Source organism: Chelonoidis abingdonii, chromosome 10 (genome assembly GCF_003597395.2).
Source record: "Chelonoidis abingdonii isolate Lonesome George chromosome 10, CheloAbing_2.0, whole genome shotgun sequence".
Classification (NCBI taxonomy): domain Eukaryota; kingdom Metazoa; phylum Chordata; order Testudines; family Testudinidae; genus Chelonoidis; species Chelonoidis abingdonii.
This window is the reverse complement of record NC_133778.1, coordinates 2273158-2417336: the sequence shown is the minus strand read 5'-3', so window position 1 is coordinate 2417336 and position 144179 is coordinate 2273158. Positions and strand designations below refer to the sequence as shown.

Genomic DNA, 144179 nt, shown 5'->3' with positions numbered 1-144179 from the left:
CCCCGGTTCAGAACGACTGCCTTAAACCACTGCTCCTGTGTACTACACAGCACTTGTGAGCCCCTATAATAAACGAAGAGAAGCTCATTTAAGAAAAAACAGAGGTTCCACTAGAAATTATAGAGAGAAACAGAAACAAATGGCTCTAACACAAAACCAAATCATAAAACATCAGCTAGGGCATGCACACATTAATAGGAGTTAGTCACCTTTCCTAACTAATAACGTAGGTTTCCCCCCTAAGTTCAGCTCATTCAGAGCTGGCTGAGATCATCAGGAACCGCAGGAGCCAATCCCTCATGAAACACCCACGCCCAATGAGAGGTCTCCTCTGTGAATGGATTCAGAGAGTCTTTCCCCCATCGTGTGATACACTGAATCAGTCTTTTGTCTTTCCTCATAGACAGAACCATCCCCTGGCTGTTCTATTTTTTCTTTTTACCTCCATGTGGTTTCCATGTCTATAATCTGGTTTTTGATGGTTTTTCATTGACTTTTCTGTGCAGTTGCAATGGTGGACAATTGATTATGTAAGTGACTAGCCAGGGAACGGTGACAACTCCCTCCCACTTGAAGGAGGCATCACTTCAGGGTATGGCTACATTAGAAATTTCAAAGCGCTGCCCCGGCAGTGCTGTGGGAGCGCTGCCGCGGCAGCGCTTTGAAGCGTGAGTGTAGTCAGAGCCGCAGCGCTGGGAGAGAGCTCTCCCAGCGCTGCTTGTAAACCACATCCCTTATGGGTGTAGCGTGCAGCGCTGGGAGCCGCGCTCCCAGCACTGCTGCCCTGATTACACCGACACTTTACAGCGCTGCATCTTGCAGCGCTCAGGGGGGTGTTTTTTCACACTCCTGAGCGCGAAAGTTGCAGTGCTGTAAAGTGCCAATGTAGCCAAGCCCTCAGACATATTATTCCCCGCTGACTAACTTTCACTCCAAGACCACCAGGCATATTTTCCAATATAGTTACATAACCCTTAAATACTACCTATGTGAATCTTGGTAAGTTGTAACTTTCCGCAGAGACCTCACTTGCTACCCTTACCAAGAAAGTGGTATATTAAGTGTAGTGACTTTGTCAGATCTGAGACAGGAGTTCCTTTTAAAGAACTGTGAACACCAAACCCACTGGCATTACAGGACCTCTGGGTCACATGCTCCCAGCTCAATGCACAATAAACACACAGGAAACACATCACGCCAGATTCTAAAGTCAATTACGTTGATGTAATTCCAGAGTAAAATGACACACATACTGAAGTTTTTGCAGGGAATTGTTCTTTGTTTTTCTATAAGCATGACAGGTCACTTGAGAGTAAATAAGGGATGTCGTTCCCCAGCCCACTCTTCAGTTTGGAAAAGGTATTTTTAAAAATATTTACTTTTTACAATGGGTACCGTTAAAACAATCCTTTAGATTTTTACTGTGAAGCAAGATATTACTGGTTTCCTTATACTAAGAGTCCTGATCCAGCTCCCATTGACATCAATTGATGTCAATGCAAGTTGGATCAGAGCCATAATGAGAGATCTGTCAGAAATTGTGATGGGGATGGTCATGCCTAGTGGTCAGAGCCAGAATCAGGAGTCTAGAGCAATGTTGGAGTGAGGCTGGAGCAAGAGCAAGTCTGGAGCAGGCTAAGGCTTGGGGAGTTCGTTGCTGCTGTGAGGCAGGAATGAGTCCCAAGCCCTGGAGTGATGTTGAGCACAGTGAACTGCTGTTCCTCATGTGGCTTATATACCTGGTCTGCCAGTCACATGATCTGTTCTAGCTTATGGATTGGCTGGAGCCTAGCACAGGAATGGCCCATCACCTTACAGTATCCACCTCTGGTTTTGTCTTTTACTGAGAGTTTAAGCTCTTTGGGGCAGAGACCCTCTTTTTTGTTGTGTGTTTGTACAGTGTTATGTTCACAGTAGACACAAGAGAAGTTCGATAAACATGTAAAATACTGGAAGGTGCAAGATAGACACCAAGAACCCCAAAACAGAGAGAGACAAAGCAGGCTGCTCCCTAAGGCAGGGAGGCATAACTTGCCCCACCTTGTTCCAGGCTGGCTCTTTACAGACTGACTCTGATTGCATGCTTCCTTGCAGAGCCTCCTAGCCTGCAACCTGGACCAGGCAACTCCCCGTTCTTAAAGTGATAGGTTGCAATTTCAACACAGTCCTCAATATACCACACAGAGCACAATGAAGTCCTGGTCCATGATAGGAGTTCCTAGGTGCTACCACAATACAAACAACTAATAAACAGCAACTATAACAGTCACTAGTGTTTAATATTTCTGCCATGTAAATTACGTGGCTCGGGCTCACTGCACCTCTGAGGCCACAGAAGGAAACGAGACTGAGTTTATTAATGCTGCCCACACCACAAATGAACCCAGCCCTGCTCTGCACAGAGATAATGCAACAAAAGGAGCCTTTGAGAAGGTCTTTGCCTTTGGAGCAGGCACCTGAGAGATCCTGTCACCAAAGCACATTTCTTTCCAGGAGACACACAGGCAATGCAGGAGAATTATTATTGCAATTCAAAACCCATGGAGTTACAGCAGATCAGAGCAAAACAATTCCAGTTCTATCAAGCACGGGAAATCCCTGGAACGATTTAACAGAGCATGTTCCCTATGGTTTAATATGAAGCAGGGACTATTCACATTCAATACAGTGGAGAGGGAAGACTCAAACTAAGCCAAGAGAGCTGAAGGAATGTCATTACTGGCAAGATCTCAATCTGAGCCCATCAGGGCATTCCTCTGACACATAAACTGCGCACCAGAACCAGCTACAGGAAGCAGCCTCTCTGGACACAGGCATTGATCCTATGGGCCTGCTTTTTGTTGTTTTTACACACACACAAACCAACACTTCTGCTTAGATTGGGGCGGTGAGGGAAGAAGATAGATATTAGATAGCTAGATACTAAAAGAATTGCTTGTTCATTACACTAGACATGAGGCACCTGTGCTATTATACGGCATACACCTGGCTGGTTTTGCACAGACTATCATTTTGCTGGTGTCCAGCATACGCTGGTGAGTGGATTTCATTAACTGAATGAAATCATTTGTGTTCTGACTCCTGTTAAGTTTTCATAACTTCACCACTTCTGATCCAATAATGATGTAATCAGAAATACTTTTCTACTTAGTATAAATTCTCATCTTTCAGCTCAAGATCTGGGGCATTCATACCAGACACACAACTATTCCGTTGCAGGCAGTCTGTGCTCAGAGAGGCACAGGAGGATGGTCCAGGGTGCAGGATTGCATGGTCTACCAGGGTTACCACCTGTCCAGGTTCTACCCAGAAAGTACAGCTTTTGACTTCTGTGTCAGGGCGCCATTTAGGGTTGCCAGGTGCCTGGTTTTCAACCAGACAGTCTTTTGGGGCAGAGCAGGGGCAGGGCCTTGGGGGAAGAGGCGGAGCAAGAGGTGGATCCTCAAGGGAAGAGACAGGGCAGTAGCAGGGGTTTTGAGGGGAAGAAGCGGGGCAGGGCCTCTGGGATCCGGTTATCAGCAATTAGAAAGGTGGCAACCCTGTGGTCTAGATCAGTGGTTCTTAACCTGCAGACCATATGCGGCCCAGCTGTGTGCTAAAGGGTGGTGGGGTCTGGGTCAGGGCTGCTGCCTGGTACCATAAAACAGAATCCAGGGTCGGGGCTGCAGCGCAGCCCCCTGCAGCAGGGTCCGGGTTTGGGGTCAGAGCTGTCACCCAGCCCCCTGTGGCAAGGTCCGGGGTTGGGGCTGCTGCCCAGGCCCCACACAGCTGGGTCTGGGGCCGGAGTCGAGACTTCCACTTGTCCCCACACGGCGGGGATCAGGGTTGGCAGTGGGGTCAGGTCAGGGCTGCCGCCTGGCCCCACACAACAGGGTCTGGGGTTGAAGTCAGGGCTACCACCCAGCCTCCTGTGGCAGGGTCTGGGGTTGGGGCTGCCACCTGTCTCCACATAGCAAGGTCTGCAGCCAGGGGTGAGGCTGCAGCTTATCACCACACAGGGGGGGTCGGGGCTGCCGCCCAGCACCACACAACAGAATCCGGGGTCAGGGCTGCCACCCAGACCCCCGCAGCAGGGTCCGGGGTTGGGGTCAGGGCTGTCAGGCAGTGGGGTCGAGTCGGGGCTGCCACCCGGGCCCCACACAGCAAGGTCTGGGGTTGGGGCTGCCACCTGGGCCCACACAGCAAGGTCCAGGGTCGGGGCCACCTTAAGTCTTGTTCATATTACTGTGAGAATGCCCCTACCCAATAGCTCTAGGTGCTTCTACAGCACTAAAAGAATCACATCATAGGTAAATTAAACAAATCAACCGCAGTCCAATCAACCTAATCCCGTAAAACAAAACCAGCTGTTCAGCCAGAGCAATGGAATACAGAAATACTCAAACTTATCTCCAAACCCCTCTTTCAATAATGCTCCCCCATCACTATTTTCCAGGGTGTTAAGAATCTCTACAGTAGGCAAGAAGCTAAAAATGGCTTATTAATTTTATATATATATATATATATACACACACACACATACACACTTATTTCCCTCCAGACCATTTCCAGCACACGAACACTCACCCCATCAGCACAGTGATGGCCCTTTGAAAGCTATCACAGAGTGATCTGGTTTTCCTTCTTTTCCCTTCAAATCAGCTCCTCAAGGAATTTTTCAAAAAGTAGAATTGCGTTTTTTTATTCTGCAATTTCATCTCCTCATCTCCTGAAATTAAGAGCAACCCTAAGAGTTCCTTGGCAGACACTTCAAAGAAAACATCTGGGAACTATGTGAGATGAGGAACACAGCTCAGCAATGAGACGTTTCTTCAGCTCTTGCTGGTTAGCGAACAGCACGCTTTCAAACCCAGGGCAAAGATGAGAGCAAGCTCTGTAAGCATCACAGACACACAGTTATGCTTAGCTCACAACTGGATTTGTCTCTGTGGTGACCTTTACAAAGAAGGGCTTTGAAGTTCGGGAGGCTTCAAAGGGGCTGCAGTTGGTATTTGAGTTACAGACAGAATGTGTCAAGAAGTTTAAATTATTATTCACATTCTGAAGAACTCACCAGTTGCTCAGTGTCTCTAGCCTCCGTTGCCAGAAGCTGGGAGTGGTCAACAGGGGATGGATCACTTGATGATTACCTGTTCTGTTCATTCCCTCGGGGGCACCTGGCATTGGCCACTGTTGAAAGACAGGATCCTGGGCTAGATGGACCTTTGGTCTGACTCAGTGTGGCCATTCTGATGTTCTCTCTCCTTTGCTTTTTATTTAAATACACGTGTCAGCTTTTCAGACTGAAACCATTCCACCATGGGAAGGCTGTGATAGCACAGGCTGATGCTGTTGCATAGCTCTTGGCAGAGTCAGTTTCCTGTCCTTTCAGGCCGTTGGTGCCATTTAGTCTAGTACTCTCCTTTCCATGGCCCTGGTGGGGAAGGGAGTGGATGGTGGTGGTAACACAGCTGGGATGCTCAGGGCTGGGTTACTACACATGTGCTACAGATGGCGCAGGGCCTCTTCTCTCCCAGCTGCCAGGCATGGCAGCGAACTAAGCACTCCCTCAGAGGAGAGTGCACTGATCTTCTCTCCTCTCTGCCATGCTGTGATGGTCATGGAGACAGTGAACAATGCAGACACTGAAAGCACCCTCCACCTGAGAGCCCACGGAAACGAAGGAGGCAGTGCGCACAACATGGCTATTGTTTCACGTTCTTTGCAAACACAGCCTGACACCTCGGCCTTTGTTACACTTACTTTAAGTTCTGAAGATGCATCCATGGATTCTCTGCAACCATAAGAGCTATAGATTGGCTCAGCGGTTCTCAAACTGTGGGTCGGGACCCCAAGGTGGGTCCCAACCCCATTTTAATGCGGCTGCCAGGGCTTGCATAAGATGGGCTTGGGGCCGAAGGCTTCAGCCGTGGGTGGCAGGGTTCAGGTTAGAGACCCCCCACCTGGGGCTGAAGAGTGCAATGAAGTTTGAGAACCCTTGGTTCATTGTGGCTTTAGGAAAGCAGAGACGCTGGAGAACAACTGAGAGGTCTGCCTGCACCTCTTCAGCCATTTCTTCGCCCCGGCTTTGGGAAACAATGATCTACTGCCAGGTCCCTACAGACAGAGCTCCTAACAGCTTTGCTCTTCCGTTAGCATGTGCAAGCATCCAAAATCCTGAGTCACTGGGGTATTTCAGCCTTCCCTTGAATTCAATCTAAAAAATCATGCTTACAACTCCAAAGCTGAGCACCTCTTTCACACCGGCTGAACAGTCTTCACCACAACATTAACTGCAGCCTCAGATCTGCTCACACCCAGAGCAGTCACTGCCCGAAGACTTAACTGAGAATCCCACTTGACCGATCCCCACAGTCGCCCAAACCTATGAGACAAACACCAATAGCTTTGCAGATAGCCCAGAAAAATGTATGAACTTCTTCCGTTTGCAGTGAGTTGTAAGGCACGGGGTGAAAACTGAAACAACAAAAGGCCTAGGAAGGTGTAGTTGTTCTTTGTCTTCCTTTCCCCTCCGCCCCTCTTCATGTGAGACGCTGGATAGCAGCAAAGGGCTCACATTCCATTCTCCTATGCCAAAGGCTAACCCATCATTCAAATAATGCACAGATTCAGCAATGAAACTGCACAATGAACACACATGAATATTCCCCAGTAGGGTACTTCTCACAACACAAGTGTTGCCGTTCACCAACTGTAAGCCCTTCTCGGCCCCAGATGCCAAACAAGACCATATCCACATAACAGAGGAGAAGCCCAGTTTCCTTTTCTAGCCATTGTTTGACTCACCCACAGTCAACAACTGCTAGAGGGAATATGGGTTTGGGTAAAACGTAATCTATTTGCTAACCATGCATACAGAAATAATAACGGGCGTTATTGAAGCTGTAATAGCAAGCAGAAGAATCAAAACATATGTATTAAAAATAGGCTTGGGTATAGGTTTTAGGTACTTGTATTAAGCATTAAAGGGTTTAGAGTGAGGCTCTGTAGAAGGTGGCAGTTTGCATAAGCTAACATAAGTAATATGTGCTTCACCTAAGGATATAAAATTTAGCAATATGTATCTTGTAGTAGTTTAGCTATGCATTCTGTGATAAATAGCTAAACCAAAACCAAATTTATGGCAGCATCTTGGAGTACTTTTGCAGTAAGGTAATCATGGAGCTAACAGTTGTAACATAATAAAACTATAGATTTTAATTGTTGCAAGAGACTTCTGATAGTGGTCGGAAGTTTAACTATGGTTACTGGAATACCACACATGGGCAAGGGCCAAAACCTTATCAAATATGGTCGCAGACATGTCTGGGTGGATAGAAAAAGGTGTATAATAGATGTGGTTATCCATCCTATTATTGGGACACTGGGGGATAATATAGGACACCTGAGTAGGCAGTCTGGAGAAAGCTGCAGGAGACGAGTCATGAGAGGACAGATTTTAAAATCAAGTCCTTATCCCAGCTGTGAACTTGCCATGTGGTACAGCCCTGGCATATTTGACTAACTGAGGTTTCTTCCACTCCTAATGCTTTGACACAAGACCAAGTAGCTGTTTTTTGTGACTGAAAGATGGGGACTTGGCAGCAGATAAAATGGAAGAACCAGGAGGCGTCCTCCATCCACATTCATGCCATGTGGTCTTTAAAGAACAGACATAGAAAACAACACACCCCCTGGAACAAGTAACATCCTCTGGCCTCAGGCACCAGGTGGTACAGCAGGTTGTTTGAAGTTTTCTCTTTGTTCCTCCCTAAACCCTCACTTTGCCCTTGACTAAGCCAGCATTTCGGCACATCTGCAATCATTCCTTGATAGGCGTTATCGCTTCCAGTCAACTTTTCCATTGTGTGGCATTCAGTGGTTTCAGTGTCAGAGAGGATGTTCCCAGACGTTGCTTCAAAATTTGCCATCAATGAGTTGATGCAGAGAAAAATACATAGATGCTTTGAATTACATTAAGAAGAACATTTTTTATGAAGCACATGTCATACTAGCTCCTATAGTAGCATCAATGTCAATACATTCTAGAAAAGGCTCTCTGACAGTCACCATTGCAGGGACATTTTCACTAGGTTCTGTTGTTGTTACAAAACGCACCATTAAGGTCATTTGCTCCGTATGGCTGATGTCAGGTGTGCAGTCCAGAATAACAGAATAATATCTTGCTAGCTTCAAATCTGCCACAATCTTCTGTTTGACTTTTGTTGCCAGTAACTGTATGATCTCATTTTGAATTGTTTTTCCAAGGCAGTAGTGTGTGTACATTTCTTGGGTGGTGACTCTTCTTAGATGCTCCTGGACTACAGCATCAAACTCAGCCATGAGCTCCACAATTTTAAGGATGTTTCCTTTGTTTGGCACATACAGCTGATCTGAAGTGCCAGGCAGTGCTTGCTGCCCAAAACCTAGCATTCGCACAACAGCAATGAGCCTTTTCAGAACAATTTGCCAGTAAAGAGACTCGGATGTAATCTTCTCTTGATGCTGATCATCTATGGTAGTCTTTAATCTTTGTCTCATCTCAAGCGCTTTCCACCTATGGAATGCTCTCTGGTGATTTGCTGCCTTCTCATGGCATGCCAGATTTCTAGCCAGATTTTTCCAGTCCTTTGTTCCAGTAGAACCCAATGTGGCTGGAACATTAGACTGGAAGAGTTTGCAACAAAAACAGTATGCAGTATTCTGGGTTTTTGAGTACATAAGCCATGGCCACTTTGTCACCATAGGGGATTTCATGCCAGTAATGTAATGCTCTTCTAATATCCCTTGTGTTTGGCTATTCAACCTCCGCAGATAGTTGCTCTGCCTCCCCAGAAACTTTCCCCCTTTGTTTCACAGATACTATGTAGGACACAGCAAGCAACTATAACCGTTTCAATATTTTTTTCACTGAGATCCAATCTTGTGAGTAAACAACACCGACGACACTTCTAATAATCAAAATCACATTCAACTGTCATTCTGCACGTGCTGAGCTAGTAGCTGACTCTTTCCTTGGTGCTGTCCGGCTGGCTGATGTAGATCTTCATGAGCCAAGGGACTAAGACGTAGACTAGGTCTCCCAGGATCATTACTGACATTTCAACGTCGCACCTTGTAATCCACCACTCAGGAAATTCCTTTCTTGTAGCTTTCTGAACAGTCTTGTGTTCTTAAAGATGCAAGTGTCATGCATCTTCCCTGACCACCCAATACTGATATCAGTGAAGAATCTTTGGAGACCCAACAATACTTGCATAACCATAGAAAGGTAGCCAATTTTGTTGATGTACTCTGTGGCAAGGTGGCCTGGTGCCAAAATAGGGATATGCATGCCTTCCCTTTCTCCACTGCAGTTCAGGAACCCCACAGCTGCAAATCGATCCACTGTGTGCTGCATGTTGCTGACAGCCACACTCCTGTGTAGCAGGAGGCAGTTAATCACCCCCATGCTTGCATAACAATGGCCCCCCATAGTGGATTTTCCAATTCCAAAATGATTTCCCACTGCCCAGCAGCAATCTGATGTTACAAGTTTCCACAGCACGATTGCCACCCGCTTCTCCACTGTTAGGGCAACTCTTATTGTGGTGTCTCTATGCTGGAAGGCTGGGGCAAGCTTGGCACACAGAGCCAGGAACGTGGCCTTGCTCATCCAAAAGTTCTGAAGCCACTGCCTGTCATCCCAAGCCTGCATTACAGCACGATCCCCTCAGTCAGTGTTCATTTCTCAGGGCCCGCAGAAGCTCTCCACCACTGGCAGCTGCTCCATGCAAAATCTCAGCCCAAATAATTAAAGTTGGCAAAGTAATTAGCAACTAAAATCAGAGGCTTTTAATGGTAAGCATTGGGCAACTTATAACACAAACACACACATTTTAGAGCACATGCATTATGTAATATACGTATACACATATCTATTAGGGTGACCAGATGTTCCGATTCTATAAGTATGATCCCAATTTTTGGGTCTTTTTCTTATATAGGCTTTTATTACCACGACCCCCCACCCATTGTCCTGATTTTTCTCACTTGCTGTCTGGTCACCCTATGAAATATATATTTCAACATTCTAATGCTTTTCTTTCGTAACCCTGAAGCTCCTTGTTTCTTTCAGTTATTCGGATAACAAGTTTTTCCCCTTTTCTATTAAAGAAAGAGGGGAGAGAGAAGGAATGTTTAAATGCTCATAGCAAAGAAAGTTTGTTACAAAAAAATGCATTGAGTCGTGCAGTCTAACCACACATTTTTGGTTTAAAAACAATCCCACACCACAAAACAAACTCTAGAGGGCAGGGTCTTTGTTGCATCATTTGGATTTAAAAACCAGAAAGCCCCTCTCCCCCTAAAGTTCTCTGCTGCATTCCCTGGAGGTAGACACAGATGCCCGTTTATGAATCAGTTACAGTCCCAGTTGCCAGAAAGATGACAATCCAGATCACACATATTGGAAAAACAAAAAGGAAACAAGAACTATCTGTCTCTCCGTTGCTGACGCACTGAGGGCAAAGTCTTGTATTTAGTTGCCTTCGGAGATTTAACCCCTGAAATGCATGAGCCCAGTGAGAGTGGTTGGCTTTTCATGTCTCTCTTTAGCCCAGGGTCTGTACACTGTGCATTGAGGAATTCAATGCTTATGCTGCAAGGGAGGTGGGGGATTGAGAGGGGACTTAAGAAAACACACATGTGCACAGAGTAGGTACACATCCTTCTCCCAGCCCTGCCCTAAAGCTCTGATTAGCATGGAGGTGAATGAACTCTGACTCACAAGCAGTGTGTGTTTTACCACATGCCTTTCTAGAAATGATTATTGAAAACATGCCAAGAACCTTGTTGGCTGGTGAAAGCGGTCAATGGGAAGGAAAGCTACTAGAGCACCTGGGTGTTAGGCACCAAAATATCTTTAAAAACGTGGTTCCTAGTGCATACTCCCTTTCGTTTTCATGCAGCATTACACAGAGCTGGTCAGGAAGTTTTCAACAAAATGTGATTTCACTGAAAAATGCCAAGTCCAAAACCAAAACTGTTCCTGGGAAAGGGTTGGTTTCAACAAGCTTCCTGAGCCCAATAATAATAATAAATAATAATAATAATAATTTTGAAATGTCATAATTTGACATTTTCAAAATGTCAAGTTTCAGCTCAAACTGATTCTAAAACAGGGTGAAGACAAGAATCAAAAAATTTCAATGTACCCAAACCAATATTTTTTTATTTGTCAGTTCATAAAATTTTCAAGATGGAATTTTCATTCCAAATTGGGATGGGAAGAATTTTCAGAGTCCTGAAAATTCTCACGGGAAAAGTAAAATCATTTCCTGCCCAGCCCTTGAGTTACGGAAGGAATGAGAATGATGTAAACACCTAGTTGTAATGCCAGCACCCAGGGATGGTGAAAACCTTCCCAGCTTCTGGGCTTTTTTTGGTCATTGTGACTTAGATGCTGCTGAAATTGAAACACAGGCTGGAGGCATAACCAGCACTCCTTCGCTGCTGGCCCCCTGCACTTCCCCAGACTGTGCTTGCTCTGCAGTGCAGAGTGCTAGTCCTGCCAGTGTAGGATTAGTTTTATGATGGTACAGAGATTCCAGGTCTCATGTGAAATGAATTTGGAAGGACTGGATTTCAGGTCTCCAGCAGTATCTTCCCGCTCTAATCAGTAGAGTGCTTAAGCACATGTTTACATCTAGGTGTGGAAGGATTCAATTTTTTTATCAGTAGATGTCTTTAAACATTGATTTTAATATACACATAAACCAACAAAAAAGTGTCCATTAATATTCACTGACATTTTCAGATAGGCAAAGTAAGAAAAACAATGTGTGAGAACTTCTTAGAATCATAGCATATCAGGGTTGGAAGGGACCTCAGGAGGTCATCTAGTCCAACCCGCTGCTCAAAGCAGGACCAATCCCCAAATTTTTACCCCAGTTCCCCAAATGGCCCCCTCAAGGATGGAACTCACAACCCTGGGTTTAGCAGGCCAATATGCAATGTGATGTTGACAATGTGTGTATCAATGGTTATAAAGCTTTAACTTTAAACATTGATATTATCTGTCAAAATTATACTAAAGTAAAAACTGAATTCTGCCACATCTACTTCCGGCTCATTGACTTCAGTGCAGCTGAAGCATGCACTTAATTGCTTTGCTGAATAGGGATAGCCTTCAGCACGTGCACAAAGTTAAATAGGAGGAATACACCTTCCAGTAGGAAATCTTGTACAGGACGACTTACAGAAATGCAACACATAAAAGCCAAGACCATCATGTCTGTTGCAGACCTCTTCATGGGATCTCATCCTTATGCCTTCTACAATTTTTCTAGGATAAAAAAATAAATAGTTAAAATAAATGCTACAAAACACACCCCGTAACAGGATAGGTTTAGTGGTCAGGACTGTGCCAGTCCACAGTCCAAAATACTGCAAGGCTGACAATCTCAGAGGGCTCTCCATCCCCGTCTCCTATTCACTGCATGTGTACCACGTACATAGTGATACTCCTATCACAGCTGGGACATGGACAGTCAGGCCCAGTGGTCAGACCTGGAACTGGCGGCCAGGAGGCAGGCCAGGTCAGGATACCAGATCAGAGTCCGAGACAGACCAGAGAGAAAAACAAGAGTCAGGTGTCAGGAGGCAATCAGGGCCAGGTAACCAGGAACTCAGAGTCAGGCAGCAGGAACAGGTAGCACAGGGGACTCAGCCCTAGGCAGGGTTAACCCAGTTACACAGACAACTTTCTGTTCTGCTGCTTGGTTTAAATAGATGCAGGGAACCACTCAGACCCCCCCAGAGTTCCACCAATCAGATCCTAGAACTGGAGTCCTTTGTTAGAGTTGAGCTTTTGAGTTCTGATGACAGTTAACAGGTCACTGAGTGGAACATACTGGACCATGGTTTGAGGCCCTGGACAATTACAAAAAACACTGTATAAACATTTATAATAGACAGTAAAATTAATTTATGCATCATAATCCATTCCAAATACAAATCAGCCAAAGTGTAGTTGTGTGTGTGTGTCTTCTAAGCAAAATATGCATAGAAATAAATATCTGGATCAATTGATAATCCCAACTACAAACTGATGGAGACACCATGAAATGGACATTCACACAATCCATACTCAAAACAGTATCAGAATACCTTTTTTGAAAACACCATAGAGACCCACAGAAAATGCTAACTTTTCGATGTGCAATGTTGTTGTAGCCATGTTGGTCTCGGGATATTAGAGAGACGAGGTGGGTGAAGTAATATCTTTTACTGGACCAACTTCTGTTGGTGAGAAAAACAAGCTTTTGAGCTTACACAGAGCTCTTCTTCAGGTCTGGGAAAGGGACTTGGGGTGTTACACCTAAATACAATGTGGAACAGATTGTATTGCATAAGTAATTAACACATAGTCCTCAACCATGACGACTGCATTAATGAGGCCAACTAACAACTTTCCAATGTCACCTACTATAAAGAACTCAAAGAAGATGCCACACCACAGTTTACCCAGGAATTTAAGGATATCATCAAATCTTTCCCCAAACAACTCCAAGAGAAACTCTACAAACTCATCCTCTAAGAACCTACATGCAAGATACACACATAAGGAAACCCAGGCAGACCCATCTTATCTGACCACTGTACTCTTACTGAGACAACACTGGAATGGATAGAAACCATCCTCAAACCACACACCACACAAAGGGCCAGCTTCCTGCAGGACACAACCAGCTTCCTCCACAAACTTCATAACATTTTCAACCTCCCTCAGAACACCATCTTTTCCTCCATGGATGTCACCTCCCACTACACCAATATCCCCCACAATGATGGTGTAATATACTTGCCTCAAATACTTATCAGACAATGGACAACCCTCAGATATCCATTTTACATTCAACAACAATCACTTTGTCCAAACCATGGGAAACAGCCAGGGGTACTGGGATGGCTCCCCAAAAAGCCAACTTCTTCATGGGCCATCTTGAAGAAGAATTTCTGGCCAAATGCATCATGAAACCAATGATAACTGAGATACAATGATATTTTTGTCCTCTGGTCAGACGACTTCAACTCCCTTATAGAGTTCCACCACAACTTCAACAACCATGACCCATCTATCAAACTCTCTCTAGAACACTCCCACACCAGCAACAATTTCCTGCACACCACAATCAGCTTCCACACTGGAACCTTACAGATAACTACATACAAGAAAGCCACAGATCACCACGCCTACCTTTATAGATCCATCAACCACCCCAAACACACCAAGAAATCTGTTATCAACAGCCAGGCACTCAGATAGACTTTCTCCTCAAACTATATTTTGTGTAAGATATACAAGCTAATGCACTCAAAACTGCCTTCACCAAACAAGGACACTCCTCTAGAGAAGTAGATCACATCATGGAATGGGCCACACAAATACCCAGAGATAATCTGTTTCAATATAGAAATAAAATCCCCTCCAATCACACACCCCTAGTTGTCACCTATCACCCCACACTGAAACCCAAAAACAGGGTAGCCTCAAACAGTTACAACCCATACTCGACAGGGATCCCATCCTGAAAGAAATCTTTCCTGAACCCCTCTTCAGGCCTTCAAACTACCCCTAAACTCTCCAAGTGCAAAGCTCCTCACAGACTTGGACACTCCAACACCCTTAGGGAGGAGGGAGGAACAGCTCAGTGGTTTGAGCATTGGCCTGCTAAACCCAGGGTTATGAGTTCAATCCTTGAGGGGACCACTTAGGAATCCGGGGCAAAAATCAGTACTTTGGTCCTGCTAGTGAAGGCAGGGGGCTGGACTCAACAACCTTTCAAGGTCCCTTCCAGTTTTAGGAGATAGGTATACAATTATATCTCCAATATTTTTAGGTTGGATATTAAGAAAAAACTTTTTCACTCAGAGAGTGGTAAAGCACTGGAATGGGTTACTTCGGGAGGTGGTGGAATCTCCTTCCTTAGAGGTTTTCAAGGTCAGGCTACAAATCCTGGCTGGGATGATTTAGTTGGGGATTGGTCCTGCTTTGAGCAGGGGGTTGGACTAGATGACCTCCTGAGGTCCCTTCCAACCCTGATATTCTATATTCTATGATTCTATGAACTCAAAGCAGCTCCAGACCCTGCCAAAACAACGGATGCAAAACCGGCAAGCATAGTTCCACTGCTACAATGATCACCACCTGACACAATACTCCTTTCAAGATCCATGGGTCCTACACATGCCTATCACATGTTGCGAACCTCATCCCATGCACTAAATGCTCCAATGGTCACTATCGCTACACTCTCAAATGAACTTAACATGTGAAAGTGATAAAAGACAAAAACATCCCTTCACCTGTGGGTGAACATTTTTCACAAAGCGATTGCTCTATGTCCGACATATCAGTCTTCATCCTCAAAGGAGACCTGCACAACACTTTCAAAAGACGAGCATGGGAGCTTGAATTCATAACTTTGCTAGACACTACTGGATTTATGGCTTATTACAACAATTTGTAACCCACTAACAACCCCCAGCCCCATTTGCCTCCCCTGACAGTTCCCTTCTCACCTCCTTGCCCCATGACTGGAGGGGTGTTAATGGGTCACTTCACCTTGATTGGTTTCAGAGTAGCAGCCATGTTAGTCTGCATCTGCAAAAAGAACAGGAGTCCTTGTGGCACCTTAGAGACTAACACATTTATCTGAGCATAAGTTTTTGTGGGCTACAGCCCAGTTCATCGGATGCATAGAATGGAACATATAGTGAGGAGATATTTATACATACAGAGAACATGAAAAGGTGGGAGTTACCCTGCCAACTCTAAGAGGCTAATTAATTAAGAGAAAAAACTTTTATAGTGATCCCATTATAGACAGTTTGACAAGAGGTGTGAGAATACTTAATATGGGGAAATAGATTCAATGTGTGTAATGGCTCCCATCTTTTCATGTTCTCTGTATGTGTATATATATCTCCTCACTATATGTTCCATTCTATGCATCCGATGAAGTGGGCGGTAGCCCACAAAAACTTATGCTCAAATAAATTTGTTAGTCTCTAAGGTGCCACAAGTCCTCCTGTTCTTTTCACCTGGAATGGTCCCTTGAAATGTGTGTTAACTACTTAAGATAATCTGTTCCACCTTGTATTTAATTCTTAGTACCTTTCCCAGACCTGAAGAAAGCTCTGTGTGGCTCGAAAGCTTCCTTCGCACACCAACAGAAGCTGGTCCCATAACACCTCAGCCATCTTTTTATAGGCTTTTTGAGGCTTGCAGTAGACTTGAATAAGAAATCACATCGTGGGTGTAGAATTCTACAGGAAGATGCAAAACTGGTCTAGAAAATGAAGATCTTACTCTGTTAAATACTGTAAGTTTTTGTGGTAGTTTCTACCCTGTTTGATTCATTTAGAGCTGGTTTAAAAAAAGAAATGACAGATGGGGGAAACTGAGACACTCCCCCCCCCACACACACAAAACTTTCCCTTTTTTGAAATGTAAAATTCAAAAAGAGTTTTGACTAGTTCTATAATTGGATGGAAAATAGTCAGGGAAAAGGGGGAATTCATGAAATTTGCCAAAAAATATCCCCCTTTCCCCCAAAACTTTCACATTAAAACAAATGTCAGTTTGCCCCGATTTTCTCTCAGTTAAGTTCTGTAGGACTTTTTCATATGGAGTATAGTCTTTGGCTCTACAAAATACTCAAGATCATGCATGTTTGATGTGGTCTTGAGAAAAGAAACGAGGAAGGGGAAAATTAGAAAACAGAGGAAAAGAAGGCTGAGAAAGAGAAAAAAGGAGAAAAATAATCCATTTCTAGTAATATTTGATTTCACAGCCAATGTCAAATTCACTGGCATGAGGATTCAAACATTGGCTCCAAAAATCTGAAGACAAACATGACTCTCAGTCCAAGATGGGCTTAGCCCTTCAAATAATTTTATAGTTACTTGAACAGTGACAGTTTTCTTTTTAACCTGTGCAGCCACCTGTACCACAGATATCTAAATCCGGAGTCAGAATCCTAGTCACAGCCAGGAAAAGGACAAGACATGGATCTCCTCGGTCAACACTTTATTACAGCACTGTACCTTGGTTCCCATCTACACCACTTTAACCCTTCTGCTGCTAATGACTCTACCAGGGACATTCCACAGCCACAGTGTACCTGCCCTGTGTTACTAAACCAAGAAACATAGGACTTACCATGTCAAATCAGAACAATGATCCATCTAATCTAGTACAGGGCTCTCAAACACACGGCCTGCAGGTGGCATGCGGCCCGCAGAGTGATTTCCTGCAGCAACTCCACTGGCAGCCAAGCTCCCCTCTCCCTCCAACCCCCTTTCTCCCACTCCGAAGCGTGCCATGTTCCTGCTCCTCTGCCTACCACCCAGTGCTTCCTGCCTCCAAACAGCTGTTTGGCGGCACTTAGGACTTTCCAGGAGGGAGAGTGGAGGAATGGGGATGTGGTGCGCTTAGGGGAGGAGGTGGAGAAGAGGCGGGGCCAGGGTGGGGATTTGGGGAAGGGGTTGGAATGGGGGCGGGAAGGGGTGAGAAGAGGCGGGGCCTCATGGACTAGACAAAGTCTGAGGTATGAAGTTCAGCATGTCTGATTCTTTGCTGTGAGTAGTTGGGAAGAATGTTTGTTAAAAGCGGCAACGTATTTTGTATGAATAGTTACTCTGAAAAGTTCCTGCCATTACAGCTATGTTGATAGACTGTTAGTGTAGATCATCATCAGTGTTATTGACCACATAAGGAATAGTTACAAGTGTTTATATTTTATTAACCACCCCCCTTCGCATTACAGTTTTAAATAAGTTAATACATTGACTTTTAATGGCATACTGTATTACTCTTCATTTTTTTTCATTGTTGACTATACTTTCTTAACGTTGTATGATGCCCTCAGGCCAATGTACTTAGGGTTACCAGATAGCAACTGTGAAAAAATGGGACAGGGGGTGGGGGGTAATAGGTGCCTATATAAGAAAAAGTCCTAGTTTCTATTAAGAAAGCAACCCCTGTTCAAGACTGATGGAAGAGAAACTGGAGCAGGACTTCCAGGTAATAGAACAGTTGGGAGGTTTGCAAGAAGTAAGAGAAATGTATTCAAGTCAATAGAAAATTAAAGCATGGCCCTCCAGGGAAGGCAGCTCTCTGCCTTTCATCTTTCTGGCAGTTCACTTTGTTTTTGAGATGATAGCTTGAGATTACTCAATTGAAAATTCATTAATCATAGAATATCTGGGTTGGAAGGGACCTTGAAAAGCTCATCTAGTCCAACCCCCTGCTCAAAGCAGGACCCTTCCCCAACTTGCCCCCTCATGGATTGAACTAACAACCCTAGGTTTAGCAAGCTAATGCTCAAACCAGTGAGCTATCCCTCCCCCACTTCAGCAAAGGAATCCGTGTCTAATTAGGACCTGCAGACATTGGGGCGGTTCCCAGTAGCAGACCATTCCCAAGGCCTCGTGCTTTGCCCACAAGCTACAATTACATTTTTAAAGCATGTGTTGTGGGGGAGGAAAAGACTGTGTGGCACTGTAGGTTAGGCTGCATGTGTTACCAGGAGAGGATTACAAAGACAGAGACTTCAGTTGGGCCACAGAGCCTGAGACCTCAAGCTAGGATTGGCAAAGGAAAAGGAGACGTGGGTGTCCAAATCCTAGTGGCCACCAAGTGGCTAAATCCCTCAGGCTCCACAGCTACTTCCAGCCTTCTAGCTACAGTTTGGCCCCAAATCACAGAGAATAGCTTATAGTTGGTGCCTCCTTGTTCCATGCCAGAGCAATGCAGATAGAGACAGAAGTTCAGGTAAGCCGAGGAGACCCTGGGGGAATGACTCCTTTTTACAGGCGCCTGTCAAGGGGGTGCCTCAGCCCTCTCTGATGCAATGCGATGTCTCCACAGGGTCCCATCACTGGTATTTGGGCTCATCCCAATGTGGTCAGGAGGTCACTGCACAAAACTATCATCCCCTTCCATATTTCATTCCCTAAAACCCCTTCCCGTTTGAATCTGCTGCTGAATTACCAGGAGGGCTGGCTGCAAGATTGCCTGGAAGCCCAAGAGGCCTTGCTCCCAGCCACTGTGTGTTAGGCCCAGTGCTGCGGTTTACAGCCCCCACACAAAGGAAGCTGGGGAAGTGACGGAGAGACTGGCTGCAGGAAAGCAGACAGGCTGCAACCGCTAAGACAGAGGGGTCTATGGGGGAGGGACTGGGACTGCGAGTGAGACTCTGCTGGGAGGCCAGGACCTGACTCTCCCTCATCTCTTGAGCAGGAGGAACAACTGGACTCTAAAGGTATGGTTACACTGCAGTTACAAACCCACAGCTGGCCCATGCCAGCTGGCTCAGGCTCGCAGGGCTCTTTAACTGCAGTGTAGACATTCGGGCTCATGCTGGAGCCCTGGCTCTACGAACCTGCAAGATGGGAGAGTCTCAGAGCCTGGGCTGCAGCCCCAAAATGTCTACACTGCAATTAAACAGCCCCCTAGTCCGAGCCGAGCCCCAGTCAGCTGACACAGGCTGGCCATGGGTGTCTAACTGCAGTGTAGACATACCTTCAAATGAGTTGGAACCTCCCCCCAGCTGAGGCTCTGAACTTCTGCAAGCAGAGGGCTGGGGCCACACCGCAAACTGAAGGGAAAATAGCCAGGAAAGACAGGAAATGGCCCAAGGGAAGTTAATCTGGAGCAGTGGCCAGAAAGGACTGAGCTGCCTCTCACCTCTGAGCCCTGGGCCAGGACCTGGTGGAGAAGGAGGCTCAGATCCCTCTATCCTTCCCTCCTTCCTTGACCTACTGAGAGGTCGTAGAGGACTCTGGGGACAGGGGAGTGATTTGGTCACTAGGGCCTGCTCGGGCAGCCCAGAAGAGTGGTCCCAAGACTCAAAAAGAGTGTTTAACCATGGCCTGACCACTAGACTTTCTGGCCATCTACAGGTCCCTATTCGGACACGCGCATTTCCTTTGTATCCACCTGCACCATGTCCTGGCACAGTTGCCACCATTTTCCCATCCACTGGCTCTCTCTTGTTTCTCTTTTCTCTTCTGTTCCTTTTTCTACCTTCTTGTCTGTCTTCTGGGCATCTCCCCCACCCCTTTAACTCCTTTCTTTCCCCTACCTCCATTCTTTTCCTGCCCCTTCTCTCCCTCCCTCACTTCTGCCTCCTGTCAACTTAACAGGAGCTACAAGGGTGTATCTGAAGCCAGAGTATGCCTGCACCCCATACTCCAGTACTGTAACACACGAGGTAGAATGCAACAATGGAGAAAACCCACAGACGCGTTTGATTATCTGTAAATAGAGCAACGCATGGACACAATTCCCCCTCAAACACTGGCTGAAAAGTAAACTCCATAGGAGCATGGAAGCATAGTCTCTGGGAGTGGTCCACATCCTGCAAGAAGAGAGTGGCAAGCTGGCATGTGCAAAATAGTGAGCAAATAGCCAGATTAAGGAAGGGGTTGGCAAATGCTACATTGTAGATCTCTATGCTTGGAAGGATTCAATTTTTAGTGGTAAATATCAATTTCATCAGACACACACAAATCAACAAATATTTCCATCAGAACTAATCAATAGTTACAGATAGGTCAAGTGAGAAAAATCCTGACTGAGAACTCAGGGTTGGATTTAAGGGTATTTAATTGGCATATTTTGACATGTGATGCTGACAATGTGTCTATAACTGTTATAAAGCTGTAACTTTTTGAATCTCAACATCTACTGTCATTAGAAACTGTCTGACCCTTCAATTGCCTCCCATGGCATAACTTCACGCAGCTGGGAAATTTTACATTGATAAAAGCTGAACCAAAGGTTTAAAAATAATCAATACTAACCATCAAAAGTATATATAAAAATCCAATTCTGACAAGCCTGTAGATATTTTACAGTATGACACACATCATGAGAGAGCCTGCTATAGATACCCCTCCTCTCATTCTATCTAGGTTAGTGGTCCTCAAACTGTGGGGTTCCCCCCCATGGGGGGCACACAGGAACATCCGGGGGGGTGACAAACCTAGAACAATTTTGCAGCAATACATTGGAGAAAATGCTTAAAAATCAACTTTTTAAATTATATTCTTAAGACAGGACATGTCAAACATGCATCTCTCACAAAGTTAAGTACTTGACTGACAGTACTCTCTTATCAATTAATGCTCAGTACATTTTTTTTATATGGAGATATACCTATCTCATAGAACTGGAAGGGACTGTGAAAGATCATTGAAGCCAGTCTCCTGCCTTTATAGCAGGACCAAGCCCTGTCCCTGACAGATTTTTGCCCCCAGATCCCTAAGTGGTCCCCTCAAGGATTGACCTCACAATCCTGGGTTTAGCAAGCCAATGCTCAAACCACTGAGCTATCCCTCCCCAAGTACATGGTACTTGATTATTACAGATTACTGGAATTGTAAGGCGTGCTTCAAGTTGATTTGCTGTCATCAGCAAAAAAAGGCAGCAATTCAGCGGTATTGATTATCAGCTTGGTTTATTATGCTGAAGAATTGTAATGAGGCACTGATTAAGACATCAGCATCCAATCAGAAATTGCTGAAATCCACCACAGTTACATAACATAATTAGACGTCTTAGCTGAAAAGCAGACAGATATGTTTGAAGACATTTCTCAAAGGGTTCAGGACTTGAAAGACCAGTTCCACATATCCAGTGTGCATTCCACTCTCACTGACCTACTGTGCATGACGGAGGGCTGCAGTATCACAGAATGGAGCAAGCAATTCAATGAGAATTGACGACAAAGACAACTTTGGGATCGTGCGGTGATACATGAAGATTCTTGAGTCTTTGCTGATCTTTACTCCATCTGTCAGGACTGCTGATTGGAACGTGTACCTGGCAGCACTGGAAGACTTAGTGAAATGCATTTCTGCTTTACATTTAACCAACTGTTTGCTATGATTGCCTGGTATCTTGCTGAAATAAGTTGTGTAGAAAAGCCTGACCCTGCCATACAGGAGGAGTTTTGACAAGGAAATCAGGTTGTTAAAAGGTTACCATCTCCCTTCTGTGCATTTGATTCAAATGAAGCCCTAGAACACAAAAACAGAGCAGGGGGAATGTTGTGGATTTGATAGGCATAACACAACATCCAAATGCTCTTTTCCTGACAACCCCAGAACTCCGTCGAATTCTGAATGAAACATTAAGTGTGTCTGGGAGGACTTCCCGAGAAGTAACCATGTACCATCTAGACTCATTAAATGCCAAGAAGGGGCAATTTTAAAACTACAGGATAAGCGTGCTCACACTGGGAATCTGTTTGCATATGACAGACGAGGGTGCATCAATGTCTTGTTGAAAGTGTGTTCAAATCATAGAATCCTAGAACCATAGGGTTAGAAGGGACCACAAAGATCATCTAGTCTAGCCCCCTTCCAAGATGCAGGATATGTTGTGTCTATACCATCTAGGACAGATGAATGTTCAGCCTCCTTTTGAAAACCTCCAGGGAAGGAGCTTCCATGGCCTCCTTAGGCAGTCTGTTCCATTGTCCTACTGTTCGCACAGTTAGGAAGTTTTTTTCTGAGATTTAATCTAAATCAGCCACGCTGTAGTTTGAATCCATTGCCTTTTTTCCTGCCCTCTGTGCCAAGACAGCAACTTTTCTCCATCTTTTTTATGGCAGCCTTTCAAGTATTTGAAGACCGTTATCACGTCCCCCCTTAATCTTCTCTTTTCCAAACTACATATACCCAGTTCCTACAGCCTTTGCCATATGGCTTGTATTCCATCCCCTTGATCATCTTTGTCACACTTCTGGATTCTTTCCGGTATCTCTACATCCTTTCTGTACAGTGTTGACCAAAACTGGACACAATTCTCCAGCTGAGGCCAAATCAGCACCGAACAGAATGGTACTATCACCTCCTGTGACTTGCATGCTATGCCTGTAAATGCGACCTAAAATTGCATTTGCTTTTTTTGCAACAGCATCACATTGCTGACTCATGTGGCGGTTGTGATCCGCCACAGTTCCCACATCCTTCTCAGCAATGCTGCTGCGAAGCCAGTTATCCCCCATTCTGTGTTTATGCATTTGGTTTTCCTTCCCCAAGTGTAACACCTTACATTTGTCTTAGTTGAATATCGTTGTGTTGTCTATAGCCCAGTTCTCCAATTTATCAAGCTCCCTCTGAATTTAAGCTCTGTCCTCCACAGTGCTTGCCACCCCTCACCTCCAAATCTTTATGTCATCTGCTGATTGATCAGTAGGCTTTGTCCTCCTGCATCCAGGTCATTCATATAGATGTTACACAACACCAGATCCAGAACAGATTCATGCAGAACCTCAGTTGAGACCTCCCTCCAATCTGACATCATTCCATTTATAGCTAGTCTTTGTTTGCGATTGTTTAACCAGTTATGTATCCACTTAATGGTAGTTCCGCCAAGCCCATATTTCTCCAGCTTACTTATCAGAATGTCATGTGGGACTGTTTCAGAAGCCTGGCTGAAGTCCAGGTATATTATGTCCACTGCATTCCCACTAGCCACCAAACCAGTTACCCTGTCAAAGAAGGAAATCAAGCTCGTTTGGTGTGATTTGTTCTTGGTAAATCCATGCTGGCTGCTAGTGAGTACCCCGTCATCCTCCAGTTATTCGCAAATTGAATGGTTTTATATGTTGCTTTAGTAGCTTCCCAGGTACTGAAGTCAGGCTGACTAGTCTATAGTTCCCTGGCTCCTCCTTTTTCCCCTTTCTAAAGATTGGCACTACATTAGCCCTCCACCAGTCATCTGAGACTGCTGCTGTCATCCATAAGTTTGCAAATATTATTGCCAATGGCTCCAAGATTTCTTCAGCTAATTCCATCAGTACCCTGGGATGAACAGCATCGGGTCCCGCTGATTTGAATTCATTCAAATTGGTCAGAAGATCTCTGACGTGTTCTTTATTTATTCCGATCTGCATCCATTCCCCTTTATTGTCTATGGTAACTTCATTAGTCATCCAGTCACATGCTATTTTTTGTGTGAGAAGACTGAGGCAAAGTAGTCCTTGGGCAGCTCTGCCTTCCTATTATCTTCCATTACCAGGTTCACCTTCTCCATTCAGCAGTGGACCCACACCATTCCTGATCTTTCTTTTTTCTCTGACGGATTTGAAGAACCCCTTCTTGTTGTCTCTAACATTCCTTGTCAGCTGTAACTCATTCTTTGCCTTGGTTTTCCTGATTTTGTCCTTATATGCTCGTGCTATTCCCATGTACACTTCTTTGGTGACATGTCCCTCCTTTCATTTCCTGTAAGTAACCCTTTTGGGTTTTAGGTAGCTAGAAAGCTCCTCATGCAGCCACAAGGTATGGATGGTATGGCTGAGGTACAAGCTCTCGACGAACCAGAAACACCTGCAGAGATTTGGCTGAACGCTTCATTATGAGGCTACAGAGAAAATACTGGACCTTTGACAAAGTCTACCTCAAGTCTGAAATGTATGCAAAGGAATAAATTAAAAATATTACCAGAAAAAAAGAGATGTCATGTCCAATAGAAAATCATTGACTCCACAAACATCTCTAACATCAAAATGAAGAAGCTACTGTCTCATGCTTGCCCGAAGGACAAGTGAACCACATAGCTTGCAGGACAAATGCTCCAGTATGTGAAGAATTGCTTAAGGAATGTTATCATCACATGGCATAATGAAGCTGCTGCTTCACACTGTTCAGTGGAGTTTCTTCTGTAACTCTCACGAGGAGGCTGACACTAAACCTTGCATAAGCAGCAGAGAATCCTGTGGCACCTTATAGACTAACAGACGTTTGGGAGCATGAGCTTTCATGAGTGCATGCATCCGACGAAATGGGTATTCACCTACGAAAGCTCATGCTCCAAAACATCTGTTAGTCTATAAGGTGCCACAGGATTCTCTGCTGCTTTTACAGATCCAGACTAACACGGCTACCCCTCTGATACTTAAACCTTGCATGTCATCAGTGCCACTGAGAGGTGCTAATAAACTCTGGATTTTTGTTCTAGTGCTCTCAGTAAGACTCTACCTGAGACCTCCGCAAGATTTCTGTTTTTCTGCCTTCTGCTAGAAGCTAAATCTCTGTATCACTCAGACCATTAAAAACCCCCACTCTGCCAGGTTTCCACATCCTTTCAGGATGTGACACTGCTGGGGGGGTGACTGGAAAGACCAAATTATCTTACTAGAAGGCATTTAATTCAGTCTCTGATGAGTTGCTCCTCATTCTGAAGGTGCTCAGAACGGCTGAGCCAGTCGCAGACGAGGTCATAATTGCATTGGAGGCATCCATGTGCCAAGTTTACCATTTGAAGATCAACATTATGACACTTGCAGAGCTACGCTGGTGGATGTTTTCCAAGAAGTAGACAAATGGAGATAAATTGCCACTGATGAGGGCTGCATTTATACTTCCCATCAAGAAGATAAATCATCAAGCAATGGAATGAGTCTGAGATGATTGAGTGCATCCTCCTGCCAGGCATGGAGGATGGACTGATCAGACCAGTTATGTGTGCTCCCAAATCAGTCCTTCGGCTAATCAAATGCTGGTGTGCAAAGACCAGATGCTCACCACCCTGCAAACATTTGGCCAGTAGCCTGCCTGATAAGGAGATGTGTGTGCACAGCACAGGCAAAGATCAATGTGATAACGTGTCTAGCAGCAGTGCCTTAGACTGAGATGACACGGATGATGACTTTGACGAATAACATTTTCAGTCGTACATGTCAGGGCCAACTTCTCTATGATTCCCGAAGAGCAATGCCTTTTTTTATGTAAGTAACACATCCCTGCAGTAAAGTATAACTAAAAACTGTTGATTTTTAAACATTTTTTTGAATATGTATCTACATAATTGCTCTAGGTTTGTCATGTTTGGCACCACTGTGTTTGGGAGTGAAAGGGCTTTCAAAGGATACCCAACTTGACCCATTTCCGATGACACTATTAACAAAATTTCCACCACGCAGAGCACCTGGAGGTGGGCGGCAGGGCAGCGAGCCTCCCCTGGCATGGTGCAGAGGGTGATACCACTGAAATGATGATTCTGTAGATTTTTAGGAATCATATCACCACCACCACCCGCGCACACACACTTACCTTTCTGTCACTAACTGACCCATGGAGTGACATTTTATCACATTATGCTCCCAAATACATATCACCCACACATCCAGCACACAAGGGGACAGAACTCACCCTGCCCAGGAGGCTGCATATGTGCTCTGAGTGCTGGGCTTCCTGCTACAGCTTGGCCCAAGAAGTTTTAAAAATATTTGAGAAAACGAACATTAAAAAACTCCCAAATGTCAGATCCCCTCAAATGACTACACTGTATGAACAGAGACAGCAGGCTGAGCAACCCCAAAGGAAATCCCACCAAGAGCAAACAAAAATGGAGGGAAAACAAATCTTATCTTGCCCCTCCTAGAAGCGACTCATCTGTTACATGTGGTCTCATGAGGGTGTGTCTGCATCACCAATCAACTCACTTTAAGTGCCACACGTGGACACCATCTACACAAGAGATGCAGAAATGGCTGTGTAATCGGATATACTATAAATACAGCCCACACACAGCAAGAAAGGCTTCTCGTCACATGAATTTGTGAAATGTTAGGCGGAGCAAAATGGACCCAGCTCTCCTGACAGGTGCTCCAGTATTTTAATTATACTCATTGTTGACATGATGTAGACAACTAGGAGGAAAGCCGTCCCATCTCATTGCTACTGTTCTGAAAACAGAGGCATGGTGCATTCCCTCAGCATGGAGGAGAGGCTGCCAGCTGTACCTTCAGGACAGAGAGCTGTTGAAGGCCTTCCATAACTACTGGGAAGGTTCTGGCTCCGTGGGAAACAATGTTGATCTTTCCATACCTGTTTGCTTTAGGTGGTGTTAGGAGAATGCTCTAGAAAAGAGATGTGTGTCTGTTCACCTGTAAGCAGGTAATATACCGTCTTCACTGGCTTTTGCAGAAGCAACAGACATTGTGGTGTACAGCAAATGGCTCCTTATGGACAGCTCTTCACATGCCGCTCTTCATGGGTGACCCCCTGATCTTTTAGCAGAAGCACAGTTCCCGAATGTCAACAGCAAGTAGCAAGGGTTTGGTCTCAAAGGCAAACAAAGGCAATTACATCCAGTGTCAGCTCAGCCAATGGGGCATGCAGGAATATTGCAAAATCTGTTAGCAAGTCAGGTACAGGAACTTCAGGCCAATGAGAGAAGGAGACCCAAAGCATGGCTGTAGGTGCAGGGATTTAATACCGCTCCTGATACAAAGGCTTTAGTTGTCTGATTTTGGCCTGCCTCCCAAAACGATACTTAACTGTCACATACTGGTCAGGTGACTAGTTACTTTTGCCAGGTACTGTCACTTCTGCCAAGACCATCCTTTCATACCTGTCCATTCCATTTGGCAGCACCACATCTGTAGCACTGGAAGCCAGTCAAGCCATGGTCCAGAATTATATTTCAGATCTTTATATACGAAGAGTTTTCAGACATATCATCCAAGAAAGGAAAAACTAAAGGAGAGTTCAGACCTCATTCCTTCCACTAATAGCTACACGTACTGAGTCAAAGGTCACAGAGACCAGTTTGAAATTTCTCTTATGGTTATGACGGTAACTATGACAGAGGGTCAGCACCTGTTCTCCAAGTGACCACCCCATCTCCCAGGGAGTCCATCTTAAAATTGAGGCTTTTGCATTGAAGATCAGCAGCAAGTGTTCCCATCTCTTCAAGACACAATACCTCATTCTTTTATTAGCACATGCCTCCCACTGGAGCCAACGTTGCAAAACATTTACCAAATGTACAGCATCAAGGAGGCTGGGGAGGAATGTTGTATACTCTCTGCCCTGCGCATGTACCGTCTTTGCTCCTTTAAATGCAAACAGCTTCCACTACCTCATTCAGACAAATATGGAACACCAAAAAAGCCATATCTGCATTCCCCTAGCCACCAAACCAGTTACCCTGTCAAAGAAGGAAATCAAGCTGGTTTTGCATGGTTTGTTCTTGGTAAATCCATGACCAACAGGATCTACTGAGAAAGGAGACGGCTTGCCTTGCCTTTGTGCAAATTCTCATGGCCCTCCCCTCCAACAGAACAGTCTTTTGTGTGTCTGCTCTCAGCTGCAAAAGCCTCCCTTATCTAACAGTTACTGCTCTGCAATGCTGAAATAGTTGCTTGCACAACCAGCTTGTCAGAATAACCCGGCTGGCAGCCCTTCAGCATTTCTTAGCACCACGGCTTGATTCTTGGTATTGAAGTTCCTGTCCTACTGGCAGAGAGCAAAGTGGAATGATTCACATGTGAGGAACTGCTTTCTCTGTGGAATTAATCAGATGAGCTGAAGAAGCTTCACTTCTGTTTGTGTGCTTGTTTCTGCTAATATGGCTGCTGCATAGGCTGAGATAATTTGGCAGTGCCCAGTACATCTCATTATATCAGTGTGGAGTGTTGATGTTGAAAAAGCAATGCATTTTGGCATGATCTATGGTGGATCAGACCCCACCAGTATGGCAGGGAAGATCTTGTGGTTAAGGCATTGGACTAGGACTTGGAAGGCTTGGGTTCAGTTCCCCAGACTTGTAGGACCTTGGGTAAATCACAGGGCTTGTCTACACAGAACATTCTAGAAGACTGGGTTTTTTTAAAAATCGCTTCTAAAGTGGATTAGTTGAAATGCCTGTGGGGGTGCTCTTATTCAGAATAAAGTGTTCTGAATTTGATTTAGTTTAACTCACTTTGAAGTGAATTAAAATGAATTAGACTAAACTGAGGAAAGATCATTTTAATTCCAAATAAGGGCATCCATACATGGTTCAATGCAGTTTAACAAATCTCTTAAATTCATACCTTTAGTTAATTCAGATTAACATTCTTGAATGTCCCAGAAAGACAAGCCCTTCAGCTCCCTTGTGCCTCTGTTTCCCCATCTCTAAAGTGAAAACAGCAGCCGCCTCCCTTCCAGGCATTCTATGAAAGATAAACTCATTTATGATTGTGCTGTGTTCAGATACTATGGTCACGGAGGCAGCTAAGTAGGACAGTGGTATTTCTATGGGATTGTTTCTTTGCTTGTTTTACCCATTTTTACCTTCAAAAACCCAAGAGGAGCAACAAAGACTTAACATCAGATTCCAGGTTTTCCAGGACTGAGTTTCACTCCCTAGCTAGATACAGGTCCCCACCACTGTAGCTCCCAGCCCTCCAACAAATTCTGGGTCGGTGAGATAAGGTCCAAGATTAACTATGGTTCAGAGAAAGTCTTTAATAAGTAAAACCTGTGTGTTTGTGACTAGGACACGGTGTCTTTAAATGATACCTTCTCCTTCCCTACTGCACAGGACTGCTCTCTGCCGAACATGCTGTACACAGACACACCCATGTTGTGTCAGCAATAGTACATGCCGGATAACATCACAGGTAACTCGTCTGGATTCAAACGCGCCCCAGAATCTTTTCTGGAAGATCTGGCAGTGCTAGTCTTGGAAGTTAGGCTGGGCTAAAAAGACACGAGGCATAATAAAGCGCCACTGGCTTTCCACTGTGCCTGAAAACCTGCCATTTGCCTTCATCGGGAAAGTGCACTGACCTAGAGGCCTCGACTAGGAGGCAACCAAAGGGCTCTGCTCAGTAGCGAGTGACCTTGTCAGGAAATAGGGAGCCCGGCCCAGTTTTTAGAGGCATGCTTGGCTTTCTCCAGTGAAGCAAGACATGTGAATCCTGGGCTGTGAAACTCACTGACAGTATCTCAGGGTGAAATGGGACTAAATAATAGAGCTCCTGAGAAAACAAGAGAACCACTCACCCCAGCCCAGATTGCAACATCCACCCACCCACCCACCCGCATCTAAAAGGATTCAGCTACCATTCAGAAGATTAAGGAGAAGGCTTAGCCCTGTCTGTGGGATGGGAAGTAGATGTACCACCCCAGAAAGGAATTTTGCTTCTCTGCTGCTCTGAAGGGTGGGGAGAGAAGAGGTAAATAGGAACCATCCCTCTCAACTTCCAAGCCTACCGATACATGAAAAATGAGCCACATGCACAACACCCGTGTTTTGTTGCATGTCACACCATCGTGTGCAGAATCTACTAGTTCTTAACTATAAAAGCTGCTGGGCAAGGTGGCACATTTCTTTTTCAAAGGTCAGGGAAGAACCAGTAACACCCAAAGGACTGAAAAAAAAATTCAGTCATGAATGAGCAGTGAATCCTCCCAAATGAAAATAGCATATTTTCCACCCATCTGGAACCTAGGTTAAGACAAAAGTTCTAAGATGTAGCATCACCGACATCTATAGAAGTGCAAGGTGTTATCGCATCAGACCTATTTGCCCTGCTCATGTTCACCATCAGCTCTGCTGAGCTGGCTTTTTAAAACCAAAATCTGAAACATATTCGCTTTCTCCAAGCGAACACCAAATTTTCTTTGTCACACATGGAACTGCCCCCTTCTAAGGCTTGATTACTCCCTTCCAGGATCCACTATTTTCCCATACAAATTCTTCAGTCACACAGTGCAGCGCTTTAACAAACAAAGCCAACCCGGCATGCAGACAGCAGTCCCATGACTCCACAAAAATGAGAAATATTCACTCAAAGAGCCTCACGGCCACATCTCTTCAGTAATAATTCCTTCTCAAACTCACATGAGCAGTTGCCCACTGCCTCCCCTTACCTCTAGTCTATACATAGGGCATCTGATTTTCGGTTGTAACTAACACCAACAAAACACTGCGACACACATACACATGAAAAATAATTGTTTATGTAACATATACTGGGCAAACCCCGGACCTAGTTACTTGTATGTAAGGGCTTATCTACACAAAGCAGTAACGTTGACTATGGACTATGATTTCTAAAACACATCACTGTGTTGTGCTTTCATAGGTCTGTGCCTTAATGGGTTGTGAGGTTATTACCTGGGGGTCACGAGCCATTAGCCTCCACCCCAGAATTCCCTAGCTATGCTCTGTCTCCCTAAGTAAATTTACTGAGGCAATGCAAAACTTATGAGCAATGCTCCCCACACTCTTTGGGGTGTGCACTAGGGGTGTGACTACAAAGCAAAAAAGAAACCCCCCATGGCAGTGAGTCTCAGAGCCTGGTTCTACAGACTCGGACTCACAGGGGTTCCACTATGGCACTAACAATAACCATGGTAGATGTATTCATGGATTCAGCGTAGATGTATCCCACAGTATTCTTGCCAGCAAGTTAAAGAAGTATGGGCTGGATGAATGGACTATAAGGTAGATAGAAAGCTGGTTAGATCGTTGGGCTCAATGAGTAGTGATCAATTGCTTCATGTCTAGTTGGCAGCAGGTAACAAGCAGAGTGCCCCAAGGGTCAGTCCTGGGGCTGGTTTTGTTCAATATCTTCATTAATGCTCTGGGTGAAGCACGCACAGCAAGTTCGCAGATGACACTAAACTGGGAGGACTGGTAGATAGCTGAGAGTAGGGATAGGATAGGGAGGCTAGGGTAGATACGCTGAGGGTAGGGATAGGTAGAGTAGGGTAGATATGCTGAGGGCAAGGATAGGATACAGAGGGACCTAGACACATTCTTGGAGCCCATGTTTGTTCAATTTTGTTCCATAATTTCAAATATGAATTGGAAAAATGTGTGTTTAGAGTGAAACTTCCCTTTCCCGCCCACACAATGAGAGTTCCTGTTGGATTCTCCATCCTTTGAAGCTTTTAAAACAAAATTGGAAGTATTTTGAAAGATGTGTTCTAGCTCAACTGCAAATTACAGGCTTGATGCAGGATTTCTGCGGTGAAATTCTACGGCCTTTGTTAAATGATCGTCCCACTAGGTCTTAAAACCTATGAGTCTGCGTGCGACATCATGATTCCTTTGTTGACAACGGGTCGTGTCATAAACACACAATTAGAAGCCCAATGCAGAATCCAGGGAGAGCAGAAAGCAGCTGGGCGTGCCAGTCTTATTGAAGAAACATACTGGGCCTCTTCAGTGACAAGACAAAAAGAAAATCCCAGGCAGAGCAACTGGAGCTTCCACCGTGAAAGAATCTTACAAGAGAAGTCCCAGAACTGGATCAAAGAATCTGAGCTGAACAGTTCCTAGCCTAGTGGAAAGGTTATTGCAATAATTGTCTCTGTAAGAGGATGGGGGATAAAGGATTACATAGGTGAAAATGAAGAGGTGGGAAACAGTAGCTCAAAGCAGTGGTTAGAAACATTTAAATGGAATAAAAAGTTAGGCAAAACTTTTAGGGAGTGTTATAAAACCCTAGGGCTGTGAGCTTGTGTAAGAACAGACCTGCTGCACAATAATGCTGGAAAGGGTGTGTGTATGTGTGTGTGTGTGTAAATTGTACGAAGATTTTTTATTTTTTAAAATTTGAAACATTTTGACCAGCTCTGTAGCTGGTCAAAAACAAAATACAAAATCTGAAAAAGTTTTGTCTACATTTTTCCCCTCTTTATTTTTTTCAGTTTCATAATGTCCAAATTTGAAATTGTCAAAGCTTCAGACTAAAAAAATTTCAACTGCCTCTACCAAACAACAGATCAGTCACTGGTTGGGTCTCTAGCCTGTGCTGTGCAGGAGGTCAGGGCATACAGAGGTGTAGCGAGCGCCCTCCGTACCCTCCGACCGGAGGGGGCCCTGCAAGGAAGGGGGCCCCTAAAAGTGGCAAAAAAAAATGTAAGGTATAACTAGGTAAGTGACATTTATTGACGCTGTTGCACAATCCATGTTGGTTTTACTGACAAAACTGTGAAGTCATTATGATACATCATAATGCTATTGGCTACATCAGTTGTCTGTCGGTCAGTTTCAAATTTTAGTTGGACCCATTCAAAGAATGTGTATTTGCGTTCATAATGGCGGTCGGCGGATAAATGTTATTAATTTTAGTTGTTTAGTTTTTTTATCGTTTCCAACGCAGAAGTGTGCTTTGTGATGTCTAAGAGAATGTAGAAGAGCGGAGCTAGTAAACGAAAGGCAGCAAAAGATGCTGAGAAGGAACTTGAGAAAATTTCCAAGTTGTCAACGTATTTTGCGCTGCAATCCAACGTACAGGTACAGGCACATGAAATGGACAGCGCTAGCAGTGACGAATCGTATCCAGAAGTATCCAGAAGTGCTTCAAGTGAGGTCGAAGGTGAAGCCAGTTGTGCTACCAAACAAATTGTGACAGATATTCCAGCTGCTGCCGGGAAAGAAGTATCTGAATCTGAACCACTGACTGATGATCCAGGAGATTGGCCGTCTATAATATTGGACAGGCAAGTGTGTGACATTGTTGCACGTGGCCCACCGCAGCAGAATGAAAGTTACAAATTTCCATTTAATGAGGAAAGACGGAGGTTCACAAGTACTCATTTCTATCGAACCATGGCAAATAGCGAGAAAATAAGATGTTCATGGTTAATGTACTCAGTTCAGAAAGATGCCATTTTTGTTTTTGTTGTAAATTATTTGGCACTGGTGACATACCACTACGTCGTGGAACATCTGCTTGGAAAAGCACTGTCAAAAAGACTTCAGCAGCATGAAACAGGCAAAGGTCATCAAGACTGTATGGTGAAATGGTTTGACCTTCGGTCAGGCATAGTAAACCGTACATCTATGGACCAACTCGAATTGCAGGCTTTTCTGAAAGAAAGAGATTTCTGGAGAAATGTTGTCAAACGCATGGTTGATGTTGCTATTTTCTTGTCCGAAGAAACTTGGCATTTCGAGGAAGTAATGAAAAGCTCGGCAATTCTTTGAAATGGCAACTTTTTGGGACTGTTTGAATTGCTTGCAAAGTATGATACTGTCCTCAGCGAACTTTTACAGAGGATTAAGAAGGCAGAGACACATGTTCAGTACCTCAGTCCACAGATCCAAAATGAGCTGATTCAACTTGTTGCCAGTAACATTCAAGAGGCCACATAGCGGAGCTTAAAAAAGCAAAACATTATTCAGTTATTTTGGACTGTACTCCCGACGTGTCACATGAAGAACAGATGTCTGTGGTGTTACGCTTTGTTGAATGCAACGGTGAAGATGGTGTCAATATTCGTGAAGCGTTTGTTGTTTTCTTAATGTTCATGATACAACTGGGGAGGGCTTATTGGAAGCGTTTCTTGAAAAGGCAAACAACTTAGGAATAGACATTGCTGACATGAGAGGCCAAGCTTATGATAACGGCGCAAATATGAGAGGAAAGAATAAAGGAGTTCAAGCCCGCATGCTAGAAATAAATGACCATGCCTGTATGTACCATGTGGAGCTCACACTTGGAATCTTGTGATCTCAGACGCGGCAAAGTCATCGAAATATGCCATTGACTTTTTTGGTAAGGGGCCCCGGACATATGTTCGGAGGGGGCCACGTTCTTTGTTGCTACGGCCCTCAGGGCATAATAGGCCTGTCCTAAGGCACTGCACAAACAGAATGAAAAAGACCCCCTTGTGCACATCAGATTCTTTGTGGCAGATCCTCATTTAGTGTAAATTGGCAGAGTGCCACTGTTGTTCCTGTGTCTTGTTGTCCGGTAGGGAACAAAATCTACTTGCCATGGCACACCTCTCCAAGTCAAATGCGAGAGGAAAAAGAAATTCAGAAATACGATGTAGCTGCTGTCCAAATAGTTCAATATAAACTTCACCTATAGAGTAAAGGAACCTAGATGCAGCCCCTAACCTGCACCGTGAATACAGCCAGCCTATCAAGGGGACAAATAATGACTTTTCTCATTAGGGTTGCCAAGACACCATATTTTCAGGTTTTAGAGTGGTAGCCGTGTTAGTCTGTATCAGCAAAAACAGACTCCTCCTTGTGGCACCTTAGAGACTAACACATTTATTTGGGCATAAGCTTTCGTGTAGGATTCTAGGTCACCGCAGAAATATGAAAGCTTATGCCCAAATAAATGTGTTAGTCTCTAAGGTGCCACAAGGACTCATTGTTTTAACATATTTTCAGTGTACCACAAGAAGAGCATTTGCCAGCACAACAGCCTGTTGCTAAGTAATTATCTGTAGGTTACAGTATTGTGCAGATTAGGTTTAACTGCCTGTCTTCTGATCTCTATTCAATAGCTGATCACTCTATTTGGAAGCATGTTTGCTGGGATCCAGGCAGGTTTCCTAACTGACAGAGGGATGCTGACAGTACTTGTCATCTTCTGCTACCAAAAACAAACAAACAAAAAAAGGTAGAAAAATATCTAACTGGTGGGCAGATTAATGGGGAGTTGCAGGTGTACAGTCCGCTGACCTACAAAGAATTTCAACCTTTCTCCTCAATACTGTAGGTACGCACAGCTCAGTTTGCCCTTTGGAAGGCCTGCAGCCCTTAGTGAGCATTATAATGGAGATGACCCACAAAAGATATAATGAGTGTATGGTATCTAGGTTGCAACAGAACTGTCTAAACACTCCCTGCTCAGACTTTCCTCTGGCTTCCTGGATAATGGAAGAGACCCTTCCACCTCTCCTCTGGGTACAGAAGCAAAGGGAAGCTGGGTGTCCTGTCCCAATGCCCAAGGGCTCTTTAGAAAAATCAGTCATTAGCACGAGCACCTTCAAGACTGCATGGCACATACCAAAAGCTAGGCCATAGTCCTGCAAAAACTTTGCAATGAGATGCAAAATCCATACTGAAGACTGGTGGCACCTTCCTCGCTAATAAGATGGAGGACTAAACGAATGAATTAGAGCTATACTCAGCGAGTTGCAGTTTCCCCACTATGGCATGTGGGGACAATGTGGATTTAATTTAGACTAACACGTGTACACTGAGGAGGAATATAAGCCTTCCGTGCAAATGCTCATGTCAAAAATAACCTGAACTTCATCAACATTGTTGCTTTATGCTTTTAAACAGATGGCATGTCTCACCCCAAAGGTGGCTGCATTTCAGCAGCAGAGGAAGCAATCCCACCTATACACACCCACAGTGTGGGTTATGTATCAGCTTGTGAAGCACCAGAGAATTCCGTCAACTGAACTATGTTCTATACTGGAGACCCTTTGGGCGGGGGGAGAGGAGGGAGGAATCGATCCAAGATACGAAACTTGAGCTACGAGAATAGCGTAGCTGAAGTCGACGTATCTTAGATCGACTTAGATTGACTTACTTCATGTCCTTGCAGTGCGGGATCGATAGTCGCCGCTCCCCCGTCAACTCTGCTTCTGCCTCTCGCCCTGGTGGACTTCCAGAGTCAACAGGGAGCACGTTCGGGGATCGATGTATCGTGTCTAGACAAGACGCAATACATCGATCCCCAATAGATCAATCACTACCCGCCAGTCCGGCGGGTAGCGTAGACATACCCTTGGACGGCAGGCATGCTAGAGGAAGAACAGTAGTATTAGAAGTGTGTAAATCATCAGCAATGCCACCCATGGGATAAAATACTGAAAAGCCCACTGAGCAGAGAATCCATTAATTTATGACATGTTTTGTTCCTTCTTTTCTGTGCCATCGAGGAGAGGACTAATTTGCCAGCACAGGAAGTCTGCCGCTTGAATGGCATTATGGAGGACAGCTGGAGAGGCAAACACAAGTAGATTGGTTTGCCAAATAAATCAGTTTAAAGTCTTTTCCTGCACAAATGAATTGGGCTCGCTGGATATCATGTGTCATATTAAATATCATAAAACATGCTTATTGGAAAAACAAATCCTTTGGTTTTCTTGAATCCATCTATCACAGCTGATCCTGGCACGGGTTTTCTAAGGCTGTAGCAACACACAGCTTCAGAGACCACAAAGGGATGGGGGAAGAAAGTGGAGTGAAGAAGATACTGAATTGAACAAGCGTTTTAGAGGAAGCTTGTATCAGCAGATCGGCATCCGCACCCAACTCACCCAGTCTCAATGGCCTTTCCTATTTTGCAACCTCCTTCCTGTTGAGGGAAAGGACGATTGGTGGGGAATACACTGGACTGAGGCACAAATTCCGTGGTCCGATCCCAACTCTGTCACAGACACCTGGTGTGACTTTGGCCACTTACTCTCTCTGTGCTTCAGTACCCCATATGTAAAATGAGGATAATGAAGCTCCTTTTTCCCCCTACCCTTTACCTGCCTTGTCTATTAGACTGTAAACTCTCCTTTATCATGTGTTTAGACAGCACTCTTCACCATCAGGCCCTGATCTGGATAGGGACCTCTAGCAGCTACTGCAGTCATACTAATACAGGCTGTCCTTGGACTTATGACACAATTGGTTCCTGAGAACCGCGTCATTGTAACTTGAATCCCATAGGAAGACTATGGGATGGAGTGTCGTAAAGTCAGAACGGGACGTCAATTTACAAGTAAGAGATCCAGATGATCTACTGTCCAAAGCAAGAGCTGCAACAGCACTAAACCCTCCACTTCTAGGCTGGGTGAAACCTCGCTGTACATGGCAAGTGCACTCACACATACTACATCAGCTTATTCCCTTTAACTGGCTGAACGCTGCAATTGAGGAGAATTTGATTCTCCCAGACGGGCACTTCAGAGAAAGAGACACATGTCATTTTACTCCTCTCTTCCCAGATGCCTAAGGAAAGATCAGCAGCGTGCAAGCTAGATGGACTTGTGAGCATATGCAACTGTATCAAATCAGCACCCACAACAGATTCAGGGCTGCTTGTCAGTGAGTCACTTAGCCCAGGCCCTGGGATTTCAAGATGGACAGAGCTATCACTGACGTCAAGGCTGAGACGGAATCCAAAACTTATCAGTGGCACATTTTAAACCAGTGAGATGTTATATGATTAAAATATGGCCATGTAGATCATTGTTGCTACCACTGTTAGGCAACTGCTACAAAACTTGTACAAACTATGTCATGTAGGGCATGAATGGAAAAGTTGGGGTTTACTGAATACAAATAAGATAATCACATTTCTGTATCTGGAGTTATGAATATTGACTATGTCTCTGCATTTCAAATGTGTTTGCTCCTGGGTAACACCCACAAGATATTTACATCCAGTCTAGCCAGCACACTATGTTGGGAATGTTTAAGCTGATGGCCTATCAACAAACACAATAGGCGATGGAAGAAGCCTATCCCCAGCTAATGAACTTTCCGGATGGATGTTCTAGCTAGAATTTGGGTAATAGCCCCTGCTATGACACATGGAAGCATGCAAGGGCATGTGACTAGATCATGTGGTACTAAACTCCACCTTGTGCCTCTACTTTTCCACAAACTACATTGAGGGCTTTCTGGGGACAATGACGTTTCCCTCCACATGGCAGAAGCTGTAAAAGGTCCTGGAAACATCTCCATTTTGCCTCTTTCCTGCTCAAACCTCTGGATTATGGGTTCTTACTAATGGAAGCATTCTAACCAAGGGATGGAGGTCCTTCCAATGATTTGGAAGCAACTAGACATTTAACAAGCCAGCAGTTTATTCCATCACTGTTCCAAAGCTGATCCAAGAACTGTATGTATTTGATTCCTTTAACCAATTTTAACTGTCACCTTTCCTTGTTTCTTTTTATAAATACACCTTTAGATTTTAGATACTAAGGGATTGGCAACAGTGTGATTTCTGGGTAAGATCTGAGTTATGTATTGACCTGGGTGTGTGGCTGGTCCTTTGGGATCAGAAGAACCCTTTGTTTTGATGAAATTGGCTTTAAATAACCACACATTTTCAAGTCTAGTGTCTGGGTGTTGAATCCAGGACTGGGATCCCTAAGGAGGCTGCATTTCTGTCTTCTTGTTAGCCAGTGTGGTGAGACAGAAGTTTACTTTTGTTGCTGGTTTGGTCCATCTTAGGGAAGAATAACCACCAGTTCTGAGCTGGTCAGCAGCTTGTCCTGAATTTGGTATTCTCAGTTGTGACCCACTGAGGCATGGTAACAACAAGGAATGAGGAGGATCAGATTTTTCATACCACAGCTTTGTGTTTCTCTCTACCACTCCAGAAAAATAAAGGGAAAGTCTTAGCAGCCTTTATTTTGCTTGTATAAAGTGAATAACTTGCATACTTGAGAATGAGAGCTTAAGAGGCATCCATTCAACAGAAACTGTCCTGTTTTTACATTTAAGCGCAACTTTAAAAATACTAATTAAATTTTGCCTTCAACTCTATTATTCACAATTCCCTTTCTACAGTTATGTTTCTTTGCTTATCAATCATGTCATTTTCCATTTGGCAAGGTCTGACTTATTCTAACCACTCCCATACCAAACACGTTAGAAATTAACTGAACCGCAAGGGCATAGTTTGGGGGTAGGAGGCATTGCCCCCTGAAACTGCAAGCCTCAGGCAGGCGTAGAATTTGCCCCTCCCCCCACATGCAGCCCCATTGACCTGACTGGAGCTGCCCTCCTCCCCCCAAATATAGAAGTCAAATTACACCTAGTGCAATGGTCTTCTTTTTGTTAGTTTAACTTTTATTTACATAACACTTTGTCCTATTGATCTCTCATATTTTGGACCTCCAGCATAAATCACGAACATCAGAAAAACTCTAAAAACATCAGTGCAATAGTTGTGCTGCTGAAGAAGCCACAGAGGGAGCAGAAGAGATTAGTGTGGCTCCAGAGTCCCCGGTATAGATAGTGTCTATTCTTTAATAAAACATTTTGAAGAGTGGTGGATTACAATAAAAACAAATTCTTCAGAATCTGCACAATTTTCCACAATCGGGTTGTTTACAGTTCGAAAATAAATTTATTAGGCCTCAAATCTTACTTAAAGCCTTTGCTGTGACACAATTGTTGGAGAAATTTTTCCAAAATGAGATTTTTTCCCCTCCCAGATCTTTCAGTGTCACTTTTCTGCCATAGTTGAGTTTTCACCTTGTACATACCAGAAAAGGGCTAAGAGTATGTCCATCTTGAATCAGACACCTGCAAAGACTCTGGTACAGCAAGCAGCTTGCTAAAATTGTTACAGTTTTCTTTTTAGGGGGTGGGGAATGATAAATGTCTCCAGACACCACCACATTCTTTGCCACTCCTGAGACAAGGTGGCCTTCATCTCTAAGTAGGGTTGCCAGGCATCCGGTTTTTGACTGAATGCCCGGTTGAAAAGGGACCCAGGCAGCTACTAACCGGGCTGTTAAAAGTCTGGACAGTGGCGCAGCAGGGCAGGCACCCCCGGGAAGCTGCCAGCATGTCCCTCTGGCTCCTAGGCACAGGGGCAGCCACGGGAGCTCTGCGTACTGCCCCCACGCCAAGCTCCGGCTCCACAGCTCCCATTGGCCGGGAGCTGCGGCCAATGGGAGCTGTGGGGACAGTGCCTAGAAGCAGGGGCAGGGCATGGAACTACATGGCCGCCCCTGCACCTAGGACCCAGAGGACATTTCACCGCTTCCGGGAGCCACCTGAAGTAAGCACAGCCTGGAGCCCATACCCCAAATCTCCTCCCGCACCTCAACCTATTGTCCCAGCACTGAGCCCCCTCCCGCACCCAAACTCCCCCCCAGAACCCACACCCCACACCCCTTCCCACACCCTAACTCCCTGCCCCAGCCCTGAGCCCCTTCCTGTATCCCAAACCCCTCATCCCTGGCCTCACTCCAGAGCCTGCACCCCCAGCCAGAGGCCTCTCCCTCCCTCCACAGTACCCCAATCCTCTGCCCCAGCCCCATGAAAATGAGTGACTGAGTGAGGGTGGGGGAGAGCAAGCGACAGAGGGAGGGAGGATGTTGGGAGCATGGGGTGGTGTCTCGTAGAAGGGGTGGGGCCTCAGGGCAGAGGTAGGGCATGGGTATTTGGTTTTCGGCAAATAGAAAGTTGGCAACCCTATTTTTAAGACAAGTAGGACAAGCTTACAGAAGACAGTAACCTGTCATGTGGAGAAGAGCAAAAGGAGATGCCTGAGCCAATGCCAACAGAGGTGATGGTTGTATAGTTGGTGGCAAAGGGTCAGAGTGGGGCTTGTTCCAACTACAACCTGAGCAGAAAATTAAACTATTAAAATTAACTGCAGCAGGCTATGAACTCCTCAGACCCTGTAGTTAGATGGGAACTCCCACGAGACCGGCACATCCATGAGAGAGCCAGGAAGATGCTGCATTTCCGATGGGAGCCCCTGGGTAAGGCTTGCCAGAGCTACCATTCTTCTAACAGCGGCGGGCTGAATGGAACCATGGGTGCTGTTCCATAGTCAGCCAGACACAAAGCACTTCTAATCCTCTGCCCTCGCTCTTCCAGCTCCCATTGGAGGATCCCAAAGTGCTTTCTCAGCACAAAACCATTAAGGCACAATGGCCCTGTGAGCTCTTCAGAAGCTGTAAGCCACATTATACAGGAAAAATAAAGGCAGAGACCTCAAGGCCAAAGTCTTCATAAAAGTCTCTGTCTTGAGACACCTAAGGTTTTCGGAGGGATTGAGAATCCGCAACTCCAATAAGCGGTGACGAAACCTTGGGTGCACAGCCGCCAAACATGGAGGCCCCCCAAATTAGTGCATCCTGGGCACAAGTGGGTCAGTGGCAGCAGAAGCAGGACTAGAGCTCAGCTCTCTCCCAACTTCAAGTCCATGACCCCTCCCTGCAAGCATGACCATCCCTGGCATGTCCTGAGCACCTCCCCGAACCCACAAACTGGCCCTGCTGTTCTCAGGTCTGAGCCACAGCCAGTTCAAAAATCCTGCTAATGCAATGTTATGGCAGAACACACCGGGATGCACCCCACAGTGCCCCAATGCAGTGGGGCCACAGATACAGCGTCTCTCTGCGACAACACGGTCTCTCCACCCAAAGGAAGACCAAAAATAGTCAGTGACTCCGTTCTCCCCTCTCAGCCTCTCTTCAAAGCAAAACACTTCCCAGGATGCCACATCAAAGGCTGATCTGACTGTACAGCAGCCCAGATCAATTATCTCTTCGCTATGAGATAAATCGTGTTGAGGAAGGGAGCACAGAACATGTCCCACCCTTACAGAGCTCAAATGCAGAGATTTTCTGCGGCCTGATGCAACAGAAATATTTAAAACTTACATGATTGTACTGAATAAAATATTCCAATTGACAGTATCTTCTTGTTATAGCGATGTACCTACAGTGCGCCCCTCACCATATGTGAGTGCTGTCCAGAGCTGTCTATCAAACACAGACACGCACACAACTGTACTTTTCTCCCATACCCCGCTCCAGGAGTTTGGAAAACTAAGCAGAAGCATCAAGATTCACATTTCATTTTGTGCCCAGTGAAAAGCACTAGAGCTTCCACACTGTCGTAACAGTTCCAAAGATACAGAATACACCCACCCATGACCTACATCTTTCTTTCAGTTCTCCTTGTGTAAGTCTGCACGTTTCTGTGATGCGGAAACAGGATGTAGTTTGTCTTGAACCAGACCCTTTACAATACCATGGTATTTCAGCCAAGCCCAGGCCAACCGAGACGAATCCCAGGACCAGAGCTAGATGGAAAAAAATCTTTTATTTTCCCCCTTACAGGAAATTTTGACTCTTCATTGAAAACCCAAAACTGAAACATTGTTTGGCTTGTAGCTGAATATTTATTTTTGGGGGTGGGGGAAGGGGAGAGAATTTTCCAATTAAAAACCAGAAAATTGAGGATAGCAGCCATTTTCTGTGAAAATTTTCAGTTAGTTAGAAACACAATTTTCCACCTATAAATATTATATATTTTTATGAGAAAATTTTGACCAGCTTGACCTAGGATGTGCTCAGTGGGATCACAAACCACCTTGCAGATTCTACATTGAAAATGGACACCAGAACAACTCTCTCAAATTCCCAGGCAGAAAAAGTAACTTGTTTTTTAGAGTGTCCTACATTCGCTAAATACTCCCCTGTCTCAATCCCTCTGTCCGCTGGGTAGAACACATGGAGATAAGTATCATTCAACTAAAATTAGGATAAAACTTATCACAATAGGGATTTTCCGAATCATTCAGCATTGGTCTAACTGCTCCCCTTGACAGCAGTAGGAGTTTTACCTTTGACCTCAGTGGGGAGCAGAGATAGGCCAATGCTGTGCATTTTTGAAACCCCCCCTTTAATATTTAGCATGTTAAAGATTTCAAGACAGAGGAAGGTTATGGCTGAAAGTTTTGCTTCTTGCTCTCCTAAAACTGAGACCACAACTGAGACATCAGGATTACATGAGGAGCCTACATAGGATTAGATGCTATACCACATGCATTCTTGCGCTATTAGTCAAGCAAATAGCAAGAACAGAATGTTGGTCTAGGACTGCCTGGCTGAGATTCTCATCCTTCTCAAAAGCACAGGGATCCTCCACTAGCGTTCTCCATGATACCTTCCCTGCAACTCCAGGCATCAGGCAATGGTGAGTCTGGGTGCTTTCCATTTTATGTTTCTAAGCACTTGGCCACCTACAAGCATCTCCTTTTTCCCCATTGCATCCTCTGTATTTCTGAGGAGCAGAAGCAAACAGACAGGGCAGGAAGGGGTGAGATTTCTATCCTCATTCCTAGAAGCACTGCACCTGGAAAGTGAGATTTCTGGAGCCAACCCTATGATGAATATCTAGATGGAGCAGATTCTCAAAACCAGACAGTCTCACGTTCCCCAAAGTGCTTAGTAATATTGATTCGCAAGGTCTTCTCCAACACAGAGCCAACAGGCTTCATCAAGAAGGAATGTTCCTACCTGGGCAGCACCTCCTCCCACAAGCTATTCTCACAAGCACTGACTAAGTCACAGAACAGCGTCCATTATAAAGGGCCTCTGACTCCTCCTCTTCCCAGAAGTCTTTGCTCAGAGTTTGACAAGTAAGCCTGCCTTCCCCCACTCAGGGTGGGGACGCTTGCCTGCTCTGCCTCAACCTTCCAAGTCCATCCTCTAGACAAGGACAAATCTCCCATGGTCCATTTCCTCCGACCACTAAAGCTTAATAGTAATGAGTTAAAAGCACAGCCTGAGCTATTCTGCTCTCCTGGCCTTAACGAATAAACAGGGAGCATCAGTCCAGCTTCCTAGGAAGCATGGTCTGTCCTGCCCTAAGACTGTTCCTGCCTCCCCAGTGGCAGCTCATTCTGGCACAAATTGCATTCAGGACTATGAGGCCGTCTGGGTCAGAAGAAGATAAAATGCTGCCTAGCAGATCTCTGAACATCCCTGAACACCGTCAAGCCAGGAAGCCCTCCCAGTCCCAGCACAGGAGTCTCGTTGAGTTGCTGACACTTACCCATGAGGTAGCTCTTCACTTTCAGGTATCCTACGATCAGCCGAAGGACAGAAAGCTTATCAAGCCTGGCCTGAACATCCTCAGGGAAGGGCAGCAAGCTTGTCAGTTTGTTCAGTTCCTGATTGAGGCGGTCCCGGTGCCGCTTGGAGGGGTTTGACAGTACGCCCTCAGGAGGTGGTGGCTTCGGGCTAACAGAGGGAAAGAAAAATGCAAATAAGAAGGAACTATCAGCATAAACCTGGCAAAAGTCACATCCCCCTCTGCTAGGCCCTTCCCAAACTCTGTCTGTGCACCACCGTAATCTTAATCATCAAATAGTCACTTGCATGTTCTTCGTCCACTTGTTTAAGAGAATCCCAAGAAAACTGCATCTAGTAAGACAAAGGCAGCATTAGCCAGTGGCTATAACATTAGCCAGTGGCTTGACCCAAGAGCCCTACCTGAGTTCTATTCCTGGCTCTGCCACTGAGCTGTTCTGAGACCTTGGGTAAGTCACTTAAAAAAACAAGAAAACTGGCAAGTTGTTTTCAATGGTGGGTTACAGGCATGCAGCCACATGTCATTAGAAAGGTCTAGGTGGGCACCAGCATGGGTGGTGAAGGGACCACTCTCCCAAAGACAGGCTTCAGGAAGACTCCCCATTCAAGATTACATGGTCATCACCTGCTCACTACAGTCACTAAGAGCAAGCAGAATGACCAGAGGCACTTGCATTTGAACTCCACTTGAGCTCTGTTCATATCAAAGCTCACTCAGCGATTGTTAGTAGCACTAGAAGGAAATCCTGTACTCTGGAGCTGGAGAGCTGCACTTAGAAAATTAACACCCTTCCCTTAATACTCTTTCACTTCTTTCCCAGGATGTGATGGGACAGATCCATAGAGACACATACAAGGCTACTCAGCACTTGATACTGCATTATGTGATCCAGCTATCCATGCTCAATAGCAGCTCTCTCCCCAAGACATCCACGCTGAAGCAGCACTTGTGCAGCAAGGTGCTACTCAGTATGAGTAGAAGTATTATGATTAAAGTACTGCCCAGTGTTTTCAGCTCACACAGTGTGATTTTTAAGCCAGATAGCAATGATACAAGAGGCTCTCCTCAGAAATAATGATAACTGAGTTTGCTGAGGCTTTTGGTGAGTTGCCAGTCAGATGCAAGGGTGGAGGATCTCTTGTAGCATCTAGATGAACATTGAGAGTGCTCTGTGGAGGAATCTGTGGTACCTACTCACCAACGAGGCAGGGAAGTGTCAGAAAGAGGAAGTTAAATTTAGGTTACTAGGAAGAAGGCTTAAATTAAACAGCCTCTATAATAGCTTCCTATTAAATGCTCCTGGCCCAATACGCAAGGTCTCCATGGATGAGAAGATGTTGTAAAGAGGCACCGGTTGTTCATTAGACACTGGGGAAATCCTAGGGAAAGGGATAGTCTGTACAGAATAGCTGGGGTTCCACCTTAACCAGAATACTTACCCATAAGGTAAATAATGTGTACCAGGGAAATTCCCAGCTGCTCAGATCTGAAGCTTTACAATCTTGCCCTTATGTCTCACCTTGACCTGACCAGACCACCCGTCCACTCCTGGTGGTGGAAGGAGAGTTCAGTCTTACATCACTTCCCTGCTTTTCCTCTTTGCTGAGGCTGCCATGGCAGTGGCATCTGTGAAGCGCACACACATCCACTGTGGAGCTGGAGCAAGACCAGCTCCTGTCCGAAAGGCAGCTGTCACCTAGTGACTGTCAGTTACTGCCAGCCTGTGTTGGTTTCACACAGCAACCTAGGGGACGATATCCTAGCTCATTACCCATCCTATCACCCAATCGGTCCTCTTGGATCTAGTTCCTCCAGCAAGCTCACACACAGTAACACAGATTCAAAGTGGTATTTAATCCAGCTGTAATGCAAAGGATAACTATTTCTCCTCAAGGGAGCCTCCTCCAGATGTTCACCACACTCACACATCATACAGCTGACATTCTTGTCAACTGCTATTTCTTTCAAATCAACAACAACTTGTGTCTAAAACCAATCTGGTTTGCCAGTGCCCAGCTCCATAAGCAGTGCTTTTCATCAGGGCTAAGTAGGCATAATATGCAACCACTGTGATCTGACAATGTTTGCCACCTGCTTAGCACTAGTGCAAACGACGGCAAAGTGCTGGCGAACAGAGATTCAAGCCCTCGTGGTGCCCTATGTTCTAAAAACTTGGCCTAGTGGATAAAGCGCTGGCCTGGAATTCAGGTGTCCCAGCTCTGCTCCTGGCCCGCTGGGTGACCTTAGGCTAGTTGCTTGGCCCAACTCTCTGTGCCTCAGTTTTCCAGACGCAAAATAATGATACTGACCTCCTTTGTAAAGTGCTTTGAGATCTACAGATGAAAAGCACTTTATAAGGCCCGGGTATTATTTCAAATTGCCTCGTTTAACTCAAAGTTGTGTAACGTAACTTCTTTCTGGAAGAAATGAAATCCTAATTCCTAGCAGAAAATGCTGACCATATAGACAGTTCACAGTATCAAGTTACGCCAACATGCTCCGCAATCCACTCCTGCCTCTCCCCACGCATGCTGGCCTTAACACTGCATAAAAGCACTGCCATGTGACACTATTAAAAACCACTGAAAGTCACTTTCTTCACACATTGAACAAGGGTCTGTGTTAAAATCAGGAAGTCAGTATCATCCTTAAAGCTACTCTGCCCCTGCTTTACTGTAGCACTTCTCTTAGAACCTTCCCTCGCCCTGCCAGCCTGCCTTTTTACTCCAGATTTAAAGAGAACAGTACAATTATGCTCATAAGCACTTCCAGCTCCCAGCATGAGAAATGAAGAAGTCCCTTCACATCCAAACTAGACAACCTACTTCTCCCATTTTAAGGTGGTTCAGCGGAGTTCCTAAAGCAAGTTCTTCTATACTAGAACTTGAGATTTTTCTTCTGCAGGGATAATACATTAAAAATTGGTCTGTCTAGGTCCTGTGTCCCAGTCTAGCCCATGAGACCCCCTACTATCCCATTTCACTCTCTTTAATTCTCCATTCATAGGACCCAAACACACACAAACTGCAGTCCTTCCTGCCAACAACTGCACCGGAGTACCCAGCAACACTGCTCCTTCATTGGCCAAAGGAGTTACTGTTGAGTAATAGGAGGCTCCCCACTTGTTGCTACAACAAATATTTTCCCCAATAGGGGGTGCTATCGGGCAATTATCAACTAGCATCATAAACTGAACCACATGCATCGGAGGCAGAGCATAGCAACGAAATGGGTCAGCTCTGTAAATTCGTTTACTTGTTGGAGCCATGACAAGACACAGCTATATCATATGTGTATGTTTTACAGTGCGAAACTTAGCAAACAAACGCTGGGCTGCAGCCCAAAGCAAGTTTCTCCCACGGGAATTGATGATGGAACTGTCAACAAACTTAGCACCACCAACATAAACAGCAGGGGTGTTGCTGGAAATAAAACTGTTCTCTAACAGGGCAAAGACAACTGGATTTGTTATACACTATCACACTGCACCATTCTACTTACATTTGCTACAGTATTCCTCTACACTTGTGCTTCTCAAACTGGGGGTTGTCACCCTCAGGGGGTTGCAAGGTTATTGCATGGGGGGTCACGAGCTGCCAGCGTCCACCCCAAATCCTGCTTTACCTCCAGCATTTATGATAGTGTTAAATATTTTTAAAGTGTTTTTAATTTATAAGGGGGGGGGTCGCACTCATTGTGCAAAAGAGGTCACCAAAAGAAATGTTTGAGAACCACTGCTCTACACTTAGCATGGGAAACACTGCAGGAAGCTTAACCATTGCAAGCTGGTGAACCTGCAACTGCAAAAGTGCCTGTGCTGTAAATTAATAACATCAGTTAGGGATTTCTGTTTGGGGCAGCAATGTATATTGCATAGTTAAACAAAGAAGTGAGAGGTACCGTAAGTAGATACATACTTGTGGCTTTGTCTTGCACATATGGGATGCCTATTAATAGCATTTCATATACTAATTATATTTAAAAATGATATTTAACCTATTCTCCACTCCTCAACAATTTGAATGAATTGATATTGGACCAAACAGCCCTGCTTTAACAGACATAATTTCCCTTCCTACTGCACTTTGCCCTATCTGTCTTCCAGTCCTGGCACATTCTGAGGAGGGACTGCCAAGTACCCTGAATGCTCTGGGTCTGGGATATGGTCACATGTAGAGTTAGTTGCAAAACTTTTGACCGAACGGTTTTCCATCAGAAAATGTGTCAATTTCAATGAATTTTTTGATGGGAAAAAGTCAAAATGAATCATTCTGATGTCAAATTGTTTCATTTCAACTTTATTGTTTCAAGGCATTTCATTACTCCTTTTATATTATATTAAACTTATTTTTAATCTGATATGTATATAAAACATTTATATGATAATGTTTCAACACTAACCCAGTAGACATGTTGAAGTGGTAAGTGCTTTGGAAATCTCAAGGAGACAGCAGGGGATGCCTGATTCCCCATTTCCCCAAAACTTGTGCAATCATTTACACCCATGCAAAGTGAGTGTGAAGCACTCATCTTTCTGATCTGAAAGCTTTAGCAACTGCACAGGCGCAAAGTCGTGGCGAATCAGTCGTCATCTTTTGCCCTGACTTGGCACTCCAGCAAAGGCAAAGGTTTCTCCCTCTCTCACTGCAGCTCCAGAGGAAGGAATCTTCTTTCCTTTAGGGAACCGGGAAGAAAAACCTGATTCCTTTAATTAGTACAAGTATAGCCCAGTGTCTCCACCATGCCGATCTACTTGTAGGACATCCTAAGAACCCGGCCCAGAGCCTGGATTGTCATCCTTAGATTACTTAGCGCAAATGTCCCAAATTCCACAAACCACTGTCCTTTTCATTTCCTGGAGATTTCCCTCAAGTTCTCACAGCCGCAAGGGAATTTATAACTTTAAAAGACCTGGGAAGGATTTTGACTAGAACTCCCAAATCAGGAAACAACACCCTTGTGCTCCCTGGGAATGGTTTTTTTTAAGAGTCAGCTTGTCTTTGGAGCAGAGCTGCTAAGTGAGCCTGGGGAAATACATATCTTCAGCATTAACTTGTATGGGAGTCTTTGGAGAATTTTGGATTTCAGAGTCAAACAGCGCAGTCCAGATGGGATGTAAGTGGCATCAGAGAATCCGCCAGCTGTTTCAGCAGCCCCTCCCACAGACCCAGGCCTCTCTCTGAGTGTATTTTACAACCAGTTCTGGAGCAAATACTTTAGACATAGGTGAGCCAAAGGAGGAGGAAAGGGAGAGCAGAGAACCAAGCCTTGTGAGGTCTGTCCACGGGGCAGGAGGGAAAGGAACCTCAGGACGCTGAATAGCACCAATGAGAAGGACTGGAGCCAGGGGCAACCTGCCTGAACAGTGGGGCCAGCAGGAGCCAGGGGCAGAGGAAACACCTGCCCTTTGATTGAAGCAAACAGAGGCAGCGGCAGCCCCTACCCAGCCGAGCCCAGCCAGCCCCGCAAAGCCCTGATTTACACAGGCTCCGGGAAGGCAGCTCCTCTCTCTCACACCTACCTTTTCTGCACCGGCTTCTTCCTCCTTCTCACGGCATAAACGCCTCCCGTGTGCAGCATGGCGAGCCTGGGACACAAGCCACCGCCGGGGAAAGTTCCCTCTGTTCTTCCTGGCACGCAATGGGGCTGCGGGGAGGAACCCACGGAGCCCGGTCTGCCCCGCGACTAAAAGTCCCGACGCTGCTGCGAGCCTGCCCCGTCCGACAGCCGGTCCCGGCAGCCCCACGCCACGCGCCCCGTCCCCACCGAGCTGGGACTGGGACTAAGTTGACGCTGCTGGGCAGATACAAGACTTCAGGGCGGGGCCGCGCGCCAGCCCCCTCCGCTCCTCGGGCAACACCCCACGCAGGAATCGCGGCCACGCGGGGAGGTGCGTTAAGGTGGATCAGAAGATTGGCACCGAGTCCCTGGCGGTGGCGGTGGGGTGGGGCGTTGCCTCCCACTGCCCCCCTTTCCTGCTGCCGTCTTGGGGCCGGCATGGCCCTCGCCCCCCTGCTGCCAGGAGGGGGTTCTGGGTTTGGGGGGGGGGGGCTCAACAGGAGTGCGGAGCCGGTGCTCGGGGTGGAGAAAGCGCACAGAGCCCCATGGCCCCCCTGCCCAGACGCTGGAGCCACTGCTGGCCGCTGCCAGGACGCAGCGCGGTGCCGGAACAGGTAGGCACTAGCCTGCCTTAGCTGGGCAGCACCGCCGACGGGTTTAACGTCCCACTTGGGTGCTGACCAGAGCAAAGCAACCCAGTGCCGCAACCTGGCCAGAACTGGGTTACAATTCCCTGTTTGAAAAACACTGTTCTAAGATCATCTTCCTGAGCGGAGAGCTGCTTCTTAGCATATGTGCAGAGGGCCCCAGGTGGCACCTGACCAGGATTCATCCCCGAATTTGGTCCTGGTTGGATCAGTAGCTTCCCTGGCCCAGGTCAGGCACTGACATCCAAATGGCCATACTGGGTCAGACTAAAGGTCTAGCTAGCCCATCAACCTGTCTTCCGATAGTGGCCAATGCAGATGCCCCAGAGGGAGTGAACAAAACAGGTAATCATCAAGTGATCCATCCCCTGTCGCCCCCTTCCCAGTTTCTGGCAAACAGAGGCTAGAGACACCATCCCTGCCCATCCTGGCTAATAGCTGTTGATGGACCTATCCTCCATGAACTTATCTAGTTCTTTTTTGAATCCTGTTATAGTCTTGGCCTTCACAACAGTCTCTGGCAGAGTTCCACAGACTGACTGTGCATTGTGTGAAGAAATACTTCCTTTTATTTGTTTTAAACCTGCTTCCTATTAATTTCATTTGGTGACCCCTAGTTCTTGTGTTATGAGAAGGACTAGGGGTCACCAAATGAAATTAACACTTCCTGATCTACTTGCTCCACACCAGTCATGATTTTATAGACCTCAAACATATCCTCCCCAGTTGTCTCTTTTCCAAGCTGAAAAGTCCCAGTCTTATTAATCTCTCCTCATACAGAAGCTGTTCCAGGCCCCTAATCATTTTTGTTGCCCTTTTCTGAACTTTTTCCAATTCCAATATATCTTTTTTGAGATACTGTGTGCAGATGTGGTCACTCAATTCAAGATGTGGGTGTACCAGGGATTTACACAGAGGCAATATGATATTTTTTGTCTTATTATCTATCCCTGTCTTAATGATTCCCAACATTAAAGATAATAATTGGAGATATACCAATCTCCTGGAACTGGAAGGGACCTTGAAAGGTCATTGAGTCCAGTCCCCTGCCTTCACTAGCATAGCCAATTTTTTGCCCTGATCCCTAAGTGGCCCCCTCAAGGATTGAACTCATAACCCTAGGTTTAGCAGGCTAGTGCTCAAACCACTGAGCTATCCCTCCCTTCAGTCTGTTCACCTTTTTGACTGCACATTGATAGGGAATGCTACATGACCACTGATCCATGCCCTGCAACAGAGAGCTCATTTAAGATAAACATAAAGGGACCAAACTGCAAAGAAGGAAGAAGATGCATTATCCCCAGGTGCTCAGCAGAGCTGTTATGCACAGCTCACTCCTGCCCTACCATGGACTCCTTCATTTGCCCTGCTCCTCTGCTGCTCCTCTATACAAGAAGAGCCAGTATGACAATGGGTCATTTGGGAGCTAGATGGGTGCTGAAATGGCTCTGTTTTTCTTTGGAGACTTCCCGTACAGTACATTTCTGATGAGTGATTTGACTTTGTAACATCTAAATCCAGTGTGTTTCTGCAGCATATGAGACCCAACCATGCTCCCACTGCAGTCAATGGCATTTTTGGGTGGAGGAAGCAGGAACAGACCCCACCCTGGTGAACACAGCTAAGGAGTGCACATTTCAGAGAACAACCCACACCCCAGCACCCGCAGATGGCAACTTTCTAAAATCCTGCATCTAAGACTCATGAGAGGATTTTTTTTAAGCCTCTCCTGCCCTCAAAGAGAACTGTTGGAAAGGGGAATAGTGAACACCGTGTTCTATCTCGCAAAAGCAGCAAAGAATCCTGTGGCACCTTATAGCCTAACAGATGTGTTCTATCTCTTAACCATTGGGTGGAAGGGGAAACAGATCTCTCACGAGGTAGCCTGGGAAGAGTGCCGAGAAGGTGTAACACCACTATTTTGATGCATAACATCTCTGTTCCTGCGATATATTTACCTAGTTATCAACCTTCAACTAAGTAAGAAGAATTTACAAATGATTCTGTTTTCTGTTCTTTTCTCCCTTTTTTCCCTCAGAATAAGAGGATGTTGGATGAAATTGAAAAGTAGCAAACTGAAAACCGATCAAATGAAATACTGTTTTGTACAAAAAGTGTCATTAGAACTCATTGCCACATGAAGTGGAAGTGTGGAACTCATTGCCACATGAAATCTTTAAGGTCAAGAATTTAGCAAGGGTCAAAAAAGAGATTGGACATTTATATGGATATCCAGAATGATCACAATTAATGGTTCCAAACAGGAGCGGCGCCAGGGCTTTTGGCGCCCTAGGTGGGGGTCCTTCCGCACCCCCGGTCGTTGGCGGCAATTCCGTGGCAGGGGGGTCTTTCCGCACTCCCGGTCTTCGGGGCACTTCAGCAGCGGGTCCTGGAGCAAGTGAAGAACCTGCCGCAGAATTGCCGCTGAAGACCCGGAGCGCGGAAGGACCCCCCGCCGCAGAATTGCCATCGAGGATGGCAAAATGCCGCCCCTGCAAATCCTGGTGCCCTAGGTGACCGCCTAGGTTGCCTAAATGGAAGCGCTGGCCCTGGTTCCAGAACATTTTGGGAGAGACATTAAACATCATGTTACGTGGCTTAAGTCAATCTCTAACTATCAGAGACCAGGATCAGATCCAGTATGGGTGTGGGTTATCCCACACCTGGTTCTTGACCTTCATCTGAAGCATCTGGCACTGGCCACTGTCAGAGATAGGATCATGGGCTAGATGGGCCTCAGATCTGATCCAGTCTGGCAATCACTATGTTCTTTTCCCTTCTGTGTATTTTCTTCAGTATGTAAAAGGATTCATGCTTAACTCTATCTTTGTGTCTGTTTTCTGTGATACTGTCCCACCACCCTAGGTTGCCCCAGTCCTCCAGAACTGCCCAAAGAACACTCCCTTTCTGCCTCTTCAACACAGAGCTGCTCTGGGCTGCACTGCCACAAGCTACCAATGCCACCTGCCCTGCTGCTGGGTCAGAGGCAGGAGAGTGGGACCAGGGAGCAGCAAAAGACAGAGGGAGCCTCCCAGGAGGTTGAATGGAGAGTGTGGGACTGGCCCCATGCCCTTTATCTTCTCTCTCAATCACAGCCCTTCTCCAAACTCAGTGGTCTTCCTACAAACCCAAGACACCGATGACCATTTCTGAGATGCAAGAGATGTCAGGCCTAGCTGTTGTCATAAGGGCTAAATATCAGAAAATTCCTAATGGAGATTATGGTGAGACCAGATCGATTCCTTTCCAAGGCCAGTAGTGGGAGCTCTTCTATTGGGATGAATGTGCAGATCGCTCTCCATTAGTACTATCATTATGTGAGTAACATACTAGATATGACTAGTAGGAAATTTTCCATCAAAACTGTTTTTCCATAGAAAATGTAACTACATTTTTTCATAAAAAGTGTCTGCTTTCCATGGGAAATTTAGATTTTTCATTAAAGAACACACAAAAACTAATTTGATTAAGACATGCTGCTGCAGTGCCTATGAAAGATGTAGTTTGGTTACCTTAAATCCATAGTCTCTTCAATTAGTCTATTGGTCAGACCACATCTCTCATGCTGCACCACAGCCTGGGACTCCCATGATGCCCCACTTCCCCAAAAGGAAGAGTGTAGTGCATCATGAGAGATGTAGTCCAACTAAAGAGCCCTGTCCCTAGATAAGAATGGGAGCAGCAGGAGTAACAACCTGAACTACAACTCCCATGAGGCAGCACAGTATTTCCAAATTAAAAATATTTCATTTTGTTGGCCCAAACACTCTGATATTCAATTTTTTGCTGAAAAATAGAAATTTTCAGTGGAAAATGTAGACACAAAATTATTTGTTTTTCTCAACATTGTTCAGCTAGCTCTGCTCCTGTCTCTGATTGCTGGGAGTGTGGTGTGTTGTAAGGAGCTATGTGGCTCTTGATACCTGAGCCCAGACTACCTCCTGGTGCAGCTCCGCTAACCCATTGCCTCTTGTTTTGTATTTACTTCTGTTGGTGAACATTACCCAAAGTTTACACCTGTCTGTGCTCCCTCCCCAGACTTGACTTCATTCATTGTAGGAACAGGCAGAGAGTAAGACATCATTTAGTAGAAACTGCTATTCAGATAAAGACACCAAGCAAGCAAAGGAGAGTGTTAGGAAGAAGTACTAAAACAGATACTGATACTTAACATATCTAACCATGTAACATTATGACTATTATCTCTACCCTCCTCTTTTTTCCCCAGCTAGTGTTTATCATACTCCCGTGTTGTGTCTTGTCTTAAATCAGGCCTTTCTCGTGGAATCACTTATGTGTGTGAATAGTTCAATTGGCCTAGTCTTGACTAGTGTAATAGGGCATCATTCTCCAGCCCCTCTTCTTTTAGGGTACACGCCGTATAATTTATTCAAGTCGTCTCCACCAGCTCCTATAGAGTGCAATGCCTATTACCGTCAGCCCCTGTTCATGAAAGCCCTGGGAGGAAAAGAGGTCTCCCTTACATGGATCAGATTAGGGCGGGGTCAAACCCAGACCTGCCCTACCCCAATAATATTTCCTTTCTGCTTTTTATCAAGATAGTCATCTGAGGGGCCAGTTAGTTCCTTAATTTATCCAGCCTCCCCATCTGATTAGCTATTTCATCCCTATTTGCTCAGTCAGCTGTCACTAGGGAAAGTAATTGATGCTCCAATGATCAGAGGGCTAACCCATCTTTTAGACCTCAGCACTCTATCACAACTAGGAAGAGGTCGTGACTGACAACATGTTATGGCTTTGTCCTTTGTGCAGACACTTTTCAGCACATTAGCTAGTTGTGGTCAACCTTGTGAAGGAGTGTAGGGTTGACCGTTAACAGTGTTAAAAGCTAACACCTGTTAAAAGCTTTCTACACCAGGAACAAAGCCATGGCTGGTGTTGTATTAGCCAACATGATGTCAACCATGACTGCTTTCCCTAGTCAAGCCATTGCCTTTGAACTAATAGATTAATAGATTTTAAGGCTTACTTCTGAGCCAAAAAATTAAAATTCACCACCAAAAAATAAAAATGACTCACATACTACTTTAAAATTCAGCATATTTTATTTGTTAATAAATAAATATGGAGGCTCCATGGCAGTGGGGAGCACAGACTACTGGCTGCCCGGAGATGGGAGATCACTCTGCAATGCCCCCCAGGACACAGACTTTGTGGTGAGGCTACACAGTGCAAAGGCCGGACCTGCCCCAGAAACACCCCAGGGCCATGCCCCTCCACACCAGGCACACCAAGATAGCAAGCAAGAGGGACAGAATCTCAGACACATCCCCAGCCCTGGCCCCCAATCGGGGTGTGGGGCAAGCAGGCTCACCCTGGCAGGATCCGAGTGTGGAGGGGTTCAGTGTGGGGGGATGCAGGTGTGGGGTAAGAGGTTTCTGTATGGAGCTATCGGGATGTGGGAGTCTGGGCGTGTGGCCGAGGAGTGATGAGGGCAGGAAGTGGGGAGGTGTGGTGCAGAGCTTCCTGAAGCTGAGTGAGGTTTCTGGGGATGAGTCTTGTCACGGACTCACAGATCGTGCCCACTCTTGGCCCCATACGGATCGTGGGGGGTGCCCCTTTCAGTGCGACAGCCCTTCTTGGGGGTCCACTCTCTCTCGTGGTCAGGCCCCTCCATCTCCTGGAGCCGCACCTCTCTGAGCCTTAGCACACCTGTTTCTCACTGTGGGCCCCCTCAGAGAGTCCATGCACTCTGGACCCCCGGGGCCTCCTCACCCCCCGAAGGGGTTGATGCAACCCTGTTCTCTAGACCAGAGTGACTCTCAGCCAGCATAAAACAGGAGGGTTTATTGAGGGTTGAACACAGCACAGGAAACTCTCAGGGCCTCAAGCCTGGCGTCCCTCAGCACAGCATATCCCAGTCCCCCTGCAGCCAGGTGGGCTCTGCCTGCTTCCCCTCTCCAGCCCCGAGCCCCCCTGCTTCCCAGCTGGGCCTCCAATATCCCTGGCCCCAAGCCTCGCCTCTGTCCATTGTCTTCTCTCCAGGTAAACAGGGTCATAAACAGGAAGGCCTGGGCCTCCTCTCCTCTCAGCCCTCCTCTGGCTGGAACTGGCTGGTCAGGTCACCGGGGTCCTCTCTTCACAGCCCATTGTCCTTCCACTGGCCAGAACCAGCTGTGTCTCTTGAGCCAGGTCTCTGGGTCACCAGGTCACCAGTCACTGGGGTCTCCATCCTCCAGGCCATTGGCCGGGGTCCCGAGTTCCCTCTCCAGTCCTCTGTAACAACAAACTCCATCTCCCCTCACCTCGTTAAACCAATAACACCCGGGGACATTAAGTTCCACCCTCTGTGCATGCAACTCATTGGAAAACACAGAAAACCCCAAGAAAACCCCCCACTTCATCACAGGTCTGCCCCAGCCCCGGCTCTTCCTTGTACGGGAAGAGGAAGTCCCATCCTCCCCAGCCCAGACAGGACTAGCAGCGGGGCCCCGGCACAGGGTAGGACCCACTGGCCAGGGTGTCCTCAGCCTTGCACCCTCTCACCCCCCAGATGGTTTTTACCTCTCTGCCAACTGCTCCAGGTACCTGAAATGATGCACCCACGCTGTTGGAGAGGGGCTTCCCCTTGCTTACCGAATAACCTTTATAGAAACCACATTGGAAAAAATGAGCTAGAGAAGAAGGATGGCTCAGTGACTAGGGGACTAGACTCATAGACTCACAGACTCATAGGTCAGAAGGGACCAATATGATCATCTAGTCTGACCTCCTGCACAAAGCAGGCCACACAACCCTACCCATCTACTTCTGTAACAACCCCTAACCTATGTCCGAGTTATTGAAGTCTTCAAATTGTGGTTTGAAGAGCTCAAGCTGCAGAGAATCCACCAGCAAGCGACCCATGCCCCATCTGCAGAGGAAAGGGCGAAAATACCTCCTAGGGCCTCTCCAATCTGCCCTGGAGGAAAATTCCTTCCCAACCCAAATATGGCGATCAGCTAAACCCTGAGCATGTGGGCAACGACTCACCAGCCAGCACTCAGGAAAGAATTCTCTGCAGTTAACTCAGATCCCATCCCATTCCAACATCCCATTCACAGGACCATTGAGCAGACTTATCTGCTGATAATCCAAGATCTATTGCCCAAAATTAAACTATCCTATCATACCTCCCTTCCATAAACTTATCAAGCTTAGTCTTAAAGCCAGATATGTCTTTTGCTCCCACTACTCCCCTTGGAAGGCTGTTCCAGAACTTCACTCCTCTTAATGGTTAGAAACCTTTGTCTAATTTCAAGTCTAAACTAGTCTGTGCTTTCAGAGACTAGCATCAACTCACTCTTTGCCAACGTTTCTCTCTCATTTTAAGCCAGCTGAGATACTACTCTTACTCAGAACTCAGGACTTCAGAGTAAAGCGGATTGCTTCCAGGGCAGAAAGGCATTTCCCTTCTCCTCTCTCACTTTGTACGTACAACATTACTCTGTGGGTTAGAAGCTCTTGCTTCCTCTGAAACCTCAGCTATTGGTCTCTGCTAGAGGCAAGATACGTGACTAGAGGACAAAATCTTCGATCCTCTGAGGGCAGGTGAACTACTTGTTCTTGTCGAAGGATCTTGAGGAGTTAGCAGATCTTCACACTGAAACATTCTGAAAAGGAACATTTATCTAGAAGGAAACATGGATGTGGCCAATATTTCCATATACTTTTTTTCTCAAGTTAGGTTTTAAGAAGAGTTCCTCCTGACATGCTCAGTTTTTTCTGCTTCACCTGCCAATGAGTTACATTTGAAGACGTGATATCCTAATTGACTGTGGCCCATTTGGACAGAGATGCCAGGAGATCCCCAGCTGTTCAGGTTTACAATGTGATCTTCTGAGCATGCCAACTATTCCATTATCTGAGAGTGACTGAACCATGTTGTCCCATCCACAGGACCACCTGCTCCCTAACCGTGGTAAAGTTGTCTATATCAGATGTTCTTTCAGTGTCCTGCTATCAGGAATGAGTTGCTGCTGTGCTGAAAGGCTCTTTGGTTCTAACAGCAATCCAACAGAGTAAGGATTTGTCTATTTGTGGGCATTTCTTGGGTCGATGTGGAAGGAATTCCAGTCTATGAAGTCACAGAAGAAATAAAATGATTGCCTCTGGCTCCTCACTTGTTCCATTTTGGGTGATTTTAATTGTATGTCTGAGTAAAATTGGTAACAGCAGATAGATGGTTTTGAGAACAGGTGGTGACTTCTACAATCAGTTTTGTGAAAGCCAGCAATCAGCAGAAGATATCCTAGGGATAGATAGCTGAATATCCTGGATGTAGTGGACATATGCATAGATGTGTTGTCCTTTAACACTCTAACAGAAAAACCTACCAGTGAAATGAGGACAACCTTTTCGGAGTTACAGGAAAGAAGCATTTGAAGAAATTATTTCAAAAACAGTTGCTTCAGGACCAGCAAAATGTTTTGTTCAATAGTGCCATTTTTTTAATTTCTGTTGACTTTCATAATACATAAATATTAAAATTAATATTTTAATAATATTACTGTCTAAACCACAGGTAGGCACCTATGGCATGCGTTGCCGAGGCGGCACTGGAGCTTGATTTTCAGTGGCACTCACCGGCAGGGCTGTTGCTTCCATTTAGGTGACCCTAGGCGGTGCTCAAGGCACTAGATTTAGAGAGGGCAGCATTTTGCGGCCCTCAGCGGCATTCGGCGGGGGGGGGGGGGTCCTTCAGTGCTCCAGGTCTTTGGTGGCAATTCTGCGGCGGGTCCTTCACTCACTCCGGGACCCGCCGCTGAAGTGCCCCAAAGACTGGGAGAGCGGAAGAACCCCCCTGCCTAGGGCACCAAAAACCCTGGCACCACTCCTGCTCACCGGTCCGGAGCGCTCTGCATTTTAATTTAATTTTAAAGGAAGCTTCTTAAACATTTTTAAAACCTTATTTACTTTACATACAACAATAGTTTAGTTCTATATTATAGACGTATAGAAAGAGACCTTCTAAAAAACATTCAAATGTATTAGTGGCATGCGAAAACTTAAATTAGAGTGAATAAAAGAAGACTTGTCACATCACTTCTGAAAGGTTGCCGACCCCTGGTCTAAACAAATCATTTTGACTTTTCCCCATTTCAAAATTTTATCAAAATGGATATATTCCCACAAAATGTTTTGATTTCGACAGAAAACTGTTTGATGGAGCATTTTTCGACCAGCTTTACTGAAATACATTCTGTTTTTTAAAAAAGTGAGTATAAACAGTATTAGCACTCCACCTGCCTTTGAATGCGCTGCCCATTTGTGTGGCTTCATAAGCGCATCTTCCTGTTTTCTTAAAAAAACATTCTCTCTCCCATTGCTCGGCAGAAGACCCAGTCACAGAACAAGGAGAAATGGACAGCAGATACAGTGAAAATGATCCTAGAGACAAAGTGCTGACAAATGCACCAAGTAAACCAACAGAAAGGAAGGAAGTATCTTTTCTGATTTTTCAGTTTTAGGAATCACGAGGATTACCTGCAACAACAGCAGGTGAAAAGCTGCAGAGAGGTGTGTGATTTGTTTTTAAGCTGCCGGTGTCCTTTTAACAAAACCAGGCTATGAATAATAATACGAGACGTTAGTAGACTTAGCGTTGCAGTACAAGGGGAAGGGGAGACAGAAATCAAAGATGTGAAATAAAAATGGGTCGGTTATTGATGTCATTTGTATAACAATAACACCTAGATGCCACAACTGAGAGCAGAATCCCATTGTATTAGGCACTGTACAAAAAAGTGGTAAGAGACAGTCTCTGCCTTGAAGAATTTACCAAAACGTAGACAAGCTAAAATAATGAGAGGGCAAACAGAGGCACCGAGATACAGCCTGATTCCCGGCTCATTGCAGTCTCCACTTAGCCTGAAACTGATAATATGACCATCAGCAACGGTTCCCTACCTCCATGGTCTTCTCTAGCCATCACCTCTCTTTGGTCAGGAACCCGCGTCCCACTTCCTTCTCGCCATGCATTTTAGGCTGCAGTCACCTAGCATGCACTGTGATTCTCCCCAAGCAGGTCTGACAAATGTCCAGTCCCTGCTCTTTAGCGTCACTCTGGGGACAATGGCAGTGATTTACCAGTGACTACACAGCTCTTCCAGAGCACAGTATGCGTATTCAAAGATAAAAGCATACAGAAAAAACACAGAACCCCAAAACAGTATCAAAAGCTTTTGCCAGTAGTGCCCCATCAGTCCTATGGAGACCCCAGGGCCGGTGCTACCATTTAGGCTGCCTAGGCTATTGCCTAGGGCGCCAGGATTATTGAGGGGGCGGCATTTTGCCGGGGGGGCAGCAGGCGGCTCCAGTTGACCTGCCGCAGTCATGCCTGTGGAGGGTCCATTGGTCCGCGGCTCCGGTGGACCTCCCACAGGCATGCCTGCGGCAGCTCCACCGGAGCCACGGACCAACGGACCCTCTGCAGGAATGCCTGCGGCAGCTCCACCAGAGCCACGGGATCAGCACGGAGGGCGGCAAAATGGCCATGCACCTAGGGCGCGAGAAACCCTGGCACCGGTCCTGGGAGACCCTGCCAGGTTCCAGTCTTTCCCAGGGTTGGGTCCCACCTTGGGCCAAAGGCCAGGTCCACTGGTTCAATCTAAAGGCAGGCCCTGAGGTTGTGCCTTTATACTCAAGCTCTTACTTTGCTTTCCAGGTAAAACTAGACACTGCCCCTTTCCCCAGGAGGTCAGACCTCAAAGGGTTGGGTACCTCCATAGCCAGCTTTGGACTTCTGCATCAAGCAGCCCCCAGACATTTTAGTTCCTGAGGGAATGCAACAACCCTCCACCATGGAGTAGAATGCAATCCCAAAAGGTACCGAATGAGGTTGTCACACATATGCCCCCAGAGCAGTATAGTAGGATTAGTAACATTATACAGGATAAGTACAGGGCCTGACCCATCCAGTTCCTCTCTAAATCTTCCTGTTTCTATGACACAAAAGACAAACTAAATGGTGTGGTTTGGGGGAGGGGAGGGGTTCTATGAGAGTAACAGTCATCAGCTTTCAAGCAGAACACCTGGAAGAAATGCTTGCTAAGGACAGCCTAGAATGCCAAGGTGTTAAAGAGAAAAGAAGGAAAGGATAAAAAAAAATCTTCATTTCTAAGAAGCCCAGAGGGGTTTTTAAAGTTGTTTGTAGATTCCAAGGATACATTCTTTGGAAGAAATGCAATTAGTAGCTGCTCAGTGGCTAAGCAGAAGTTGCTACTGCTACTAGAAAGATCTAAGCATAAATTCCTCTGGTCAGATGAGCTGATATCAGTGTGTGTAACCCTTCTGCCCCTCTGAGCTGGCAGCAACAAGGGCTGGGTTCAGTATCCAGGGGGTCCGTTTCAATAACACAATGCATAACCAGCTTGAGCCCCCACCCAGTGACCTGGGACACTTACGTACCATACACCCCTGGGGCCTCTAGGAGGCAATACTTCCCCTCTCGCAAGCATGGAGTCTGAATGTAGCAAAAATCCTTTTAATAAAGGAAGGAAACAATGCGGCATCCCATTGGAGAAACACCACAAACAGGATTATAACACAAACCATAAGCAAAAACCTACCTCCAAGTACGTTTGGCTATGTCCTTTCCCCCTTAAGGTCTTAAGCCCAATCACCGCAAAGTCCAAGAACCTGAAAGTCTCTGGTCAGTGCCACCCCAGAATTCAAAAGTTTAGCTGCAGGGTTTTACCCCCCGCCCCGGGTGGAAATGGGTTGGGGGGAGTCCACACAAAGTGTTAAGGGGCACCTTACATGGGCCAGGACCAACTGCTCCTCCTCTCCGTGGAGTTCTGCTGCAGCCTTCACCACGACCAGCTCCACTACACCAGCTGTGCCGCTCCTCCAGCTGTCCCTGCAAACCGCTTCACTCTGCTCACTGTTCCATGGGCTGCTTCAACACACTGCAAACTGTTCCAGTCTGCCAGCCACTTAACGACAGGGCTTCAGACTCCCCCACTAGTTAACACAGCACTCAGTGATTTCAGCTCTTAGTAGGGGAGCCCTGGTGCACCATTGGCCCAACATGAACTCAACTCAGCAGTCTCTAGAAGGACTCCTAATGGAATCAAAATCAGCTCTACTCTTTAACAATGGAGAGAGAAAGATGTGCAATTGGTATTCCAGGCCCTCAAAAGGGGCCCATACCATCAGGTACACATACCAATCCCCCAACCTCTCTCAATTCATTGCAGTTTGGAACCTATGTCCCTTGTCTAGCAAGTGTCACTTAAGTTATATTGAGACATCTCTGTCCTAACGCAGTCTCGTAGTTCCTCATTCACATAATCAAGTGGCAACACTTTATTTATCCTGCCCCAATAACAAAGAAATTGGGGATCCCAGAGCTGTCAAAATAACCATCCCAGGCTGCCTTGGGCTATGCTGGGTGTGCCCATGCAAATACCTGAAATTTCACACTTCCTTAAATTCTTTCCACACTTCCCATAATTCACCACCAGATGTCAGGGCAGAGCTCATCCTGACTCTGCTTACAAGTGTTTTATGAAAAGTTTGGTAATACATTAGTCTATGACCTAGCTAGACTAGATGTTCAGGTCTTAAGGATCAGAAATGTAGCTAGACCACAAGCGTTTCAATTATGTAACTTAAGACAAAGATTCAGTTTAGCTCTGGAAACTGCTCTCCAAATCTCTGTCAAATGGGGAAGGGAAACCACAGTAATCTCAGCAAACAATCAGTGTAGGAACTTAGCCTCAGACTTTCAGGAAGTACCCAACTCCCACTGAGCTGGAGGGAGATTGTCATAGGCACAGATGGGAGTTCAGTGCCCAGCTACCACTGGAAATCAGTATGACCTGGGTACTAATTCCTGCTTGGACCTTTGAAAATCCCCTTTTCATGCCTAGCTCCTTGAGGCTGAGACTGGGGCCTCCATCGGTAGGACACGCCCCCTAGCATTGCTAAATGGGAAGCATGGCCCAGTGGTAAAGGTGCTAGTTGGGAACGCAGGTTGAAGTCCTTGCTTTGCCACAAACATCTGATATGACCTTGGTCCTCATTTAATCTCTCTCTGTTTGTGTTCTGATTTGAAATATGGACATAAGAGCAGTGCCCTGCCTCATAGGGGTGTTGTGAAGAGAAATATGTTAAGGATTATGAGGTGCTCAGATACACTGATCTAGAATTAAAGGTCAGTAATATAATTAATGCCAATCAACCTAGGTTTATGGAAAATAGATCTTGTCAAACTAATTTGATCTCTTTTTTGATGAGATGACAAGTTTGGTTGATAAAGATAATAGTGTTGACTTGGACTAGTGTAAGGTGTTTGACATGGTACCTCACAACATTTTGATTAAAAAACTCCAGTAATATAAAATTAATATGGCACATATTAAATGGATTAAAAGCTGGATAATTGATAGGTCTCAAAAGGTAATTTTAAATGGGGAATCATAAGGTAGTGTGTTTCCAGTGGGGTCCCACATGAATCAGTTCTTGACCCTATGCTAGTTAACATTTTGATCAATGACGGAAGAAAACATACAGTCATACAGCTTGCAGATGACACAAAAATTGGAGGAGTGGTAAATAATGATGGTAGCTCACTGATACAGAGTGATCTAGATCACTTGGAAAACAATATATGTTTTAATACAGCTACATTTGAATTTATACATCTAGGAACAAAGAATGTAGGCCATACTTACAGGATGGGGGACTCCATACTGGGAAGCAGTGACAGAAAAAGACTTGGGGTCATGATGGATAATCACTTGAACATGGGATCCTAGTGTGATGCTGTGGCCAAAACTTGGATGCATAAACAGGGAAATCTTGAGTAGTAGCAGTGAGTTATTTTACCTCTGTATTTGGCACTGGTGTGACCACTGCTGGAATAGTGGGTCGAGTTTTTGTGTTCACAATTCAAGGAGAATGTGGCTAAATTGGAGAAGGTTCAGAGAAGACCCACAAGAATGGTTAAAAGATTAGAAAGTTTGCTTTATAGTGATCAACTATTTAGTAAAAAGAATGAGGAGCACTTGTGGCACCTTAGAGACTAACAAATTTATTTGAGCTAAAACCCACTTCATCAGATGCATGCAGTGGAAAATACAGTAGGAAGATATATATACACGGAGGACATGAAAAAATGGGCGCCGCCATACTAACTATAACAAGGGTAAACAATTAAGGTGGGCTATCAGCAGGAGAAAAAAACTTTTGTAGTGATAATTAGGATGGCCCATTTCCAACAGTTGACCAAAAGGTGTGAATAACAGTAGGGGGAAAAATTAGCATGGGGAAATAGGTTTTACTTTGCGTAATGACCCATCCACTCCAACTCTTTATTTACTAATTCCCTTATTCCCTTCAGAAAATGCATAGTAGCCTCCAGATTAATCTACTGGAAAAAGCCCTAGAGAGCAGCAAGATAGCCTTTAAGCAAGTATCTGGCATCAGATCACTGCAAAATTAGAATTATTATCATTTATATTATAGTAATGCCTAGAGTCACCAACTGAGATCAAGGTCCACTGTGCTAATGCTGTACAAATATATAGTATGAGTGGCATTCTCTGCCCTGAAGATCTTACCACCTAAACAGAGAAGACAGAGAAAGGGTGGGAGGAGAAACAGGTGCACAGAGAGGTAAAGTGATTTGCCCAAGGTCACATGGCTGGCCCATTGTAAAGATGGGCACAGAACCCAAGTCACCTACCTCTCAGGCCTAAGTACCTTCCCCTTGCCAAGCTCCCACTACATTCAAGAGAGGAACTGGCAAGCAACTGTACAGTGAGCTCCCATAGGCAAGATGAGCCTGGAGACTTCATTGGAGTTACATGCTGTGGTGTTCCTCGTTCAGAGAGTCTGCCTAAATGCAGGTCCCTGTGTCTTGATCTAGATGTCTTGAAATGCATGTCTCCACTGTAGCGGCAGAGGGTAGGGGAAAAGGAGGTTGGTGATAGCCAACTGGCTGACATCTGCTGATGTTATGAACAGCTGTCTTTCAAAGAAGTTCAGGAACAGCAGGGATGTCAGTCCAGTTCGACCCTCCAGACAACAGAGGCAGCATTGCATGGGCTTGAATGATTGAAGTGGGCATAATAGAGCAGTTGTTATGCAAGCAGAGGGAAATGGAAGGACACATCAGAAGTGCTGCCATTCCCAGTTGCTCCCACTATATGGAACCAAGGAAGACCCTGCCTCCCTTCCATCCCATAGGAAAGCAAGGAAAGCCATCCTGGTGTGTGCAGATGATTAGCTCACAACTTTCTCATTTGCAAGGGTGCTCCAGAAGCAGGAAGGAATGAGCTGTGAAATGCACTCTTTGAAGCTCAGATGAATAAGTCATGAATTCATTCACCACTGCCCAACATCTGCTGTTGTACTGCCAGGCAGATCAAACCTTTACAGTTTAAAAAAAAAAAGAAAAGAAAAAGGACAGCTTTAGGCTTACAATACATTTCACTCCAGACCTGTTTGCTTCTTAAAGAAATGGCACCATGGCAGTGTCATCACATGGAGTCTGCAAGCCCCTTCCCAATGCAGTGCTGGGGACCTCCCACAGCCCTCACACTTCCCAAGAGCTTTAAGGGCTGACTTTTCCAGAGTGAAGTAAGGCCTCTAATCAGTGACAACCATGGGCTGTTAGAGAGGCTGAACCGTTCCTGCTCAAAAGGGACCTGCACTCCAGTTGCATCGCCTCTTAGTCTGGGACTTTGTACACTTGAGAACTTCTGTGGATCAGAAGAAGAATACTTGGTCTGTGAGTAGTCAAAGGCTAACAGAATACTGAAGAAACATTTCCCAGTATCTGTTAGTTACAGGCCAGGTTGTGTCCTCAGGAGCACGGGAAGCGTTCAAAGTCTAATGCAGAATTCCAACTGGCAACCCTCTCTAATGCAACAGTTTTCCCTCCCCCTGACAGGGTTCATAATGTGGTTGAGATTTTAGTGATGCATAGATCTTTTGCTGGTGAATTTCACCCCCTGAGACTAGGCGAACAGAGGTGGTTGAAATGTCATGTTCTCTGTGGCAACTCAAGGGGAAAATCTGATAAATGGTTGATTCTTGTAGTACAACCCCCTACTGATGTCGAGTCCCTAGTGGAAGACAGATGGAGACCCGTCCTGCAGATCTGGTTTCTTCCTTCCTTCGTCCAATTGCCCTGCCAACTCTCGTGATATTTCGGTGATTTTCCTCAATCCCCAGCTTCTGGAGTCATCTGGTTACATGGCAATCTCAGGTTTTGTTTTTAAAATAAGTTTCTAGTCTTTGTTGGCTCCAGAAACAAGTTGATAATGGACCCAAGAGTAAGCTAAAGGCTCAAAAAGCAGACGGCAAAGAAAAAGGAACCACACATTCATTATTTTAAAAAATCTGATTTTTAAGGCAATCTCATGATTTTCTGAAGTCCGCCACATAAGTTTTGAAAACTGGGGATTGGCCATATTGGCCTTATCACAGAAGGTGGAGAGTTGGTTATTCTTACTGCGGCAATCTCTTTGTAACAGGTTTCCCTGGAGCAAGAAGAGGCCACTATGCCTGATACGGGCTGTGGGACTCCATTTTGGGTCATGCAAGGAAAGCTGCTGTTTATACCTTTGCACAGCACCATCTGATGTTAGGAATGCAGGACTGCAAGGAAGGCAACACTAGTGCTTCCCAATGATGAGTGGTGAATGGTTAGTCTTGTATTGGTGGGGCCCTGTACTTCTTTCTGGCCAAGTGATGGAAAAGGTTAATGGAGGAGAGGGTGAAATACATCCATGGAAAAAGAAGAGTAAAGGAAAAAAACAACTTCCCCAAAAGTGTAGAGATCACAGTATGGGATAACTTGACATGGCTAGATCCTAGTGCAAGAACTGGGCTCTTCTCCGGAACACAGCAGTGGAGTTTGGCAGAGTGGATGCCAGTTCTCATTTTGCCCAAGCTTTCCCAAGGCAACATCTGCCTGGCTGACAAAGGTTCCAGCTGTGTGAGTGTTGTCTGGACAGACAGCCCATACAACAGGCTCCGATCAAAGAGCACAATAACCACAGATTCCTTTAGAAGCGACGGCACTCGATCACGTTTATTGCCAATGAAGCATGGTGCTAATGCCCCGGCTAAGTGGTTACAGGTACACGAACATATGTATGCCCGTGACAATGGACCAGCTCAGTCAGGGGCAGAACTTTCCACTGCCCCCTAGGCCAGACAAAGGGTTAAAGTGAGGTATTCCAACATTTGTAGATTGAGACGAACACTCTGGGATAAACAATTTACGTATCACGTTACGTGCTTTATGACGTTTGTTACCTCCCCTTGTACTCTTCTCCTGATGTTTCAGACAAAACATCTCTATACACCACATGTCATTGTACCTTGCCTCATGATGTTTCTGACAAGTATCTCTGTTCATCACTTTTGTCAAACCATTTTATTAGGTGCTTTGCCAGGGAGTTCTTGTGCTGGCCGGCTGGGATGCATTTACATATTCAGTGTGTTTTAGCAATGTTAGCAATACTAGTGCTGAGTTCATGCACTGGATGCTGACTTGTCGGCAAGCATCTGCTCTTGACAGGGCCTGACTGTTGCTCATAGCATAACTTTTGCTGACTTTGGTTCAGGCCTCAGGTCTTGCATGAGGAACATCCTTCAGGCTCTCTCTTTCAACTACTTTCTCCCACTTTTTGTGTTTTTATGGGGAGGGTGTTTCCCCATCATCCCAGAAAAGCATAATGCATGGACTGAAGATGACCCAGTGGGTTAAACACTGTTATGTGGTCACCTTACTTTACCATCCATACATCCATGCCCCAACTGTCCTTTAGTCTGCACAGTCCCTTGTATGGCCAATGGATAGATTTTATTTTCCAACTGTGTTTAGTCCTTTATGGTGGGCCTGGGAATGTTAGGCCCAGGGCCATGATTGAGGAGTGGGGTTCATAATTCATAGGTTCAAGGGCTGGAAGGGACCTCGAGAGGTCATCGAGTCCAGTCCTCTGTCCTCATGCCCTAATTGTGCTTTGATGACCTTTGGGTAATATTATAAAGGGAGGCACCTCTTGCACTTAGTTGGTGGTCAATAATATAGACTTTGGTCAGGATTATAGATTATATGTGTCATCGTGTTTATACTTTTATAGAATACATGAATATAGATAGATATAGGATTACATGATAGTTTACTTGAATTTATATAAACGAATACACAGCTCAGGGGAGTCACAGGTGGACAAGGAGAACAGAAAAGACGTCACTCAGGTAAATGAACGATTTAGAAATAACGTTAGAGGATTTGTGTGTGTATGTGTGTAATGGGGTTAGGAACCAGGATTGTGAAAATCTAAAAATTTCTTGTTTCTTTCTGAAAATCTCTCAACAGCTCAACAATGCCTTTCTAGAGGACCCAGAGGTCCTGGACAGCGTTGCGTCAAACAGCGAAGATGAACCAGGTCCACCTTGTTTTTGTTCAATGCTGTTACAAATTGTTGAAGAGGACTCCGAGGATGATGGCTATGAGGAGTTTAGGAGGCGGCTTGGCATGGAACTAACTGAGCCAGTGCTAAGTTTTGAGCGTAAACAGGTCATGTGGACTACTGTACACGTTGCTGTTTATGCTGTTCTTAATCACTGTCTTAGGGAAAAGCTTTTTGAAGATTGTGAGGGCTGTGTCATAGATGCACCAGGCCAACAGCCCTATGACTGGATGACTTGGACTTCAGTGGATATAAACTGCAAACTCTGGGGCCTGTGTGCTGATCTGTGTTTGGAAAGCTTGTTAAAAACTGTTATTGCCATAGGTTATGCCAAATAATGTCTGTGCTTAACTCAAGAACATTTAGCGCAAGGGATGACCTTGATAAATGCTGTGCAATTCCATGGAGACCCTGATCGTGTTTTAAAGAAAATGACCAAACGGGAAGATGCCTGTTTACAACGTTTGTAAGCAGAGTCAGGACGAGCTCTACCTTGACATCTGGTGGTAAATTATGGGGAGTGTGGAAAGAATTTCAGGGAGTGTGGAGAGGAATTTCAGGTATTTGCATTGGCACACCTACCTCATCTAGCATAGCCCACGGCAGCCTGGGATGGTTATTCTGACAGCTCTGGGATCCCCAATTTCTTTGTTATTGGGGCAGGATAAATAAAGTGTTGCCACTCTGATTGTGTGAATGAGGAACTATGAGACTGCTTTATGACAGAAATGACTCAACCTCAATTTAGTACTTGCTAGACAAGGGACATGGGTTCCAAAACCTAGTGAATTGAGAGAGGTGAGGGACTGGTGTGTGTACCTGATGGCATGGGCCCCCTTTTGAGGGCCGGGAACACCAATTGCACATTCTCCTCTCTCCACTGTTAAAGAGTAGAGCTAATTTTGATTCTGTTAGGAGTCCATCTAAAGGCTGCTGAGCTGAATTCATGTTGGACCAATAGTACACCAGCACCGGGGCTCCCCTACTACAAGCTGAAATTGCTAAGAGCTAAAATCACTAAAAGAGCTGAGCTGAGATCACTGAGTGCTGTGTTAACTAGTGAGGGAGCCTGAAGATCTATCGCTAAGCGGCTGGCAGAGCGGAGCAGTTTGCAGCATGTTGGAGCAGCCCATGGAACAGTGAGCGGAGTGGAGCGGGGTTTGCGGGGATGGCTGGAGTGGCTCGCAGGGTGGCTGGAGGAGCGGCACAGCTGGTGTAGTGGAGCTGGTTGTGGTGAAGGCTGCAGCAGAACTCCACGGAGAGGCGGAGCAGTTGGCCTGGCCCACCATGTAAGGTGCCCCTTAACACCCTGTGGGCCCCCCCCCATTTCCACCCAGGCTGAGGGGGTAAAACTCTGCAGATAAACTTTTGAACTCTGGGGTGGCACTGACCAGAGACTTTTGGGTTGTTGACTTTGGGGTGATTGGACTTAAGACCCTAAGGGGGAAAGGACATTGCCAAACATACTTGGAGGTGGGTTTTTTGCTTATGGTTTGTGTTATAATCCTGTTTGTGGTGTTTCTCCAATGTGATGCCGCATTGTTCCTCTCCTTTATTAAAAGGATTTTGCTACACTCAGACTCCGTGCTTACAAGAGGGGAAGTATTGCCTCCTAGAGGCACCCGGGGTGGTGGTGGTGATATGTAAGTGTCCCAGGTCACTGGGTGGGGGCTCAAGCCGGTTATGCATTGGATACTGAACTCGGCCCTTGTTGCTGCCAACTCAGAGGGGCAGAAGGGTTACACGTTATATTGACCATCTGGTCCGCATAAAAAGTTACAGAACCCTGCTTAAGAAAAAGACTATTTGTAAGAAATCTAAAGGGATTAAGTTAGAGAATGGTGAGGGCAATGTGATGGAGTAGGGACTGTCTGTGTAGGGGATAGGAGAGCAGGGGATGACTTTAGGTGAGGGACAGGACCTAAGCCTGTAACCTGAGCCAGGTGGGGGGAGGGGTGTTAGCACCTTTGCCTGGGAAGCTGGACAAAGGAAGGGGCCGGCTGGAGGGAGTTAGGTTAGTTCAGTTTCGGTTTGGGGCTGGGTGGCTGGAATTCAGGGAATCCCAAGCTGGGGACTAAGCTTCCTGAACCTCCAGAGGGACTCGATTGAGGGGTTCTGGCTGTACTTCCAAGCTCTGCTGTAGCCTGTGTTCCTGTTGTCCAACAAACCTTCTGTTTTACTGGCTGGCTGAGAGTCACTGTGAGTCCCAGGAAAAGGGGTGCAGGGCCCTGACTCCCCCACACTTCGTGACAGGGACAAATATGCGATATAAAACTTGGTAGCTGTAAATAAAAAAAAAATCCATTGAAAAGGGCTTTCTGACTATCTGTGTTTTTGTTAGAAGGTCTCTGTGGCCCTTAAGTGAGCTAAAAGTTTGAATAGAGCGTCTTGGCTTGTTTTGAAGGAGCTGTGTGTCTTTTAAATAACAAAAATAGTTTGTGAGAACCTAGCTCTTGTGTTTTTGTGTAAAAGAGACCCATTTACAGCAAAAAACTGAAATGTATGTTCATAGAATATCAGGGTTGGAAGGGACCTCAGGAGGTCATCTAGTCCAACCCCTGCTCAAAGCAGGACCAATCCCCAAATGGCCCCCTCAAGAATTGAGGTCACAACCCTGGGTTTAAGCAGGCCAATGCTCAAACCACTGAGCTATCCCTCCCCAAAAGATACATTGTAGAACCTTGTAGGTAGGGGGACCCTAAAAATGTGTTGATAAAAAAAAAGCAGGGATGGTTCAGACATGTGTTTGAATACAATAGAGCTGACTCACCCTGTGAACTGAAGTTTTAACCACCCCCTCCCCGCACTGAATAGCCAGGGTGACTGTGATTACCCACCCTTGTTGCCATCAAGGTTAATCGTGTTAGTGATCAGTAATTAAATTTGATGGGTGTACACCCACAGTAAGGGAGGTGGGTAGGTGAGGATGCTGAGCTCTGGTTAATAGGAAACGAAAGAAAACCCCAGGAGTTGGTAGAACTCTATTGGACAGTTTAAACAAAATCTCAGGAGTTGGTTGAATGCTATGGGTCACTCTTTCTAGCAACTCAAAGTCATTAAAAGTTTAAAATAATATATTTACAAAAATAAACGAGGATCTAAACCCAAACTGAAATGTTTCCAGGGTTCATAAATCTCCACCATACTTTAGAACAAGTTTTTGCTCTAAAGAAAATCAAACATTTAACAGCTATGGGTATTTGTAGGGTGCTTACTATGGTTGTGATACACCCATTTTATTTAAAAAACAACCCCCAAACTTTAAGCATGAAAGAAACATATATAAAAAACAAAAACAAATAAGCCCAAAGACATTCATTGATATCTGCAAGGGGCCCCCACTTGGGAATTGGTACGGTAACGTTAAGGATTGTTGTGTATGGTGATTTACTGCTTAATAATGTAAGAAGGCCCTACAGAAAAAAAATAAACTATATCGGGGTGTCCAATAGCGTAGTCTTTGGTTTTGTTTATGAAAGGGTAAGCCCAGAGCCCTTTCAATCCCAGTCATGGCTCCGGCAGCCTAGCTGGGGCCAGGATTTAAAGGGCTCAGAGCTCCCCGCGGCTGCGGTCAGCCCAGTGTCCTTTAAATCCTGACCGCGGCTGAGATTTAAAGGGCTTAGAGCTCCCTGCCGCTATGGGCAGCCGAGAGCCCTTTGAATGGGGCCAGGATTTAAAGGGCTCGGGGCTCCCCTCAGCAGCAGGAGCTCTGGGCCCTTTAAATCCCTGCCCCAGCCCCGCAAAGCTTGGGGTTCCCCCCAGCGGCCAGAGCCCCGGGCCCTTTAATTTGCCCCTGAGCCCTGGGCAGCTCCCAGCCACCTCTTCAGCTGGGAGCCCCTGGTTGATTTAAAGGCCCTGTGTCTCCCAGCCACAGCTGGTGCCCCAGGGCCTTTAAATCTTTAGAGTCCACGCCCCCCTCAGGACTCCAGCAGTATGTTCTGTAAGTTACTTTCACCCCTGGCTGTATCTGTATATTTTCTGTATGAGAGGTATGCAATAGCCACTGAATAGATGGAGGAGTCGAATATCTCTTTTTCTGTCTGTGGTACTTGTCTGGAAGGAGAAGAGCTACTGTGTTAGGCTCCAAAAACATAAACCTGTACATAGCCATGCAGACAGATGCCAGCGTTATGTACCAGAAAGGATCTAGATACAGTTTTATTTTGGTGAATTTGCCAGGGCCTCTCTCTATATCTCCCATCTCTGCCATTTTCATAATCTCTTTTCTGTATAGGATACAGGTCTGTCTCAAAATTTTGACATCCTGCTGACAGTAATACTCGAGCTCTTTCTGCAAGCCAAAATCTCAAATCTGTAGTCCCGATACCGGCCATCTGTTTATCCCCCAAGTGCTGTCCCGCCTTTTGTTTACACCTTAACTGATGTGTACCCTTGAGGGTGTCCTTTTACCCAGGCCCCTTCCACGAATAGTCATGTCTGCTCAGAGCCACCCTTTGGAAAAACTGAAGTATTTTTCAAAAAGTCACCTGCAAGAGCTTTTACATTTTTGATGTAGTTTCCAGCCCTCCTTTCTTTTAGAACCCCTGAGGATACAGCGTTCACCAATATTCTGAACAAAGCGTCATATTTTGCCCAAATTCTTTTAGAATACTGTTCTTTTAGAACAGGGGTTCTCAAAATGGGGGTCGGGACCCCTCAAGCGGTCAGGGGATTATTACATGGGGAGTCGCAAGCTGTCAGCCTCCACCCCAAGCTCCGCTTAGAATCCAGCAGTTATAATGGTGTTAAATATATTTTAAAATGTTTTTAATTTATAAGAAGGGGTCACACTCAGAGGTTTGCTATGTGAAAGGGATCACCAGTACAAAAGTTTGAGAACTACTGTTTTAGAACCCCCGAGCATACAGCATCCATCAGTTTCTGAATGAAGCATCATACTTTCCCCAAGTACTAGAATATGGGGGAGCTCTGATGAGCTCATGGTGTTGGGAGAATGGTTTGTCAGTCCTTGGTTTTTATTCACAACCCTTAGAGCGTGTGTTCCAGGTTTGTGAACGTGGGCATTTTCGCTCACAGTTTTCTCAGGGCTTGGTATGGAGGTGGCCGCTGAGAAACCGGAGTTGTGTTTGCGTGGTTGGTTTTTACCAGGGTCTTTTGTTTTGTCCTTGGGTTTGACATATATGAAGTTTGGACTGCCCTGATGCTTCATCTGCACTCTTGTGCTGTTTTGTGTTGGTGTTGTTAAAGGCCTCAAAGCAGATTCCTGATTCTTTGGCGGTTCTGGTGGAGGTGTCCCTGTAGCTCCAACTACAGCATTGCAGGATAGCTGCCCATGCCTGTTTAGGGGGACAAAAACATGTTACAAAAAACTTAACTTTACCATCTTTCTCCCTCACACCTATGTATTTACTTAAAATACACAACCCCATAAAACAAACAAACCAATAAGCAAAATATATTTACTGGGCTTCATCCAGCCATCAGTCACTGATGCTGGTGAGTTTTCCTTTTCAGTAGTCTCTTTCCATTTTCTTTTGAGCATGTTTTTCCTCTCATCTAAAGGTCCCTCATGTTGTGACCGTACTGTGGAGCAGACAACCTTATTTTAAAACACATAAAACAGTCTTGTAAACTTAAAAATAAAATACTCATTAGCCTGTTATTCTATTTAAAAAGTCAGATCTTTAAACAAAATAATCCATTTCAGGCTGTACAACAAACACAGGTTTTGCTTCATTTCTACGACTTAAAAAAATAAATAAAAAATCCCCACAAACATTTTGAAAAACACATCTCATTTTTCAGAATAAAAACCAAACTGCTTTAAAAACCAGCTTTAAAAATCTATTTAAAAACACATTTTGCACAGAAACCCTCCAAACCAACAGTTTGCAGCAATATACTTGAAAAAAAAATAGCAATATACTTTTAAAAAAGCACATATGTTTGGCACAAACTCTCTCTCTCACACACACAGAGCAGTTTAAAACACCAAACCAACATTTTGCAACAAAATAATTTTTAAACACACACTTATCTCTAGCCTAGGCCCCTGAATCACTAACAATTTAAACATTAAAGCCAACTCTTTTAAGAAGACAAACCACCCCATTTAAAAAAAAAAATCTCTTTTTTTTTGCAGAATAAAAACCAAACTGGTTTTAAAAAACAACTTTTAAAAACCATTTTGCACAGAAAAACACTATGTTGATTTAAAAAACACCATACCATCCATTTGCAGCCATAAAACCCCAGCAGTTTATAACCACGTTTGCAACAAAATACTATCAGCAGTTTGTAGCCATAAAACCCCATAGCAATATACTTTAAAAAAAAAAAACTTGCTGTATATCTTGAACAGCCCTTGACTCACATTTTAAACATTACAGCTATTAAAAACACACACGGATGCTTTAAAAAAAATTGCAGAAAGTTAGTTTCCACCACACGATAAAGGGCTGCTGGCATGTGGTTGCTCTGTTCCCCCCACCATGTGTGTTTGGGCCTATGGGTTACCCCCAAATCCCTATGCAACCTGTGTAATACCTGAAGGTTTTTTGTTTTGTTTTGTTTTTAATTTAACAGTATTAAGCACAACTCTGGTTAAAAAATGTTTTTTGTTTTTGTTTTTGTTTTTGTTTTTATTTTTGGTTTGGTTTTTACCTTAACCTGGTGGTGAAATGCAACTTAAAGTTACTGGTTCCATGCTAAGCAGATCACACTGCAATAAAGATAGGTACCATTATTTACTAATGACAGCATGGCCAAAGAGTGACATTATATAATATATATTTTCAGAGTTAAAAGCAGGGAGCATACCTCCTTTTGCAGTCCAACAGCAATTCAATTCAACATAATTTCTGTTGAAAGAGGACAGTCTCCAAAAAACAGAGGCTTTATACCATCCTAATTTTTGGTTACAAACAGACTTCAAAAGTCTGTAGTTAGCAGGTTGATTCGATCACCATAATTCTGAATTAATAGATATTTAAGGGTTTTAGGTACCCCTCCCCTAACATTCTCTTTTGTGATCTTGGGTTGGGGGATTAGGTTGTCTGCATAACTGGGCTGCTTTTGGCTAATTTTGTTTTCTTTTAGTTAAAATACATTTTCTTACAGGGCCAAGGGGTGGGGTTAATGTTTAATTGACGGTAGGGCCCTTATACTACTCAACATGGAAGCTAAATGGTTGTGCCCTTGCAAACATAGTCTAAATCAGTACCAATAATTATTTTTGCTTTCCTTCTTTATAATAGGAGCTACCATTCACAAACCAGATTTTTTCCCCAATTACCTGTTTAACCAGGGTTGCCTTAAAGACAGGGCTCACAGAGATGTATCTGACCCGTTAAAGTTAGTCCCCAGATATTTCAGGCTCTTTTTGGGTAACCAATTGAGCATTTTTTGTGTTGGGAGCAAAGACCCATTGTATAGCCTTATGCACTTTCACATGCCCTTAGATAAGTTTTCCTGACTTACTAATTGTTCCAGAGCATGATGACTTTTAACAATTAATTTACCTGCTCCAATAATTGCCTGTGACATTTGCAGCACCCAGTAGGCAGCAAGGGCAGTTTTTCTCACAGATTCCCAGTTTGCTTTCTGGAGCTGTTAACACTCTGCTATAGTACGCAACAGGTCTTTCCCTAGCACCAGTATCCTGAGTGATCAAGCTGACAATGCAGAAATTTTTAACACCAGGATACAACACAAAGGGGAACTCATTGTTAGGGTCAGCCAAAGTAGGCGCTTCCATTAACATTCTTTTTAAGCTTTCCCGTAAACAAGTTGCTTCTTCTGTCCAGGTCCAGTGTGGTCTTTTAAGTACCTCATACAAGGGTCCTGCTTCTTCTGCATATCCCATCATAAATTCTCAGCAAAAATTAGTGAGATCCAAAAGAGACTGCAAGAATTTAGTATCCACTGGCACTGGAACATTTACAATACACTTCTCTCTCTCCTTATCTACTGATCTTCCCCCTGCACTGACCCTGTTTCCAAGATACTGCACCTCTCTCTGTTTGATCTGGAATTTAGAAGGGTTAAGTTTCAAGCGTATGCTTGGCAGCAACACAGTAACCCTGCATGCTCCTCTTCTGTTTTGCTTACTATCAAGGTCTTATTGCCACACTGAACTACTTTACCCATTTGCAACAATCCTTCCTTTCCCAACATATTCCTTACAGCAATATGAATATTGTGGGGGCATCGCAGTACCCCATTGGCAGAACATTCCAGCAATATTCAGTACTCTGGAATACAAAAGCCATTCGATACTGGGATTCCGAGGTTAAAGGTAAGCTTCAAAAAACATTTGCCACATTAAGTACAGTAAACCACTTCATTTTGAGGGACACTACCTCCAGCAGCTCAAGATAAGCACCTAGAATGGGGGGGGGGGGAGGCTCTTAGTGGTTTTATTTAACCTTGATAGTTAATTTCCATGTTCCATCTGGCTTTTTTACAAGCGAAATGGGGGCTGCATTAGGTGCTGAGCATCTCCGGATTAGTTTTCACTTTTCCAGTTCTTCTATGACCTGTTTCAGTGATTGTTTTGCTTCCTGAGGTATCAGATACTGCTTAATATACTGAGGGGTGTCTCCTTATACTATAAGTGACGTCTGCACTTCTCCTGTATCTAAAGAGTCTGTAGCCCACACATTTCGTATTTTAGCCCACCACGTTTCCCAGCCTTCCCGTGTGGGAGGTGGCTCTTTTGGTTTTATTGCCTCTACTGTTTGAGTAGCAAGCCCCATGGGGATCAGACTAACATGTTCCTTCCCCTCTTTTACAGCAAGGGCTCGTTTATTACACATGTTTGGGCTATAGTCTTAACTAAAGACAATCTAAGACAGTTTTTGTAAACTATTCTGACAACATTTGTGGCCCTGTCCCCACCATCTCCCAATCTGAGCTCAAAAAAGATTTACTGGAGAACTTTGTTAGAGAAGCCCAGCAAATGCAGCTCTTTGCAAGTATAGATGAACTCCGTCCCTCACAAAAGTGAGCTCTGTTAAGGTAGTGTGGTTGAGTGGCTGTAGTGATAGACTAGCAGATAAGAAATTTAAGGATCTAGTCCTGGGGCGGGCAAACTTTTTGGCCTGAGGGCTGCATCGGGTTTCGTAAATTGTATGGGGAGGGGGTCAGGGCCTAGCCCCCACCTCCTATGTGCCCTCCCCCCCAGGACTCCTGCCCCATCCAAGCCCTCTGTTCTCTGACAGTCCCTCTGGGACCCCTGTCCCCTGACTGCCCCCGACCCCCGCCACATCATCCAACCCCTCCTCTCATTCCTGACGGCCCCCCTGGGACCCTGCCCCATCCAACCATCCCTTCTCCCTGTCCCGACTGCCCCCAGAACCCCTTTCCCTGACTGCCCCTGCCACCCTATCCAACCCCCCCTCCTTCTTGACTGCCCCTCGAGACTCCTACCCCCATTCAACTCCCTGTTTCCTCCCAAACCCTATCCACACCCTGGGCCCCTGACCACCACCCCAAAATCCCCTGCCCTTTATCCAACCCCCCCTGCTCCCTGCCCCCTTACCGCACTACCTGGATCACTGGTGGCTGGTGGCACTACAGCTGTCCTGCCCAGCTGAAGCCAGCCACACCATCACTGCAGCCACCACGCAGCAAAGAGACTGGGTCAGGCTGAGCTCTGCAGCTGCAGTGCCCCAACAGCTCACAGCCCCACAGCCCAGAGCATTGCGCCGGCGGTAGAGCGAGCAAGCTGAGACTGCGGGGAAGCGGGGACAGCAGGGGAGATGCCGGGGGCTAGCCTCCTGGGCCAGGAGCTTGGGGCTGGGCAGGACAGTCCCGCAGACTGTATGTGGCCCACAGGCTGTAGTTTGCCCACCTCTGGTCTAGTCTGAGTTCTACTATTACACTGCTATGTGGTCATTCAAGTCAATTCCCACCTCAGTTCCGCCCCTCGTGAAATGGAGAAAATGACCTGGCTTTCAGATCTATGGATGAAAAAACTAAATATTATCCTGCAGTAGGTGGATTCCTCCCCCCACCCACATCCTCACTGCCCATCTTAAACCAGCACTTAAACCTAGCTCCAGGAATGACCAGATACCTCTCAGGTGGGGCTCATCCTTTAATCAGGGTTGGCTTAGCCCCAGGCTCTCCAGCCCCTCGGGCAAGCCACCCTGTTACAGTCCTGATTCAAGATGGGAACATTTTCCATAATCTTGCAAATTCTCACAAGATAGGAAAACCATTTCCTGCCCAACTGTAGCTAGTACTTGACATCCCAAGACAGCAAAGCATGTCCCTTGAAGGTTGGGGGGCACCAGGTGGGGCACTGTCTCATCCTTCAACCTACTGGTCATTTAAAACTACTGCTCACTTGAGCAGTGTTTTCTAGTTCTGCCTATTGCTGCAGAGGGCACGATTCACCAACACACTCGTGAAGTGGTGGGTAAGATTTTGTTCAATACATACAAAGAAATGAAAGAATCCTCACCACCTGGCAGCAAGGTGGCAGCTTTTTACCCACACCTAGCAACCCCATGCAAGAGATTAGACCTGGAAAATAATATTGTATCTCGTTATATATGTAGGACAGTTCAGGTAGAAAGAATGTATTTACACTAACTGGAATCTGGGCAGATCACTCCTTTTGTGGAAGTGACATGGAATTGTTAGTTGACACAAATGCTGAAGACCTCAGTTTTACAGCTCATCTGAAAGAAAATACTCAAAAGGCACAAAAAACAGTGCTTACAAAACTGGGACCACACACTGCCCTTAGATCTATTCATATAATTCCTACTGCAGATGGAACTTGCACCTGTTTAATGGTAAGCATGACTCAAAATGATGAATCATAGAAGTGTAGGACTGGAAGGTTACTGAGTCCAGTCCTCTGCCTTCACAGCAGGACTAAGTACCATCCCTGGCAGATTTTTGCCCCAGATCCCTAAATTGCCCCCTCAAGGATTGAGCTTACAATGCTGAGTTTAGCAAGCTAATGCTCAAATCACTGAGCTATCCTTCCCCTCAAAGACCAGGGTGTTGGGGGAGAAAAGTTTATACTAGGAGCGGGAGCAAATTCCTGACTACAAAGAGGTGCTTTAAACAGCTGGAAAACAGGCAGGAACTTGAGGAAAGTAAAGATTTGGAGATCTTGACACCACCTGCACTGGTGCAGTACACTGTCTGAACTGGACCCTAATTGTTCTGAAGGTCCCATGGTATTCCTAGCTAATCTCTTCATGGATAATAGCGATTTTCACAGCCCCTAACATGTGACATTTCTTTGATCTTTCCAGACCATCCAGCTAATCCCTGGCGATGGGAAGCGGCAGCAGCACAGTGACTGCATCCTTCACATCTCATCACATGTGGGCTAATGTAAAGAGACATGACAGACACAACATGCTCCGTGTTAGCGTACATCACATCACAGAAGACTAAACAGGAACAAACAGTTAATCTACAGTGAAAGATCTGAGTTTCCAGAAAACTAACGTCTCTAAAGCAGTTAAAGTCAATAGGCCGTAGAGCCAGTTCTTGGATACTAAAGTGATGGGGAAATTAGAAGGATTATACAGTACATAATATTACCATGATTTACATTATCTCTGATAGAGACAAGGTAGGGGAGGCCCAAAAGAAGTTGATCCAGTAAAAGATACTACCTCACCTACTTTGTCTCTCATATTCTGGGACCAATGTGGCTATGTCAACACTGCAAACATTATCTCTGATAGACCAGTTCATGCAAAGCCCGGTGTCCAGGAGATAGTACTATATACATAATATTATATCATTATAACTTCTCTTCCTGAAGCTCCATTATACAGCAACACTTGCAAGTATAGGTATTTCTAAGTTGGGGAGAAACTCAAAATCCAACAAAACGGGCAAAGTCACTGGACTATAATAGTTACAACAGCCCCTTGTGCTCCTCACACTGCTCAGCCCTGTCATCTGGTTCCAACTCCTCTTATTTATAAACTCCCCCCTCCCCCTGAGTTCCCATTTAGTTCCACTTTCAGAGCACGTGAGAGGGTTTGGAGGACAATCCAGACCAATGAAGGGTTGTGTCACCACTTGCCCTGCAAACCCGAGTGCCTCATGATGCTTTGCTGCTGTAGCTCCCAACCTGGGATGCTCCCAACCAGTCTGCAAACATGCAAGTCACACCCTGAAGTGTCTGTGGACTTAGACGGCCCTGGTTCAGCAGCTCTGACCCCAGCAGCCTGTCCACAGCCCCACTCTGGCTTCCACCAGCCTTGGTTAGAACCAGCAAGGTGAGCCCAACACAGTCCCAATCTCAAATTTTCCCCAAACCATGTGCTCTGTAATGTCCCGTCCTTTCCTGGATAGTTCACAGCTGTTCATGCCTCTAAAGACAAAAAAGGACTCTGGCAAGTGTGAATGCAGACAGGGCATGCGCAAGCGGGGCAAGCAGGGCCACAGGCCCCACCCATCAGTGGGGGCACAGAACTCCTCTGGGGCGAGCGAGCTCCTCCAGGGCTGGGCCAGGGGATGGCAGTTCCTAGGTCTGGGGAGAACCAGGTCCTCCTGCTGCGGGGGACAAGCCAGCTCTTCTGGGCAAGGGGGGATGGGCGAAGGGAGAAAAGCCAGCTCCTCCGGCTACAGGGGGCAGGGGGGAGCAGAAAGGGCCTAATCCTAGGAGATAGGAGATATATGGCAAAGATAGAATCATAGGACTGGAAGGGACCTTGAAAGGTCATCTAGTTCAGTCCCCTGCACTCAAGGCAGGACTAAAGTATTATCTAGACCAGTGGTCCCCAACGTAGTGCCCGTGAGCGCTGTGGCGCCCGCTGGGGCATTTATGTGCACCTGCCTAGTGCCCAGCAGGGGAGAGAAGCCGTGGCCCGGCACCTGATAGGGACAGAGAACTCAGGTTGCGAACACGGTGTTCTCTGTTCCCAGCAGGCGTGGGGCCTGCCTAGTGCCCAGCAGGGGAGACAAGCCATGGCCCTGCGCCTGCCAGGGACAGAGAAGTCCAGGGCTGCGGGCTGTGGATGCCGGTGTTCTTGGTCCCTGGCAGGTGTCGGGCTGTGGCGTAAGCCAGAGAAGAGCCACATCCCCACGCCTGCCGGGGACAGAGAACTCTGGGGCTGCAGGCGCCAGTGTTCTCTGTCCTCGCAGCTTCATTCTGGCTTCTCTCTTCTCTCTGGATTCATATATTATATTATATTAAATATGATGTTTTTCGTATTATTTAATGTACAAATACAAAATAAGCCTTGAAAAATTGTTGGCACCCGCCACACTCTTCTGAAAACATGAATGTGCTACTGGCCACAAAAAGGTTGGGGACCAAATGATCTACGACCATCCTGACAGGTGTTTGTCCACACCTGCTTTTAAAATCGCCCCAATGATGGAGAATCCACCACCCCCATAGGAATATTATTTCCAGTGTTTAACCACTCTGAAAGTTAGGAAGTTTTTCCTAATGTCCAAACATAAACTGCTCTTGCTGCAATTTAAGGCCATGCTCCTTGTCCTATCCTTAAGTTGAAGAAGATACAATTTCCCGCGCTCCTCCTAACTTGTACAACCTTTTATTGTACTTGAAAACTGTTATCATGTCCCCGTCTCAGTCTTCTCTTCTTCCGCAACTAAACAAAATCCAATTTTTTCAATCTCTCCTCATAGTCATGTTTTTTGGAGGCTTTAATAGTTTTTGTCACTCTTCTCTGACTTTCTCCAATTTGTCCACATCTTTCCTGAAATGTGGCACCCAGAACTGGACACAATTCTTCAGTTGAGGCCTAATCAGCGTGGAGTAGAGCAGAATTACTTCTTGTGTCTTGCTTACAATACTCCTGCTAATACAGCTCAGAATGATGTTTGCTTTTTTTGCAACGGCGTTACACTGTTGACTAATATTTAGCTTGTGATCCAGTATGACCCCCAGGTCCCTTTCCGCAGTGTTCCTTCCTAGGTAATCATTTCCCATTCTGTATGTGTGCAACTGATTGTTCCTTCCTAAGAGGAGTACTTTACATTTGTCCTTATTGAATTTCATTCTATTTACTTCAGACCATTTCTCTGGCTTGTCCAGATCATTTTGAATTATAATCCTATCCTCCAATGCACTTGCAACCCCTCCCAGCTTGGTATCGTCCACAAACTTTCTAAGTGTACTCTGTATGCCATTATCTAAATCACTGATGAAGATATTGAACAGAACCGGACCCAGAACTGATCCCTGGGGGACCCCACTTGTTATGTCCTTCCAGCCTGACTGTGAACCGCTGATAACTACTCTCTGGGAACAATTTCCCAATCAGTTATGCACCCACCTTACAGTAGCTCCATCTAGGTTGCATTTCCCTAGTTTGTTTATGAGAAAGTCATGCAAGACCTGTATCAAAAGCCTTACTAAAGTCAAGATATACCACACCTACCGCTTCCCCCCATCCACAAGGCTTGTTACCTTGTCAAAGAAAGCTATCAGGTTGGTTTGACACGATTTGTTTTTGACAAATCCATGGCGACTGTTATCACATTATTATCTTCTAAATGTTTGCAAATTGATTGCTTAATTATTGCTCCATGATCTTTCCGGGTACAGAAGTTAAGCTGACTGGTCTGTAATTCCCCGGGTTGTCCTTATTTCCCTTTTTATAGATGAATACTATATTTGCCCTTTTCCAGTCTTCTGGAATGTCTCCCAGCTTCCATGACTTTTCAAAGATAACTGCTAGTGGCTCAGATATCTCCTCAGTTAGCTCCTTGAGTATTCTACGGTGCATTTCATCAGGCCCTGGTGATTTTAAGACATCTAACTTGTCTAAGTCACTTTTGACTTGTTCTTTCCTTATTTTGGACTCTGATCCTACCTCATTTTCACTGGCATTCACTATGTTAGACGTCCAATTGCCACCAACCTTCTTGCTGAAAACCGAAACAAAGAATTAAGCACCTCTGCCATTTCCACATTTTCTGTTATTGTCTTTCCCCTCTCATTGAGTAACGGGCCTACTCTGTCCTTGGTCTTCCTCTTGCTTCTAATGTATTTGTAGAATGTTTTCTTGTTTCCTTTTATGTCCCTAGGTAGTTTGATCTCATTTTGTGCCTTAGCTTTTCTAATTTTGTCCCTATATACTTGTGTTATTTGTTTATATTCATCCTTTGTAATTTGACTGAGTTCCCACTGTTTGTGGAATCACAAAGTGGCATCACACTACACAGAAACTTGCCACCGAAACAGGAATGGACAGTAATGATAAAGAAATGGGCATGTAGCTCTGTCTTGTGTTGACTGGACCTACCTCTGACAGATAACCTGACTCATTTCTTTTTACTGTCTGGCAATCCTTGTGTAACTTGTCACACCAAAAAACCAAAACCCAGTGAGTTGAATTGTTAAGTATGGTGTCAGACTTGAATAACTAACCTATGGTGATTGCCATAGCTTTATTTTTCTTTAATACTGTATACAAGGTGTCTGTGTTGTTTGGAGTAGCATGTCTGCACTTTAAGTGTTAAACAGTGGAAATAGTTTGGGAATTAACATTGGTTACAGCTGCCTAGAGCAATGGGTATTTCGACTTTTCCCATCATATCCAATAACTTGCCATGGATAACTTTAATCACTTCAAAACTTTTTATTGATGTGACTGAATAAATGAGAATGTAGCCATTAATGTCTATGGAGTACGTCTGAGGAAATATGGAATATTCATCTTGGCCAGCTGTGTCTACTAGCTGAAGATGATATTCTTGCCCATTTACTGTGATCAGTTTTGTAAAAGTGTTTTCTATGGTTGGATCATATGAATCAATAAACTGGCCTTCCACAAACTGAATAGTCAATGAAGATTTCCCCATGCTCCGGTAGCCCAGGATCGCAAACTTGTGGGACTTGGATGGCGACATCTTCTCCCCGCCCAGCCCCAATTCACATCAAGGGTGGTGGCTCCGGCTGAGGAGGATGCAGTGAGGCGGGGCGGCGAGACTGGACGGCGCTGAGGGCAAGAGAAAGAGGAGACGGCGACAAGCAACATGCACAGACCGGCGGCCACACCGACCGGACGGGGCCCCCTACGCACAGCAGCTGCGCTGCCCTCACATGACCCCTACAGCAGGCAGACTCCTGTACTCATGCAGAGCACCACTGATTTCAGACAGAATCTGGGTGGGAACGAGGTGCACTCCCCTATGGAGCTGATTGCAGGATAGTGACCTTAGAAAGTAACCTCTGAGAAGACATGCTAGGTCCTTTGTCTGCCCTTTGTTCTGTGCGGAACTGGTGGCTAGGACCCAGGCAGCGTGAGCGCCACTGAAAATCAGCTTGCGTGCGGCCTTTGGCACGCGTGCCATAGGTTGCCTACCCCTGACACAGGGACTGCATGGTGATTATTACAGCCTGTCCCACAGGTACTTTACCCCTCCCCCCCATCAGTGTAGCCGCTGAGCCTGCTCTGCTCTTGACTCCCCCCCAGCCACGAGGCAGGGCAGCAGTGCCGCTGTCCCCATGGGGCACTTGGGGAAACGGAGGCACAGAGAGCCCGGTGCTTTGGCCAAGGTCTCAGGGGGAGTCTGTGGCAGAGCAGGGACTTGAACGTGGGTCTCCTGGGGCCTGGCCCACCTTTCCAGCCCGCAGGGAGGGGCCAGGTTCCGGCCCGGCCCATGGGGGCGCAACAGGGCCCGGAGCTCCCCACGCCCGGCGGAACGAGACACTCCCCGTGGCGGAGGAGGGACTGGGAGCAGGCGCCTCGCCCATAACTCGCCATCTCCACTCAGGCGCTCGCCAGAGCCACCTATGCAGCGGGTCTTCTTACGTCATCTCCGCGCCGCAGCCGGTTAGGTCCCCGCCTGTGGGTCCTTCCGCTGCTGGCGTCGCGTTGGTCGCAGCAGAAGAGCGTCGTCCAGCTGCTCTGCTGGGTCCGCGATGTCCTTGCGCCTGGCGAGACTCGCCCGCCCGGCGGCTGCGGCCGCTCGGGGCCGCCCGGGGCTCGGCGCCCGGCGAGTGTGAGGCGGGGCGGGGGCTCGCGGCGTATCCGGGCCGCGAGGGCGGGGCGGGCCCCTCGTTAGCTCCGCAGCGCCTGGCGGCCCGGGCCCAGCCCGGTGCTCAGGGTCTGACAGGTCCCCGCGCCCCAGGGCTCACGGGCACTGACCCTGGCGGGTTCCTGCCATGGGGGGGGGGGGCTCTGGCGCTGGTGCAGCTTGGCCCCTCCTGTGGCACGTAACAGTCTGGTCTTTTGTGGCGCTAATACTTCGGTCTCATTTTGGCGGCTGGGTTTAATGTGCGGGGCTGGGTCGTGGCGGTGATCTGTGATCTACAGGAGGCGGGACTAGTTCTGTAATTCTGTGACGTCTTGCGTCCTTCAGATGTTACCTCAGGCTGTGTTTAGTAGGGAAGGGTACAGGATCGGTATGACATCTTGCTGTCACGAGTGACTGGATACCACAGACGTGAGGCAACTCAACCTTTTGCAAGGGTTCAGACCAGAGTGAAAAAAGTGACACAAGGATTCTCTATAAAATTCATGTTTGGCACCCGCATTATATAGATATAGATAAAATATGCGCACACACGTCTAGATGAACTTAATTCATATTCTAAGCTGGAATTCATTACAAATCTGAAGACATTCCTTGTGTTTTCTAAGAATTTGGCTACATGTTACATGGACAGGAAGAATGATTTTGTTGTTAAGGCACCAGGCTGGGGGTCAGAGAATCAGCATTCTGCTCTTTGCTCTGACACAGATTTCTTTTCACAAGTCATTTCACCACTCCAACCCAGTTTTTTATCTGTAAAATAGAGCCCCGATACACTACTGTGGTACTGTTCCCAAGGCTTGAGGCTTGATTCACTCATGTTTGGAAGGTGCTTAGAAAGCCTTGGGTGGAGGTTCTGTAGAGTAGCAAAGCACTATTTATTGTCTTTATCCTTAGAGACTAGCCTGAACTCTACATTTAAGATCTCAGTCTTGCAAACATATTGTTCATTTTTACCAGTCTAAATACACAATCTTGATGATGATGATGAGAAAACTCGTGATCTTTTACTAAGCTCAGTGTGGGACAAGCAGAACATTATGAGACTGTGTGGGTTGATCCCTTCAGTCTAATTGTAAATTTCTGAACGTGGACATGGTGTTGCACAGAATATGATCGCTTACATAGCACTAGCATAGCAATGTAGCTATATTATATGGACTGGATAGAAACTGGTTAACTGACAAATTACAAAGTAATTGTATGTGAGGAATCATCATCCAATATGAGTATTTTTAGCAGGTCCTCCTGATTCTGTTCAATAGCTTTTTTTAGTGGCCTGGGAGAAATTTAAAATCATTGTTGGTAAAGTTTGCAGATGTTCTTTTTTATTGGTTGAGTGGTAAACAATGATAGGGACTGTGTCAGTTATACAGAGTAATCTAGATTCATTGGAAAAGGGCTCGGTTGAAGAATACATGTTTTAGAACAGCCATATGAAGTGTTGCACCTCTAGAAACAAAAAGTGTAGGTCACAATTACAAGATAAAGGGTACTGTATCCTGGAATGCATTGATTCTGAAAGGTACTTATGGATCATGGTAGATAACGAATTGAACAAGAGTTCCCAGTGAAGTGCTATAGCTCAGGGTAAAGATGATCCTTTGATGTGTAAACAGGGGAATAGTGGGAATATGGAGGTGATATTACTAGAGCCCTGAGTGGATACACAAATGTGTATCCGCAGCCAATCTGCTATCTGCGAAAATTATTTGCGGATATCCATGGATTTGCAGGGCTCTACACTGGGGGCCGGGCTGAGGCTCCCACGCATCACCTTGCTGGAGTCCGGTCGGTGAGAGCTGCAGGCAGCTCTAGGAAGCCAGTGTGGAGTCACGAACCCTCCATCTGCCCTCGGCTGGGTGGGGATCCTGGGGGGCAGAAACATGGCTGGGGATTGCCCTCAGGTCCCCCTCCCCACCGCACCGCGGGCAGGTGAAGGGTCCACAACAGCTCCATGGCTGGGCTTCATGCTGGCCTGGGAGCGGGAGACGTGTGGAACTGCCCAGGGGCTTTTCAGTCCCCCCACCGAGGGCAGGTGGAGAGACTCAGGCTTCCCCCGGCTGCCCACCCAGCTCTTAATTGTGGCCAGGCTGCGGCTCCCAGCCATTCCCCCCCCCCCCGCCCCCGACCGGAGGCGGGTCTGGGAGAGCCACGCTGGCAGCTGTGGGGAGCCACGGCAGAGCTTCCACCTGCCCTGGGGGGCCTGCGCAGCCCACAGGCAGTGTCCCAGCCTCCCGCTCAGGGCAAGTGGAGAGACCCATGCTCCCCACAGCTGCCAGCATGGTTCTCCCAGACCTGGCCTGGGCGGTGGCTCAGAGCCACAGCCTGGCCACGATAAGAGCTGGATGGGCAGCTGGGCAGAGCCGCGGCAGACCCTCCATCTGCCTTGGGCAGGGGGCCCGAGCAGCCCCTCGCCCAGTGTCCCTGTGCCCCAGACTCCCGCCCAGGGCAGGTGGAGGATCTGTGCTGCAGTTCCTCATAGCTGCCCGCCCGACTCTTACAATCAGAGCCCTGCGTGGATACAAAACTTGTATTCGCATCCGCACTGCTATCTGCAGAAATGGTCCATGAATATAAAGTGGATACTCATGGACTCTGTATGTAATACCAATGAGAGCATTACTAGAATGCTGTGTCCAGTCTTGATGTCCACACTTCAAATGGGAACTGGAAAAATTGGAATGAGTTCAGACAAGAACTCCAAGAATCATTAGAGATCTGAAAACCTGCCTTACAATGAGAGACTAAAGAAACTCAATCTATTTAGTTTATCCAAAGAAAGGTTAAGAGGTGACTTGATCATTGTCTGCAGGTATCAACACGGAGAAGCAATTTTTGGTAATAGATGGTCCTTTAATCCTAGCAGAAAAAGGCACATAAGGAGATCCAATGGTTGGAAGTTGGAGCTTGACAATTTTGGAGTAGAAATTGGGAACAAATGTTTAACAGTGAAGGCAATTAACTATTAGAAGAGCTTACATAAGGATGTGGTGGTTTCTCCATTGCTTGAAATCTTTAAAACAATCTGTATGTCTTTCTGAAATATATGCTATGCTCAACAGATGCAGAAATTACTGTGTGAGGTTCTATGGTCTGGTAAGCAGAAGATTCGACAAGATGATCAGGATAGTCTCTTCTGGCCTGAGTAGTGGATGTAGATATGTATAAAATTAATAGTAAATAAATTGTCCCTTAAAATAAGTCATTAAAGATCTTTGGCACTTTTTAGACGAGAGATATCAATCCTTTTCTTCTAGCCAAGTTGTGTTTTGTGGTAACATGTTCACTCACTTTAAATCACTCATGATTTCTATTAGATAGTATTTTCTTCACTTCCTGGATTACGCTACAGTTAAACAAATTTAATCATTTAATAGATCCTGATTCCACAGTCAGGTCTGCAGGGTAGATGGTTGTACTCTCATGGTTCTGATTACAAGATCAGATCCTAAACGCTCCAAGGCCTTTAATTGTGTTAGGTGCTATACACACTAATATAGGCATTGATCCTGATTGGGGCCTCTGAGACCTGATTATATTAATATAAATATTATGTTAAAATCAACAACTTGAATACATTAGCTTGGTTGTTGTGTTTTCTTGCAGGCAAATATTCACGTGAGCGCTCAGCAGAAGTTGCGGTATGGCTGGTTGGCTTATATGCTGGGAGAGAGATCTACTAAAAAGTTCAATAAATACAGCAAAATCTTTACTGTGGATGGCAACTTATCTTCTGGGAAGGGCAAACTTGCACAACAAATAGCAGAAAAGCTAGGTATGGCTGACTCTTTTTCTGTCCTCTAATATTTTATGGAACATAACACATTGCAATCCTTGTACAAGCAAAGGCATTGATTCATCAAGTATCAGTGGTTTGGGGTAGCTTGAATAGTTCTTTGCTGCTGCAGTTAATATAGTGGTTTGACTGGCAGTGAGAATACCAAATATATGGCAAACTGAGATTTCTGAATGTCACGTTTTCCAAATGTGTGGGCAATTGTAGGGGTGTTGATGGAAGAAATCCTGGTCCTAAGGAAGTCAGTGGAAGTTTTCTCAGTAGGTTGTCTGAGGTTACACTGCAGTAAGGATGTTCTCTCAGCAATAGATTGGGGTTATAAGAAGGATGGACAGGGAACCAGCTGCTCAGAACAACAGTTTAGAGGCCATTTTGAAGAAGGAACTAAAAACTGAAAGATATTGTTTTTAACTTGATTGTGCATCTCTAATCATAATGGCATGACGAAATTCATTGGAGAACGTTGTGTAGTAATATTTTACTTATAGCTTGTGGAGATGAGTTATAAATCTGTAAATAAAATAACTTCACTTTAAACTACAGTTTTAAAAATAACTAAAATGAATGGGAAATGTCCAGTTTAAACCAAAGTAAACAACTTTATGATCTTGATTCCTCTTTGTCTCAGGTATGCAATATTTCCCAGAAGCAGATGTGCATTATTTGGACAGGGTTACAGGAGATGGAACGCTATTGGATGAGAAATTTAATGGCCATTGTAGTCTAGAGAAATTTTACAATGATCCTAAATGTCCTGATGGAAATTCATATCGCCTACAAGCCTGGTTGTACAGTAACCGTGTTTTGCAGTATTCCGACGCACTGGAGCTCCTCTTGTCTACAGGTTAAGTTTTTTGTTTCTAAATTAATTGGTGAATTTGGATTCTAGAGTTGCTAAAATGATTAAACTGCCTTTAACAGTTTGACTGCCCCCCATAGCTATATTTTAAAATATAAAATCTCTTTATTCCATTAGTTTTTGAATAGTCCTTTTTATAAAGTAGTGTTTAAAAATAAGAAACCATGTGAATTATTAAAAAACGAAGTAACAGTTTGATTGTTAAGAAAACATTCTGAATGTAAACAGTGCTATTTTTTATTATGCCTGTCTAAAAGGCATCATGCTGTGATGGTGAGCTTCATTAGCTCTTTCAGGGGGAGAGCAGAGTCAGGTTGGTAATCTGTCAAGTCGGCTTGGCGGAATTTTCCAAAGGGAACTGCACTTAGACCTGTTAGTGTGGCTTTTTGAATATAATCATTAAGGTGGCACAGTTAAAATCAAAGTCCAAAAATACATAACTCAAATTGTACAGTCATCTTTCAGGATAAAAATGCACATTGCCTTGTAAGGGTCCATACCTGTGGCCACTCTGTGTCTAAGCAGAATTGATCTGGAAGCTTAAGGGGCGGGAAAGTGGTTTTTCTAACATTCAGTCCTGCAAGCTTGACCTGGAACCTGAAAGTTAAGCTGTGGTGTTTCTGGCTCACACATCACCAAGATTACAGATTCTGTGCTGATGTGTAAGCCAGAAAAAAAAATCTCTCTCTCTTTTCTATAGCTGTGTCAGATTTGCCTCGTTAACAGGGATAAAAATTAACAATCTTATTGTAATCATTGTAAAGTAAGCAAATGAGAGGAACAGATTGGTTAGGTAAGAAGTTACTATTTCCATAGCCACTTTTGTACCCTAACTATACTTTAAGGTTCCAGCAGCAGCATTAACTCAGCCATCTTGCGCCTGCTATGTTTGTTCCATGTATTTCTAGGGTAGCCCTCACTGTAGGTATCTGAGTGTATCTTTCCTATAAGGGGGAACAATAATATCCTTGCCTTCACATTGACAAACTACATTTCAGATGGGATCTCCTCATGATGTGTTGCTTATTGCATCATTGGAAGGTATTTGGATATTATGGTGATAGGTGTGCTATAAAAACCTGTATAGAATTGATCAATTGGTACGTTCAGTAGTGCTAGAGATGTGTGTTCATTTGATATTGATAACGTATGCCTGATATTATGTTGAGGGGTGAAATCTCTACTCTTTTGGTACGTTAGCTTGCCCAGAGAAGAGTATGTAGCTGTGAGAGCCTGACTGTTGCTTATTATCTAATAGAGATGACTTGAGATGTTGTTGCCGCATAGTTTTATTGAGCCGTTCATGATTAGAACCTGTTTGTAATCATAGGACAAGGTGTAGTGATGGAACGCTCCGTCTACAGCGACTTTGTGTTCATGGAGGCGATGTTTCAACAAGGCTATATCCACAAAAGATGTAAGTCCTTATCTGCAAAAAGGAAATGTAATTTGTAACACTGTCTGAGGAATATGGTGGCCATGTAAACAGATGGAAAGGCAGTAAGTCTGAATCCTTAATGTCTGAAGGTGTCACTTAGCCAGTGGGCCATGCTACTAACCTGTGCACCAAGGAACTCTCTAGCTGCAGAATTCCAGTCCCTTTTCTTCGGTTTTATTTCTTTAACATTAAAGTTGTTGAACACAAGTTCCTCCTATCAATTATGTTCTTTTCCCTGATTCAGGAATATCTGCAGAAGCACTCCTGCTCCTTGCAACTCTCCCCCTAATTGTCTCTTGCTACCTTTAATGAGGACCAGGTGATCTTCAAGCTATTACCTGATCTCTGGCCACATAACACCAGCTAGGAGATAGCTGATTAGGGCTAGGCCCAATGCCATTTAAAGGGCAAACCATCTTGTGATGCTGTTTAAAGGTATTTTTAACAGATAAAACAAAGTTATTTCTACAATCTTTTTAATGGTTACCTAAGCCTCTTAATCTGTGGTGTGATGTTCTTCTACGTTTCCTTTCACACTTCTTATCACAACATCTGAGTGTATATAGGGTGTAGTTCTCCTGTGGTTATCACCTTAGTCTTGTCTGGATTCAGTGATACTATAATTTTTTGTTCTTTCATTAAATCATAATCTGTTGCTATGGAAATAGTCCTTGAGTAAAACTGCAAGGGAAAGAGGGCAGATTAGGATGCAGAGCTAACTTGGTGATCAGCAGGCAGGAGAAAGATACAATACAATATTATTAAATCTACACTCTCGCACAGATAGGAATAAAGCTCAGGTGTTCCTGGCTCCCAGCTCTCTGCTCGGTGGACTTGACCATGCTGCATCTGGTGCCTGCCTTCCCTGCCCCTAGTGGAGTTATTGAGATGCTTCAACTCAGAAGTTGAGCTAACAGCAAGAATTTTTTCTATAAGATGGAGATTTATCAGTTGGAAGGGATAGAGGAGGAGAAAGACTTGAATGTATTGGTTGATCTCAGGATGACTATGCGCTGCCAGTGTGATTCAGCTGTGAAAAAGGCTAAGGCAGTGCTAGGATGCATCAGGCGCAGTAGTACCAGTAGAGACAGGGAAGCGTTAGCATCATTATACAAGGCACTGGTCAGACTTCATCTGGAATATTGTGTCTAAGAGAGATGAATTCAAACTGGAACAGGTGCAGAGAAGAGCTGCTAGGATGATCGGAGGACTGGAAAACCTGCCTTATTGGAGGAGACTTAAAGAGCTTGGTTTTTTTAGCTTAACTAAACGAAGGCTGAGGGGAGATATGATTGCTCTCTGTAAATACATCAGAAGGATAAATACTAGGGAGGGGAGGAGTTATTTAAGTTAAGCACCAATGTGGACACAAGAATAAATGGCTATAAACTGGACATCTGAAGGTTTAGTCTTGAAATTAGATGGTTTCTAACCATCAGAGGATTGAAGTTCTGGAACAGCCTTCCAAGGGGAGCAGTGAGGGGGAAAAAACCTAACTGGTGTCAAGACTGAGCTTGATAAGTTTATGGAGGGGATGGTAAGATGAGACTGCGTACAAGCTCATTGTAGGCAATCTGTGACTGCTAGCAGCAAAGATCTCCAGCGCCCAGTGATGGGACATTAGATGGGGAGGGCTCTGAGTTACTACAGATAATTCTTTCCCAGATGCGTCTCTGGTGGGTTTTGCCCACATGCTCAGGGTCTAACCAATTGCCATGTTTTGGTTCGAGAAGGAATTTTCCCCTGGGTCAGATTGGCACAGACCCTGAGGGGTTTTCGCCTTCCTATGGAGCATGGGTCACTTGGAGGTTTAAACTAATGTAAATAGTGGATCCTCTGTCACTTGAAGTCTTTAAATCATGATTTGAGTACTTCAGTAACTCAGCCAGAGGTTAGGGATCTATTACAGGAGTGGGTGGGTGAGGTTCCATGGCCTGCAATGTGCAGGCGGTTAGACTAGATGATCTTGATGGTCCCTTCTGGTTTTAAAGATTGAGTCTATGAGAAGTGAGGCAGCTTCTTGAGCCATGCAGGAGTATTTCATACCAGCTGAAAATGGTCCTTAGAAGCTTCAATGGGGAGCTCATGGGCTACTGAAAGATTCAGAAGTCTGTAGAAATGACTCAAACGAAGCATAAAACCTTTCTCAAAATCAGTTGTTTTTGCATGGTTGTTTTTGTCAAGTACAGGTAGATAAGGCCGTTTGGAGTTTGTTTCTGGGGTGATGTTTCAGAACAGTTAAACATTTTTCAGAAAGTGAAAAATCCTTGTCTGTCTTACCTTGTATGTTTCAAATGTCTTGTCTGGTTCATGTTGGATTTAGTTAAAAACAAAATCACCTGTTGCAAGAGACTACTGTCACATTATAGGGTTCAGTCCAGACCAGTGCAGAGTTGTCACCTCTTACCTGTAACACTGAGTGCCTCACAATGTTTTGCTATCATAGTTCCCATGCATGCAGGTCACACTCCAAAGTGACTGTGTACTAGACCAGAGGCTCTGAAACGGGGAGGCACGGAATGTATTCTGGTGCACGTGTGTGTGTCTGAGAAGCTTTGGGTGGGGAAAAACGTACTGTGTATGTTTCACCCACAGCAATGAGTAACTCTTCAGGTTTGAGGGGGATAGGGCATCCATCTTAGACCCTGGCAGCTGTTCAATATGCTGCCCTTACTTCTCTGCTGCTGCTGGTGGCAGTACTGCCTTCAGAGCTGAGTGTCTGGCCAGCAGCAGCCACTCTCTGGCCGCCCACCTCTGAAGGCAGCACAAGAATAAGCGTTGCAGTGCTGTGACCCTCCCACAGTAGGCTTGCAATCTCCTTTTTGGTCAGGACCCCAAGTTTGAGAAACACTGCTCTGTATACTTAAATGGCTCTCTTTGAATCAGTGCCTTACTGTTTTTAATATATAGTGAGAGTTGAAGGTCCCATCGTTCTCAGCTTGTAAGAGCTGTATTTTCTTGTATCTGTCTAGTGATGGATGCCAACGATGGCTTCTGTCCTTCTTTATATCACCAAAAGTTCCATTGTTTCAAGAGGCATGATAATACTCAGGGTGCTTTTCTCTTCCTGTGAGTGTCCTATCCCCCTGCTGATCTCCATGTAAATGCAGCTTCCATTGTTTCTGGTCACACCTAGCTTAATTTACATAGCTGTGACATTCCCTCCTGTCTGGGTGGGAACTGTTCTTTCCTTTCTTCAGCCACATGCTTTAAAACATAATATTGAGTATCCATAATTCCTTCTGTAGTGTTAATATATACATTTCACAGTGATATGAATCACCAGTGTGGCATTATCTTTGAAAGAAAACCTCACTCTGTACGCTTACATTACAGTAATGTTGTATGCAATTAGTTGATTCAGTTGCTTACCACTTGAGGTTCAGCCCCCTATCTTTATAGATCAGTAAACCGTTGAAATGAATTCTTTGAGACCAAGCTTCTCTCTCCTGTTAGGTGTAGATGCCACTTACTAGTGTGAGGTTTGCCTCCATCCCTCATTAGCTTGATTCCTGTTTGCTGCTTATATGTATAATTGAGGAAAATGCACATTCCTTTGGGCATGGCTACACTTGCAGATGTAGAAAGCTGTGAGTTAAACCAGCCCTCAGAGAGCGCAGTGGGGAAAGCGCTGCAGTGTGTCCACACTGTCAGATTCGAGTGGCCACGCCTGTGTGCATTAGCAGCTCTTGCAGTGCCACAGAGAACAGTTCATTGTGGTAGCTATCCTAGCATGCAAGAGGCTGCAGCGTGTTTTTCAAATTGGGGGGGGGTGAGATGGAGTGGACAAGGAGTGTGTTGTGTGTATGTGGGGGGAGAAGGAGTGGGTTTTTGGAGGGCTGAGAGTATGTCAGCATGCTGTCTTGTAAGTTCAGTCAGCAGCAGACCTCCCTCCCCCCACCTCTCTCTCCCACACTCACAGCAAGCAACTTTCCACACTAATGGTTGCTTTGTCCCAGAGCTTTGAAAGGGCATATCCACATTCCTGCAGCCGATTCCAAAACAATGGGAAGAGTGGCCACTTGACTTAAGGGGATTATGGGACGTTTCCGGAGGCCGATCACAGGGCTGTAATGCAACACCTTGTTCACACTGACGCTGGGGCATTTTAGCCGAGGTGCAGCAAGTGTTATGCTTCTCATGGAGGTGGATGACCAGGAGTGCTCCAGCTGCAGAGTCCGGGTGCTCTAAGTGCCTTGCCAGTGTGGACGGGTCGTGAGTTAGGGCTCCCGGGACTGCTTTAATGCGCTCTAACTTGCAAATGTCGCCAAGCCCATATTTTAGGATCGACCTGTTTAACAACTTACCTTACATACCTGGCTTAAAAATATTTTAGTTAACATTCCTGCATGTGTCCATATTTCTTTATACCCGACATGTACATACATGATACAAAGTGATACCTCAAAAGGCATATTATTATTACAATAGTGTGTGAAGTGTGAATACAGGGGTGCTTAGTGTCACAACCACAGAGGAGAAATTTAATGCAGAACAGATTTGTATGGAGGAATTTTGTGGAGAAAGGTGTGTTTTAAAATAAGGCTTATAATAGAAAGTCACAGCCCACTGTGTTGTTCATGCAAACAGCTCAGGAACCTTAGAACAATAACTTCTTGTTTTAGGAACACACCCTTGTGCATAAATCTTCCATTTTAGGAAACAACTAATCTGTTAGGAAACACCCAGCAATACTGATATCCTCAAACAACATATAGTGTACTAACCATAAATACGGACATCCCAGTAGAGACAATGACAGTGTTTTATCGGTGGTGCTAAAGATCATCTTGCAAATCTGGAAATCTCTCCCAACTATTTGGATTAGAACACAATAAAATATATGTAGCCAAATTTACCCTTAATTTCCACAGGCTTCATTGGAAAGGCACTAAAGCTGAATTTAACGGAGGCATTCTAGGCTACAGTTGAAAAAGCTACTGCAGAAGAAAAAATTTTCATAGAAATCTGTTCATGGATGGTTATTTCTGGTTGTGCCCAGAGAGCTCGGTCGTGGTTTGAGTGAAGGGGGAGGGTCGCAGACTCCAGCCCGAGCCTGAACATCTACACTGCGGTTAAACAGTGCTATAGCCCGAGCCCCACAAGCGTGAGTCAGCTGACCCAGGCCAGCCGCGGGTGTTTAATTGCAGTGGAGACGTACCCAGGGGGTCTTTCTTTACTGCAAGCTGAATCTGGGTTTTAACTAGTCGTCCTCCACCCCACCATCCACGCAGGAAAAACCAAGTTTTGGAGGTGTTTTAAGCCCAGGCTAATTTACTTGACAGAGTCTGCGCATTAGAGCCTAGGTTCCACTTCAACTCTGGCAGGAATCCACCAATTTTGCTGTGAGGATGCAGGCAAGATCATTCAAGTGTAGATAATTCTCCCATGCCTTCCCACAACTCTTTGCAAGGTACAGAGAGATTCTCCCACAACTGCCTTGGAAAGAACCCTAAAGCTTCTTTGCACAAAGAGCCCTGGGCTATGTCCCCAGAGCTGCATAGGGAAGTGTAGAAACTCTGAGGGCACAATATGGCTGTGTGGGAATGCTTACACCTGGACTAAGCTAGCTCAGGTGCCTAGATCTGGTGGTGATTACCCAGGTTAACGTCTTTACCGATGAGAGAGCCCAGAGCTGTTGGGAAAGTAGCAGTAGTGCAGCAGTTCTCAACCCAGCGGCGTGTGGACTGCATGCTGCCCGATTAGCTCAAAGCTGCAAACCAGCTCAGCTGTGTGATGAAGGCAGGCTTGTGTGCTGGGGTCCGAGAGGTTCCCGCCTGCCTGGTGCAGAGTGGACCAGACTGCCCCAGCACAGTTGGGTTGGGGCCTGCGCAGCTGCCCGGCCCCGCAAAGTCCAGGGTTCGGGGCAGCCAGCCGGTGCTGTGGCCCAGGTAACACATTGTGGGACGCATATGCAGCCAATAACGTGTGATAAGTTGAGAACCACTGTAGCAGAGTGTCTGGGGGCTCCACGGACTGTAGTGGGAGGGAGCACTGAGCTCGCAGATCAGTGCACTCAGATGCTGGGCACCCCAACAATATTCTTGTTCTTCTGAGGTGTGTGTTGGTAATTCCTTCTTTTCTTCTCTTGACTCCTGAGAATCCATGATTCTTTCTAGAACCCCCTTTGCCCCGCCTCCATGTTCTCAGTGGATGCAGCTCTCTTCATACTGTGGCTATTGGAAGTAGCAGCCTGCTGCCTTTAGGCAGTGTCTACAGCTGCCTCTCTGCCCGTGCCCTCTGCTGTTTCTATAAGAACCTACCTGTGCAGGTTGGGGGAAGGATCACTTTTCTGCAAGCTCATGAAAGGAGGGAGCATTGGAGGCAAAAGGGCTAATGCAAAATAATTAAAGGGAACTGGAATTTGTGGCTTGTTAGGCTGAGACTGTTCCTGTTAAGAACAATGACCTCAGTGACTCTGGCAACATTTAAGTCAGAATAAACTACCCTATAATGTAATAGTGGCATATGAAAGACTAATATTTGTTGCTTATTTTCTATTTCTGTAAGGCTCTTTCAGCTTTAAATTTGCTAAATCCCCTTGTCTGGGGGAAAACCCCAACCTGAACTGTGTATTCCGGCTGAAATCTTTGCAGGAAGATAAGACTTCATAAACACTTCTACTGAGCAAACAGACTTCTCTGAAAGTAAAATGCAGTTACAAATGCTGACGGAATCCTTTCAAGAGGCTATATGGATCATTTACCTGGGGGGTGGGATGATGGTGATCAAAATTAAACTGTTTCTTTTCTGTTTGTTCTTGAGCTTCATTACATACATAGAAATACGTAACTGTCTCTTATTCTCCGATTTAAGGAATTCCCTGCTTTGTTTTGGTTTTTTTCAGGTGTTAATCACTATAATGAAGTCAAGGGTATCAGTATCTGTGAATTCCTGCCACCTCATTTGGTGATCTATATTGATGTACCAGTCTCAGAGATACAGAAAAGGATCCAAGAGAAAGGAAAGGTAATTCTAGCTGTTAACTTGCTTTTTTGTGTTAAAATGTCTTGATCAGGGCCTTGTGTATGAACCCTCTGTGGTAATTCAGCCTCCCAGTCCCAGACCTGGACTTTAGCGTCCACCACCTGGTCCTGTCCCAAACCTGGACTTTTGCGTCCAAAATCTGGGGGCTTACCTGAAACTCCCCCAAGCTCACTACCAGCTTGGATATTCTCGCTGCCACCAGATCAGGAATTGATGGGGCCTGATCCCCCCTTTCCTCTCTCTGGTGTCCCCAACCCTTCCTTGGGGGAACCCAGATCAAATCTTGGAGCTAAAAGCAGGGGGAAACCCGCTCCCCCCCCTCCTTCCCAGGCTGTCGCCACAAAACCGGTTTCTCTGCTCCAAGAGATAATGCGTTCTCTGCCCTCCAGAACAATTGAGAATGAAAAGAATACAACAGCTTGGCTTTGCCTTTCCCGCTGCCTGCCCTCCGGAGGAGACAGATACTATCAGAGGTGACCTCTTTTCTCTCTCCCGTAGCCTGCTCTTCCCTGAAACAATAGGAAAATGCCACAGCACTGCTTTCCCTTCCCTTTGCCCTCCCCAGGAAAAGCAACTCCACAGTTTTAAAGAAAATTTATATAAAAAAAAAAAGAAAATATAAAACAATAACTTGCATTAAGAAACTCAATACAGGCTCTTGGCTTAAGAAAAAAAAAATAACTAAGAAGAAAACAGTCTGATTTTAAAAGATACGCCCAATTAAAACCAGATCCAAATCAACATAACATTGAATACACACAAAGATCATCAATACGCCGAATTAACTTTGCGTCTCCGCGTTGGTACTGTACGAGATGTTTAGAAGAAACTTTAAGATAAAGATTGGAGTTTAGGAAGGAAACCTTGTACTCACTGGAGCCGAAAAACAAAAAAGACCAGCCATCCACATGCTATCGTACAACCCAAGCTCCCTCACAAGCCGAATTGCTTTGGGGTTCCTTGTACTCACAACTTTTTGGTACTAGATATGTAAAAAAGAAAGGAGTTGGAAGAAACCTTGTTTACTCACAGCCGACTGAAAACAAAAAAAGAACCCGAGTATACAAATTCCTCCGCCCTAGACTTTAAACAATCCAGTTCTCTGATTGGTCCTCTGGTCAGGTGTTTGGTTACACTTTCCAGGTAAAAGAACCTTAACCCTTACCTTACCTATCTGTTTATGACACCCTCTGCTGCAGAATTGTGCTCCAGAATCTCAAGTTTCATTTTTAATTTTTTTTTAAATTGTTTTATCCTCTTATGAAGAAAACCTTCAGAAACGTTTGGAGTCCCATCAGTGAGGTTCTTTCTTCCTGGGCATGCACTTGGCCTGACACGTCAGCTCAGACAGGTGAATTACTCTTGACTATATCCACGGGAAACTACTGCTGCCACAGAAAGTTGACTGACTTAAAATGTCTGCTTTGCAAACTCTTTTGGCTGGAATTTTCCAAGGAGCCCAGGGGAATTAGATGCCTGAGTTCTATTGGAATTCCTGGCCTTCACTGCTAATCATTTTAGTACAAACATCCTGCTCTGACTGGGCTTATCCCAAAAGTCTTAGCAGCCTCTCCACTCAACTGCAACCTCCCCTTTTGACAACCCTTAGCGTGCAGTTATATATTGTCAGCATATGGTCGGTGTAAAACGAATGGAGCTACTGTACTGATTGCTATTAACTTTCATGTGTGATTCAGTAAAAATCTTTTTTTTTTTTAATATTTAAATGAAATTGCAATAGATGTTTCCACATGCTGCAGAAACCAGAGGCTGGTTCTTAAGTTCAGCTCATTGCAGAGTACACAGAGACTTGGCTATTATTTCAATTATTCATTGTAACATAGAAATGATTTCACTTCCTAGTCTGAGATTTTGGTGCCTGAACTCTCCTGAAACTCGAATATTCTGTGAAACTCAAGGATGTTCTCCCTTTCTTTTCAAAGTCTTCTAAAGGTAGAATAGTTTTTGGGAGAAGAGAGAGAATCTGCCTTTTGTTAACATATGGTACTGAAAGTTTTCTTGAATGCTTTGACTTCTGGTATTCTGTAGCAACATGTTTTAAAATTACCCCTCTGATGGGTCCAGAAAATTGGGTCAGTAATAGTCTGAGAGCAGGAGAGCTTTGGAATGTTCTCCTTTAACAGGTAATCTGAACTAGTTTTCCTCTCCCCTTCCTCCTCTCCCTATGATATTGGGCCATGTATCAATAACTGCTCCCAGATGTGATACAAGAACAAAATGATGTTTACCCTGCACCTTCAGAGGTTACAGGAAATTGGATCTAAGTGAGGAATTTAACCATGAGAAGTCTAATTAATAATAATAATAATAAAAAAAGCCTTTTATTCAGATATCTACAAACTTTTGACCACATCTGTTTTCCAAAGCCCTTTGTGTGTATGTTAGAATATCTGGCAGGGCAGCTTTGTGCTTGGAAATGGCTGTGCTCGCGTCAAAGCAAAGTTGACCATTGTCCAGGAAAGGTGTATATGTAGTGGGAAGAGGGTGTGGGGGGGGAACACACACAGGCAGTTTTTTGTAAAAGCAGCAAAGAGTCTTGTGGCACCTTTTAGACTAACAGACGATTGGGAGCATGAGCTTTCATGGGTGAATACCCACTTCGTCGGATGCTCATGCTTCAAAACGTCTATTAGTCTATAAGCTGCCACAAGACTCTTTGCTGCTTTTACAGATCCAGACTAACACGGCTACCCCTCCGATACTAGGCAGTTTTTTATAACTTCACTGTGATAAAATTCTGCTAAGATAGGTTTCTCACTGGCCTGAGTTGCTTTGTATATCATAGTCTTGCACTTCTTTAGTGTAATAAAATGCCCGACAGATATTCAGATCACGACTGGACATTACTCTTTTGTTTAAAGAACAGGATCTTACTTTATGCAGCTGTAATAATGGACCGTTTCTTAACTAGAGGAGAGCTACTCCATTTAAATGAAGCTGCTTTTTTGAATGATACCTTATGAAGCCCCATGAGAGGTTTCTAATTTTTACCTCCCTCTGCTCATCTTGGGGAAAACAGAAGTGGTCTTCTTGACCCTGCAGTCCTTTTTATTCTGGCACAAACTGCTCCTACAATAATATTTTCTCAGAAGTAGAGGCCTTGAAGGGTGAATATATTTATTAATATATCGTTGTTCGTTAGCAGCAGCCCCTGGATCTCTTCTATCTGTTTACGTTAATGGCTTGTAGTTGGCATTAACTGAACAGTAATTAGAGGCTTGGAATAGAAAAGTACCTCTGTGTGCTCAACTAACTGGGGAGCCTGATTCCCCAAGGTGCTGCACTCCATCTCTGACGTGCAGGTGGGGGCATTCTGTACTTCACTGGCAGGATCAGGCTATAAACAGGTAGGGAAAGAGCAGAACAGATCTGCTCTTAAGGGAAGCAGGAAATTATGATGAAACATGCACACAGGAAATCATGATGAAAGAGCTATATAGAGAAACTGATGCTTGTTGTTGATGGGTAACCCCTTGACGGTAGATTTGCAGTCCACTTAACTTATAAGAAAAAGTTCTTCGGCTTTGTATGCTCATCTGCTTGCCTAAAAATTAGGGAGAATTATATTTGGGGTACCTGCTGTAATCATATAATCAATCCTCGAGAGAAGAAATGATGGATAGTTGGCCCATTCTGATTAACGTGCTGAAAGGACCGATGTGGGCAATCCTTTTTTTTCTTTTTCTTTTTTTAATCCGCTGACTATACATAACTTCCTTAAATGTGTAGGTGAGTAGGATTAGTCATCTGTTTGGAAATTAATCTGTCTGGAGCCTGTTCTTGGTTGGTAATTCTGTTTTGTGTAAGCTTAGAAAAATTGAGATCCTCCCACCTTTCATCTCAGCCTGTTAGAGAAGTGTCTCTTTGTGCCTTCTTCAGCAGTGCTTGCCTTTTTCTGTCTTTCCAGACTCTCTCCTATACCAAGAGAATCCTATTCATCTGTATTGTTATTAAAGGAATTGCAAAACAAATACTTTCAGCTTTATGGAGAACATACAGAAAAGTACAGTGAAAAGCTATGATTCTACAGCAGCTGCAACTTATTCCCTTTGCCACATATGTAGCGTTCGATACGTTAATGCAATAATCTGTAATCTCAAATACTGCATATGTTACTTGTAATTTTGAAGTCTTCTTAAATGCATGTGGATGTAAATGACTGTTTGGCTGTTTAATGCAGGAGCTGTGCTTCAACAGATGGTGTGGGAGCCGTGGCTTCTACTTGGGATCTCTGTTTTCTTTTTACGCTGGTACAGATTCCAAATACCCACGTTTCACAGCCTTTTGTTTTCTTTGTTTAGCCCTATGAGAAAAAGGTGTCTCCTGCATACCTCCAGAGCATTGAAGATGTCTACAAGAAATCTTTCCTGCCAGAGATCAGGTTAGCAGCTTAAGCCATTTTGTGTAACACATTTATGCAAAACTATTTGTGCATGTAGAGCTAGAATCGCCACATGTACACTTGATTCAAACTGCTTGTATGTAAAAATCTTCCTTGTATTTTGTTACCATATTAAACTGTGGATGTAGTAAGTTATGCACCTGCACAGTTGGGCCCCTATGCTAGTGCTGAAATTTACCCTTTGAAATTATTCACTGCAGTTACCCTTCATGTCAGGGAACCCTGGCTACCAACATCATAGAATCATAGGACTAGAAGGGACTACAATAGGTCATCTGGTCCAGTCCCCTGCACTCATGTCAGGCCTAAATATTAACTACATCACCCTGACAGGTGTTTGTCGACCCTGCTCTTAAAAATCTCTAATAATGGAGATTCCACAACCTCTCTAGGCAATTTATTCCAGTGCTTAACTACCCTGACAGTTAGGAAGTTTTTCCTAATGTCCAACTGCCCTTGCTGCAGTTTAAGCCCATTGCTGCTTGTCCTATCCTCAGAGGTTAAAGAGAACAATTCCCCTGCTCCTCCTTGTAACAACAACAGTTTTCAAGTACATAAAAGGTTATTTCCCCTCTCTGTCTTCTTTTCTCCAGATTAAACAAACCCAATTTTTTCGATCTTCCCACGTAGGTCATGTTTTCTAGACCTTTAATCATTTTTGTTGCTCTTCTCTGGACTATCTCGAGTTTCACTATGTTAATGTCCAATTGCTTCTAACCTTTTTGATGAAAACTGAAACAAAAATATCATTTAGCACTTCCACCATTTCCATATTTTCTGTTACTGTTCCCCCCTCTCCCCCCAAGGAGTAACAGGGCTAGGCTGTCCTTGGTCTTTCTCTTGCTTCTATTGCATTTGTAGAATGTTTTTACTGTTTGGCTCTAGCTAGTTTAATCTCGTTTTGTGCCTTGATCTTTCTAATTTTGTCCCTACATACTTGTGCTATTTGTTTATATTCATCCTCTGTGATTTGACCTAGTTTCCACTTTCTGTAGGACTCTTTTTTTCTGAGTTTCAGATCATTGAAGATCTCATAGTCTCTTGCCATACTTCGGATCTTTCCTACTCAGTGGGATAGTTCACTCTCGTGCCCTTAATAATGTGTCTTTGAAAAACTGCCAACTCTCTCTTGAACTGTTTTTCCCCTTAGACTTGCTTCAGTGGGCTTAAGGAAGATGAAAGATTTTATTTGAACTTCTAGTTTTCACTAGCTTTCTAAAAGCATAAATTTATTTTGGGGGGGCAGAGTAGTTGCTAATTGTCACTTGAATTGTAACTCAACTGGATTTCAAGACTGAACTCAAATCCTTGTGTGGTAGAAGCATTGAATGTATTACAAAGTTTATGGACCCATAATTTATCGAATCCATAATTTGATGCTTTTCTTCTTAGTATCTCAGAGCACATTGTAAACAACCTCACAACTCCACAGTTGGGTGGAGAAGTATTATCGCATTTTACAGAAGGGTGCACAATAATGCAGAGTTACTGGTTTGCTCACAACCAAGCAGTATGTCAATGATAAAGCAAGGAATAAATCCCAGGATCGGAGATTGCTGTACTCTTTATTCCAGCTATGAGAGATGTGTTCCTTGCCTCTCTTCTAGTGAAACACTGTGGGCATTAGCATCTTGGCTGCTTATCGGGTTGACAAGATATTGTGGACAGCTTATAGAGGTGAAGAGAGCAGTTTCCTAGAGTGGTGTCCAGTAGCTTTATCTCTTCATTGTAGTCTGTGTTTGTGAGGGAAGGGGCATTGCAAGATGAAGAGGAGCGAAGGTGTGCTAATACGATCACCTGCCAGATTTGTTGGGGAAGAATGCTTCCCGCCGCCCCCCCCCCCCCCCCAAAAAAAAAAAAACAAAAAACCCAACCCAACAAAACAAAACAAACGTCTCATGTGGTAGCTCTATAGTTGTCTGTTTTTTAATTTTTATTTTTTTTGGACAACTGATTATTAAAAAAATAGAGGGAGATTTTTACATCCATCTCTTGCTTTAACTCTCTATCCTCCTATCCCCTGTGGCAGCCACTTTCTGAGCAGCCTTCTGTGGCCAGAAAAAGACTCTTTAGTTGATTTTTTTGTGGAGCTCCTGTTAATTGACACTCCTCCCTAACCTGTTAGATTGGATGTGCTCTTCTCTGCAACACTCCTAGCTCTGTCCTGGTAGGAAGGAAGGAAGGAAGGAAGGATCTAGGAACCGAATTTGAGATTGCAGTATGGTAACTCTGAGCAATACCGTGGAGACCATTTGTCCCCATTCCAGTTCTTATAGGAGAGACCCATCAAAATCAAAACTATCTTGTGGGCTAAATTTGCATGAAAGTAGGTGTCTTTGGGGCGATTAACATAGGCCATTTCTACACTACAGGTGCTGTTATGGTGCTGCAGTTACGACTCTGTAGGGTGGACGCTTCCTGCATTGACGGAAGGGGCTTTTCCATCACTGTAACTAATCTGTCTCTGAGCAGTGGTAGCTAGTCGGACAGAAAAATTCTTCTCTTGACCTAGACACACCTACTTAGGTAGACTTAACTGTGGTGCTCTGGGGGATGAATTTTTCACACCCCTGAGCACACTATATTGGTCTAACTTTTAAGTATAGAGCAAGTCGTTCATGGCATGTTGTGGTGTGATGACTCTGGTCAGGAAGGGTAACTTCCAAAGGTCACAAAGCTAATCCGGCTTTGAATTAAAACAAGGTAAGTATCATCAAGCTGGGACTTGGCTTCTAAGTTCCCTCTAAGCTGCGTGGTCAACTGTTAAGCCCTGCACAAGGGCTGAGGGCTGCAGCGGGGGGAGGCGTCTGTCCCGCAGCATGGACCCGCCTCAACCGGGGGAGAGGCGCTGGCACGGACCTGCCGCAGCCGGGAGAGGCGCCTCTGCCCCCTAGCCCAGGTGCTGCTGTGGGGGGAGAGAGCTGCGGGGAGTCCTCTCTCCCTGCTGTAGCTCCCAGACAGTTCATCCCCAGCCCCACCACAGAGCCCGCACCCCCAGCTGGAGCGCCATCTCCACACTCCAACCCTTTGCCCCAGCCCTGAGCCCCTCAGCCCCAGCCCCAGCCCGGAGTCCTCACCTCTCGTACCCCAATCCTCTGCTCCAGCCCTGAGCCCCTCTCCTACACTCCGAATGCTCGGCCTCACTCCCACCACATGAATTTGGGTAAGTGCATCAATATGGAGGTGATGTGTGACACGTCACCTCCATATTGATGCACATACCAAAATTCATTCCACACATGCGTGGGAAAAGTTAGAGTGAATGCTGGTTGGCTTGTATTTACACCTGTTATCTAGTCTCATTGATGTAAGTCAGAACAAACCTTAAGGTGTATAGTCCATCTCTTGTTTTCTTGCTGTGACTCCCAAGATAAATGAGGGTAATTGTGCTGCCAGCAATTGAACTAAATAATTTCATGTCATCGTCTTGAAGCCTAGCTGTCATCTGGGGCTTGAGGTGTTGATGTAGCTAAGGTCAGCTGCCTCCCTTGGTGAGTTCACCCCCATTGATCAGCAGCTAGTGCACAACTGTCAGAACAAAGTTGGAACTAAAGGCTGAAGAGAGAGGATGGGAAACCATAGTACTCTCATCCCTGCGGGCAGAATTGTTTTAATTCACCAGTGAAGAGAAAAATGTTGCATATTCTTTGGATCAGATCAAGCCTCTGAAACATACCATGTTATTTCATTCAGGTTAAATCCAGGTCTAACTGGTCCTGCTGTGATTTCAACTCTTCATCTGTATGTGGTTTAATACACTTGTTAAGCAATCACTGTGCTTGGCATCTCCAGTGTATGGATTTATAACAGCCTGTCAAACTGAAGTTTGTACTCGGTTTCAAAAGAGGACACATCTGTACCTATGACGTTAAAAGTTTTAACATGTATGACACATAAGTTTCACACGGTGATGGAATTCATCAGTAGTTTGTGTTAGATGAAAACAGGAGGTTGATGTCATACTGGAGATACCAGAACCTCTCCATGCATCATCTGATAGTCTCGTAAATGCGGGGATAGGTACTGTCCATCATGTGGAGCAGACCACTTCAATCTTTTTGGTGGTCTCTTCCTGGCCAGAAGCCTAAAATTGCAAATCTGTTCTTAATCTTCATATCTGTTTCTGCTATCCCTGAGCAGCTGCTTCCTCTTTGTGAAAGCCTGCGAAGTATCAAGTAGTTTGATCCACTCTCTAATGCAATTGCCAGTTTAGAACTCTGTATTTGGTCAAAAAAACCCCACTATCCTTTGTTTAGTGAAACTTGAAACTGAAGATGCAAACACCTGTGCTGCATTGTGATAACAGTCCCCTTTGTGGGGGCGGAAGCAAGGCAGTTTTGTTCCTCTGTCAGTTGACTGTAGGGAGATGAATGTTGGAATTGAGGATTTCAAGAATTCTACAGCTTTTTCTTCAAGTAGCGTCCCTATGGGTGCTCCATTGTAGGTGTGCTTGCATCCTTGCACTGCTGATTGGAGAATTTTGGTATCAGTGTCCATTCAGCCTGCATGTGCCCTGTCTCCCCTCGTGCCCCGCCATGAGATTAACCAGCATGTGTGGGCGAACTCCTTTTTGTTCCTTCTTAACCACAGAATCCTTGATAAGAACTCCAAAGTAAAGGGGTGGAGGGTTGGTTGTGGAGGACCCATAAGGACACACGTCTTGAAGAACCATCATTATTGTACAAAATGAGTAAAAAGAACAAAATAATGAAATCCCTTCTTGTAACCAGGAAACTGTTAAAACATTAAAAGTGCCATGGGCAGTGGCTCTCTAGCCAGAAATTGACTGTGTATCAGTGCGGTGAAGTGCTTTGGGATCCTTTGGGAAAAAAGGGCATGTGTTTCTTATTAACAAAGATGGACCACTATTAACTGAGGCTTCAAGCTGATTCTGGCCTCCATGCTGCTGCTGTCCTGAATTGTCACTTACTGGTAACATGACTGCTGCCAGCAGTAAGCTTCAGATTGCCAGGTTGTACTTCCACTTTGGACTTGCAGGTTGTTCTCCTAAGCAGAAGGTGATTTTTCTCAGAACTTTTTAGCTGCAAATTAAATAAAATGCCCAACTTAAAAATTGCCTGGGCTGTGCACTTCCGTCTTTAAAGAATCTAGAAGGAAAATAAAAGGGTCCAATATTGCTATTTGTTCCCATAAAAAGCACAAGGGTGTCTTTTGAATTCACAGGGGTTTACTTAGGAGGAACTGGGGAGGATGGGAAGGGGTGGGACAAGCATGGAGTTAAAGCACTGCAAGAAGTGTTTGTGAATCACAGGAACGAATACAACCAAGTTTGTTACTTCTATTGCGGTAGTCCCCAGAAGTGCCGGTTGGGCACCAGACCTGATTGTGCTAGGGTCTGTACAAACACGGAAAGATGGTCCTTGAGCCAGGGTGCTTACAGTTGGTTTTGTGGGCGGTTTTCCATCCATAAGTATGGACCCAGCTTTAATGTCATATTGTTCGTTACCTTTCATCTTGGTAAATAAAGATAAACAATTTAATCCTCTCCAGAAATAATCCATAAATGTAGTGGTTATAGTAAAATGCAAGACTCTCACTGAATTTTGGGTCAGACAGCTGTTAATAATTTGGAGAGTGGTTGTCCAGACTGAACAGGAGCAGAAGTGCATAATTCGGACAAGTCTTGTACTAGCAAACTGCTAGATTCAGCTGTACTAAGATAGTTTTCAGTTAATTCTGACATTTGGAATTTTAAACACTTTCATTGCAGGAAAGAAACATTGAGTAATACAAGGAGCGTTCTACTGCAACAGTTTCTCCAAATAACTCCTCCACCAAAAAATCTTAATTTGAAATTATTCCATTTATCTTGATGTATTAGATCTTCATTTCATTTCAGCATTAATAATTGAGGTCTTTTTTTTTCTAGGGGGCAAGGTAGCTATATCCAGTAATTTTAATATTATTTCTTTTCTTTGCAGTGAGACCTCTGAGGTTTTGCAGTACACAGCGAGCGAGGCGCAGGATGTAGAGAAGGTAAAAGGGCTTGCTGCATGGAGTTGATATCATTAAGCTTTGATTAAGGAAATCTGGTTTTTGAAATGCATTGTTCTGGCCATCTTTTGTAGTTTATCTTGGATTTGCAATTTAGTCATGTCTTGTAGAGTAACAGCAATATAAAATAATCCACTCTAGTCTTGGAACTAGTTTCATGTAAAAAATTAAAGGGAATATTTTATTACTTTGCTAGACAACTACTAGTGGATCTAAAGTTTGACTCCTTTTACCATCCCACAGATTCTTTGATCTGAGAAAAATGTTTGTGATAACTGTAAGAGCCAGCTGCTGGAAAGTAGTCATGCAAGTACAAATGTTGAGACTTCTAAAAGGCCAGTCACTTGATCTGTATCGACAGTTGCATATGGTATCTGCGAATTGCAGTTTTCTCTCCAAATGGATTGGTGTAGATCAGTGTGGGCGTGGGCGAATCAACCAAATTGCAGGATAATAGGCCAGTTTACAGTATCCAATTTGATTTGCCTGGGGTTGATTCACTGTAACTTTTTCTGGAAAAATGAAGTCCACTTGGTCACAGTGTGGGGAGAAGTCGGAGAAGGTTGTAGAGGATTCATAATGGGGTAATTAAGGCCTTTCACCTCTTGTTTGTTGGTTTGTAACTACAGTTGTATCTAGTTTCTAATGCCTGCTCACTGTCTTCTATAGCTGTGGAAAAGTTTGTAGTAGATTTGATCCCTCATCAAAGGATCATCTCTCATTTTCAGTACACAACGCCTTAAAAGTACAATTAAATTTTATACAAGTGATAAGGTTCTGCACATCTCCCAAGATCTACATTACCCATAAGATCGACCGTATCGGGTCAAACCAAAGGTCCATCTAGCTCAGTATCTGTCTACCGACAGTGGCCAATGCCAGGTGCCCCAGAGGGAGTGAACCTAACAGGCAACGATCAAGTGATCTCTCTCTCCTGCCATCCATCTCCATCCTCTTACGAACAGAGGCTAGGGACTCCATTCCTTACCCATCCTGGCTAATAGCCATTTATGGACTTAACCACCAGAATTTATCCAGTTCTCTTTTAAACACTGTTATAGTCCTAGCCTTTACAACCTCCTCAGGTAAGGAGTTCCACAAGTTTATTGTGCGCTGCGTGAAGAAGAACTTCCTTTTATTTGTTTTAAACCTGCTGTCTATTAATTTCATTTGGTGACCCCTAGTTCTTGTATTATGGGAATAAGTAAATAACTTTTCCTTATCTACTTTCTCAACATCACTCATGATTTTATATACCTCTATCATATCCCCCCTTAGTCTCCTCTTTTCCAAGCTGAAGAGACCTAGCCTCTTTAATCTTTCCTCATTTGGGACCCTCTTCAAACCCCTAATCAATTTAGTTGCCCTTTTCTGAACCTTTTCTAGTGCTAGAATATCTTTTTTGAGGTGAGGAGACCACATCTGTACACAGTATTCGAGATGTGGGCGTACCATGGATTTATATAAGGACAATATATATTCTCAGTCTTATTCTCTATCCCCTTTTTAATGATTCCTAACATCCTGTTTGCTTTTTTGACCGCCTCTGCACACTGTGTGGGCATCTTTCAGAGAACTGTCCACGATGACTCCAAGATCTTTTTCCTGACTCGTTGTAGCTAAATTAGTCCCTATCATATTGTATGTATAGTTGGGGTTATTTTATCCGATGTGCATTACTTTACATTTATCCACATTAAATTTCATTTGCCATTTTGTTGCCCAATCACTTAGGTTTGTGAGAGCTTCCCCCCCACCCCCATGTAACTGAACCCGATTCTCCTCATACTTGTTGCTTAGAAGGCCTGATGTTATGGTGACCTTCCTTGTGTTTTCATCAGGAGCCTGTCTAACTCAACTCCTCTTATCTGCTAGAGAAAGAGAGAGGTGCAAAGAATCCTTCTCAGGGCCTGAGAGATGAGACCTAGATCCCTACATGGTAGCATGTTGCTTACTTTTGAAAGAGGAGGGTTGGGAAGAGAGGATTTACAGAACGGTGACCTCCTGAGAGAGATGGGGACCTAATTGGTTCAGGGATCTATTAGCAAAATAATCCTCTTAGTTAAACGCAGACTTTGCTACCAGTGAAACTGTTTCAGGGACAGCTCTGTTGATGCATCAGTGGTGGGGAATGTTCTATCCAGGTTTCCATGGCAAGTGTGGAGTTGGAGGTTTTTATCAACATTTGATAAAAAATTAGACACAAGGATGCGTATTGGTCTTAGAAAATGTGCTAAAACCCCTGCTGACAAGATCTGTACATAAACGTACAGGTTAATAAAACAGTTTCTGCCATCATGTGAAAAGGATCTTGCTCCTTCACCCTTTGGGTATGTCTATGCAGCAGCTGAGGTTGTGTTTTCCAGCATGGGTAGACAGACACTCGCCAGCTCCGCTTGAGCTAATGTACTAAGAATAGCCGTGTGGCCACAGTGGCTTGTGCCAAATACCTAAGTACAAACCTGCCTGACTCCCTGCATGCGTGTATGTGGTGCTGTGGCCACATTGCTATTTTTAGCAGTCTAGCTCAAATAGAGCTTCCATTTTCTGTCTACCCATGCTGAGAAATGCCATCCCAGGTGCAGTATAGACACACCCCTAAAAGTAGAAGAATTCAGACATCTCATAACTTTAATGAATTTCCTACTGTTGTGGAAAGCCCACCTTCCGTTTGGTGATCAGTGGGTAAATAAACACATTTGAGGACCAGTCCAGAAATGGTTAAACAAAAGGGTTAAGTAGTTAACATGAGCAAGTTCAACCATAATGTTCTACTATGCTATGTCTTGTTCTGATCAAAAATGAAGCCTCATGAGGGTGACTTTCTGGTGTGACAGTATACTTCAAGGATGTGAGAGAGATGTGAATTTCAGCTTTGTGATTGCTGAGCAATCAGACAGCAAAGCAAAGTTGTAGCTTTGTCATTTTCAGAGTTCTGCCTCTTGATAAGGCTGAAAACATCAACAAAAAATGTAACAGTGTGAATTCATGTTGGAGCAGTTCATTAATCTGATTTTATTTTTAATGAAAAGTGGTGCATTTTTGAAGGGAGTGGGCTATAAGAACCTGGATGTAATGGGATGTACATTTGAATTCAGTGCAGCACTCAGATCCAGGTATACGTCTGTTTTCCACCTCTGTACAACTGGGAGGATGCCAACCTGATGTGGATAAGCTATTTTCATAGCTAAAACAAAAGTCTTTTGCATAACTTTGCAGTCTGTGCAATCTTATGAAATAAAAGCATTGTTTTTCAGTACTGGGTGGTAATTTCAGAGTGTTTTTCTGTGATAAGCAGCACACCTAAATTTGCCTTGGGGGTGATTTTCATAGCATTCAGGTTGGTATATTAATACCATGCTGCCGGTTCTTACTTCCCCATACAAGGATCTTGAGTTTCTCTTCACCTGGTCTGCAACGAGACGCTTAACTGAACATATTTAAATGTAGATCGGCAGTTAATAGCAAAAGAGGCTCCTGACCTAGCTACCATGTTGCAACCTTTGAAGTTTTTATACTAGGATTTTTGCCTTTCAGCATTAAACGGCTTTAAAACCTTTGTTTAAAGTCGCCTGCTGTCACTGTGCCTCGCTCATTGATAATGACATAATGCAGCATCAGGGTACAAACACACCATGGAAATCCTGAAATCAATTGCCTTTGGAGTCTCCAGAGAAAACTAATTGTGAACTGTAGCTGAATAGACTCTGTCAGGCAGCAGGAAAATTTTTGTGCCACCCAATTTCTGTTGGAATCATCTCTGTAATTCCTATTAATTCATGTTAGCTAATATGTGTATAAATTCCACTTTCTGAATTGCGGAATGACATGGGTTTATGTTTTGACCAGGAGCAGTACAAGGCAAAAAATGGGAGGCATATGATGTAATATCTACCTCCAATTGGTAGATGTATCTGATTCGCAGGTATTGCAGCCCTAGGGTTTTAGCTGCATCTCATGGAAAAAAGTGTCAAATGAAACCTCATCCCAGGTGATGTATGTTTAACTGTTTAATCCAGATGGTAAAGTCTAATAATTTGGTCCAATCTCCCCTCTCTTATTGATTAGTTTTGGTGGGATGAGCAAACTGGCATTATTTATGTCCTGTCAACTCTATTAAAACCTTGAGTTGGGGAAGCTAGTTACCTGATGGTCATGCTCAACACAGTTAGGTGTAGAGCAGTGGTTCTCAACTTGTTTATCATTGTGGGCCGCAGGTTGAGAACCACAGCGCCCCTCTCAAAGCACCCCCCCCACTCCCTTATGTCCAGTGGTCCCCTCCTCTCCCCCCCGCCCAGAGACCTCTCCATAAAGGGGCCAAGAGCAGAGCTGTGGGGCTAGGCAGCCTAAAACTTTGGGGTGCTACAGCACCACCACAAACCCCCAGTTCCCAGCACCTCCCACCCCCTCACTGCCCAGAACACCTCTCTCCCCCAAACCTGCCCAGAGACCCACTCTCCTGCCTCTGGTGTCAGGAGCGCTCCAGCAAGCTGCCAGACGCTGTGTGCCCCTCAGCCAGCCCCGCCCCCTTTAGGTCAGAGCAGCAAATTTTGAATTTTTTTTTGCACACAGCTGGTATATAATTAAATTTTATTTAATATTATTATTAATATAATTATTTAATATATTTAATTTAATATAATTTATTTAATATAATTAATATAATTATTTAAATATATTATTTAGACTTCTGGCATTGGTATATAAGCACTTTAAAAAATTGTCACTTTTTAGCTGTCTGCCATTACATCAGGGGTGGCCAACCTGTGGCTCCGGAACCACATGCGGCTCTTAAGATGTTAATATGCGGATCCTTCTATAGGCACTGACTCTGGGGCCGGAGCTACAGGCACCAACTTTCCAATATGCTGGGGGATGCTCACTGCTCAACCCCTGCCCCTGCCCCAGGCCCTGCCCCCACTCCATCCCTTCCCCTGAGCCTGCCGTGCCCTCGCTCCTCCCTGCTCTCCCCCACAGCCTCCTGCACGCCATGGAACAGCTGTGTGGGGAGGGAGGGGGAGGCGGAGGCGCTGGGGAGTGGGGGAAGAGCTCGTGGGGAGCTGACGTATTACTGTGGCTCTTTGGCAGTGTACATTAATAAATTCTGACTCCTCAGGCTCAGGCTGGCCAACCCTGCATTGCATAATGTAATTGAATGGGCCTCTTTTTCATTTGACTGTTTCTCATCAGATCCTACCAGTATTTTATCATCTTCCATCCTCTCCTCTTTACTAGGACATAGAAAATATCCATTAATAGATCCTCTCTTAAGGGATATCTCTGTAACAGCTGCAGTCTGGACTATGTGTGCATCTAGTCAACATCATAGTCAGTCACCGTGGAGTGTTTTGAAAGCAGCACAAACAAAGCCCCTACCACCACTCTAAGTATTCCCCACCTAGCCCTCCATGGGGACGTAAAGCATCAGTAAGTGAACTCAGCAAGAGTTCCTCCAGGACTCCGGTCACTGCCTTTGGGGTGTTCTGAACGTGTGATTTGTTACTAACAGTTTGCATTACTGTTGGAAGGTGATAGCAAATCACCTATTGGGATGGCTTTGTTGTTTAGTTGTATGTATTGTTTGCTTGACTGACTTTTATTTTTCTTGACTGAGGATATACATTTTAATAAACTCTTGTAATTGTAACGTATGCCCCTCTTTCAGGTAATTGAAGATATTGAGTATCTGAAGTTTGATAAGGGACCTTGGCTGGAACAAGATGATGTTAGTTTCCATCACTTGAGGCTTTAGTAAGTAAACCTAATCCTATTCAATGTTGCCGCTGAGGGGAAACTTTTATTGTCTTTGCATTTAAAAAAAAAAAAATGCATATTTGCACCAAGACTTAGTTTTATACTTTGTCAGAGGTAAACAATGATAGTAGAATTCCATGGTATAGGTAGCCTTTTATGAGAGGATGGTTGCCACTAGTCTGGTCTGGGGACCACCAACTTTAGTAAGCCGGACATCAGGTGGTGGTGGCTTTTTGGTTACTACCAACTTGAACTAGATTCAGCCAGAGACCCACAGATGAAGGCACCATATCCCATTAACAATCCCCAAACCACAGAATCCTATGCTTATTTCATAATATAAGAGCTTTGCCATGAACTGTAGCTTTTTGAGCTTTGGGAAATTGTGTTTAATGTGCAAGTTACATCAGTGTAAGTACTCTTGTCCCCAAACAGTAACCATGCCAAGATGAGAGCCTAAAGACTTAAAAAACAAGTGCTGCAATGTGCAGTTAGCTACTCAGTATCTTTCATTGTCGCCTTTTTTTGGGTGGTGATGATATACTAAAGCTTGCTGAGATATGTTGCTGTTAAATTATAATGGAGCTAATCTTAAAGGTTTGGAGGTCGGGGGGAGCCCTGTTAAACCCTTGTGTGCTGCACTTCTAGTTCCGTTTTCAGATCTCTGCTATTCAGGGAGAGCAATCAACAAGGAATCTAAAAGGAATGTAGGAAAAGAAATGCAACTTACACCAGCTTGGATGGTTGACAGGAACACAGTTAATACTGTTTTTCCAGTAAATAATCCTAGATAAAGAGCCTTAATTAATCCTAATCTGTGTTTTAGAGTATTGCAGGTTTGGTGTCATTCATGCTCAGTTATTCAAAGATTTTAGAATATTGCTCATTCAGGACATTTTTTAAAAGGCTTCTGTTTAATTGGATCAATAGAGAGAGAATCAGAAGAGAGAAGACTTTACTGAAATAATCTGTCAATGGGATCCTTCTTTTTTAGGCTAGATTGTCAGTGAATATCTACATTAAGATCTTGAGTAGTGTGGGAGGTATTGATTCTAGTGCAAAGAGTACCTGACAGATCCAGCGAACTGCCTGGACATTCCATTTGTCCGGAGAGAGATCCAGTGCACTTATGCTGAGATAGGAGCAGGAGATTGACTGCTTTGCTGACTAACTTTGGTCCTCTTGGTGCCCTTCCTACTCAAGGAGTGCTCTCACAGACTTCAGTGGGAGTTCTGTCTGAGTGTGGAGGACTGGTTCCAGGCTCTGTCAGTTGTCAGAAAGGGAGATACAGCATGGTAGGGTCATATCTATAGGTGCACGAGAGTTGTGACTCTCTGACCGCAAATGCTGGCAAACAGAACCCACTCCAGGGAAATTGCCCTTAGTTCAGTTAAATGTGGGCACAAATTCAGTTTAATACCTCAGTTTATTTTTGAAATGACAGCCATTTGCACTGATTTTTGCTACCTGTGAACCAACTCTAGAGCTGGAAACACTCTAACAGATCAGCTAGTCCCTTTCCTTTCATGTGCAGAATTGCCCTGGGTAAATTTACTAGTGTTTTCTGCCAGTATAGATTTAAATAGTGAATTGGTCCAGTTCCCTTGGGAGACTGTTCCACAGGCAAGTAGATCCATGAGCAGATTTTTCTTGATATTTTTCCTTTCTGAATTTCATCCTCTTGTTCATAGTGTCATAGATTCCAAGACCAGGCGGGACCACTGTGATCGTCCAGTCTGACATCCTGTATAACACAGGCCGAGAACTGCCCTAAAATAATTTCTAGAGCAGATCTTTGCATTTTTTTCTAAATATTGATCTAAAATGGTCAGTGATGAATACTAATACCCTCTCGAGAGATTATATCCTTTAAGCATTGTAGATTGTTAGCCCTTATCCTGTGCCCTTAGTTCAAATGCATACCAGTGTTGGAGGATACTATTTCATTATGTTTAGATTATCCTTTTTAAAATGAACAAAAATTTGCTGTTTCCTCACTAAAAATTCTCCTTCTTGAAGTTACTGCTTTTGTGGCTCTTACATAAGCACACAGCATAGCATTCTCCCTATGTTGGCTGCAGCAGTTAACGAACTACCACTGTAGATTCACAAAGGCACATCTGGGTAGATGAAGGTGCTCTTTAAAGAAAATTGCTACTTCTGTGTCATCTGCATGTAAATTGAAAGAGACAATCATTTTAAAGGGAAAACGTTCAAAGGTCTACAGTAGATTTATAAGTAATGAAGAGTAAAAGACCAAATCTAAAAATGACTTGAGTGGCCTTTATACATCGAATTAGAATCTTCACACAGTATTTCAAAACAAAATCAGCTGGCCACCTGCATCCAGGGCAGCTTTCAAAAGCGAGTTTTGTTTTGTTTTGAAAGACACAAAATACCATAATGTTAGTTTTTGTTGATGGAAAGCACTAAATCTGTTCCTTCATACTAAAAGTGATAATGGGTAATTGTTATTGCACAAAGCGTAGGAGGGAATTAAAGGTAAGCATTCAAATGAAATGGGTAATATTTTAAGTTTTATTGTGAGGACCACTTCACAATATGAAAGGCAGCAAATTACATTGCTTAATAGTTCTTTATTGAAGGTAGGAAAGAAAGTTTCCTTATATGTCAGGGCTTTCATTCAAGGTACTTGATTTGTTCTTAATTGTTCATGGCAAACAACTCTGGCTGTACAGTTACGATATCATAGCCAGTTACTGACAGAAATATTCTGTATATGGGTTTTATAGACCTCTGTTTCTTACTAAAAATCAAATTGTCTGCCTTCATGAAGACAATCTTTTATTTTTAAAATCCATTTACAAGAGTGTTCAGTGTTTGTGCAATGTGCTACATCTCTTAAGATTGTCTGCTCTTACAGTGCTACAGCAGCACAGCTGCGGTGCTGATGCTGATGAGAGAGGTTCTCCTGTTGGCATAGTTAATCTAGCTCCCAGAGAGGCTCTCGAAGATTTCTTCCATCGACCTAGTTCTGTCTACACAGGGGTTAGGTCAGTATAGCTACATCTCTTAGTGGTGTGAAAAATCCACACTCCTGAGAGACCTAACTATACTAAAGTGAATTCCTAGTGTAGACCAGTCCTAAGTCAAAAGTAATTTGCTAGTTTATAAATGATCAAGCTGACACTTTTCCGGGAGCTTCCCCTTTTGTTTTTTTTTTAAACTGCTTTCCCTTTAAGTCACCTACAAAAACATTTTGTGTGTCGTAGAATCTAGGCTGATGGGCTATTTGAAATGGTGGCTGTGTCTACACTAGAAATGCTACAGCGATACAGCTACAGCTGCACCACTATAGCACTGTAAAAGACACTACAGCGAAGGAACAGGTTCTTTTATTGCTGTAGTAAATCCACTTCTCCAAGAGACAGTAGCTAGGAAGATTTCTTCTGTCGACCAGCCTACCAATGTCTATGATAGGGCTAGGGTTGGCTTAAGTAGTTTGACATTTGTTGTATGCAAGGTCTTGGAAAAAAAATTTTGAGGGAGAAAGTAGTTAAGGACATTGAGGCCAATGCTAATTGGGAGAAAATACATCATGGTTTTACAAAAGGTAGCTCGTGCAAAACCAATCTGATCTCCTTCTTTGAGAAGATAACCAATCTTTTAGACAAAGGAAATGCAGTGGATCTAATTTACCTCGATTTCAGTAAGGTATTTGATACGGTTCCGTATGGGGAATTAACAACTAAATTGGAAAAGATGGTCATCAATATGAAAATTGAAAAGTAGATAAGGAACTGGTTGAAGGGGAGACTACAACGGGTCGTACTGAAGGGTGAACTGTCAGGCTGGAGGGAGGTTACTGGTGGACTTCCTCAGGGATCGATTTGGGGACCAGTTTTATTTAATCCTTTTATTACTGACCTTGGCACAAAAAGTGGGAATGTGCTAATAAAGTTTGTGGATGACACAAACCTGGGAGATATTGCCAGTACATAGAAGGACCAGGATATCATACAGGAAGATCTGGATGACCTTGTAAACTGGAGTAATAGGATGGAATTTAATAGTGAAAAGTGCAAGGTTATGCATTTAGGGATTAATAACAAGAATTTTGGTTATAAATTGGGGGCACATCACTTGGAAGTAACAGAGGAAGAGAAAGATCTCAGAGTATTGGTTGATCACAGGATGATTATGAGCCGCCAGTGTGATCTGGCTGTGAAAAAAGCTAATGCAGTCTTGGGATGTATCAGGTGAGGTATTTCTCTTAGAGATAAGGAGGTGTTAGTACCGTTATACAGAGCACTGGTGAAACCTCATCTGGAATGCTGTGTGCAGTTCTGGTCTCCCGTGTTTAAGAAGGATAAATTCAAACTGGAACAGGTACAGAGAAGGGCTACTAGGATGATCTGAGGAATAGAAAACCTGTCTTATGAAAGGAGACTCAAAGAACTTGACTTTTTTAGCCTAACCAAAAGAAGGCTCAGGAGAGATACAATTGCTCTTTATAAATATATCAAAGGGCTGAATACCAGGGACGGAGAGGCATTATTTAAGCTTATAACCAATGTGGACACAAGAACAAATAGATATAAACTGGCCATCAGAAAGTTTAGACTTGAAATTAGAGGAAGGTTTCTAACCATCGGAGGAGTGAAGTTCTGAAACAGTCTTCCAAGAGGAGCAGTGGGGGCAAAAGACATATCTGGCTTCAAAACTAAGCTTGATAAGTTTATGAAGGGGGATAGCCTAATTTTGGCAATTGATCTTTGACTATTAGCAGTAAATATGCCCAATGACCTGTGATGGGATGTTAGATGGGGTGGGATCTGAGTTATTGCAGATAATTCTTTTCGAGGTGTCTGGCTGGTGAGTCTTGCCCACATGCTCAGGGTTTAGCTGAACACTATATTTGGAGTCGGGAAGCAATTTTCCTCCAGGGCGTATTGGCAGAGGCCCTGGGGGGTTTTCATCGTCCTCTGCAGCGTGGGGCTCTGCACCTTGAAGTCTTTAAACCATGATTTGAGGACTCCAATAGCTCAGACGTAGGTTAGGGGTTTAATACAGAAGTGGGTGGGTGAGGTTCTGTGCCCTGTGTTGTGCAGGAGGTCAGAATAGAATCTCATAATGGCCCTCCTGACTTTAAAGTCTATGATTCTATGAAGTGTGTCTTTCAGGGGTGTGAATTTAATATTTTACACCACAAAGCAATGTGGTTTACTCCTGTGGGAATTCTGTGCCAGAAATATAAAATTCTGCACACAATATTTTAAAATTCTATATTTTTTTGTCAAAAATAGCACAGTATAATCACACCAGTTTCAATTATTTTGGTAATTTACTTCAAAATATTTATCAGCAAGTATGTCTGGAACAATACAGACAACAGAAAAATTCAGGAAATGCTTTTTGACAAATAGATTCCTTACTCGGTATATTAACACAGATCTGAGTAACAATTCATTTAAACTACAATACACCCCTCCGAAGCAGTGCAAGGGCTTGTGGGAGTCAGGGGTAACGGAGGAGCTGAGGGAGAAGGCAGTCATTGCTAGGCAGGAGGCTGGGTGTGAACTTGGAGGGTGGTTGGCTGGAACAGGTTTTTTTGGTGGTGGGGAGGGTTTGTTAGGGAGCTGACCCTGGCTGACCTCTGACTGAATGAGAGGGGCTAATCACACCTGCCCCTGTCCCCATGTGTCCCTGCACCCCCCACTCAGCCACCTCTTCCCCTTGTCTTTATGTGGCCCTGTGCCTCCCACTCAGCCACCCCCTCCTCTCATCTAGGGTCGGCTTTAGGCTGATTCCTCCAGTTCCCCAGAATCGGGCCTCGGGCCTTAGGCGGCTTTTTAATTTTTTTTTACTCACCTGGCAGCAGTTTGCTCCGGGTCTTCAGCGGCATGGGGTCCGCTCTGGATCTTCGGTGGTGGGGGGGTCCTTCAGTGTCGCAGAAGACCCAGAGTGCACCCCCCACTGCTGAAGTGCCACTGAAGCTCCAGGCTGCCACTGGGTATTTGAATCGGGCCCCACAGTTCATAAAGCCGACCCTGCTCTCATCCCCATGTGTCCATGCATACTCTGAGCATTTAAAATTGACAATAACTAAAGTATGATCAACATTAAAATATAATATATATAATAAACCAGTTAATAAGACAGCTGTTTATATAGGTCTAGCCACCAATGATATTAATAAATCCTTTACATCCTGTAATCTACAGCGTGCTCCTTTCCTGAATTCCCAGAGTTAAAAAACTATGGAGTTTTTCCCTCAGCAGAACTTAAGGAGCATGCCCTGGTTGCACAAGCCCTACTTATGTGTGACTTGCCAAGTGTTAAAAGCTTTTATTTGTTATGGAAGAATCTACTTACATATTTCTCATGTGCTGGGTGAGCTGCCGTCCATGTTCGTCCACATGCTGCCCCCGTGTGGACATTAAAAGGGATAAGCTATTAAGTTAAAGCCTTGTTCTGTGGTGGAATTACATAGGTTATAGGACTTGAAGTGACCTCTTGGATCACCAAGTCCAGTCCCCTGCTATTGCAGACACCATCATATAGTCCTGTCCATAAAGTTAATTCTCAAATACAGCACGATGCATTTTATAATTTTACATCACAATAATTCGCACCAAATTCCTTCTAGTTTGTGTAGTGCAATACTAGTCTCTTTAGTCTGATTTAATATGAAAGAAGCCTGTTCTAGACTCCCTGCCATTAACTAAAATACATGGACACAGCAGATCTGGTAGCTAGGGCACAGGACTGGGAAACGAGACGTGGGTTTTATTCCCAGCTCTGGCAGGGAGACCTTGAGCAAGTCACTTCCCACCTCTGTGCCTCCATTTCCCCTCTCACCTTTGTCTGACTTGACTTCTTAGATTGCAAGCTCTTTGGGGAAGGGACTGTCTTTAATTGAGTTTATGCAAAGGCCAGCACAACGGGGCTGTTATGAATAAGAACAGCCGACCTGGGTCAGACCAAAGGTCCATTCAGCCCAGTATCCAGAGGGAATGAACAGAACAGGGAATCATCAAGTGATCCATCCCCGGTTGCCCATTCCCAGCTTCTGGCAACCATAGGGTAGGGATACTATCTGCCCATCCTGGCTAATAGCCATTGATGGTCCTGTTCTCCATGAATTTATCAAGTTATTTTTTGAACCCTGGTATAGTCCTGGCCTTCACAACATCCTCTGGCAGAGTTCCACAGACTGTGCATTGTGTGAAAAGATGCTTTCTTTTATTTGTTTTAAACCTGCTGCCTATTAATTTCGTTTGGTGGAACCTAGTTCTTGTATTATGAGGAGGAGGAAATAACACTTCCTGATTTACTTTGTTCACACCAGTCATGATTTTATAGACCTCAAACATATCCTGCCTTAGTCATTTCTTTTCCAAGCTGAAAAGTCTCAGTCTTATTAGTCTCTCCTCATACGGCAGCCATTCCATACCCCCTAGTCATTTTTGTTGCGCTTCTCTGTATCTTTTCCAATTCCAATGTATGTTTTTTGAGATGGGGCGACCACATGTGCACACAGTATTCAAGATGGGGGAAGGGGTAGCTCAGTGGTTTGAGCATTGGCCTGCTAAACCCAGGATTATCAGTTCAATCCTTGAGGGGGCCGTTTGGGGATTGGTCCTGCTTTGAACAGGGGGTTGGACTAGATGATCTCCTGAGGTCCCTTCCAACCTTAATAATCTATGATTCTGTGTGGGCATACCAGAGACTTATATAGTGGCAGTACAATATTTTCTGTTTTATTATCTATCCCTTTCTTAATAATTCCCAATAAATAAGTTAAACAAAAGGACAGACCATTCCCACACAGAACAAACCTTGTGTAATAAAATCTCTTACCTCCCTGTCCTCTTTCCATCTCAAACACTTGGAGGGGGGAGGGAATGAAGGGCCTCTGCACCGTAGCCTGAAGGTAAAAGATCTTGACTATTTCAGTGTGTGTGAGGAAAGGGAATCGGAAGTCAAGGGCCCTCTCAGAGCATGCTTTACCAGTATCTCCCATTCCTATATTCCAAGACTCCCATTGACTTCAACAGGCTTTGAATCACACCCAAAGTGAAGCCCGAGTGTGGTTGCTGCCTGAAAAAGAGAGAGGTTCTCTCTCAAGTGGGCAGATCCCATGCCATTTAGGGCAGCGCTAACACCTTTAAACTCCTGAAACCAATGGGTCTGAAGTGCATCTTATGAGCATTGGTGTCATGGGCTCCCAGTGACCTACTCACTTAACATGTGGGCTGTTGGATTCTGCTCTAACTTCAGCTTCTGACTGGAGTTAATGCCTAGTCCCGTGTAGAGCCCGTTGCGATAGCCCACTCTGGGGCAGACAAAGGAGTATCCTCTGTTCCTGGACTCGTGTGTGTAAATAAGTTACAGCTGGAATATTCCCAGACTGAGTGTTGCTTCCCCTGGGAAGCTAACCTGCAAAGCCCAGGATGTCTGCTGTGGTTTGGCAGAGGGTTAGTGCTGCTGTTAGAATGAGACACTGCTGTTGATAAATTGGAGGATGATATAAAGCCAGTGCTTTTAGGCCCCAGGGCGAAAGGTACTTAAGCACCACGCCTAATGCTAACCATGCACAAAGTCCTATTGATGTCAGTTGCCATGGTTTGATGTCCTGTAAACAGGTGCTTCAGAGACCTAATCATGGGTCTGAGACCTAATTTTGGTAAGTTCTGTACAAATACAGACCAAAAAGATGGCCCCTGCCGCAGAGAGTTTACATTCTATAGTGCGGGCAGATGTCCCTTAAGAGGGGCTGGGCGTAGATATGAAAAGAATCACTATTTGGAGAGATTCCTTCTGCATGGGAGGAGGCTAAGTTAATTCCACTTCAATGGCTTGTCGCTGTTCTACAGAACCTATATGGACCAGATTTAACATATGGCAAGGACAGAAATGCTCTTTGCTGAGCCAGTGGAATTCACAGTGGGAATCGCATGTGATTTTTATACTGTTCTTCCAAGCAGAACTTACTCTGCCTTCAGTTTCTGCTTCTCTTGGGGTAGGAGACGAAGGTGTAGGTGTGGGGAGAGTCATTGGCAGCGTGGCTCCTAATAGACCCATATTTGTCTTGGCTGGAGGGCCCATCTTCCTGTCCTGTAACTTGTGGATGGTGCTGGCTTTGGAAACCTAGCTTCCTTGTTACACCCAGGACTCCTCTGGTTTTCCTGGTAAACGTCATCTTGCAAATAGGGTTATAAACCCCAAACCTGTTCTGAAAAAAAAAAAATCCCAAAAAACAAAGTACCAGTCCTCTCCTGCCCCGGTATACTAAATTGGAAGGGAAAAAATGATCTCTGATTAAGGGGAACCACAGTTTTATAGCAAGTAGTATGAACAATCTTTTCAACTGTAGGAGAATTTCTTTGACATTATTTCATCCGAACTTTGAAAAATGAGCATTTATTTTTATTCATTTTTTGATCTTGGAATAATATTCAGGTTATCAGTTCAGAGTTGTTTTTATGTTATCTATCTGTAATAGAGTGGCATGTAGATTTATAGCTTAACTCTCAAACCATTTGGGTTTGTATTCAGTTGTGAATTAGGTAGCTAACTAAGCAGGGACTGTGTTCTCCTATGTTCTAAACAGCATTGAGCACAGCGAGGTCCTGATTTGAACTCCTTGGAATACTACTATAATACAAATGATTAACAGTAGTAATTGTAATTGAGTAACGCTTTTCTGCACCGTGTTTACTCCTTTGCATGCTGGTGTAAATGTTTCTAAAGAAATGACAATCCCTGAAAACCAAAAGCACAGCTGTTTGTGTACCTCTGTGTTTGAATTCATTGTCAACTGCAATGCCATGATTGGTGTGTTTCCTCAGACTTTATATAGATGGCACTGTTCCTCTGTATATAATTTCTCATCTAAATAGTTGTGCTTTTCTAGCAGTTTCTTAAGCTCTCCAAGTAAATGTTAGGTTTTTGAATATGCTTAGTGTTGCCACAGAGTATCTGTTTTGTGGTGGATTGCTGCTTGTATCTGTATTAGTCAGAGGTGAACTGCAGCAAAATCCTAATAGCACAGCAAGGTGTCTCTAAACGTTCCTATTCTGGTAAAGGGACACTACTGACTTCAAAATCACGTTTCCAGTTGAAATTCTGTTACTGCTTGTTGCATGTAACATTGAGGGGTAATTAACTAAAACATTTCAGATAGGACTTTTGGGGAGATGAGCATGAATCTAATATTTTTGTTCTGTTTAGGTTCACTTGTCTACTTGGCAATTTTGTATATGAATCTTATGATGAAACATGACAAAGTGATGAACTTGATGTAGGAATATAGCAAGAGAGTAAATTAATGCAATATATATATATATATATATAAACTGTTTCAACTTCAAAACTTTCAAAACACCTGGAGCAGCTATTGAAAAGTATGGAAATGCAGGTTTATGCTACTCAGAACAGTGTTATCTATATCCCCAGGATGCACTATCCAGTTTATGGGCATAGTGATTTTTTGAGATATGAAGTTCCAAAAACTGGGCCACTTCTACAAGTCAGTAACTTCTCTTGCTTCTGTCTTCTTCCGAGTGTCTTGTCCAGTTAGCACCTAATCTTTCCCCCAGTCCTATCCTTCTCCTCATATGGGAAAGAGGACTTGTTAGGAGTTCATTACTATGACATTCTGGGGTGCAATCCTGACCAGTGAGGGGCTGTATCATCACCTGCCCTGCAACTTGGGTACTTGACAGTGCTTTGCTGCTGTAGCTCCCACCTGGGCCACTCACGGACAGCATGCTTGTAACACCCCGGAGTGTCTGTAGAGCCACCATCCCAGTCCATCAATTCTGCCCCCCCCCCCTCATCTCCCCCTCTCAGCAACTCACCAGCTGCTCTCGGGCTTCTAGTAGCCTTGGTTACTGCCTGCAAGGTGACCCCAACATGCTTCCAGTCCTGGCTTTCCCCCATAAAACATGTGTCCCTCTCTTGGACAGTCCAGATATATTAGATCCAATGCCTCTCTGAGTGGACCCATATACAACCATTTGCTACTCTAAATGGCATTACTTACACAATTCTGTTTAAAGACAACACTGGATTTGTTTTAATTAAAGAATAAAACAAGTTTATTTAACTATAAAGAGAGAGCTTAAGTGAGTACCTGTATAAGGCATTAAAGTGAGAAATGGTTACAAGAGAAATAAAGATAAAATGTTTTCTAAACTTAACAACAAACTAGACTTGGGTCAAGGTGAAGTCCATTCCCACTAACATTGTTGACCAAATTCTCCCAAAGTCCAGCACCTGTTCCTTTTGTCATCTGAGGTGAAGAGAGAGAGAGATGAAGAGGGAGAGAGAACTTGGGGTGTTTTGCCCCTCACTTTCATAGTTCAGTCACCCTTTGAAATACATTGTATTGAGGATTACCCCTAGTTAAAGTTCATTCAAACAATAAAGAAGGCAACGTGGTGTCTGATGGTGAAAGAGGTTGCGCGCAGTTTCTTCCCACCTGTGCTGAAATGCAGATTTTTCCTTACCTCCTGTCTTCTCCCTCTCACTATCTGAGGATTCTGTTTACAACTTGCATGTAAATTGAGGTAAACACACATTTTTTTAAGACTTGCTTGACCAGTCTAGCCTAACTGGGGCTACATGGGTTTGAATATATGCTACCAAGATCATTCAGGAAGAGTTCATAACTTTATATATAATGTTGCTACACACATTTCATCATGATCTTATTGACCAGTGAGCGATTACTTTTCAAGTGATACCTCACAAGGCATATTTTGCACAAAGATTATTACAATGGTGTATAGGTTGCGAATATGGGGTGCGTTCCATCACAATTGGGCAGTTGGGGATAGCTCAGAAACATATTGCTGTCGTTGGCACTTGTCTTTTTAGTCTCCCGTCTTGTTGTTTTCTTTCCCCTGACCCCCTGCCATGACATCTTGTTGAGAGAGGCTAGAGAAGGATTGACTAACATCATCTGAGCCAACCTAAGGAACACTGTAGCTCCACACAGTGGTAGAACAGAGTTTTGCTGTGAAGAATGGTAGCATTCCCTCTACACATTGAGCATATTTCTTCTACTCTAGCCTCAGATCCCACCGGTTAGGAGATTGCCAGTAATTGAAGCAGGTGTTGTATGTGACCATGTCAAGAGCTACCATTGGGCCAGTTCTTGTTGTGCTGAATATTTGTGCACATGTATCAGCTGGTATGTTGCCAGATCCATTTAAAAACATTGTCATACAAACTGTTACTGAAAAAGTAATAGAAGAATATTTATAGCCTCATAATGGAAGAAGAGACCTATTCCCTCATTTGTTCTTGAGCTCTTAAGAAATGAGAATGTATTAAATGATTTTGAATGCATTTGGAAGAAAATGTGAGTAAGGTCTCTATTAATTTCATGAGTTGGGCTAAACTTAATTTACACAATTTAAGCAAACTGGATTAAAAAAAAGAACAATATGAAGCTGTTCTGTTAAGCTCAAATTGTGTCTGGGACAGAGCCATAGATGTGTAATTTGTTCTTTTCACTAAAGATGGAAATATAGATTAATATTGATGAGAAAAGCGTCGTTCCGATGAAAATGGAAATGCCAGAGCATGGACGGTGTTTGCAAAACATTAAGGGAGTACAAAAAATCCATATGTTTTATTTATATCTGTTACTGAGTTACAACATTGAAATGTTTCATAGAAGCAAGAAGCTGCAGCTTTCTGACACACCAGGCTTCCAGCAACTGCAGAGCTACCATTAGAAGAGTTAGCCTTTCTTTCAAATAAAGGCCAAATGGGAAAAGGGCTATACTGAAATGGGATAGGGAAGAGTGCAGCAGGCAGTCTGTTCATGCATACAATATAGCCAAAAGAGAACCCTACATCTGCAGAAATATAGTTAAAGTATTTAAAAAAAAAAAAAAAAAATCTATTTTTTTGGCATTTGGTTTGCCTGAAGTAATGACTTCTTTATTGTCCTCTGCATCCAGATTATTAATGCATTTCTGTTTTGCATTAATGTATGTCTCTGAATTGCAAAGTTGATTGATTTATTTCCAAGAAGGATAGACATAACTGTTTTTTTTTTCTTTCTTTTTTTAGTATGGAGGACAAACATAAAGTGATGAACCCTACAACTATCCCTCGCTACATCCCAGAAATCACAATTGGAGGCAATGAATTTGATAAAATATATTACCAATATAGATCGGTAAGAAATGTCTGTAGGGGGTGAAAATGTTGTTTGGGGAATGGAGAAGATATTTCAGAATTTGGCCCCAATCCTGTAAAGATGTGAGCCCATGTATAAAGTGCTCTGTGTAGCTCAAAAGCTTCTTTCTCACCAACAGAAGTTGATCCCGTAAAAGCTATTACCTCACCCACCTTGTCTCTCTAATATCCCAGGACAAGCACCATTACAACCACACTGCATAACTCAGTTATGTCAATTTTATGCATAATACTCTGATGTCTTTCCAAGAGTGGGGCCTCTTATCATAGACACTAGCTTTGTATAGAACCCAACTTTTCTTAAAATCTAGCTTCTATTTAGGGGAAATAATGAAGCAAATTATTAGGTCTATAAGCTGATTCTTTTTTCTCTAAATTTGGACTAAAAGATAAATCCTTTTTATATTCATCTTTCTGCCCTCTGATAAATCTAAAATACTCAGTCCAAAGAGAAAATTGAATCCCTGTTGAAACACCTTTTTTGATACAACTATGAAGTACTTGTTGCTTTCGAAAAGTAGATGCTGAGGATGTGAATGTTTCATTGGTTCAGTGAAATGTTATTGCTTTAAATAAACATGTTCCTATAAACGTGCAATATGCTGCACCCCTTCCTGCAGCCCACACACGATATGTCTATACAACAGTTAAAAACCCATGGCTGGCCTGTGGCAGCTGACTCAGGCTCAGATCTAAGGGACCCTTTAATTGAGGTGTAAATGTTTGAGCTCAGGCTGGAACTTGGGCTCTAGGACCCTGCAAGGGTCCCCTTAGACAGAGTCTCCTAAACCCGAGTCAGACGGCTTGCATCTAATTTCAGTGTAGACATACCCAGACACTCTCAAACAAATTAGCTGCTTGCTTTGCTGGTTTTGGAGATAATCGCTTGTAATTGGCTTCCTACCTTTATGCAGTCAGTCTGTGGTATGAGCTGCATGGGGTCTTGTGGGACTTAGCGAAAATTAACATCACCTGCACTTCAAGGTACTCTGCAGAATTTCCGTAGGACTTGGTACTATAAATTCTTAGTTTGTACAAATTGAACAGCCAACTGATGATGGTGTCTCTATCTTTTTAAATTGTATGGAAACTTTTTCTCTGCTGACTGTTTGGGGAAACTGGGGCAGGTAAAAGTCCAAGGAAAGTGTATTTGGAATTTGTAGTAAATTATGATCTGCAGAGTCAAAACAGTTTATTTAATGCACTAGCAAGATTAGAAAAATCACTTGTGGTATGTATAATTAGTGTAAAATTCTGGTATTTGAGACTCATTTGGAGAATGCAAACTATTGTGGGGGGGAAATCTATGCATTAGTGTTAGAATTTCCAATAAATATTACCCCTTCTCTGCTCTTACTCAGTCTGTACATACCTGGCTGTAGAGAAAGATGCTCTAGGTTCATACAATTCCACATCTTCTGAGATCTCTATTAGAAAGCATTCTCTACAGCTTGTAAATTGAGTTAGAATAGCAGAAGCTTCTCGCTGTTGCATAAATTCAAGTCAGTTGATGGCTTTGAATGCTCCCTAATAAGTTTGAGGAAAAAATATTTCCAGAATTAAATACTTTTTATGGTAGCTTTTGGCATCATTTCCAGCATGAATCTGAAACTTTGGACTTGATGGCTAAGTATATTTATTCCAAGAATTATTAGGATTCTTGTGTTTCAACATGAAACAGAAACCTTTGTGTGCATCATTGCATATTTAAGGTTGCTCTGGTATGTGCACTCTCATCAATGCAGTATCCATCTGTACTTACTGTGCCTGTTCTGTGTAAGAAAACAGGCTTTCCCTGTTAAAGGATCACATTGTGATGGAGTTCAGAATTGTAGGTGTGCGTTGAGCTCCCTCAGTAGGTGACTGCAGTGCAGCATATTGGGAACTAGGGATGCTAGTTCTAGATACACTTTTTTCCTAACTTCTGTAGCTGACACTCTTGTGTTTGGCAGCAAGGCAAGAGTGCCCTGTCTGAGTTGGAAATTGGCTTTCAAACAGTGAGATCCACTTTCCAGATACGATGGAAGGATTTTTGGGAGGAAGAACCGTGCAAGCCTTCTGGAAAGGAAGACAGGAAGCTCAAGTCACACAGTTTCTCCATAATGCCAATCAAGGAAGGCATGATAGTCTTAGGGACCAAAACCCTCCAGCTGAGTCTGTGCTTAAGTACTTTCCTGTACTGAGGCCATACATCCTATTGCTTTTTCTCTTCGTCTTTTCTTTTTGCTTGGCCAGTATGTTTAAATGATAGTCATAACCCTTCTGTACTCTCACGTGGCCGCTCTAAAGAAGGATTCCTACCCAAGTGATGTATCTGCCCACAATCTGGCCTTCAACTGCTGAGCTCTTTTTTTCCTCCCTCCCCACTTCCCTCCTGCAAATGTGACCCAGCAGCTCCCTCTTTCCTCCTCCCGCTCCCATCTGAAACCTGTCTGCTCCTGGGTAGCGTCCCTCCTTCCCTCACAGGCCTGTTCCTGCAGAGGTGCGGCATAAGAAGCATCTCCTCCTCCAGCCAACCAGCTGCCCCTATGCTAGGAAACATCCCTGGAGTTAGGGGGCCACACAAGAGCCACAAGTGGCTAGGGAAGCCCAGACCCAGTGTCATGGAGGGGGCGTAACAGAGCACAGTGCTACAGAAAGTCTAAGCTTGTAGACCTAGTCAGTTAGTGGAAATAATACACTTACAAAGGGAATTGCACAGTATGTGTCCTATGTTTCATAAACCTTTCACATGTGGCTGTTTTTTTTCCCCCAGTGCTTTTCTTCCCCACCCCCAAGGGTTCAGGCAAAATCACAACGCTGGATCTAATCATCAGTCCCAGGGCTTACAAATAGATCACTAACCTCTAGGCTTTCCAGACCAGCACATGCATGTTGTTTTGCTGTTTAATAATGGCAGTTTCAAAGTTTCTTAAATTATAGGCAGAAATTGTTTTTCATTCAAGTTCTCATTAGGTTTGAGGACCTGTAAAAACACCTTCCTAAGAACAAGGTTTAAGGCATAGCCACCCTTTTTTTTTTTATGGTAGTGAGGCAGCTGCATAAGATTTTTGTTTTTACCTTCTTCAAACGGTCATAGAAATATAGGTCTGGAAGGGAGCTTGAGAAGTCATCAAGTCCAGCCCCCTGCACTGAGGCAGGACCCAAATAAACGTAGACCACCCCTGACTGGTGTTTTGTCCAACCAGATCTTAAAAGCCTCCATTGATTGGGACTCTACCCTTATATATAACTTCCTTCCTTCAATTTTTTTTCTTTTTTGTTGTTGTTAAATGATCTCTCTGAGACAAGACTTGCTGCATCTTTCTTTTACTTTTAAATAAGTATCTGGCTCGGTTCAGCAGCTTTTTATAAAATTTAAAGATGCGTGTTGGGAGGTAAAAGGAAACTCAGTAAAAAAATAACTGTGTCAAGTCATGTAGATCACTGGAAGATTTGCATGTTAATTCTGACAGGAAGCAGCAAAAGACTTTAGAATTCTTTAACAAGTGCCCCTTCTCTCTTTCCAGTGATAGACAGCTTCTGACAGAGAATACGCCAAAGTCCTCGGCCTTCCTGGGGTAATGCTAGATTACTTAGAGTTGTCCACAGAGGGGAAGAAATCAGATAACACTACAGTTCACACTCCCAAACTGAATCGGTGAGTCCTACAGGAACCTTCTAGGCAGGAGCGGCGCCAGGGTTTCTGACGCCCTAGGCAGACGGCTGTTTCGCCACCCCCCGTAGCTCTGGTGGAGCTGCCGCCGTTGTGCCGGCGGGCGGTCCGCTGGTCTAAAGGCCCCGGTGGACCTGCCGCAGGCATGATTGCGGTAGGTCCACTGGAGCCTTTAGATCAGCGCACCGTCTGCCGGCACGACGGCGGCAGCTCCACCGGAGCCACCACAGCAGCGGACTGTCCGCCGGCACGACTGCGGTAGGTCCCCCAGAGCCGTGTGCCGCCCCCCTGGCAAAATGCCGTCCCCCAAAAATTCTGGCTCCCTAAGCCATTGCCTAGGTTGCCTAAATGGTAGCGCCGACCCTGCTTCTAGGGACTTCTTTTCTCACCCCTCCAGACATGTCCTCTCTCTTCTCCCAAAGTTAGGCAGATGATTATTTGAAGGGAAACGTTAACGCAGGCAGCATTTGTACCTCAGAAACCAGAGCTGGATAATTCTTCTCTTCTTACTGCAGATCAAAGGAAGACTAGTCAGTGTTTCCCCTACACACACTGTTAGAAAACCTTTGATATTGCTGTTAATTGAGAGCCAAATAAAATTAGTGGGGGCTAATTATCACTAGTCATCCTTGAGTCTGAGGCTGGTACTGAAGTCCACTACTCCCTGTATGTTGTTCTGGGCTGTAAACAGCATGCAAAATCATTTTCAGTGTTTCAGGTTCACTTGGGATTTCTGTGGGAGTGCAGCTCTGAATTAATAACCATGCAGCCCAGCAATTTGTCTTTCTGGAATGTATATTATAATTACAATAGATGGATGTCTCCCTTCTCATTCGTCTAGGAACAAGGAGAAAACATAGCTATTGCATTAGAAGATCAGACCTGTGGTCTGTCTAGTCCAGTGTCCTATCTCCTACAGTACCTAAACTAACTCCTTTAGAGGAGGGTCTGAGAAACCCTTCAGCAGACGAATGTAGGATAACTTGTCTCCCTGTAACTTTTGTCTTGATCCCTATTAGAGATCTGGCTTAAGCCCTGAAACGTGAAGTTTAATATCCCTTCCCATTTATTTAGGTATTAACTGACATAACTGTGGATATTCTTGTCATCCATACAAATGTCTATTCCCTCTTAGGATCTTGTTCAATTACATCTTGTGGCAATGAGTTTCATGGTCTAATTACATGGGTGAACAAGTATTTCTTTTCATCAGTTTTGAATTTCCCACCTTTCAGTTTCACTGAATGCCTACTCCTCCCTTCCCAGAAAAAAAACTCAAACCCCACAGATAAGACTTCTATAAAGAGATGTATTTTTACTGTATAATAATGATACTAACCCAAGAAGTGAGTTAACTAAAAGAAGATACAGCATGGGCCCTCACTGTGTGTGAAGTGCTACTCGGACACATGCTGGCAGCTCTGGTTGGGGTGGGGATGATGCCTAGAGTGGAAATAAACACCCAGGCAGGCCTCCAGTCTTCCCATCCTTCTTCATTAGTACAGAGCGCTCGAGGCTTCCGTACTAATCCTCCCTTTACAATAAATACAAGGACACCACAGAGAAAATACTTTAGATGCTGGGGATTCCAGAGTCAGGGGTGAGCAACAGGGAGATTGTGACAGAATAATAAATGCAGGGTTAACGCCGAAATAATTGTACTGTGGAATAATAAACATTTTGGCCATTGGTCTCAGGTTTTAGATATGGTGATTGAGACAAACAGCATGTTACCTACACAGAAAATGTCCTCGGAACGTTGACAAGAAAAAATTCTTTCCAAGCCAGACATTGTCATGTTTTTAGAACACTGCAGGTAATTACATTGTAAATTGTGTTTCAGTTTAGCCTCTCTCTGTTTTTTGAAAATTAAGGAGGCTAATTATTGTTAGGGTAACTCCCTCCCACCTTATGTGTGACTTTATCAAAGACAGCTGCTATGGCAACACCATCTTCTGTTTTCTCTTCCCTGCTATTTTTTCCTTTACCATCTTAAGTTGTTTTCATTTTTCTGGATCAAGGTCTCCCTTTCCATTTTTTATTTTAATGGAGATGTTTGACAGCTTTAATACAGAGCACTGTCTGTTCTCAGAGCTGGGAAGAAAAGTTTAATAAAGACAGATGTGCAATAAACAAAAAAAGGCTCTAATTTCTAAGTGTTCTGCTTTGTGAAATATTTGTCTCTTCAGAATTACTTTTTTTAGCAGATTCCAGTAAATAAAATTGTTCTTGACATCAAATTTAATGTTTGTGCATATTATGTGAAAAGACTGTCTGATAAAATATCCTTAAGAGCCTAACAAACAAAAACCAGTAGATTTTCAATGAACTACCAAACTATCTTTAAAGCTGACCTGCAAAGGGGGAAAATGGGTGTTCTGTGCTTTTCTTTCACTACTTATAAAATGGAGCATAAAAGATTTTTGTTTGTTCTGTGTTGCTTTTTGCTTTTGAAGTTTAAATCTTACCTGCCCTGTTTTCCCGGGAAGAATCTTTAGACAGCTAAAGAAATAGTAGGATTATAAAGTAGAGTACAAAGGAAGTGAAACCAGTGTAAATGATGAGTTTGAAGGCTTGGTAGACTGCTTCAGAACTTTTTTGGGACATCATTACTAATACAATAAAATGCCAGCACCATTAAAATAATCATTTCAAACAGGAACCCGGTCAGCAAGAAACCTAAAAAAAAAAATCTCTCTTCATCATTGCGAGAAGCGTGCCGTCAGCCCCCTCCAACGACCCTGGTGAGCGGATGTCTTTTGCAACATGCCTGTAAAGTCACCAGATTCAGGCTATATTGGACCAAGCAAGTTTCAGAATTCTGTAGCTCTCACAGAGTGCCTCGTTATAACAAGGGAGATCCAGCTTGAGTGTTTCTACTGACCAGCGCTGTGGCAGTATGGTGAGGGGACAGGTGATTCCTCAGATATGCCTATTTAACTCAAACAAATAGCTGCGAAGAAAGTTTTGTTAAAGATTAAAACCCTGGCTATTTCACTTCTGGGGTCAGAGAGCTCCTACGCCCCTCCTTTGGGCCACCCAGAGGCCTTCAGCAGAATCGGGGAGGACAGGATTTGGTTATGATCCTAGTATCTCTTAGACAGGACTCTATTTCTTGGAATGGGGAAAGACTTCAGGCTGCCTTTTTTTTTTTTTTTTTTTTGGATTCTTTACTGTCCAAAGGACACTGGCCCCATTATTTTCCCTTTGGTTATTCCTGACTTGCTCTGTAAGGCTGGATTCTGCAGGGCTCTCCAGGAATTGAAAATATTGCGTAGTTTGTATGCTGAGTTTTGCATAGCCTAAAACTGAAGGATCAGTTCTAATTTCTGAATTCCTTGGTTCGTGGGGAACATTGCTTTGGAAGCTCTCACTGACAAGAAGCACTTCCGACAACACACAAACTTAATTATGTGTAGAGCTAACTTTCTGGGGTTAAAATTGGCATTTCTAAAGCCTGCTTCTACTTTGCTAAAATACGTTAATGTAATACTAACCATAAGTAAGCCTAAAGGTAAGAGGCTTCAGATGCATTTTAGTACTGACTAATCAAAAAAATAAATACCCAGTTATACTTTATTCAGCCTGGCACTAGTCATTTGGCTCTACAGCGTCTTCCTGTGGCGTCATGTGGGGATCTGGGTCTGCTCCCCACTCTGCCACTGGCCTGATAGGCGACCTGCAGCGAGACACTGCACTTCCCTGTGCCTCAGTTTCCCCACCTGTAAAATGGGGATAATGATACTACCCTCCATTGTAAAGTGCTTTGAGATCTACTGATAAGAGCTAAGTAAGAGCTAGGTATTACCTTACTGACTAAAGTCAATGTTTACAAAGTACAAAGAGAGCAAGGTGGATTCTGTTCTGCCTTGCATATAAGTGCCTCGAATAGATGGTGTAGTGATTTGCCGTTTATAGAAGTATATAATTTTGTTACTAATCTCTCTCTTAATCAGCTAAATTCTGCTGCCTGAATCTTTATAATTGGCAATGTTGTATAAGCAAAAACACAGCTCTGCTCTAGGTTGTCTATAGTGCTGATAGGTGGAGAAATCAACTATTAATTTGAGCAAGTTTGGTAAGTTAATCAGTGAAAGAAAACAAAGAGTCCCAGAGATGTCATTGTTAATGACTCTTCTCAGCACTCTTAAAGGGCCTTAAGTAGTTTTCTGACAGTTGACCCAATATGAGCATTGGATGGAAAATATTTCACCTGGCATTGTACTCTTATGCTGCTGGTACCATATATATTGTTTTTCAGCATTCTGGATATGGCAGCAGAGAAGTCTCATAATTTCCAATTGATGACCAAAATCTTTACAGTACAGCTCAGTTTATGTGCAGCAACATACATGTATCTATGTAAAATTTCAGAACTTATCAGCAAAAAAAATGTGGCGAACATCCGTGTTACTTAAAAAAAAAAAAAAAATTGTATACGTTTCATTTTCTTTATTTTTTAGCAAAACCATAGAAAATATTTGGATTGCTGTGACATTACTCTTGCTCATACTGGCATCATAACTGCAGCTTAGATCACCCTTTTCATGCCTGTGTACACAAGTACTAGGCCAAGCATAAGAAGCCAGCAAGAGAGGTGACTGAATATCAGAGCCCTTTAAGTTGTTGTTGAGCTGGGCACCCAAAATCAAATCACTGATGAGAATCTTGACACATTTTATGCATTAAGAACCTAGAGGAAACCAGAGATCATTAATAACTATTCTAATAATGAGCTTGTCAGCTTAGCAGGACAGTTGCTCGTCTGTTCATATTGTAACTTTTTTACTTCAGTGAAGAATTGGTTACTTTAATATTAGGTCAGTACTCATTATTCAGGCTAAAAAACCCATTGACTTCGTTGGGAGTTCTGCCAAAATCAGGAACTGTAACAGCGCCTTAAAAATTAGCATCCTAATTAATGTGCTGTTCTTCTGAAGCCTGTGTATCTAGCTCACAGATTTTTTATTTTCTGTTTGATAATTTTGCACTGGAGCAAGTAATACCAAGCCTACCCCAAAAAGTCCAGCACAACCTATGTTTAAAGAGTTCTAAGAAGAAACGGTATCTGAAGTGAAAAGCTTGCACTTTAATTTACAGCCAGCTAAAATAAACCACGTTAGCTATAAACCTCTGAAAACCAGGCTTCTAATGGAAACAGCAATAGACCTTAACTAATAGCAGCAATGACAGGTGCTGCTATGGTACTTACTATAAATGGTCGTCAAATGAAAAGGCTTGGAGATTGGCAAAAGCCTCCGTGCTTTGCAGAGTGATGTCTTGTGATTTTAAATACTCTTTGATCAACAGTGTTCAAAACTTGAGATTTATGGACCTGTCCTAGCTGTTAAGCACAGTGGTTAATGAAAGCACCCAAGGAGATGGGGGAAGGAGAGTAGTTCTTCTCTTTGGTCCAGAAATTCCAGAAAAACTCCATGAAGGATTTAGATATTTCCAGATTGTTTAAACTCTCAGGCAGCTCTGGCTACGCATTTCTGATTTTCAGTTTTTTGGAGGATCTGTGTAATGCAACTGTAGTGTACAGTAAACACCTCCATTGAAGCTGTTCGTTATTCTATAACATATACCATTTTAAAGAGGCATTTCATCATATTCATGGTCTTGACACACACTTCTGTGGTATAGTTTTTAAGTTAATTAGTAAAGTGATCTTTTATTTTTTATGTAATTTGCTTTTTAAAAATCTGAGCAAATTAATTCCTTTGTATGAGTCACTTCTGTCTTCGGAGCAGCAATTCAGTTTGAGAAGTTGATGTGTCACATACTCTTGTTAAGATGGGCCCTGTGGTCAAGTTTGATTAATTCAGTGCAGAGTTACATAGGAAATCCAGGCTTGATTCCTTGTGTTGTACTTCTCTCTGCTAGGATAGTAGAAAAGGCTTTGTTGGGGATAGATCACTTGGTGATTACCTGTTCTATTCATTTCCTCTGGGGCACCTGGCACTGGCCACTGTTGGAAGACAGGATACTGGGCTGGATGGACCATTGGTCTTGACCCAGTCTGTCTGTCTGTTCTTCTGTTTTTCATTACGCAGCAGTGACTGTGCTGGAAGGCACATTTCTGCTTTGCAAGGGAGATGTATTGGAATGATCCATTGGGTGTTTCCATTGCTCATGTGTGTCTGTCACCCCATCTTGTGTTTGATTGGAAGCCCTTTAAGGCAGACACTTGTCTTCTGTGTTGGCACAGCATCTGGCCAAGCCCTCTAGATGTTGTTGCAGTACTACAGATAACTTGGCTTTGTTTACTTTATCAGAAGGTGGGTTCTGGGATTTGTATATGAAGATAAACTACACCCCACAATCCTTTTCTACTTCGGAATCTTAGTAATGACACAGATCTGGCCATGCTGTGTGCAGTGCAAGGCCCAGGAGGAATTAAAGGGACGCAGGTGGCTTTTTCTGTGTTTCATACCTCTCCTCCCTTCCTAATCATGGCACTTCAGGTTGCCTTTGTTCCCAGGGGTAATTCAAATAGTTGGGGATAGGCAGAGATAGCAGTGTTCCAGCTATGCCCCTTTCCCTGGCCACACACCATACGTTCAGCTTCTGCCGCACTGGAGAAATCCTCTAAACCGGGGATTCTTGGTTGGCCATTCATGTCATCACAAAACAGATTTAATTGGGACAGGATCCTGGCCCTAAATGTTTCCCTCTTAATTGTATGAGGAGATGCCTGCTCCAATTTTTACCTTGCCAGTCAGCTGCATCTTCCCTTTAGCTTAATTCAAGCCGTAGTGAAAATGACCAGTTTTCTCAAGCACAGAGCAGTACCGTGAATAGGCCAGCCACTCTCATTAATGGTGTGGATTAACTGATTTTCATTACTACTCTCTGAGAAACTCTGCTTGTTCTCCATGAGACTTAGAACTTTTCTAACTCCTAACAAAAGAGGATGTAGCGGGTAATCAGGACGATCCTCCCCCAGCTCTGACCAAAAAGGTGTGGGTAGGTAAGGTGCAACCCCCTCCTAGGAGCCCAGTTTGGGGGGAGGGCATAATGGGACTGAGATGCAGTGCATTTCAAGTACAAGTCCTGCTCTGCTTCTGCCTATTACGTAAAGAAAAAAGTTGACTTATGACTACCACCAGTTATTTTTAAATGCATGTGTAAATGACCTAAAAGGACTTCACTAGAATCACTGGAAAAGATTTTCTCGGTCATTCTACGTTCAGAGGAAGGTGGCATCCTCTGTGAAGTGTGCTCAGAACAAACCATATATATTTCTATAATAATTTTGGAGTTACATCACTTTTTCAGTTAAGTCTCCTTGTATCCACTTCATTACTGCAGGTTTGTTTTCAGAGCTGTTGCTACATGACATGGCTTACTATATATGTGACTTCATTTAACTCTGTTCGTTTCCCTTTGAATTGTTAGCAATTTAAGAGCCTGTCTAGTAATATGTCCCCAAATTTATATAATCTTGGCTCTGTATTTTAACAAATGTCTTTGCCAAAAGTCTAACTGAATAACCCTCCTTCAATGAATACATATTATAACAGGGGTAGGCAACCGATGGCACGTGTGCCGAAAGCGGCATGTGAGCTGATTTTCAGTGGCACTCACACTGCCTGGGTCCTGGCCACCAATCCAGGGGACTCTGCATTTTAATTTACTTTTAAATGAAGCTTCTTAAACATTTTAAAAACCTTATTTACTTCACGGACGACAATAGTTTAGTTATATATTATAGACTTCTAAAAACGTTAAAATGTATTACTGGCACACAAAACCTTAAATTAGAGTGAATAAATGAAGACTCGGCACAGCACTTCTGAATGGTTGCCAACCCCTGTATTATAACAATGGCTTTCATGTACTTTATATCTCTAACAAAAAACACATGGCATCTTTGTACTCGGTAATTTGAATTGTGGTGGAGGTACAATATGGGTTTTTTTTCAAGTGGATATTTACTGAGAAATGAAATAATAAGATTCATGTTTTCTCCCCCCAGAGATGACCCCTCCCTCCCCCCCTTCCCGCCTCTCTCCCCATTGCTTTAATAATCTGATTATCATCATCTGTGAATTTCTTTAAATCTGCCTTAACAAAGCTGGGGAGAGCAATTTTTAAGCTAGAATTAATGGATGCAGGCTGGACCCAGCAGGCCTGATGCCTTAATAGATTTTTTTTTCTCCAGCTTTCCACTGTAAATTTGTGTTGCAGAGATGGAAACAAATGAGTTACGCTATCACAGATCTACTCTTCAGTCAGCAGGAGTTGCTGTTAACAGGACTACGTGATTGCATCTGATATTTAGACGAGACATTAAAAGGCAACTTTTAAATTAAAAACCTTAGAGAATCTGATGAAGGGTGACTTATAATCGTTTCTGCTAGGTGGAATGGGTGGTGTGTTTGTGTTCAAGACACGGAAACTTTTTGTGACTCATTTGATCTCTGTCATAACAGATGTTGCTTGCTTTCTGACCTTAATCCAGGATGAGACCATTTTTGATAAATATTCTGTGGCATAGCAAACTATCGACCACATCAATACCTAATTGCACCCCTCTTCCCATGCTGTGAACAGGCGCACTTACTCTGAATAGTTCTTTGTCCAGATTTCATTTGTTCTTCAAACAAGGAAAACAATAACCTGTGGTTTTTGCTGTATCACCACTGTCTGTGTGGGGAAATGAGGCAGGGAAGAGTTTGTACATCACAGATCAATGTTTGGCATTTTTAAAAAAATCATTGAGGTCATATAGATTTTTAGTATTACGTTTTCTTCACGTGCTGAGCATCATCTTACAGAACTGTGGTGTGCTTTGTATATTTGATGTTAGTTATGTACCAACTCTTTAGAGGGATAGATGGCTTTTGTTATCTGATGGATCCTGCAAAGAGGAGCCTGAGAACTTCTGGCATTCTTAGACCATTGCCCATGCCTCCTTCAGAGAAATTGTTAACAGCTCAGAGTTTGAAAAAGGCTGAAATGTATTTCCCTCTGTTTGACATCTCACTAAATTTGGGGGATTTGTTGCCAAAGTAGTTACTTTATGTCTGGTTTCACTCATATGGATCAGATTGTAGATTCAGGCCTCAGTATGTGTCTACTGAATACATGCAGTGTTCTAGATGTGTTGGTCCCAAGCCCTGAAGATGATCTCCTGTGTAAGTTTGAAAGCTTATCTCTCTCTCTCCAACAGAAGCTGGTCCAGTCAGATATTACCTCACCCTTGTCTCTCTACTGGGTGGGTCAGTTACACTGGATCTACGTTAAAACTTCCACTAGTTTATTAATATTGGATAGGGGTGTAACTTTTTTCTTACGTTTCTATACCGACCATAGGCCTAATATAGCCACAGTTATAGCGGCATAAAAGTGCATTTGCTGATGCACCATCTTTCATCGGGGAACTGAAATAAGCTTTGACAGCCAGAGCACCTTTTTGCCAGTTGGCAGGATAGCTGTCCCAGCAAACCTTTCCTAGTGTAGGCTTGGCATTAGACACTGTGATTTGTAATCCTTTAAAAATGCTGATACTCAAAAGAAACACCCCACTACCTCCCCCCAAAATCTTAGTAGCTTGAAATTGAATTCTGTATTGCAGTGGGATTTCTCACGGTGTCCCGTGGGGTGGTTTTGTGCAGTCCCTGGACACTGAAAATGTAGGCTGGGTAATGCTTTGGTTCTCTGCCTGTGCACATGAACAGGACGCAGGACTGTGCTGTCCTGGCATCGCTCAGCAAGGCTGCCTGCACTTCTTTCCTTCCACCGCCATGCAGGAAGTAGTTCTTGAAGTAGAAGAGTTGTGTGTGTACTGAGAAATTGCATGAGACTGTCCATAAAGAGATTGTCTTTTTTTAATATTGCACTTGAATTTTCCATGCTCTTTCTCACACTTAGGTCTGCTAATCCCCTGTCCACCTCAGACATGGATCCCACAGTTGCTTCCCTTTCCTAGCAACCCCGGCCTCTCCCCTTTTCTCTGCACATCCCACCTGCTGCTTGGTTTTCACACGGTTCTCTCCACTCATTCCTCTTACCTGTCAACTTCAAGTCCTGATCAGCTTCCCTTTCCCTTACGGTGTTAGGCTGACACATCCCAGAGGGTTGGATCTGGGCTATACCACAGAAATTGTCAGCCAGAGCTGTTTTTAGATGAGTCTCTCACCAGAACTGCCTAAAAAGTTGGATCATGCCAGGTGGAGAGTCCATTGGGATCTCCCGTGAAGGGGACATGAGATGCTTGGGCAGAACTGAACTTTCTAGAATGTTAAGGGAAAAGCTGTCTAAAATCTATTCAGAAGACTGGTTTCCATTTAAAGGGATGGTGTGTTAAGTAATACATAATTCTATCTGGGAATGCATTACAGTGTGCATAAGTAGCATATGGTAATAAGATTGTGTTGTGTCCCAACCGAAGGCTGTCTTGGCTTTATTTTCAGATGAAGTCATTGAGACCTGAATAAATGGTATGAGGAACTTTTAGCTGCCATCTTGTATTTTCATCTGCATTTGTTTTGGGATTAGTATCTACACTCTTACTCCATTTCTGTGAGACCAACTACAATGAACCCTTTTAAACGTTTAGGATCCCCTCTCATTACAACTACTCATTAGGCTATCATAGGAAGGTGTCCAGGTTTCGGAAGCTGTCAGCCAAGAGACATATTGGCCACTGGTTTTTAAAGCAACTTCTCATTGTGGAGAAGTTGAAGTTGAAATTGGAGTTACTTTAAAGAGGCCTGTTTTTTAGAAAGTGCTGAAAATTGGGCACCCAAAAATCACTAGTCTTTTTTTAAATTGAAAACATGGCCAAAGGTGTTGGGGGGGTGAAGTGCAGAAGAAGAAGAAAAAATGGTTTATCATAAATGGCCTAGCCCTGACTGAGCTTGTTTGTTTGTTTTTTTTCTAGCTTCCTGGTCGCAATTTTGACAAAGGTTACAACTCCGAGGTGGGGGACAAGTGGATCTGGCTGAAATGAAACCTGCCGCACTTTGAAGCCCTAACACCAAATGATCACAGAACTTGAATGATAAAGAAGCTGCTTTCAATCTCTTTGCTCACCATTTACTGTATATGGAGCACAAAGGACACCGTGTAAATGATTCGGAAATTAGAGTGTAAGAGAATGGCCTCAAAGTAAGATAACCCACCGTAATATTTAATTCAAGGAAACATCTTGCCTCCTTGTGTATTCAGCTCATTTTTATTTTAGAATGATCCCCAATAATTGTAATAATCTGACATTGCAGTGGTAGCCTTTCTAAGATCAACACGGAATCACCATCAAAACTGGGGCTTCGTGTTATACAGGATTGTGATTGTTTGACTGAAAAGAAATAAAACCTATATCCTTATGATTTTTCCAATTTATATTTTCATCCCCGTCGCACACAGTTCTGTTAGACACACCATTCTGCTGCAGCTGTATTTCTGTAAATCGGTCTTTCATAGGTATTGACATCAAAGCAAACAAATATATATATAAAAGAGCCACCAAGAGTGAGGGGAAATGAGTAGCGGTCACATTTAAACAACAGAGTATTGGTTGCACTTACAACTGTAATGATGTCATCATAATTGCCAGCGGCTGAGTGTGAATTTTTTTTCTTTCATATAAAACCATAAATCAAAATGTTGGAGTGTGAAAGGCAAAGTAAAAGTCATCATTATTTTACATGTCTCTAAAAATCTAAGTTAGAGTTCTTTTAAATAAATGATTCATTTGGCTTTAGTTACCATCATAAAAATTAGGCTTCCTGGCATTACTTCTAGCAGCGCTGTCCAGATTCAGGCTGTTTTAATTCTGCATTTCCAGCTAGGGGCCAAGTACTTTAATCATTGAATGAAAGTGCTGCCAGGCACTCCAACATTTAGAGCAATGCTTTTGTCTAAGCAACCACGTCTGGCCAGCTCCCTTTTCCTGCACCAAGCCTACTGTGAAAAGGCTTCTTTAAAAACGGCCTTGGGGGCCCAGTTAGATGTTGAGATAGGCAAGCCCCCTTCCGGCCTGTTTCCTTGGGCTGATCAAAAATGAGCTGTTTTGCTCCATTTGGTAGTGTATGGCTAATGCCCCGTTCACACCAAGGCTTTCAGATCAGCTTCTGCAGTTCCAGCATGATGTCAGATGTGCAAGTAAAGCAGGAAAGTCCTTAGTGACAAATGCGTGTGCGCAACCACCTGGACCACACTTCCCTGTTCCAGACCGGCCTGGAGCACTGCAGAGCTCTCAGGCTGTGGGCCTCAACAGATCCTCCAGCCTCAAGGCTGGAGCTTGGCATATCCCCCTCTGGAAATGTGCATATGCAGAAACTTGACTGCCACAGGA

General features: G+C 44.2%; 2 protein-coding genes and 1 long non-coding RNA gene across 5 annotated transcripts in view; 1 reads left to right on the top strand and 2 right to left on the bottom strand.

Annotated features, from left to right (window-relative positions):
* Positions 1–49771, bottom strand: part of LOC116819477 (uncharacterized) — a 123617-nt gene extending 73846 nt beyond the window's left edge. The window contains exons 1-2 of one of the 2 annotated variants that reach the window (XM_032771235.2): positions 49680–49771; positions 44120–44307 (exon numbers count right to left, since the gene is read on the bottom strand). In XM_032771235.2, the coding sequence (XP_032627126.1) occupies positions 44120–44307; positions 49680–49738 (247 nt within the window). In that variant the 5' untranslated portion in view covers positions 49739–49771. Of the gene's footprint in view, positions 1–44119; positions 44308–49679 lie in introns of those variants that run through there. The other variant, XM_032771234.2, reaches the window with a different exon arrangement.
* Positions 49772–73546: 23775 nt separating this feature from the next.
* Positions 73547–85603, bottom strand: LOC142047377 (uncharacterized). The gene is made up of 3 exons (XR_012656610.1): positions 85538–85603; positions 74226–74345; positions 73547–74098 (listed from the first exon to the last, which is right to left on the bottom strand). It is a non-coding gene; the product is annotated as an uncharacterized LOC142047377 (long non-coding RNA).
* A 14-nt stretch (positions 85604–85617) lies between these two features.
* Positions 85618–143208, top strand: NDUFA10 (NADH:ubiquinone oxidoreductase subunit A10). Of its 2 annotated transcripts, XM_075069868.1 has the most exons (11): positions 85618–85727; position 85832; positions 89370–89538; positions 90188–90403; positions 91749–91835; positions 98704–98825; positions 103166–103245; positions 109209–109263; positions 114947–115032; positions 128089–128197; positions 142764–143208. In XM_075069868.1, exons 1-11 carry the CDS (start codon positions 85648–85650, stop codon positions 142830–142832), a joined length of 1074 nt encoding a protein of 357 aa, XP_074925969.1. In that variant the 5' UTR covers positions 85618–85647; the 3' UTR covers positions 142833–143208. The 2 variants fall into 2 exon arrangements, with proteins under 2 accessions (XP_074925969.1, XP_074925968.1); XM_075069867.1 differs by lacking the exons at positions 85618–85727; position 85832; positions 142764–143208 and adding an exon at positions 131727–131848 and having other exon boundaries at positions 89232–89538.
* Positions 143209–144179: the final 971 nt, after the last annotated feature.

Excerpts from the sequence above, each read along its gene's own strand:
- NDUFA10 (XM_075069868.1), top strand. The coding sequence starts at position 85,648 with ATGTCCTTGCGCCTGGCGAGACTCGCCCGCCCGGCGGCTGCGGCCGCT. Across the intron at positions 91,836-98,703 it reads AGGCTATATCCACAAAAGAT|GTGTTAATCACTATAATGAA; the intron begins GTAAGTCCTTAT and ends GGTTTTTTTCAG. Across the intron at positions 103,246-109,208 it reads TCTTTCCTGCCAGAGATCAG|TGAGACCTCTGAGGTTTTGC; the intron begins GTTAGCAGCTTA and ends TTTTCTTTGCAG.